Source organism: Abramis brama, assembly GCF_963993115.1.
Source record: "Abramis brama genome assembly, chromosome: 2".
Lineage (NCBI taxonomy): Eukaryota > Metazoa > Chordata > Actinopteri > Cypriniformes > Leuciscidae > Abramis > Abramis brama.
The window spans coordinates 59423474-59566074 of record NC_139964.1 but is presented as its reverse complement, the minus strand read 5'-3'; the positions used below and the strand labels follow the sequence as shown (position 1 = coordinate 59566074).

At 36.5% G+C, this 142601-nt stretch overlaps 3 protein-coding genes across 3 annotated transcripts; 1 reads left to right on the top strand and 2 right to left on the bottom strand.

The window, feature by feature from the left end:
• Positions 1-17064: 17064 nt before the first annotated feature.
• Positions 17065-52297, top strand: dachb (dachshund b). Its single transcript, XM_084090957.1, has 12 exons — positions 17065-17845; positions 34484-34599; positions 40656-40775; positions 44192-44311; positions 45719-45888; positions 46315-46456; positions 47652-47723; positions 48549-48679; positions 48767-48914; positions 49018-49155; positions 49236-49301; positions 51179-52297. The coding sequence occupies exons 1-12, from the start codon at positions 17403-17405 to the stop codon at positions 51214-51216; spliced, it is 1704 nt and encodes a 567-aa protein (XP_083947083.1). The 5' UTR covers positions 17065-17402; the 3' UTR covers positions 51217-52297.
• A 3591-nt stretch (positions 52298-55888) lies between these two features.
• Positions 55889-61004, bottom strand: cnpy3 (canopy FGF signaling regulator 3). The gene is made up of 6 exons (XM_084091212.1): positions 60778-61004; positions 60019-60145; positions 59793-59889; positions 59364-59486; positions 58268-58385; positions 55889-57412 (listed from the first exon to the last, which is right to left on the bottom strand). Exons 1-6 carry the CDS (start codon positions 60875-60877, stop codon positions 57150-57152), a joined length of 828 nt encoding a protein of 275 aa, XP_083947338.1. The 5' UTR covers positions 60878-61004; the 3' UTR covers positions 55889-57149.
• A 3946-nt stretch (positions 61005-64950) lies between these two features.
• On the bottom strand, positions 64951-135435 carry trpc5a (transient receptor potential cation channel, subfamily C, member 5a). The gene is made up of 11 exons (XM_084090717.1): positions 135410-135435; positions 119388-119785; positions 107468-107989; positions 86329-86665; positions 83101-83240; positions 81026-81348; positions 76048-76243; positions 74987-75199; positions 70441-70482; positions 70134-70223; positions 64951-68162 (listed from the first exon to the last, which is right to left on the bottom strand). Exons 2-11 carry the CDS (start codon positions 119772-119774, stop codon positions 67290-67292), a joined length of 3123 nt encoding a protein of 1040 aa, XP_083946843.1. The 5' UTR covers positions 119775-119785; positions 135410-135435; the 3' UTR covers positions 64951-67289.
• Positions 135436-142601: the final 7166 nt, after the last annotated feature.

Sequence of the window (142601 nt, the reverse complement as noted above, 5' to 3'; positions counted from 1 at the left end):
CAAAAACTGACTTTCAAAGATAACCCTATCCTAAGATTACTTAAGTAAAACGTGTGCTCTGCACCCGCCCCGTGCTCCTCTTATAGACTCTTATAGACTTATATGTGATTGTGTGTGCGTTTGTATTGATGTGTGTAAATGACAAATTGTCTCATCCATTTGTTTCTTCCACCTTAAACTTTGTTATTACTCATTTTCCACTTGAAAGATATAAAAGCACAAATGCCCTGAAAGAGTTGCTACAAAATGTCAAGGGTGTCATTTGGAAAATGTCATACACCACCTGGCATGAGAAGGGTGATATATTTTAGAGCTCTTCTGTTAATTTAGTAAGCAGTCAGTGGTCCTCTGGTTCATCTCACCCTAGGGGTCTGAGAAAAAATAGACACTGGAAAAGGTCTAAGCCATTCCAACCACTTTGCCCTTGATGATTCATTCACCTACACACTCAGATCCACATATTTAGCCAAACATCTGCCTTAAACTGTCTTCCCATTAGCTAATCCCCTATGGTTGTTTTTCCTCCCTGTTTGCACAGATGTCGTTTAAAGTTTAAGACCTGCATTTTGCCTTGCTTCCTGGTGGTTCAGTTTGTGTGGTATACAGTTCTGCTTCTTAAACTTGCACTATCTGGTTATTTGACATCTAATGGTAGTGGACCAGGACAAAATCATAGGCTTTTAAATCAATATAAAAAAGAATTTAATTAGTAATTAGTCAACATGATGCAGTATTTGCAACAAAGAGGTCTAGATTTGGCTGCTTAGCATGGGCCAGTTAGCAGATGATTGTAGAAAATATTTTACAGTAGAAGATGCACAAAAGCATCTTTCTCATTGAGAAATTCTATTGAGCAATTTTAATAATAATAAATGTATACTTTTATAAAGCAAGCATTACATTGACAGTATCAACATTTATAATATTACAAAAGATTTATATTTCAAATAAATGCTGTTCTTTTGAACTTTCTGTTCATCAAAGAATCTTGAATTTTTTTTTGGTATCCACAAAAACATTATGCAATACAACTGTTTTCAACACTGATAATAATAAGAAATGTTTCTTAAGCAGCAAATCAGCATATTAGAATGATTTATGAAGGATCATGTGACACTGGAGAATGGAGTAATGATGTTGAAAATTCACCTTTGCGTCACAGGATTAAATTACATTTTAAAATATATTAAAACAGAAAACATAATATAAAACATATATTAAAACAGAAAACATTTAAATTGTAATAAAATTTCCCAATTTGACTGTTTTTACTGTTTGTTTGTTTGTTTTTTTTATCAAATAAAATTCAGCCTCGGTGAGCATTAGAGACTTCTTTTCTTCAAAAAACATCTTACAGGCTCAAACTTTTGAACAGTGGTTTATGAAGTGAAATAAAATTTCATTATATTTTAGTAGATTTTTCAGTAAATTTTGATAAGCCTAAAAGCATAAAATGGACTTGCTTTGCCAAGATGGCAGCAGTCAGGCCCAGGGCTTGACATTAACTTTTTTGCTCACCAGCCTATTTGGCTATTGGTTTTCCAAAGTTACTAGCCACTCAGAATTTTCACTGGCCACAATTTTGACATCAATATCATGGGTAAAAACTAGCATATAGGTATATTTATTATTATGTCATAATTTGGCAGCAGGTATATTAGCCACCTGACGCACAGATCCATAATACTGTTACACATGCATTTTCTTTCTCAACTGCTTACATTCACATAAAGCATGATTGATGTGAATACTCGCCAAGGCCGAAATAATTTTGTGTGTAAACCAAACTCAATTTAGTACTGAGAGGCGGCTTTATGTGCGCTCACTTTGGGTTTGAGCACAAAATCCGGGACTGCGGGAATGAGTTTAATTTTGCTATCGAGAGACGAGAGAGTGAGAAAGCTCAGCTGGTATCGTGTCTATTCTATGGTAAATGAGTATTGGAAGATATTAAGATATTTAAGTATCGATATGAATCTAAAAATCTATTTTTGACAACACTGCATTTCACTTAGTTTATTATTTCAGATGCCTTTTTAAAAGACTACAATTGAAAAATGTATGTATTATAAATAAAATACATTTGCCTAAGTGTCTAGGAGTGACTGCATTACACTGCTGAAATCCACCCGCATTTGGCAGGTTGGCGGGTGTCAATGTCAAGCCCTGGTCAGGCATTCAATTCTGAGTGGTCCTGTGTAATGTCTAGCTTTATCCAGGTATATTAGACCTTTTTGTTCACAACCCACTTTATAATGTGGCGTGTTTCTGAGTGAACGTCCACCAACAACAACAACAAAAAGGATATGAAAGTGTCTTTGAGCTTTTAATAACTTGCTTAGAGACAATCCCAATCCTTTTCCAACCCCCTCACCCCTCTGAGGTCCATGTCTCATGAGAAGTCTTCCTGTGTCTTCACTCTCCAGCTGATGTCATGACCAAGGACAATGTCACAGCCTATTAAAATCGTCCACACTACTGGATCAAACTCCGTCTTTGCTTCATAAAAGAAGTAGGTGGAGAGGGAGAGATAGGGAGAGCAATCCTTTTATTCACACTGAAATGAAATTTAAGCCCCTACTGTTTTATACCGTGGAACGGATGTTAATGTGGATTCATTTTCTTTTGATTTTTTAAATCTCCTTCTTCTCTTGTGTTTTAAATGGGATTACAAGTCACAGCTTAAAAGACTAGACAGAGAATTTTATATGGAGAGAGAATCTGCTCAACTCTATGCTAATCGGGATGTTTAATGGTTTGTTTCCTCAACTCAGCCATGTAACAGTAGAACTTGGTGAGTTTTTAGAAAACTGTTTGATCAGAAGGGTTGGGTACCGAACTTGGTACTTTTAATGGCTTTTAACTTTTAACGGTGCCAAATTTCGGTACCCAAGAACGCATCTGGGTAGGGTATCCCCTCCTAACTATACTTTTATGAGTGTCTGCAGAGCGGGTAGGAGAGGTGGGGGTCTAGCTGCTCTTTTTAAAGATATCTATCAATGTAAGCAAATATCATTTGGGAATTACCCGTCTTTCAAATATCTGGGCATTGTGTTAAAAGGTGCTCCACGCATTTTACTCATCATTATTTACAGGCCTCCAAAATACTCTCCAGCCTTTGCTGAGGACTTTATAGAACTGTTATCAACAATTACCTCAGAGTTTGACTGTTTTGCCATTGCTGGAGATTTTAACATTCACATAGATAATGCAGAAACCAATATGGCAAAATAAATCAAAACTGTTTTAAAAACTTTTGATCTGACTCAGCATGTACATGGACCCACACACAATCGTGGGCACACTCTAGATTTACTTATCAGTAAGGGTCTAAACATTTCATCGATTGTTATTAAGGATGTAGCACTGTCTGATAATTTCTGTATTTTCTTTGATATATCGATCTCTCCTGCCATTGAAGCTAGATCTGTGTCTGTCAAGAAGAGATGCTTAAATGAGAACACTAGTGTACTATTTATGAAGGCTATATCCTTAACACCAAGCAAATCTGCTGACTGTTGATTTTCTCCTTGATTCCTTTAACTCAAAAGTTAAAAGTGTAATTGATGATATTGCTCCTGTGAAAGTCAGGAAGAGGAGTGGCAGACAAAAAGCACCTTGGAGAAACTCAACAGCAGTGCAAAATATGAAAAGACAAGGCAGAAAAGCAGAGCGCATGTGGCGGAAGACAAAACTTGTAGTACATTATAACATCTACAAAGACAGCCTTCATGCTTTCAATACGGAACTAGGCACAGCTAGACAGACTTTCTTCTCAAATATTATAAACTGCAATTTAAACAACACACACACTCTTTTTGCTACTGTAGAGAGACTGACAAACCCTCCAAGCCAGATTCCCAGTGAAATGCTCTCAGACAGCAAGTGCAGTGAGTTTGCTTCTTTCTTCTCTGAGAAAATCAATAATATCAGAAAGGTGATCAGCACATCCTTGAGTTGCTCTGGGGTCAGACAGATCAGACCACCTGAGAAAGTAGTTACTATGTCTGATTTCAAAGAAATTGATGGCAAAATTTTGGAAGAAACCGTACAGCGCCTTAAAACATCAACCTGCGCTCTTGACACACTTCCCACATCTTTTTTCAAAAGTGTGTTAAACAGTTTACAAGCAGATCTTCTAGAAGTAGTAAATGCCTCACTTCTCTCTGGGAGTTTTCCAAACTCCCTGAAAACTGCAGTTGTCAAGCCCCTCCTGAAAAAGAACAATCTGGATAAGACCATATTAAGCAACTATAGACCGATCTCAAATCTTCCTTTCATAGGCAAGATCATTGAAAAAGTTGTCTTCAATCAGCTGAACAAATTCTTAAGCTCGAATGGATACTTTGACGATTTTCAATCTGGTTTCCAACCGCATCACCGCATTCAGGCAAATTATCAGTGCTGGTACTACTCAACCTTAGTGCTGCATTTGACACTGTCGATCATAACATACTTCTTGACAGGCTGGAAAATTGGGTGGGGCTTTCTGGGATAGTCCTAAAATGGTTCAGGTCATACTTAGATGGGAGAGGTTATTATGTGAGTATAGGAGACCATAAGTCTGAGTGGACATCCATGACATGCGGAGTCCCTCAAGGCTCGATTCTTGCGCCACTCCTGTTCAACCTGTATATGCTCCCAATGAGCCAAATAATGAGAAAGAACCAAATTGCTTACCACAGCTATGCAGATGACACACAGATCTACTTAGCCCTATCGCCTAACGATTACAGCCCCATTGACTCCCTGTGCAAATGCATTGATGAAGTCAACAGTTGGATGTGCCAAAACTTTCTTCAGTTAAACAAAGACAAAACTGAAGTCATTGCGTTTGGAAACAAAGATGAAGTTCTCAAGGTGAACGCATACCTTCACTCTAGGGGTCAAACAACTAAATATCAAGTTAGGAATCTTGGTGTGACACTAGAGTCAGACCTTAGTTTCAGTAGTCATGTCAAAGCAATAACTAAATCAGCATACTATCATCTGAAAAATATTGCAAGAATTAGATGCTTTGTTTCCAGACAAGACTTAGAGAAACTTGTTCATGGTTTCATAACCAGCAGGGTGGATTATTGTAATGAACTCCTCACTGGCCTTCCCAAAAAGACCATAAGACAGTTGCAGCTCATACAGAACGCTGCCGCCAGGATTCTGAGCAGAACCAGAAAATATGAACATATCACACCAGTCCTCAGGTCTTTACACTGGCTCCCAGTTAGATTTAGGATTGATTTGAAAGTATTATTACTGGTATATAAATCATTCAATGGCCTAGGACCTCAATACATTGCAGATATGCTCACTGAATATAAACCCAATAGATCACTCAGATCATTAGGATCATATCAGCTAGAAATACCAAGGGTTCACTCTAAGCATGACGAGTCCGCTTTTAGCTATCATGCCAGCCACAGCTGGAACCAGCTTCCAGAGGAGATCAGACGTGCTCCTACAGTAGTCACATTCAAATCCAGACTCAAAACACATCTGTTTAGCTATGCATTTACTGAATGAGCACTGTGCCGCTGTTCGTCCGACTGTTTGTACTGTACTGTATTTTATTTTATTTTCTAAACTGTTTTAATTATTCTTATTTCTTTTTATTATTTTAGCACTTTGAATTGCCATTGTGTATGAAATGTGCTATATAAATAACTTGCCTTGCCTGGTTGCACCAGCCGTTCGTAAGTTCTTTCTTAAATAGGAACGTAAAGTCCACACTAGAGGCTTAGTAACTACTAGCTAGTTTGTAACTAACTCTGTTGCACCATTTGTTCGTAAGACAGAACATAGCTAGTAGGTCATAAACTCTCCGTAAAGTAATGCGTAGTCGCATGACGTTTACCCTCGATGATCCAATTGCAGCCTTCAAAATACGTGAGCAGAAGTTGTTTAAATGCTGGGAATTTCAGTTTATCCTTTATTCTAACTTCTTTTGCCTCACTTAACTAACAGTAAAAATACATTCCAATTAAAAACGACACTTAATCATGAATAACATAAGTGTTTGTTTTATATGTAAATTACATTCAGAAACTGTATTTGAAACAAAACTAATAAGGATAAATAAACAGGTATTTATACAAAAAACTAAAAAATGACATTTTTTGATTATGACTGATTTTATTTTACATGCACAACACGGACCGATGGGACAGATGCACACAGCGGCGAGTTCAGCTAACGTTGTGAAGACGTAACCGGACCGGACCATATTCGTCATAGCGACGTAACACATAACGTTCCAGTGATGTAACTTTGTGATTCCCATAATCGTCGTGGCGATGGTATGTTGCAAACGTAACGGGTACGTCTCAGTGACCAAACTGGCATGTTGCGAGGACGTAACATCAAAGGACCATATTAGCAGAGAATGTCTAATAAGGAGTCGGTGCGACGTGCCAAATAACGTTCCAGCGACGTAACTTTGTGATTCCCATAATCGTCGTGGCGACGTTATAGTGGTATGTCGCACGAACGTAACGAGTAGCCTACGTCTCAATGACCAAACTGGCATGTTGCGATGACGTAACATCAAAGGACCATATGTCGGTGCAACGTGCTAAATAACGTTCCAGCAACATAACTTTGTGATTCCTGTATTCATTGTGGTGACGTTATAACTGTAGCCTACGTTGCTGGAGCTTGGCAGGTAGGCCCTACGTGCTAACGACAGGATTAACGGTTGGAATATATCATGATAACGTTGTGAGGACGTCATGGTAAAGTTCCATTTGTTATAATATTGGCTAACGTTCCTAAACGTCGTGAACCCATGAACTCAGCCAGCTTAAAAACTGTGCTAATTAGCAAATCCAGGTGATTGGAACAAAATACTGAGGAGGACTTTTACTTTCTGAACCTGAACTTTACACCTCTGATCTTAGTGCCTATTTACGTCAAAACTAGGCTAAAGCTGCGTTCACACTACAAGCGACAAAGCGGCGCGATACCATTCATTTAAATGGAGAGCGGGCGATTTCCGGCGACACGTGTCTCCGACGAACGGCCACTTGTGTGGATTCTTGGGCTCGGGGATGGGTGACAGCAGAAGGGAGCCTGATGACTTGCTGATGTTTGCAGGAGAAGAGACAAAGTGGAGAGTATCCTACCAAACTAGTGAATATCCCCAGTGAAAATGGGACGGTTCAGTGCTGGCCAAATACTAAATGCACAAAAACAAAACGCGTATTAAACCGTTTATTTATGAGTCTTGTATAAGTTTACATTCTGACATCCATACAAACAACACACCCACACAATTATAGCTGCATAATTTATCCAATTGGCTCTATAATATGCATAAGCAGAAAACAGGAATAAAGCGAGTATTTGCTTTATAGGCCAAACGCCAAACCTGAGAAAATGGCATCATCTGGTAAAAAGAAAAAAAGTAAAAATTAAAATGTTGAAGCCTTGCCAACAGATTGAAAGCCGAGTGGAACTATTTGTTTACCTAGTGCAAAATAGATTTTTTTTAAAGGAAATGGGGCTGAAATACAATTCCAATAAAAAATACACACCCGTGTCAAAATGTATGCAGTTGGCATTAACACAGGCAAAATTATAAAACTAAAAAACACTGAAAAAGACAACATCCATTAGGTCGCACAAGGGTTAAATATTATTTACACTTAGCGCAAAGTAAATACATTTAGTGTAAATAACTTCTATCATTATTTGCACTTAGTGTAAATAGTGTCTAATGTTTAGTGCAAATAGCCTCTGCCTGTTTTTCTTGAAGCAAGTGACGCTGAAATAAATGAGTTACATAGTCAGATGTGGATACTTGAGAATACTTGAAAATAAAGAAACCTGTGAATTTTAATCAAATAAATAAAAAAGTGTATCAATGTTCAGATAGATAGATAGATAGATTTTTATGTGTTAGCTTAGCAATATTCTAACATCAGACTCCATTGAAGTCAAATGTCTTATATGAGGGTCCATTTCCATTTGTGGTAAAATGCGGTCCATTATATAGGATACTAATCTGCGTTGAGGATGAGGATCGTATTTGCATAAGATCTGTCTGTTCTGTCTCAGTCTAAGACACGTCTCATCTGTCTCAGTCAGTGTCACTCTCTTCTGAAGTGCAGGTCTGTGTTGTCTCATTTTTAGAGCCAGAGTGTTGCCAACCAGAAACAAAGAGTCGGCTACCTGCTGAAAGTTAAACTTGTGGCAGGATACTCCTGAGATGATTAATGGCTTTGCTTATGATTTCATTAATCTATTAATACCACTGATAAGTATCCTGCTGCAGAAAGAGAAGGTCAGTGTCAGAATAAATCTGGACACTCATTAACCCCTCAAGCCAAACCTCTGCTCATTAGAAAGGTCTGCGAAGACAGGCGAGAGAAATGGCATCTTGACTGGATAGAATGTTTTTAAAGAAATAGATCTTTTCATTGAATGGTTGATCCAGTTCACAAAAATGAATAATTTGATCACAGATAGGAATGATTTGGTTGACGATTTATTTTCAAAATCGTTAGCCATGCAGTCATGCACCTTACCTCACCTTACTCAAACATTTGAGGTCAGTAAGATTTTTAATGTTTCAAGTCTCTTATGCTCTTCAAGACTGCATTTATTTGATCAAATACAGTAAAAACTGTAATATTGTAAAATATTATTGCAATTTAAAATAACTGTTCTTTATTTTAAAATGTAATTCATAATAGCTGAATTTTCAGCATCATTTCTCCATTCTTTAGTGTCACATGATCCTTCCGAAATCATTCTAACATGCTGATTTGCTGCTCAAGAAACATTTCTCATATTATTATTATTATTATTATTATTATTAATGTTCATAAACAGTTTTGCTGCTTGATATTTTTGTGGAAACTGTTATGCGTTTTCTCCCACAAGATCATTTGATTAATTAAAAGTTCGAAAGAGCAGTGTCTATTTGAATTAGAAATCTTTTGAAACATCATAAATGTCTTTACGGTCAGATTTGATCAATTTAATACATCCTTGCTGAATAAAAGTAATAATGTCTTACAAAAAAATCTTACCAAACCTTTGAACAGTATAGTGCATCTTAAAAAGCTAAAAAATATTAGCAACAGGTCAGTGGCAAATGATTGATTGTGCTATTTTTGGATCAAGCATAGTAACTGCTTTCATAAGGTAGCCATACATTCAAGTTTATACTTGATAGACCGTCTAGATTAAAACATGACAAGACAAGGTTTTTTTAGATCTGTCCTATGATTAATCTTTTGAGGAATTTTATGTTGAATACAGATGAAAGAGGTTGAAACGTTAGGTGTTTTCTCCATTATCTCATGGATCAAGTTTTTCCTTCATGTTGACTTGTTTCATTACTTCACCTTATCTGGGTGGATTTCAGTATTTTTGGCCTTGTGCCTGTACTATGCTGAAAATAGATGCTTGTATGCGTCATACATTTATTAGTGCTCATATCCATGTGAAATCATATCCTGTTTTCTGGTCAATAAGATAGCATCTTCACATACTGCATTAGAGTTTCTTTTGGATTTAGGTTGATGCAGGAGTAACTAATATTTATAGTCACAATTAAAACCTCTAGCACTTTTTGGCCCTTTTTAATTAAGGCAATAGCACTGATGGCATTGGTCTGTCGAAGATTGCAAGTAAAAAGGTTTTTAGTGTTTAATCAATGCTTACATTTGTGAGATTTTATATCAGCAGGTTTCCTTCACACATACTAATTTTATCCTTAGACTGAATGACACTTGAAAGCAAATTCAATTAACCTTTTAAACAGTTTTATCAACATGGAAAAATACGTTTAAACACTATGCAGGGTAGACAGAGAATGGTTGTAACACTTTGCTTTAACATTTGTAACATTGTTTTTCTACTTTTCTATTTTATTTGATTTGATTTTCAAAGCATTTTAATTAAAAAGCTAATACAAATATTACTCTAAATCAGCTAACAAACTGAAACCCCCATTTTCACAGACAAGGCTTAAGCCTAGTCCCAGACTAAAATGCATGTTTGAACTGTTTTAACTGAAAGCAACATATATCAGTGCCATTGTTTTATCTCAAGATGCACACTAGTAATATACAGTTGTGGTCAGAATTATTGGCACCCCTGGTAAATATGATCAAAGATGGCTGTAAAAATAAATCTGCATTGTTTATCCTTTTGATCTTTTATTAAAAAAACAAACAAAAAAAAACACAATTCATCTAACCTTTCATTGAAGTAAAAAAATTGAAAGTGGGGGAAAAATCACATTATGAAATAAATGTTTTTCTCCAAAACATGTTGGCCACAATTATTGGCACCCCTATAATCTCTTTAGTATATTCCCATTAATATTTACGTTTTTTGACTACAGGAACATGAAATTGCCTATATGAGTATAAATATGAGGAAACACAAAGGCCAAATTCCCTTAATTATCCATCACAATGAGTAAAACCAAAGAATATAGTTCTGATGTGCCGCAAAACATTGTTGAGCTTCACAAAATAGAAAGTGGCTGTAAGAAACTATAGCTAAAGCATTAAAAATCCCCATTTCCACCATCAGGGCAATAATTAAGTAGTTCCAATCAACTAAAAATGTTACAAATGTGCCTGGAAGAGGACGTGTGTCTATACTGTCCTAATGCACGGTATAAGCAAGAAAGTTTGAGTGGCCAAAGACTTTCTAAAGATCACAGATGGAGAATAGCAGAGATTAGTTGAGTCTTGGGGTCAGAAAGCCTAAAAAAAAAAAAAAAAACTACATCCCCACATGTTGTCTGGGAGGGTTTCAAGAAAAATGCTCCTCGCTCATCCAAAAACAAACTCCAGTATATTCAGTTGTCAGACACGACTGATTTCAAAAGGGACCTGATTCTATGGTCAGATGAAACAAACAAAAAAAGAGCATTTTGGCAGTAAACCCACCAGATGGCTTTGGTGCAAACAGGGATAAAAAGTACTCCATGCCCACGGTTAAATATACCGCTGGATCTTTAATGTTGTGGGCCTATTTTTATTTTTATTTTTTTGCTGGAGGTCCTGGACATCTTGTTCAGATATATGGTATCATGGATTCTAGCAAATACCAATAGATAAAAAATCTAAACCCGAAAGCTTCTGCTAGAAATGGGCCGTGGTTGGATCTTCCATCAGGACAAGGATCCACAACAAACATAAAAATCAACACAAAAAAGGGTCACTGAGCAGTCCCAGTCCCCTGACCTGAACCCTATAGGAAATGAGTGAGTGAACTGAAGAGAAGAAGCATTAACATGGAACTGGGAATCTGAAGGATCTGGAGATTCTGTATGGAGGAATGGTCTCTGATTGTCAGGTGTTCTCCAAACTCATCAGGCATTATAGGAGAAAATTCTGAGCTGTTATCTCGGGGAAAGGATGTTGCAATAATTCAGTGCCAATAATTGTGGCCAACGTGAAGTAGAGAAAAAACATTTATTTCATAATGTGAGTTTCCCCCCACTTTCAATTGTTTTACTTCAATGAAAGGTTAGAGTTTTGCACATTTTTTGAATGAAAGATCAAAAGGATAAACAATGCAGATTTATTTTTATAGCTGTCCTTGATCATATTTACCAGGGGTTCCAATAATTCTGACCACAACTGTATTTTTTCTAAAGCACACACGTTTACAAAAGCTACTTAAATGTCCTAATTGAAGTAAGGCCTACTCCTGGCTTCATTTAAGCCCTGTCTATGAAACCAGACCAAAAAGTAATGCATAAACAATGGACTGACATTTAAAAAATATATATTTTACTGATTGAAATTAAAATGCTAAACATTATTTGCTGTGCACAAGGACTTAATATTAAAAATTGAAATTCGACAGTAAATAAATCACAGAATTTGATCGTGCACATGGAGAACATGTAGGAACATGCTACAACGTACTCTGCATACTTGCAAAGGTTGACAACATGTTTGTCTTTGATGGGACTGTATGAGGCTGTATCACTTTCTCCAGCTCCAGATCTCAGTGTTTTTCTCATCTTTTACCAAGGCAGTGATATCTACAACATTGTGGAAAAAAAAAAACCTGGCCAGGCATTTTTTCCCTCTGCCTTTATGGAGAGTGAACGGAAAGTCGTAAAACCTGGTGCCAGCTCTTACCTGGCCTTCCAAACCCTGAGATGAACTTGAAGCAGAAAGATGAGTCAAAAGCGATACAACAATGATTTAGAGCCTTGCGGTAGCCAATGTTCAGGGAGCCCAGAGGAAACTCCTCTTTTCCGCCAGGAAAACTGATGGAACAAGAGGAGTCAGTGAAGGAATGATAAGTTCTGTCAGACTATATCTAACAATAACTGAGAGAATCTCTTCTGCACTAAGGAGAAATAAAAGAGAGTGGAGGGGTGGAAATATTATGGTGGAAAGTAAACAAGGGCCATCATGTGGAGAAGAAGAGAGAAAACGTGTCAGAGAGCGTATAACAAATGTAAATTTTCCATTTTAATGCGGTTTCATTTTCAATATTTTAATATTTGTTCATTTTTGACTAGTTGATTTGACACCTTATTGCATCTTTTTTCTTCTTCTTCCTTTCTGCTCGACTTCAACTGTTAGTCATAAGCCTTGTCTTCATTTTCATAATAATGTTGTGGTTTTACATCTCTCATTTGAGCTTTGCAAAACCCACAGTTGTCGAATCGCTGAGCAAACACTTGTAGTGGTAAATCATGCAACATTCCAAGCTGGGTTCCAGCATCGGTCAGCGCCATTTCTTCAAAATCATTTGGTCATTATTTTCTATGTAGTGGAAGAGGGAGACATGAGCTAAAATGTAACAATCATGCACTTACATTCCTTTACAGACATTTTAGTGTAAATTTACAGTATTTTTTTCTGCCTGCTAGTTGCTGCAAATTCATAGTAGTTTTTACTGCAGTGGATCTACAATTTATTAGAATTGTAAATGGAAGGAAATTAATGGGATAGCAGATTTTACTACAGTAATCTCTTATACAGTACATGACTACTAAAAGTAAGAATCGCAACCCTAATCCTAATATTTAATACTTAAATAAATATAATGTTTAATTCAATCCATTTATTTGTAAAATATTTAATTATGTTTGTACTATAAAAGTACGATATTGCCACGTATAGTAAAAAGTTAATTTGAATTTAGTCCAAGGAGTTCTGCACTATTAGTGTCAGGAGAACATGTATTAAAGATTTAAAAAGTTCCCAACAGGGTGACTTCAAATACAAATGCACAATCCCCTTTTGTTTTTTGTGTGTTTTTGACTTAGAGAAAGTCCAGAGCGCTTTATTAAATAATTATTGCTAAATTTAGCCCTAACAAATGTCCAAATTCAGTTCATGCGTATAACAACAGCAGTAAAATTGAGCTTGAGGAGATTTCACCTTTCATCATCGTCACTTTCAGCTGCTGTCACCTCAGACTCATTTAACCAAGAGGAAAATCATGTAAGTGTTTTTAGCATCTGCCAGATAAGCAACACATCTGTTCTCATTTGCACACAATGACAAAGAGCTGCAGAAAGTAAAGGGAGAGCGTGTCTGAGACATACATGTGGCAGTCATTTCTTTTTGGATGTGATAGCTTGGGACACGCTTAATTTCAGCAAATCATTCTAGATGCACATCCGATAAATAGCAGATAATTAACGTGTGTACTATACTGTATTTATCAGATTTGTGAGGCTTCTTCATTATCTAGGTCATCATAGTCCATCCTGTAAGGTTTATTCTAGTGCATCTGGATTTATTTTTCCATTTACTGAAGACGTTTGGCCACTCGTCTGATCTTTTTATATATATATTATGTTTATACTGCTCTTTTGAGTGGCAGATATGTGTGTCTCTCTGTCTGTAAATGCATGTGTTTGAAAGAAGGGAAAAAATGATAAGACAGGAGTAGAAATATGGTCCATACTCTTGCTTTATTCTCTCATTCCTTAAGCCCTTGAAGTGATCTGATGCATAGCCAAATCTCTGACTGACTGACCTTGCCTTTTCTGTTTTGTGTGTGTGTGTGTGTGTGTGTGTGTGTTCAAATCCCCTTTAACAATGAAAATGTGTCCAGTATATACAGAAACAGAAATTTCCTGTTTAATGAGTTAAGTTGCATTTTAAATGTAGTATTTTAAAATGTCAATTATGATTATTTTAATGATTAAATGATTGCATGATTGATTTAATGATTATAATTATTTTTATGACTAATTTCCTTTTAATATCTTTAATATCTAACTTTTTTTACATAGATATTCAGCTTTGATCCTGAAAGCAAGACGATTTATTGTCAATGATATACAAACAAAGGTAAGATGCCATGGAGCAATTTTCCTCATTCTCTTTTGTTAACTTAAATGAGTGTTAATCACATAAAAATGAATAAACTTCAAATCCATTATGCTTAACTTCCCCTCAAGAATGCATGTCAAAAATAGATACTGGTGTATTACAGGTTTTGTTAATAGGATTTAAAGATTGTAAAATCGCTATGGATAAGAACATCTGCTAACTGACATTTTATTTTTTTATGCAAATTTAAAAATGATATTTAACATAGCCTATAATATAATTAAATACATAAGATGGAAAACTTCCCTTCACTCTAAATGCTGCACATAACAATAATGTGAAAACTGGTGACGGAAATGCCAGAAGTATTAATACAGTGTTCAAATGGTATGTTTAAAGTTTTCAGCCTTTTCCTGTGTGACGAATACATTTTTGGGGGTCAAATTAATACCGTTATATTAATACTCCATTTTCAAATCATTCCTTCACCTCTAAATGATTGAGTTTGTTTCTGAAGCTACAGCTTTCACACTATTAATTTACTGTCCATTAACCATTTAAAGAGCAGCATGTCAGTCTAAGACTAGTTATACACTCTCTCCTTTAAATTGGATTTGAATGGATTAACTCCAGCCTTGTTTCGCAGAAAGTCTCATTCTTACTGTTCATAATTATATTTCACCCTGATATGCAAATTCAGGTCAAATTGTCATTAAGGTCATTGACATCTTCCTGACACTTTATCCTAATCCCACATGTATTGACTTTGGTCTACACTGGAAAGTTGTGAAGTTGCTTCTCAGTATCCAAAAGGAGTTTTTCACGTGTTCATAATGTTGATAAATTGTTTAGATCGTGCATCTAAATCCGTTTTGTATCAGCATGCTGTTTTATAATGGTTTCATGACTACTCTTCACTTATGTCGTCTGAGTCAGTTAGTTTCTAAATGTGTATATATCAAAAGCTCATGCTGAGATAAGACCATTGTTCTAGACATTATAATCTCAAAATAAATAGCTCTATAGCAAAATAGCTCTATAGCAAAATAGCTCTATATGTACTATAATTAGCTAACTGCTTCTAAAGCCTGAGGCCACTAATAAAAAATGCCTTTATTTTCCAGTTTATCTAATTTAATAGTACTTTGTCCTATTAATATACAGTTAAATCATATTTTGCTACAAATTCTACAACAACAAAGGTGTTTCTATCAGTGATGTTCAGGAAAATCAATATAATGGGATATAAGGTTTAGGTAATTGATGACAACATTTTTGGTTGAACTATCCATTTTCCATTACAGAACACTTTTTACAAATTCATTAATGTGAATAAAGAGATGGCATGCCTGATGGGAACACAAATTTTGTTAAGAAGATGTGTGGGGTATTTTAATGACATTTTTCTCCAAGGATTTCTCACGAGTCCCAGGAGAGGGGTGCACAGAAGTCTTTCCACAGACACATCCAGATGTGTGAGCTTGTTTTCCCAATGATGCTGAACAGATGGCATTCAAACGCTTGAGTACCTGACTTAGCCTGACCTATAAAAGACAAAGCTGATTCTTTTATTGCCTAAGGATCATGCTTCTTGATTCGCGCTTTATTTTCTTGACATAGGACTATCGCGCACAATTTAGTGTGCATGAACAGTTTAGTGTGTATAACACAGTGGACTGCTAGGGCAGTACCCTTAAAAGGACATTTTTAATCCAAAAGGTGCATATACCTTATACCACAAATATGTATGTTAAGTTACTACTATGAATCTTTTTGTGGTAAAAAAGAAAAAAGGTACAAAGATGTCCTTTGTAAGGGTACTGCCCCAGTGACAAGCTTTTGTACCCCTAAAGGTACAATTTTTGCACTTTTTTTCTCTTGTGTGTATGAGTGGAAATTTCAGTTACACTTTATTTGTCTTTGTTACAGTGTAATTATACATTTAAGTACTGAGTAATACATGTAGTAAGTACTTAGTATGCATCATTTACAATAGTAGTACATGTACAGTAACATATATAACAAGGACACTAAAATAAAGTGTTACCAAATATTTTGTGAATATTGTATTTTTTTGGACAGAGGTTCATGTGGAAAAAATGGTTCAAGAGTACTTTATCGGATGGATGGATGGATAAATAGATGGATAGATGATTAGAAATGTTGCCATAACTTAAAATAAGTTTGTTGAAATACTAAAATTACTCAAACTGAAATAAAAATAAATTAAAGCTAAATACAAATATTAAAAAAATTAAAATCGAAAGCACATAACAAAATTACTAAAACAAACTAAAAATAAAATAAAATTAATGTTAATTCAAAATATTAAAAAGTTCTATAATAGTAGCTATATAAATACAACTAAAATAACAACTTAAATGTTCCATGGTGTGACAAACGATTTTTTTTTTTAAGAAATAGGCTATTCCCTGTAAGTTTTGTTTACATAGTGTAAATTGTGTTTTCAACATGTGGAAATAGCATATATATGTTTACTTTACAAAGTGAAAGTGATACTTTTAAATAGTGAAAGAAGCTATTCACACAAAATGTAAATAGAAGTAGGCTAATGTGCTATTTGTACTGTGGTAAATTGTGTGAGCGGAGTGGGCGGAATCTGTGCAAATAGCCTTCACCCATAAATCTGCCTATTTGTAGTTACTTCAAATAAACATTGCCTATTAATAATTAGAAAAGCCTATATATATAATGAGAAAAAAAGTTAAGAATAATTTTGAGATTGATGGATGGTTTCAGATATGGGTTGGGATGTCTCGTCTGAATTATCATAACAGCTTGAGAGAAGCGTTGAGCTGGACACTCGTTCAATAGAGGAGGAGGGCTGTAATTTCTCGCCCTCCAGTGAAGTCTTTACGCATAAATTGGAGCACATGTGGTTGGCAAAATGGTGCATCATTCTTCCAATGAGAGGCGGAGTCAACCGCACCGTGAAGCGCTCCGTTCATCTGAATTTTCACACGGGTAAAGAGGGGCGCGCGGATCGTTGCTGCCAGTTTGCTCTCTGGACGCAGTGCATAACAGAGAGGGACGCGCACAAGAGAGTGAGGGATGAGAAAGTAGACGACGTAAAAGCGCACATTAAGAAATTTAATTGTAATAACCACTATGGCTGTTCCTGCGACTCTTCCGGTTCACTCTGGGACTTCTGTGGTGTCCGGTAAACTCTTCAGAGCCGACCCGTTCTTCTCGAGTCCCACGGACTCTCCGCATCTGATCAACTCGCTGAACGCGACGCTTCCGAGCGGCGTAGCGACGAATGAATGCAAAATCGTGGAGGTGCACGGTGTGAAAGTCGCTTCTTTCAACGTTGATGGTCAGGAGCTCATTTGTCTCCCGCAAGTCTTCGACCTGTTCTTGAAGCACCTTGTCGGCGGACTGCACACCGTGTACACGAAACTCAAGCGTTTGGATATAAACCCGGTGGTGTGCTCCGTGGAGCAGGTGCGCGTGTTGCGCGGACTCGGTGCCATTCAGCCCGGAGTGAACCGCTGCAAACTCATTTCCAGAAAGGATTTCGAAGCGTTGTACAACGACTGTACCAATGCAAGGTTCGTTTGGTGAATAACTTTTTTTTCTTCTTCTTTTTCTTTTTCTTCTTTTTTTTTTTTTTTTTTGCTGCAAGTTTAAATAATTGGTGTGCATGCATTAGGCTAACTTTTAAATTGCAGATCCTAAAGTAAACAAATAATTTCCAATACTTTTTCAATATTAAAAGAACTGCACAGAAGCAGAAATGTGTGAAACAGATTGTATTTTCCATCAGGGTTGGGTAGAGGAACATAGTGTCCCGTTATGGTGCTCTTGAGTCCTTTCAAACGGCTACAGAAAGCAACAAGTGGAGCCACAGTTTTGACTTGGTGGCAAATGATGAAAGAAATAGGCTATTAAGAATAAAAATAAATATTAAGAATAAATCTAGTTTAAAACTCAAAAGCTCTAAGAAAGTTCTTAGAAATTAAATCCTTGTGTTTATGTTTTTTTAAAAGAAATTTTCCACAGATATATTGATTTAATAGTACTTGTCTGTTAAATGCTCAAGATGGTAACTGACAGCGCCAAATGACAGTGTGGCTTCCTTCCTGAATGTTGGTTACATCCCATTGACTTTGATTTGGCAGCCAAAATATTTTTAATGTTAATATTTTAACATTTTAATTTGACATTGTTTACTTTAAGCCCAACAAAAGATATTAAATGACTCTAACTAAGAAGGTAAAAACATGTTCATGACAGAAGAAATGTTTGCAGATTGCATTTGGACCATCTCAGATATTCTGCCAATGCAAGGTCCCGCAACCTCTATGTGAGGTAAATTTTCACGATAAAACTTTTATCAAGGAAGTTTGCTTGCCTTACACTGTGCTTATCTGTCTTCTCCATGGACACCCTGGAATACTTTCAGGGACCCCCAGGGGTCCACAGACCCCTGAATGAAAACCCATGGCTCTAATTGGATGGAATAGTTCCGTCAGGAACCATTAGTTCTGTGAATACACGTTGTGCGTCAGCTTGTGATTGTAATTGCCATTCTTTGAAGCCCAGTGCATGCCTGTCCTGTTCAATCCTCTTAGATCCTCACATACACAGATCAATTTTCCAGATCCTTATGTAAACGCATATGCATCGGTCAACTGTTTATCCACTTTCCGATCTCATTGCTTGCTTTTTATTAAGGACATTTCGAGCATCCTATGTTAAGTTTCATTACTAATCAGTAATAACAGTCTTCTTCCAAAGAAAGAAGAGAGTGAGAGAGAACCAATTTGTTTGCATTTCCTAGCAAAGACCATATTAGTTTGGAGCCTAATACTTTAATGCATTTAAACATTTCATTTGAGTAATGGCTTCTGTGTAATGCCCAAGTGATTAACTACATGACTGTATATATTTTAGTATGTTTTGTGCAGTGCTGTGAAAACACTGGGATCATGTAACATCTACAGAGTCACGTTACGGTCGCGCTTTATTCACAGCAGACAATAGGTTAAAATATGGTGCTTTGAATGTGATGTCCTAATCCTTCTCTTTGTTGCGGTCTGTTTGTGCAGAGACCATGACTGAATAGAGGGGAGATATATTGTCATATTAGGTCATGTGTTTTGAAGAAAGTCTGTCATCAGGTTTCAAAGGGACTTTTGGATACATTCACAGGTTTGCAGGAAATATTTTTATGGGGTGTGAATGTCAGAACTGTTGCCTCTGGTGAGATTAGGAAGCTAGTAATTTGAAGAAGAAAAAACGTCTTGAAATTTAAAACTATGATCTTTTAAGAAAATGATGAGAGAGAAAAGCATTTAATAGCAGTCAGGGTTTTTTGTCTTGTTTTTTGCTTGTAGATAATTATGTAAAACAAACACTGTTTTGTGGCTTTTAGTTCATGTCTGTTTGAGGCCATCAATTTGCTAGTGTAACACTACAGAAATATAATTCATTGTTAATTAAGTCATTAATAAAAAAGTATGATAATAACCGAATGATTCCAGGAAGAACAATATCATTTTTGATTGTATTAAGAATTTAGTATTGGTCACATTTCACCTTTGTGTTGTCTGGATTATGTTTCCTAGCAGATGGTTTACACTGCTTTGCATGAGTGAACTGCTTATTGACCTGTGACATATATTGTGGAGAACACACACATACACTCGTGATTTTATTTCTCTGTATAAACAGTGATGTCTCACCATATGTGATCCTAAGAATACAGTAGGCTCAAATGGTGTCTTGTTTTATTGCCTAGCTTGTCATGCAAAATACCATTTATTAATAAGAATTTGAAAACCAAGAAGCTTGCACAATAAAACAGTCCATGCCTCAGATGTTGTTGAATCATGATTGTGAAGTGATCCATGGTGGAATATTGAGTCTGTACTTGGGGCTTCGGTGGACTATGTCTGCTGTAATATGAATATGAATGGCCTCTAGGATCAGACTAAGTTCCAGCTTTAAAATCTGTAGTAAAGCCGTTTCTCTATTTCATCAGTGCACTTTGCTTAAGTGGAGACAGCGTGAATACAGTAACCTGTTACAGTTTTTTTATATACACTTTGGTACTATAGTACCAAAGTAAAGTGTACATTTAAAAAACTTTCAATTTCAACACAATAGATCATCAAAAGTGCATTTTTTTCCCCCAAGCATTTCAGCATATTTTCAATTGTGTTAGTACAACACACAAAATCACAAAGTATACTTTTCACTACACAAATATAATTCATCTATATAAATGTTTCATTCACAGTAACTGCCTTTCATAAAGCTCTTAGTATCAAACTTTTTATTTGCATCTCTTCTCGTTCAGTTTGATACATTTGTCTATTATTTAATCCAACTGATCTTAATGGTTAATCAATGTATAATTTAGTACACCTATAGATATTGATTCTATAGTTTCTGAACTTGTTTGCAATTTCCGATACAGATAGCCAAATATAATTATTATTTTTTTACACAAGTGATATATCTTAGATGATAACCACCGCATTATGTTGAGAGAGAGAGAGAGAGAGAGAGAGAGAGAGAGAGAGAGAGAGACAGACTGTGTACAACATCAGATTGACCAGAGATGCATCAATAGAAGGGTCATACTTCATCACGCCTTTTGATAGCACATAACATTATGGATTCAATTACATAAGTTAGGTAATGTAAGTGTATTTTCTAATGTGGCAACTGTAATTAATTCAGCAACAAGGATGATTTGAAACATTTTGCATTGTTTGCTATTAAATGAACTGATTGTTAAAAGTACTAAACTGAAAGAATATCATACTGTTGCGTTTTGGTGATTAAACCAAATGTTTTTATTACAATAATCTTGTGTTTAAAACAATGATTATGTGGACTGAAAATATGTGCAACTGAATGAAAGCATTGCATCAGGTTTTGCTGTGTTACAGGTGTGATCAGTTTGGATATTTGTACTGAGAGTTTTGAAAATGTACACCTTACTTGTGTAAATAGTACCATAGCGAATAAAAAAAAAACTGTAATATGGTGCCGCTTTAAATGCGTGCTCTAAAACAGTCCACACTATGTGCTTGCTTCAAGCAGTGAGTGTGAAAGACCAGGAGAACAGCAGTCATTCATTTGATTCCTTATTGAGTTGTGTCTCAGCTGAGGTCATTCAGTACATTCAGTACTAATGAGCTTCTCTGGGGGTGCAGTTGCACTCAGCGAGGTTAATGTGTAGCGTGAAGTGGACATTTTGATAACACTTAATTACATTTGTCCACATCAGAAGCGGATGTTGGATGGTACGACTTATGCGTCACAGCATTGTGCCTCTCTGTCAAGAATCAGGCTGTAAATATGAGAAACTTCCTCTTCAGAAAGTTATTGTGTAGTCCAGGTGAACATCAGGAACATATGGATAATAAAGTTAGATTGTTAGATTGCAGGTTCAGATAATTAAGCAACAACACTGTAAAAAATTATATGATCAATAAGTTACGACAACATATGTTTTGCATTGCTTTAACTCATCAAAACAATTTAAGCAAGTTTACAAGATTCAGCAAATTTTTTAAGTCAGTTTAATGTAATTTAATGTGTGTGTGTGTGTGTGTGTGGGGGGGGGGGGGGGGGGGGGGGGGGGGGGGGGGGGTGTAGATATGCTTTATACTGTAGATACTCTATTTAGTGCCTGATTCGAAATGATAGAAAGTCACTTTGATGTATATTTAGTCTTAATTATAAAAAAATATTTAGAAATAGCATCCTTTAAATGCTACCATTCAAAACTTTAGGTTCAGCTGCTATATATATATATATATATTTTAAAAGAAATTAAAGCTTTTCTTCATCAACAACACATTAGATTGATCGAAAGTGACAGTAAAGACATTTGTAATGCTACAAAAGATTTATATTTCAAATTACGGAGTGGGGGAGGGGAGGGGGGTCATTATTGTGGCCACGAATGACCAAGTCGTTACCGCGACTTACTGATACGTCAGCATGTTTTACTAATTCGTTCCCTCATTTAAAATAAATCGTGCACACCATAAAGTAATTTATTCCCTCATTTTAATAAATTGAGCGTACAATATAATAATTTGTTTTCTCGTTTTACTAAATCGTGGCCACATTGTAACAGTTCGTTCCCTTGTTTTAGTTAAATCAAAAAGAGCGAGCAAATTAGTACAACATGGCCATGATTTACTAAAACGAGATAATTAATTAAGTTGTGGGAACGAATTCTTTATTCATGGCTACAATTTACTAAAACAAGAGAACAAATTCCTAATTTGTGGCCACAATATACATCTCTTTTTCTGCATGTCATGTGCAGGGCTCCATATCAAATAAATGCTGTTCTTTGAAACTTTTAAGTCATCAAAGAATTTTCCACAAAAATATTAAGCAGCACAACTGTTTTCAACATTGATAATAATGAGAAATGTTTCTTGAACAATGAACAGAAAGAACTGAGGGCAAGGGATGATCAACAGAACAAGAAACAGGTGCATAACTCAATCAGAAACTATGGTAGCAAACTATGAACGAGGCAAATGGTAACAAGGAAACCGAAACCGAACATGACCATGAAACCAAACAGAACCAGGTACAAAAACTAAACATGACATGATCGTGACTAACAGCATATTAGAATGATTTCTAAAGGATCATGTGACACTGACGACTGGAGTAATGATGCTAAAAATTCAGCTTTGCCATCACAGGAAAAACCCTTCCTCTGTTTTCAGTTAGAAAGATACAATCTTTTCCAGTCATAGGTAGGTTAAACCAAACAGACAATTAAAGCGTTAAGAGCTTTTTACAACTTGTGAGACAATAGCTCTGTGTAGCGATTATAACACAAAGGGAAGTTCTGTATGTTACATCAAGTGATTAGCTGATTGTGAGGTGCTAAGTGACAGGTTAGCACGTTAAGTACCCGAGATACTGAATGAAACAGGAGAAATCTGGCATCTTTTTTTCATGACCTGACGCTTGTGGGGTTCACAGACGCATAAATGAGTGATCTCGTCTAGACGCAACAAGAGTCAGCTTGTTTTCAGACTAACAGATGCCTCATCTCACTTGTTTTAGCCATAGCATCATGACCTCCTTTATGACTTCTGTCGAGATCATGCGTCATTGTTTGCATTGCGGTCATGTAGACGGGTAACATGCGGATGGATAGATGCGTTGTGATAATGTTTCTCCGAACAAAATAAACCAGACTTCTGTTTGGGTCTCTTATCTGAGTGAGGGAGATAAGCTGTTGTAAAATAGTCAGTTTCCCCTTAAGACAGTCAAGCAGACACACACACACACACACACACTCCCTCCCCACGCTTTTTCCTGTTGAGGTGTGGATGTTATGGATGGATGTTAGACACATGATAAGCCCTCTCTTCCTACTCACCTCTCCGTTAGAGGCTTGAAGAAAACAAAAATGACAAAGTGGTAGTTGACAGTATATGTTTCAAACACTGTTTTTTTTTCTCATGCCTTCCTTTTAAAGGAGCAGTTCACCCAAAAATAAAAATATCTGTGATCATTTACTTACCGTTATATATTTTCATATCTAACAATATGACCAAAATGGGTAAAAAAAAGAAATTCAGCCACTTTTTTCAATGCAATTACAATGAAAGCTTTTCATACCTCAAAAAGGATGCAAAAGCATTGTGAATTTATCATCATGGTAGTCCATGACAGTGTGTGTGTATTTTTAAGTCATATAATAGCTTTGTGTGAAAAACAGGCCTTGGATTAATTAATCAGATAGAATTGGATTAGTCCAATTTGTGAACAAATTATTCAGACAGTTTTTGTGAACCAGATGAATTGATTCATTGAAAAGAACTGACTCAAAACATTGACTCATTCACAAATCAGACATTTTTCTTGTGAAAACGCCAAGGAGATGTAGGGCAGGTGTCAAGTATTTCAATGAATAACTACTTATGTTTTGGTGTGTTTCTCTCACAAATCGTCAGAGGACTTTTATGGCAATGCTTTTATGAAGCTTCATTCACTGTTTATTGTCATTGTATGGAAAAGAGCATGAAAACTGTCTTTGGATTTGATCACTTTTCTGTATTCTTTTAAACAGTTGTTTTGTCCACACTTGGATGGATAGTTTTGAATCTGAAATCTAACTGAATAAGCCACAGTGAATTATATTACTTTGGGGAAGAGTTGTTCTCTTTTTCTAGCGGCCTCAGGGCCAGATTTTCTAAACAGGGCAATTTAGCGTGAGAACTATATATTAATATATTTATTTATTTAAGTTGTTACCTAGTGTAAGGAGATTGACTCAATTACGTAATTCACAGTGCTTAATGGGAGTGGGTGGTAAATAGTTATTTTGGCGTGATTTGCTTGATTCCCTGATTGGTGGAGATTGTTTTGCATGGGTAATGTAGTTTTTTTTACCAGGAAATCCAATATTAAACATGAGTATTTAAAGGTACACTGTTGGAGCAATCATTAGAAAATGGAAGAAGCTAAACATGACTGTCAATCTCCCTCGGACTGGGGCTCCATGCAAGATCTCACCTCGTGGGGTCTCAATGATCCTAAGAAAGGTGAGAAATCAGCCCAGAACTACACGGGAGGAGCTGGTCAATGACCTGAAAAGAGCTGGGACCACCGTTTCCAAGGTTACTGTTGGTAATACACTAAGACGTCATGGTTTGAAGTCATGCATGGCACGGAAGGTTCCCCTGCTTAAACCAGCACATGTCAAGGCCCGTCTTAAGTTTGCCAATGACCATTTGGATGATCCAGAGGAGTCATGGGAGAAAGTCATGTGGTCAGATGAGACCAAAATAGAACTTTTTGGTCATAATTCCACTAAACGTGTTTGGAGGAAGAAGAATGATGAGTACCATCCCAAGAACACCATCCCTACTGTGAAGCATGGGGGTGGTAGCATCATGCTTTGGGGGTGTTTTTCTGCACATGGGACAGGGCGACTGCACTGTATTAAGGAGAGGATGACCGGGGCCATGTATTGCGAGATTTTGGGGAACAACCTCCTTCCCTCAGTTAGAGCATTGAAGATGGGTCGAGGCTGGGTCTTCCAACATGACAATGACCCGAAGCACACAGCCAGGATAACCAAGGAGTGGCTCTGTAAGAAGCATATCAAGGTTCTGGTGTGGCCTAGCCAGTCTCCAGACCTAAACCCAATAGAGAATCTTTGGAGGGAGCTCAAACTCCGTGTTTCTCAGCGACAGCCCAGAAACCTGACTGATCTAGAGAAGATCTGTGTGGAGGAGTGGGCCAAAATCCCTCCTGCAGTGTGTGCAAACCTGGTGAAAAACTACAGGAAACGTTTGACCTCTGTAATTGCAAACAAAGGCTACTGTACCAAATATTAACAATGATTTTCTCAGGTGTTCAAATACTTATTTGCAGCTGTATCATACAAATAAATAGTTAAAAAATCATACATTGTGATTTCTGGATTTTTTTTTTTAGATTATGTCTCTCACAGTGGACATGCACCTACGATGACAATTTCAGACCCCTCCATGATTTCTAAGTGGGAGAACTTGCAAAATAGCAGGGTGTTCAAATACTTATTTTCCTCACTGTAGCTCACAGTTTGTCTTTAATGGTTTATTAGTTATTGCTAAAAATCAATTCCCTTATGCAGAAAAGGAATGGGGTTTTTTACTTCTGGAACCTGACTGTTACACACTGTTGAATAAGTTTGATATTCATATCTTTTTGTCATGCCTAAGAAAACTCTTTTGTGTTAAAATCACTGTAACACCTGCTTTTTGTGGCGTGTTGGTTTATTCCATTCCTGTCTAATATATTCTCCCAATTTTTCCCATTCTCACCCTGTAGCACCTTTGAGAATGCTGCTCGCGTCTCTCTGTCCGATCACAAGGTGTCATCCCTGACTGTGCTGACTTGGCACTTCACACGCACACACACACAGAGGATTGTTTATTGGCTTGCAAATATGTCCTCTATCTAAAGAGGACAGAGAGGGAGGAAAGTATAGAGAGAATTGAATAAGTAAATGTTTTAATATGCAGGAGGCAAAGAGGAAAAGAAAGACAGGAAGAGTAGAAGATAAAAGAAGGAGAAGTATTCATGAGGTAGAGGCAGAAACTGAAAATCAGTCAATGTAGAATTTTGGTCATTAGTGGCGCTTATACTAACGTACTGTAAGAGTCACTTTTACTATTTCTAATACTTTTGTGATTTAAAAAAACTGTGAAAACTAAGTATTGAACTTTAGTGTGTAACTCATTTTACGCTATTTGTTATAATATTCATGCTAAAGACATTAATAAAAGCTCAAATTGGGAAGCTGGAAGAGGACTACTATTTCTAAGCTATCATGATATAACATGCTGGAAAATAGTGAGTCAGGGAGCCTTGGGCTCTTTTAACTTGTACCTTTTAGCAGCCACCTAACAACCACACAGAACACCCTAGCAACCTCCCATCTGCAAAAGAGGCTTGATCACAGTTGACACAATTACACAAATCTATTTTGTCAATAATTCTCAGAATGGCATAAATATACGGCTGCACCTTATAGTATAATTAGACTGTTCACTAGCTTTTAGAGCAGATCATACAGTAAGTGTCATAAAAGTAAATCATTCTCATAAATTATGTTCACTTGGTCATTTTGTCTTTCAACGACATTTCTATATTTACACAAGCATTAAGAAATGCTTTAAGCCACCAGTTGTTGTTGTTTCCTTGTGCCCCTTTTCCTCTTGCACTCTATGAATAGAAATCAGCATTTATGTTTTCTGTTTGCTTCTGTGATTCTTTTTAGACAGAGAATGAATGCCGCCTTTGTGTGGTTAAGAAACAGAGCAGCAGATAAACCGCCTCTCTCTCTCTCTCTCTCTCTCTCTCTGTAGTCATCCTTCTTACACAGCCTTCTAAATACATTTTACTCAGATTTTTTTAAAATGCAGAATTAATCAAAAACATGTATTACAATGAATGGTCTATATATTCTTATCAAGGCTGCATGTATTTGATCAAAACTATATTAAAAACAGTAATATTGTGAAATATTATTACACTTTAAAAGTACAGTTTCCTATTTGAATATATTTTTAAATGTGGTTTATTCCTGTGATGGCAAAGCTGTATTTTCAGCATCATTCCTCCAGTCTTCAGTCACATCATCCTTCAGAAGTCATTCTAATAGGCTGATTTGGTGCTCAGTTATTATTAGTTATTATTGGTGCTCAATTATTAATTATTAAGTTTTCGTATTATTATTAATGTTGAAAATAATTTTTGCTGCTTAATATTTTTGTTGAAGCAGTGATGCACTTTATTTCAGGATTCTTTGATGAATAGAAAGTTCAAACGGACAGCATTTATTTGAAATTATATTTTTTTGTTACATTATAATGTCTTTACTCTCACTTTTGAAAAATGTAATGCATCCTTGTTGAATTAAAGTATAACTTAATTTCTAACTTACCCCAAGCTTTTGGTAGTCTTCCACAAAATTAGTAAGCAGAACAACTATTTTCAACATTGATAATAATTCTAAATGTATCTTGAGCTGCAAAATCAGCATATTAGAGGGATCATGTGACAGTGAAGACTGGTGTAATGTGTGTATATATTTGTCCATTAGGGCAAACTGTTTTAATTTGAACTAGTAATAATGCATAACATGCATGTTGTGCCTCTAGATTTTTTGTAATGTACAACATTCTTTTATAAATATATACTAGATTTTTACATTTTCTGAAGAAAGCGGGAGTTGTTCTCACCCATACAAAACTCGTCACCACCATTCTGGTGTGTTATGTGTGCTTGTAAATATTAAGTATTATAAGCAACAGTCAGAATTCAGAGCCTAAGCATTGTGTTCTTTTCATAATATACTGTACAATATAAAGTGTCAGAGGCTGTAAATGAAATTGGTTTTGAGCACTGAATAAGTCTCAAATTGTCTCACTGTGATGTAATTCATTTTCTCCCTCACTTTTCTCTGTTATTTATTGTTATGGACATTTTTTTTTCTTTCCTTTTGTGTGTTTTCTCTGTCATCTCTTCCCTCTCCTTCTCTTCTCACTCAATTGAAAATGAGAGACTGTAATTAGCTCCTCTGTGGTCCACACAAAACCAGCCAGAGAAAGATGGAGCTATTGTATTTCTCGGAAGAAAGTCAATAGATGTCATTGTGTATGTGTGTATGAATGGGTGTGTTGAACGTGTGATCAAGTGTGTGTGTGTGTGTGTGTGTGTTTATGTGTGTGCTGCTTGTCTGTCCTTATTATCATACTTGATAGTAGTGAGAAAAAGAGGCAAATAAATTCAATACCTAGCTCAAATGAAAGGAAAGTAAAGAAGACAACCTTGACCAATCAATAAAGGAGGGAGGGATTCCCTCCAGAGCTGAGCACTATGACATCATAGTCGAAAAAAAAGCAAAGAAAAAAAAACACAAAGAAAAGGATATTCTGTCCTGTCAAAGCATGCTAATTCAGGTGTGTGATGCAGTAAAGCAGGTTGATTATTGTCTCGAAATGGGAAATATGTGCTATTCTTGTAAATATATCTGTAATGCGTACATGAGGAGAGATATTTTGTATAGGTTGAGAGTGGTAATCTTAACAGTTGAATGTCACTAAACCTGGTCACATTTCACCCCAAAATCAAAGAATTTATTTTTTATTTTTTTATTTACATTTACATGATAATTACAAAACAAAATACAATACACTTCCTGGCCAAAAAAAAAAAAAAAAGTCGCTGTTTGGTTTTAAATAGGCGAATACTAAAGATTATTTTTTACCTTAAAATAATGTTTCCAAAATCGTTTCAGTGGTTCATCAAGTCATAACAGGGTGAAAGGCACTTCTGCATTCGCTTTGCGTCCCTATATCTGGGTAGCGTTTCTGTAGTTCGAATGAGACATAAGAAACTACAAATTTGACTTGCTTTACGGCAAGCGTTACAATAGTCATTATTTTGTTTTTCTTCGTTTCTGATGTCGCAATACATCTACTTTCATAAAATCATGCAACATACTCTACCTTGTCTGTGGACATCGTTCACTCCAAAGCCGGCGCTGGATAAACAGCGTGCGACAGTAGGCTGCAGTAGGCTAAATTATTTACGACAGCAGTAATGGACAATTCCGCTTCCAACCTGCAGGGGGACTGAAGAGGAAAAGCTCTTTGGTGCTGCTTTAAGAGTCTATGATTGTGTCATTATTGCTGTGATTATCATGTTATATGTTTGGCAACAGTTCTTCTAACCCTAATTGATGGAGTGTGTGGCTTTTCATTTCTTAAACAACCATGTAGGAAGACACACCATGGCCATATTCCAGGATGACAATGTCAAGATTCATCAGGCTCAAACTGTGAGAGAATAGTTGGGAGGGAGCATGAATAATCATTTTCACACATGAATTTGTCCAGATCTTAAATTAATTGAAAGTCTTTGGGATGTGCTGGAGGAGACTTTACAGAGTGCTGGACTATTGCACTGTCAATACAAGATCTTGACCAAAAATGTATACACCGCTCTACAGTAATTTGAAAGTGACTGCAGTACCAGTTTTGGCCAAAATCTTACATACGGCTCCTTTAAAACATGTAATATTGAGTTAATACATAGAAAAACACAAACCAACACATTCTCACCTGCTAAAGGTAATCCCATTTCTTCGGGAATTAAAATCTTGGCAGTTTCACAACGAGAAGCTGCGCAATGTTGTGGCATCATTGATTCTTACTGTGAGTGACGACATGCTGACCGGCATCTACGTATACATATCTATGGTCCAAACGCCGGTCGTCACGTCATTCATGATAGAGGCGGGTGGAGTTATGAGGTTTGACCGACAGTTTGAGGATCCAACGGAGATTAAAGGTTTAGTCACAAGCTCTTTTTAATACTTTTTCATTGGTTAAATATTTGCAAAACCCACAGACAGAGGTAAAGGGTAACCAATATGAAAAAATATAAAAATAACAAAATATAGATCGAGATACAAGGTTTCCGCCCGACAGCAACGATAATACACAAGTTGAAGATGTTTTATTTTCTTTTAATTTTGGGGTGAAGTGTGACCCGTTTACACGACATGTTTCCATGAGATTCCACCCTAACAGTTATTGTTAGTTAACGTTTATGAATGTAAAGAGGAACTTAAGTGAGACCTGTGGTCAACGGCTAAGACATCTGTTTGATATCTATCATGGCAATAAATAGAGCTACCCTCTGTGTGTGTGTGTGTGTGTGTGTGTGTGTGTGTGTGTGTGTGTGTGTGTGTGTGTGTGTGTGTGTGTGTGTGTGTGTGTGTGTGCGTGCGCGCCTGAGCTTTAATAATATGTCTTTGATCTCTGGGGGAATCCTCCCCTGTCCTCCATCTGCCACCAATCATAGCCGATGACAGAGTATTGATTGAGAAAAGGTTTCCATAGTAACAGGCTCTTGGGTGTGGTCTGATATATGTTTTATGCAGAGATAAAATGTAATAATATAAACATCAATAAATAAAGAGTTATTTTAGTGTTCACTATGATACAGCAAATATCATCAAGATCTCATACAATAGCCCTGAATGTATGTGAGCAAGCATGTTTAATTAGATTACATTGGAATCAGATAATACTTTATTGTCCACTATACTGTGGGAATTTGTCTTTGGCTTCACAAACAAAACTATATACGAACAAATTAAACATTATGTATGACAAAAAATATATAGTATGACAAAGAAAATCACAGTGTCTTTTCAATTAAAATAGATATAAATAATTTTATGGGATTTATTTTCACATATTAAGTAGGCTATATACAGATGTAGTCACACTGTTTTATGTTTTATTTTATAGAAATACAAAATACTAAAACACTTTCAGATAATTATGTAGGCCTATTTTAATGATTTGCAATGCCCACAGTTAGACAGACTAAATACCTGGAAAATCATAACTTATATTGTGATTTATAAAAACACAATCTTGCTTTGGGACCAGAATTGGTGGGGTGCTCATATTTTGCTCATTTATATTCACATTTTTCAAAAGAAAACAGAAAATGGAATCTAAAATAGAAATAAAAATGTGAACTATACATATTGTAACATACAGTAGCAAACTTTGTGTGATCTCTAGATTTTCTTTACGCATAGAATGTTTTACTAAGGATTGATTCACTACCAAAACAGTTATGAAAAGTACTATGGTACAGTTAAAACTGTTTACATGATGTGTAAATGATTTTAAACACAGTCGGCTGATTAATTATAATCGGTATGCATGCGCTCTTTTTGATGTTGTGAATCAAACCCATGACCTTGGCATTTTTTGCATCTTGCTTTTCCTGTTGAGCTACAGAGATGCAGTCTTATCTGATCCCATGGTGTTGGCATGACAGGCTTGTTTAGCCAGTGTGTTTCCAGTCCATACAATCGGTGCTTCAGTCATTTTTATGAGAGTTTGTGCGCGCTAGTGACCTCTGCATGACTGCATCGCTTCCATCAGCGGCTCATCCTGTCGTTCACTAAAAGAGAGGGATTCTTTTCTCTCTGATAATACAGAACAAAAGAGCTGTTGTCAGTAGATCTGGATTAGCTTTTTTTGTGTTTCCGTGTGTGTGCACAGAAAGACAGAGCGAGAGAAAGAGAGGAGTGGTATCAAGAGATCAATGAATGAGCGTCTCCAAAGCTGCATTACTGTAAGCTTTGTAAACAGCGTTCTTCCTTTTGCCTGTGCTTTTAAGAAAGAGGAAACCATTCACACCCCCGTACATCAACACACCGTCCCACACACACTGCACACATTCCTGTTAGGCTGACACAGCGGGTTGGTGGATGGATAAACATTACACACCAGGATGAAAAGAGAGATATGAGCAGCTGAACTGCCGTGGAAATGCTTTTCCCCCCCACTTCTTTCTCTCTGCTGGGATTCTTCTGCATGTGCTTGTGGCTCTTTTAGGCATCAAACTAATTAAGCGTGCAATAAACAGTCCTTATTGTTTCAAAATCTCGTTGCCTTTTTAAATTTACTGTTTAAAATCTAAACTGCTTGCTGAGCCTGTGTTAATACTCGGAGATCTCAAAGGGGCCGTATCAGAGAAAACAGGATTTTTCCTTGCTCTTTTAAGACACAAAGTATTACATTTCAGCGCATAACACGCCCTGCACCGTTTACACTACGCTCATGAATAATTCTGCAAATTGTGTGGCTTGTTGAGGAGAGCTTGAGGAGAGAGTGATTAAAAAAGATAAAAGATCCCTAGGGAGGGACCCTAGCCATATAGAGACTTGTGACAGCAAACACCCCTCAGAACACCTTAGCAACACCCTGGCAACCATCCACAATAACCTGCAATTGTGATAGATTTTCATATTATCTTCAGAAAATGTCAAGGTCTAGTTTAAACAATTAACTCGTAAACCTTCAGGCTTCAAGTGTATGTCATTGCCTACTTTTGCATATCAGTGCCTTTTTTTTTTCTTTTTTTTTTGCATTCACTAACTTGAATGACACAACAGAACTGTGTTTATATGGGGTAGTAATTTACTATTTAAAGTAATTTAACTGCTAAAGCAAATGTAATAAACAAAAATTAAAAGAAACCTTAACATATTAAGTTTAATTTACAGTAATATTTGTGGGATAATGTATGCTTCTGTATGCTTCTAAGGGGATGCTTTTGCTTTTCCCATTAGTTCTTCCCTTGAAGATATACAAGTAGTTTTAACATTGCACATTTATTATTACAAATAATAAATGTATAAATAAAAATGCGGTTACACTTTATTTTAAGGTGTCCATGTTAAAGTGTACTGAAGAGTATAGTACTGATTAATAATTAACTAGTTAGGATGAGGGTTTGGTTTAGGGTTAGCTGCATGTAATTATGCATAATTTATAGGTATTGCTATAGTAACTTTATGTAACGTGTAACAAGGACACTGTAAAATAAAGTGCTACCAAAAATGCCACTGGTTCATCCTAGCCCACTGTACGTCAATGTCATTTTCTTGTGACTCACATAGGGGTTCATGATTGTTGTTCTATCAGAGGAGAGATCACAGTCTTGTCAGCGACTACCATTGCCGCATAAATCAAAGGAGGGATGTTAAACTCAGTCTGTTTCCCTGTCAGTCACGGGCCTCTGTTTAAAGGTCTTTCTCTTTTTTTCTCCCACATTCTTCCAGGGCAAAAACCCCTCAGTGTCTTTTAACCTTTGACTGCTCAGAGATTGTGCCTCTATCCCTGAGATGAACCTTTGGAGTAATAAACAAAAGCAAGACAGGCAAGAAAAGCTACCGGCTGTCCTCTCTCTTTCTCCTCCTGTTACCCGTACTGACTGGGCACCCTATTTATTATTTTTCGGCTATTTCAACTGAATTTGAAGGGGTTTGTCGTTCTTTATTTGATCAGTTGTTGGTTGCTTTATGGGGGTTGTTCATATCCCATGATTGACAGGTGACAGACAAAGTGCAATGTTAAAACTACTTGTATATCTTCAAGGGAAGAACTAATGGGAAAAGCAAAAGCATCCCCTTAGAAGCATACAGAACAGTCTGAATCTGAACCTTCAGAATGAATTTCTTGCTTTGACCTTTATAACGCCTTTCAAGTTAGAAGGCTGAAACCTCACTATGTTCACCTCATAACTGTATCCTCTAATACTCCCCATAAATCATTTGAAATATCTATATGATTTACTGAAAGGGCTCTCTTGTGTGACTAACATTTGAATCGTTGACCAAGAAGACCACTAACATTCATAAAACAGTCTCATATTTATGTTAAGTGTATATACGCTACCATTCCAAAGTTTGAGGCCTGTATGATTTTTGTTAATAAATAAATCCTTGTATTCAGCAAAGATGCATTAATTTGTTCAAAAATATGGTAAAGACATATATAATGTTACAAAAATATGACATATATATATATATATATATAGCACAGCTGTTTTCAACATTGATAATTATTAGAAAGATCAAATATTTTCTTGGAATATTGCTAAATTTAATGCAAAACTTATCAGTGGTGACCATGTAAGTTTGGAATGGTAGAAAATAAAAATAAAAATGTTTTTTTTCGCAGATCACGTAAAACATACTTTTTGATTATTTGCTTTTAATGCGTTTCTATTTTTCTCTGGTTCTCTGAGACTTCCTCTCGTCTGTCCCTGTTGTCCTTAATAATGGGCACAATACTAACGTCTGTTTACACCCTCCACAGCTCTCGTCCAGGCCGCCCACCAAAGCGTTCCTATGGGGCCAGTGCACAAGAAAGCCCCAGAATCCTCCACCACAGAGCAAACAGCCTTCTGTCTCCAGCCCTGCTGTCAACCACAGGTAAACCCAACCGTACACACACCCGGCTCGCTTTTCACCACGTTCAGTGCACTGTAAATTTAGATGAGCCTCAATTTACTCACTCGCAGCCCCCTTCAACACATATGAAAAGTATATGCTTAAATCACTCCCTCCTCTGCTGTCCTTCTGCTCATCTTTCATTCTCTCTCCCTTTCTGCCGCTCTGTTCGGTCATCTTTCATGCACCTTCTTTTACGGGTGACAGTGATGAATGACACACCCCAGCGGGATCACTCATCCATCTGTTCATCCCTCTCCATTCCCCTCTTCCTCTCACTGGCCAAAAGCCTCACATTCCCTGTCCTCTCTTCTCAAATCTACTGTATCACATTGGGAAGGGTGGATGCTAAAAATGTGCTGAAATTTGCCCAAAGTAATGTCTTATTTCCGCCAGAATCAGGGGTGTAGCAGTCATTATACCTGGAAGGGTCATGTCCTTCCCACTTTCAGACAATTGTGGCTTATTTTCAGGAAACAATTTTTTTGTTTTGTTTTTTTTTTGCTAGAAAATCTGGAAAGTGTCATTTACTTTTTATATATTTTTTTGTCATTTAAAAAAGTAACTGCTGAATTCTAAAAGAATCCCACCTCAGATCCAAAGTACCTTGGCATTAATCACCATAAACATAGATTTTATGGTCTATTCTTAAAATTTTACTTTTAATCCTGCAGGTGGTTATGCCAATAGTTATGTGTCATATATATATATATGTATGTAAATCATGTATGTATGTATATGTATGTATATATAATATAGCCTATATATATTGTATAATATATAGTATATATAATATATACATATGCATACATGCATGAACATGATTTGTGCCACTGTTACATTTTATTTATTATTAAAATAAATATATTATTTTTAATAATATTTTAATCAATATTTTTAATGTTTGGATTTAATTTTTATATTTTCAGTTTTCATTTTAATTAAGTTATTTAGTTAGAAAAGTTTGTCATTTTATTACGTTTTTTTCTTTTTTTTTTAGCTTTTATTTATTTTTTATTTATGTTTTAGTCATTTTAGTACCTGAAATTATTTTATTTCATTTAGTTTCAATTAACAAAAACAATTTTTAAAGCTGTATTTGTACTTTTAGTTAACAATAGCAAAACTGGCACCACACCACATTATCTACACAGTACTTTTTTCCCTATAACTGAGTGGAATTATTTAGCTTGATGAGGCCAATACAAGTAAACAGTAAAATAATTAGCCTTATTTCACTGTGGTCAAAATAATAGCACAAAAAGAACCCCCTTACAATCTCTCTCTCTCTCTCTCTCTCACACACACACACACACACACACACACACTATTATTATGAAGACATTCCATACACTGAAAAGAATTTGGAGTAGGATTTACTTGAAAAAAGCTAGGCAACTTTTTTCACTCAGAAAATGCTAGTAAATTTACAAAGATTTGCCAAGTAAAAACCTAAACATATTCATCAGTAGCTTTAATTAGAAATCTTTAAGTTAAATTTACTTGGAATATGGAATTAAGTAAACTTTACTTAACCTAGTTAAGTGAAAGTAACACAGAAAATAAGTAATTTTAACTTGGCTAGTAAAAGGTTGATTAATATCGATTTAGTTGAAATTTCCTTTGCATTACATTTCACTCAAACAATAATATTGAATTATACCAGTCATTTAAAGTATGTGCTTTACTTAGATTATCTAAGTAATTTATACTACATCATGTCAGATGTTAAGCTTCATGTGAATGCAAAGACCTCAATACTTGGTAGACAATACACAATGACGGTAACATTTGATGGATCGTTTTTGTATTTGAATGTGTCATTTTGAGCAGAAAATTTACTCGAAATGTCACAAAATGGCAAGTTACTAATCCTGACAACAAAAGCAATGATAAAACAGTGTAAATACAGCTGGAAACCAGTGAAAAATTAACCTCATTAATTATTCAAGGTCCAGTGCATGATGGGAACCCCAGTATCAGAAAAGCTGAGTAATTTTTACTTAATTTTATTGAGTTGATATTTACGCTTTCATTTCTACTCGCTTGAATTAAGTACTGATATGGAATTTACTTCGTTTTTTTAATTCTTGCCTGAACTAACTTTTTCATGTAAATTACATTGGGTTTTTTTTCAGTAGTATTTACTTCACCAAAAAATCATTTTTTACAGTGTATAGGCGTAATGGTTTTTATACTGGGTAAACTGTATATTCTATCCCCTTTCACTAACCCTACCCAACACACAAAACTTTTTTTTTTACATTTTTAATTAATAAAACATTATTTAGTATGTTTTTTTATGCCATTTTAATTACAAGGATTCAGGAAATGTCCCCACGTTTACTTAGTATTACCAGTGTAACACCCATGTCATTGTACAAATCTGTGTCCTCATAAATCATAAACATTCACACACACAAAGTTGTGGGGTCACCATGGAGGATGCGCTAGACTGTGCAGTGATATTCTGCCATGTTTGAGCGGTTACCGTGGAGATGTCACTTAGAGTCTTGGCATCGTCAAGTGCCAGATGTCAGGACTCATTAGGAATGAGAGTAGGGCAGTTTGCTGTGATTTGCCAAGTGCTCAGTCATTGTTTAGGGCTATGACAGTAAGGCAAAAAAAAAAAAAACATGGTGCCATCAATTGAGCGAATCAATGATTCTGTTCTAACAGCAAGATACAACAGGCCAACAAACACAGTGGAGACATGACAGTATTTTGCTTTGCGTTTTTGTTTGCTTCCAGATAAGAAAATCAGAAATGTATTTAATATCGATGCTTCTCTGATTGTTTGCCTGAGGGGGAAAAAAATTTACCAGAGTAATCTCTTATATGTTTCTTTAGTGCTTCAGAAGTGATCTCAACAATGTCTCAAACTGTGTTCAGGTTTGCTAAAGATACTGTGCAATCAAATGTTTGGAAGCTTGTTTCTGCCACAAAATAAAATTGCAACTTTTTAATCTTAATTCTATTTTTTCTCGCAATTGCAAGTTTATATCTCACAATTCTGAGGGGAAAAAAGTCAGAATTGCGAGATGTAAACTACTAAAAAAAAGTCTGAATTCTTAGATTTAAAAAAAAACCAATTACCTTGTTTATTTTTTATTCAGTGGTAGAAACAAGCTTCCATACAAATGTCAGGTATTTCAAAATGAAACATTAAACATTTTTTTCATATATTATTAAATGAACAGCTATACTATATAGTAATTGCCTCAAGATTTTCTTCTGGGATCTGAGGTATGTGACAATAGCATGGATTTTGTTTCTGAAAGATTGGCAAGTAAAATTTGACTTTGACATTCATTTAAATATTCTCTAATCTCCAACTGCTTCAAAATGGCCTCGTTGGCATGTTTTGGAATTTTTGGGATTGTTTATGACAGGGGAATGACAGACAGCAGGGGGTGGTGCCAAACGAGGGAGAGGAGAGGAGAGGAGAGGAGAGGAGAGGAGAGGAGAGGAGAGGAGAGGAGAGGAGAGGAGAGGAGAGGAGAGGAGAGGAGAGGAGAGGAGAGGAGAGGAGAAAATACAGTTTTTGATTTCCATATAATAGGTTAAAATGTTTTCTAAAAGATAAGATAACAAATATTTTTTGTTAATATATTTTAAAATGTAATTTATGCCTGTAATGGTAAAGCTGAATTTTCAGCATTATTACTCCATAATATTTAGATTTGCAGCACAAAAAAACATTTTTCACTGTTATCGATGTTGAAAACAGTTTTTGCTGCTTAATATTTTTGTAGAACCTGCGATACATTTTTTCATGATTTTTTGATTAATAGAAAGTTCAAAAGAACATAATTTGTTTGAGATAGAAATATTTTGTAACACTGTAAATGTCTTTATTTATATTGATCGATTTAATGCATACTTGATGAATAATGTATTCATTTCTTTAAATAACATTTTTGACTACATGTATAACAGTATGTTTGTGCATGTGTGTATATGGCTAATCATTCTCTCACTGTCTGGAATATTTCACCCAAAAAAATGAAAATTCTATCGTTTCAAATTCTATGATTTTAAACATGAAAATCAAATGGAGATATTTAGCAGAATGTCCCAGCTGCACTTTACCATAAATCAAAATTGACCGGTGAATAACATTATTGCAAAGCTCCATAAAATGACAAAAAGTACTTTAAAACTAGTTTAAAAAAAGCATGATCTTAACTATTCTCATGGTGTGTGGCTGTGACCTGTGAACTTTGTTTCTGGTAGAGTTCAAGGAATAGAATTCCTCCCTCAGGACAGTCTCACTTCACATGAACGAGCAGTTTCCTTCTTGTCAAACAGCTTACGTAACTCAACTCAAGTCTCTGAAGATTATTTTCCCATGAGCCCACAGTGAAGCTCATGCAACAGTCAGCGTTTACATAGAGATATTGAAGTCACGATTAGCCAAGCAGTCCATGCTCTCCTAAGGGAATATGCCGGTCTGTACTTGTGTCTGTGTGTGTGCACGTTAATGGTCCATTGTTTTTCTCCTTCTCAGCAGTCAGCATCACCTGCACTTTTCTTTTTCTTTGTCACAATCGTGACCTTGTCAGATGCAATACATTCACTCACCCGAACACATATGCAAAAATATACAGGCACACACACACCATCACATGCACAGTGGACATCTCTAGAGTTGCAGGGTCGCGTGTTGAAAAATCTGAACTATAATGAGAGAGGCAGCAATTCTAACATCAATCACTGGTCCAGAGCATTGACCGTCTGTCACTAATCAATACTTTTTTAGTTTTTTTTATAGTATCCAGGGTAACCAAGGCCAGAGCTCTCAGGCTGGCTAATTGCTGGTAGTAGGAGGAGTTTAAAGTGATTGATTGGCAGATGGCTATTTCTTGGACGACTTCCATGACATGTTCTCTGTCCAGCTAACAGAGTTATTTCAGGTCCCTTATCACACTGCGACCCTCCAGTTGCTCTGAATAAAACTCTGCTGATGACAACATCCATTCACTGTCAACTAAGGAATTTATTGCTGTAATTTTTAGTAAATAGCACATCTCTTAGCAGCCTGAAACCAGTATATTAAGATTTTCAAAACCAAAAAGAGAAGCATATTTTTTTCTCATTTGAGTTCTCAGTAAAAATAGAAAGAGATTGGATAACTACCTGGCAAAGTTTGGAATATTAAAGATTTATAATATTTTTTTTGAAAGAAGTCTCTTATGGCCACCAAGACTGCATTTATTTGCTCAAAAATACTGCAATATTGCGGAATATTATTACAATTTAAATAACTGTTTTTTATTCAGTATATTATAAAATGTAATTTGTTTCTGTGATGGCAAAGCTGAATTTTCAGCATCATTACTAGTGCCACATGATCCTTCAGAAATCATTTTAATGCTGATTTGAATTTGATTGATCGCTCAAATATTAATAATGGTTATTATCATTATTATCACTTTACTGTCAGTTTTGATCAATTTTATGTGCCCTTGTTGAATAAAAGTATTAATTTCTTTAAAAAAAAATTTTTTATTTACCCCAAACTTTTGAATGGCAGTATATCAGTGTATCAGACAGTGCAGACTGGAGTAAGGATGCTGAAAATTCAGCTTTACAATCACAGGAATAAATTACATTTTAATATAAATTAAAACAGAAAAAAGTTATTTTAAATTGTAATAACATTTCACAATATTACTGGTTTTACTGCATTTTTTATCAAATAAATGCAGCCTCGGTTAGCATAAAAGACTTCTTTCAAAAACCTTAAAAAATCTTAATTATTACAAACTTTTGACCAGTAGTGTATATACAGTATAAAATAGATTTGAATGGAAAAGCTTAGATTATGTGGTCTTATAGCATTTTTTAGCATTTGATTGGAGAAAATCTTGGCAAATCTGAGCTCAGTTTGAGATATTAATATCTCAGCTGAAACTGTTCTGAAGACACATGAAGCAGAAGTGCCTCCATTTGATTACGTCATTGCTGTGTGGGAGAAACAAGTGAGATGTGAGTGTTTTATGTACTCAGTTATTTGTGATATTATTGTATTGCAGGTCTAACAACAATGGCTGAAGCTTTGAAGATACAAAAGATGAAGATGATGATGACTCTACACAAGGCCCATAATGGCTTAGAATTTGATTCAGATGAGCTCAACTCTAATACAGATACAGGTATGGGGTGTGCTTTCACTATTTGTTTGTTAAGTTTGCTAAGTGTTATGTTAAAGGCAGCTTGTTTAAAGTGTAATCTGTAGATGTGCCAGACAGATGGCCTTGCAATAGTAACCTGGGCCTTTTGGGTGAGATGAGCCCCATCACAGAGCTCGCTCAAGGGGCCCATGTTGCAGGGTTGTGCTTGGTTTACAGAGACTAATGGTGACATTAATGACTGCTGCCTGACTGTGCATTTAGAGAAGACCAACAACGGACAGGAGAATAGTTAATCGTACACCAGCCTTAGAGATGAAACAAGACATTTGGCGCAGAGGTGCTTGTGTTTGTGCGTATGCATATGCTGTGTTGTATATGCACAATATTTGTGTGTGTTTCTATGCATAAGAAGGTTTTATGATTTTTATATTTATTTTTAATTTGATTTAAACTAGATCTAATAATACACATTTATTTATATTTAATTATATTTCTTTTGTCTAAATATATTTATATCTATATTTCTCACCCGTCTGATGTGGTATAATACAATATTACTGTAATATTATATAATTAGTATTGTATAAAATGAGACATTTTTTTCAGGATTCTATGATGAATAAAAAGTTCAAAAGAACAGCATTTATTTGAAATAGAAATATTTTGTAACAAAACAAATCTTTAGACACTTTACTGACACTTTCGATCAATTTAATGCATTTTTGCTGGAAAGTTTATTTTAAAACAAATCTCACTGACACCAGTGTTTGGATGGTAGTGTGTGTATATTAGAGGAATATTGCATTTTTTTTAGTGTTTGCATTAAGCAAGACTTGCTAGACAGATTTTCAGGCATCACATGAAATCTTGAGTCTTCAAACACAGCTAACTGTGGCTAAAACTAACATAGATAATGTGAACTTCAAAGGGCACTCTCACAAGTGTTTAGGAGGAAGAGAGCGCAGCGTTCCTAGTGAGAACAGCTGTGGACAAGCAGAATTTAGGAGAGAAGAAAAAAAGGCCTTCATCAGAAAGATGGAATGCAGTCAAGGAAAATCAGCATCAAGGATGACATCAGAAGAGAAGAGAGAGATAGTGAGAGATACTTTTTTTCCCCTGCGTTGACAAGTTGAAAGAAAAATTCCATGCATTATTTAACAAGATGGCCGAAACCTGTCATACGGGTGATTGCCTGCGTTAACAGAAACAGGTGTGAGATGTGCGCACATACGGGTGTATGTTAGCACATGTGTGCTTGTTTTTACGTCCGCGTGCGCTTAGCAGGGAAGTCGTGTCTAGTGTACGCACACATTATCTGTTTGCACATCTTTCCCTGCAAGCATATGGTCAGCATTTTTGGATCTTCACCCGTCCACCCCCTTTCTCTCTCTCTCATCTTGTCTGTTTGAAGTTGCCCTCATTTTTTTTTTAGGATGCTGTTTAAATCAGTAGTTTTTTGTGCAGGCAATGTTTGTGTGTGTGTTTTGGTGACAGCAATCATGTAGAAACACACAAATCTGTTCTAGTTGACTTTTAAAGCATTTCGCACTTGATCAAACAGTCTAGACAAGCTGACCATCTGGTGTTTATTAATTACTAGTATACTAATTACTATAATTAATTACTGGCCAAAAAAACTCCGAAGTGAGAAATAGCCATTTTTGTGAGACAGTTTTACCTTGTTTTGACCTTGTCATAGAGGCTCTTTTTTCCCTCATTAAAGGTCCCATATTGCACCTTTCTGAAGTTTTATTTTAAGTTTTGATGTCCTTAAGAATACATGGTTTGGTATGACAGAAATAGCGCAAAGTGCGTTCCCTTAATAATTCCTAAAAAGCTTACATCTCAGCTCCGTTATTATCAATGAAGCTGACTGTACAATAAATATTTCATAATGTCAACACTTATTTTAAAAACAGACACTTGAACTCAGCGTGATTAAAAACTACAGTAAATGACAGAAACCACCTTTGGAAAAAAGATATTTGAAGTGTAATTTAATTGTTTAGTTGGTCTCACATCCCGTTGAATAACACGGGTAGGCGGGGCTTATGACCTATACTAGGACCGGACTACAAATCGAGACGTTTTGGCTTCACTTTTCAGGGCTTGTGCGGCACGCTTGGTTCCAAACATGGCACACGCCCTTCTTTTAATGAAAATCTATGGGATTTGTGGCCTGTTTCATCATCCACCAGGTTAAAATAATCTGTCTATCTTGAATAACATGCACTTATGAATCACAATCACAATAAGGCCATGAATGTTTATTAAAAAGTTGTCTTTTATTAGGAAACCTTTTATTTCATGTTGACCATTTCTAGACAGATCTGCCATCATATTTCTTATACCATCCTTTCAATAGTCAGTAATCCAAACCAAAGCTGTTCTAGACATCTACCCAAAGCTGAAAGCTGTTTCTATTTGAGTACTTGACACAAGAGAATATACCGTATGCACGTGTGTGTACGTGTGCATGTTTGTGTTAGTTTTAGTGTTTGGCAGCACAGCTGCAGCTCTTGTTGTCTGATTGCTCCTGCTTTCCCTCCTCTCATCCATCTTCATCTGTCTGATTACTGTGAATTTGCACCCTCTCACTTACGTTAGAACAGTCCTACAAGATATGTGAGCGTGTGTTGACACTAGTCTTGATTTCCATGGACGTGCAGATCGTCGCACAGATGGCCGCTCTATTGTACGGTATTTATGTCATGGTGAAGGGCCCAGGTTGCGAAGCTGTCGTGGTGTTGTAATGCAACTGCAGTGTTGTGTTGTGGTGTAATGAGAGAGCTTATTGTTTTTAATCAGGTTATTTTTGTGCGGCCGTGTGAAGACCTTATTGGCTGGAGTATGTGAAAGTCTTAAGGGGACCGACTTCATCCTGCGTTATCATTGATTCCTTTGCCACAATCTGCCACCTAAACACCATCTGCTCTCATGGCACTGACATGAATGCTGATGATAGATTATTTCAGTTCATTGTTACTGCTGGTCCCTGGGCAACATACTATGTATTATTTCTTTATTCACTAAAATTAACATAATATGCATATATTATAGTATTCTGATAACTTTTTTAACTTAATTTTTTTAAGTTTAACTAATTTAATTAGTCTGAGCACATTTGTGTGTGTGTATGGTTAAATGTGCACTTAAAGTTCACTTGAAGCAATGAATAGTACTTTTAACAAACTCCAGTAATATTAGTCACTATCTTGCAAGTTATTTTTGGTTTCAAAATGCGATAAGGCTGTAAAAATAAAATGAATTGGCTATTTCACAATGACATTACATCCACACCAGTAGGTGTCAGTATAAAGTCTAATACCGCAGTGACTTTAAAAAAAACTACTTCTGAATTCTGGTATCTGCTTAGTATTTGTATGTGTATATATTTTGTGGATTTGACTATTTCATACTCTTTTGTAATTAAACAGGATGTAGCGCTTTGTCCTGGGAGAGAGAGAAACATTCATCACCTGCTTCAGAGAAAACACAGCACAGCTTGAACAACTCTCAGCTCAACTCTCTCCAACACACCCATCTACTGGCCAACAGTGAGTATTAACCATTCACTTGCACACCCTGATGTGTTTAAAGGGGTAATTCAACCCAAAACAAAAATTCTGTCAGTATTTTCTTACCCTCATGACGTTCCAAACCTAGGACTATTAATGGGAAGCTTTCAAGCTTAAAGTGACATGTGAAGGCCAAGTATGGTAACCAATACTTGGAATTTGTCCTCTTAACCCATCTAAAATAGTTAACCCATTTAATTCATCTTTGCTACAGCTACAAAAGTGACTTTCTCTTTGTATTTTGTTGTTTGATTAAAGCCGGGTTCACACTGGATGATTTTGGCCGTCTGAGACTAATTTTGAGAATCCTAAAAGATTCCTCTGATCCTGTTCCAAAATCTGAAGTCTTTGATCGCCGACAGCCAATTAATGACCATTGCGATAAAATTCACACACAATGCTGCAGTGTGGCTTCTCCTTAGACAACCGTCAAATGAAAAACCAATTGGAGCGCAGAACCTGATGACGCATTTAGTGAGACAACAACAAACCTCACTTGCTGTTTTTGAGAAGACATGATCAAAATTAACGCTAGAGACTGTTTTTGTTTGCTAGCAACCATTGCTATCCCTCATGTAAATGCAGCTCACAGTCACTGAACGTGTCACGGATTGATGATGTAAAACTCGGATGAGTCTTCTTGCGTGCGTCCGTTTTTAACACGTCTTGACTGCCGTACGGTCTGACAACTGAGATCCCAGAGTGTGACCTGGTTTACAACGAGGATCATGTTCGTACAGTCTGACAAGCAACATTCGTAAAGGACTATTATAAATCGTACAGTGTGCACCCGGCTTAAAATTAATGACACAGACAGCAGCGGGAATATTAGGCTTTTGTCACTTTAAGACTGAATGCACGGATCCAAAATAATGATACGCATCTGTTTTCTTTCTCAATTGTTTGTTTACATAAGCCATAAGCAACTGTTTTTACGAGGATACTCGACGAGACGGCATTTTGAAGTTCAAGCACAAATAAATGTGAAAGAGAATGGAGTTCGATGCTCCGAATTGAGTTCTTTCGCGTCTTCTTGCGCTCGAATGTTTAAACTGACAGGACCTAAAAATTATAAACTTTCACTCTATGACGGTTAAACTTTGCAATTAATCCGAGAATCACGAGCGCTTCGAACCGTGGTACCTGGTCCGTACAGATCAACTACGATCCCGATACTTGACATCGCTCATCCTGTGATGTGACTATCGCAGATGCGCACTTCGCGATATCGATGCTAAAATGGTATATCTTGCAGCCCTAAAAAGCATAATAAAAGTAGTCAATATGATTAAATTCCAAGTCTAATCTGAAGACATTCAATAGATTTGTGTGATAAACAGACCTAAATGTATGTGGTTATTCCTTGATTCTTTCTTCTTTGCATAGGACTGGACCTGCCCTTCATGATGATGCCCCATCCCCTGCTTCCTGTTGGACTTCCTCCCGCCTCTGTTGCCATGGCTATGAACCAGATGAACCACCTTAATACAATTGCCAACATGGTTGCCAGTGCACAGGTGCACAGCCCCGTCTCCAGGCCGACATCTGCCATCAAGGTAGGATATGCTGTACACACCAGACAGTAAAACACACACATATACTCCAAGAGCTCTTTTGCTGCAAGGTCATCAGGGATTTTTCACACAGTTCTCACTTGAGTTTATTTATTTTGAGTCACTTAAAGCAATTTGCTGGTCCACTTGGTCTAAAGGGGTCCAAACTGCTTTAGGGACTTGTGTTGTGTTGCAAAACACAGATTGACTATTAAACTAGCTTCACCACAAAGCTGTATCTGGAAAAAAAGGTTTTATTTTATCACTACTTTACGATGATATGAATCTCAAGCCAATCTGACTCTCTGATGGATTTCAGACAAACTGGGCTGATGAAGATGTGCTGTCATGTGGGGAGAGTTTCTATGGGTGTATAATTGTTTACAGGACTGAACTTTTTATTTGTATTTTTTATTTAATTTTTTTCAGCAAGAGTGTTTTGAAGAGAGTCCCTCTTTGACACCATCCGTTGAGGGAATTGTTCCTCAGAAAACTGAGCCCTCACCTCAACTAAGCAGTTCAGTTCCCAGCAGCCCCACACACCCTTACACACACTCTCCTCAAAAAACAGGTGAGTCATTCAGTATTGCTGTCAAATGAATGAATGATATGCTGAGTAATCAATTGTATTTATTATAATTGATCAAACTATCCATCAATATTTGCTGAGTAAATCCCTCAAATGCACAAACACTACCATTCAAAAGTTTGGGGTGAGTACATTTTTTGAAAGAAATATGCTTTTATTCAGCAAGTATGCATTAAATTGATCAAAAGTGAGAGTAAATACATTTGTGTTGTTACAAAAGTTTTCTATTTCAAAGAAATGCTGTTTTTTTTTTACTTTCTATTCATCAAAGGATCTTGAAAAATAATCAGAAATGTTTCTCGATCACCAAATGTACATATTAGAATGATTTCTGAAGGATCATGTGACACTGAAGACTGGAGGAATGATGCTGAAAACTCAGCTTTGCCATCACAGGAATAAATTACATTTTAAAATACATTAAAATAGAAAACAGTTATTTTAAATTGTAGTATTATTTCACAACACTACTGTTTTTACTGTGTTTATGATCAAATAAATGGAGCCTTGGTGAGCATAAGAGACAAAAACACAAACATTTGAATAATAGTGTAACTCAAAGACATTATTGTGTCATATGAGTAAACTATTGAAAGGACAATACAGGCAGTAGCATTAGAAGCAATCACAGCAAAACGTTAATTTCATAAGCCTATCACTGGCCTACAGTCCACTTAGAACATCTTAGTAACTGTATAGAAGTGTAAAAAAAAAAAAAAAAACTAAGAATCATGTAGCAACTGCATGGCAATATGATAAAAACCACTCAGGACACCTTAGCAAATGCATATCAGTGCCCTGGGCTGGCAACCATCAACAACACCCTAGCATAGTATCACATATATATATACTTATATATATCAAATGTAATAATTTAGTTTCTGAATGTTAGTGGATTTATGGAGACCCAGTTATTGTGGTTAGCATCTTCATCTTGAAATGTGATATTACTGTTGTTTCATAATATCTTGTGTATAATGTCCATAGTAAACAACATTATATGATTTACATTGAGAGAAAAAAGATGTCACTGTAAACTAATCAACAAGCCTTGCAACGATTCTGGTTGCATACACAATAACAGCACAAAGCAATATGTGTTTGTAATATTCTGTGCTACTCGGAAACTTTGTTTCATTTATCTACTGTCTTTTTGTATTTCTTTCTCTCTCTGCAGCATATGACGTTCATGATGAACAGAGGGAGATTGACTCAGCTCTGCATATGAACAGACTTTCCAACAACAGAGGTGCATTTTCACAACTTAAACAATATTTCATTTAAAATAACAAAATTTCATATAACATTACATAAAAGCCTCTGACCTCCTCTGCTCTCATTATAGTTCAATTATTACACAGAGCCTTTATATTGCATTTAGTTGGGTGATGTAATGGTATATTGTTGGTTGTAATGGGATATTCTAGGTTCTATACACAAGTAATCTCAAAACTATTAAAATAATATGCTCATGCCCTAGTACAGTACGTATCATCCTGTACTGGAAAATATTTAAAAAGCATAAACCGACAGACATACACTAGGATCATGTGACACTGAAGACTGGAGTAATGATACTGAAAATTCAGCTTTGCCATCACAGGAATAAATTACATTTTTAAATATATTAAAATAAATAAGTTATATAATATTTTAGAATATTACAGTTTTTACTGTATTTTTGATTAAATATATGCAGCCTTGGTGAGCATAAGAGAAATCATTTAAAAACATTTTTGATATTAAAAACAATGTAAAAAATCTTACCGACCCCAAACTTTTTTGGTCAGTTTTATTATTATTTTAAATATGTCTAGTTTTTCTTAATTTTTATTTCAGGTTTGATTCAAGTTACATTTGCCTTGGCAGCTAGCTGAAATAAAATAAGGTTTTTTTTTTGTATTTATTTTAATTTAATTTTAGTTTAGTTTTATTTTATTTTCAAGTAATGAAAATATTTGTTAACTATAATAACCCAGAGTAAATCCTGACAGTATTAAATGAATGGCTAAACTATTCCTTTATCAGTCAGCCGATCAGTTGAGTTATTTCCTATGTGTTTATTATTTTGCAGTTGAGCAGAATGCAGTGAAGCCAACATTATTTGAGAAGGTCCCAGCTCAGACGTTTCCCTCAGGCTTCCCTGCTTCCCTCCTTTTCACAGACGGCCTCTCCTCCGTGGAGACGCTGCTCACTAATGTCCAGGTACAGCCATGAAGGAATACACGCACAGAGAGACACACACACACAAAACAATGTTCAACATCAATAACATGTGGACATGTGTTTCAGGGTCTGCTAAAGGTGGCTTTGGAGAACGCCCGTCTGCAGGAGAAACAGCTTCAGCAGGAGAGGCGAGAGCTCAAGATGGAGCTGTACAGAGAGAGAGAGATGAGAGAGAGTCTGGAGAGACAGCTCACCTCCGAGTTACGCAGTCGGGGTAGGGTGTTACGCTGTAATACATGTATTGGAAAATTGAAAAACCAGAGATCACCCGCTTCCATTTGATGTTTACACATGGAACTTTTCCTTTTCTCATCTAGCCACCATTCAGAGACGTCTGAAGAAGGAGAAGAAGGCAAAGAGGAGGTTACAGGAGGCGCTGGAATATGAGTCCAAGCGGAGAGGGCAAATCGAGCAGGCCTTACAGCAGGCCACCTCATCAGACCCTCTCACACACGGTGAGACACACTCACACACACTCATTCAGGCCGATAGTCTTTCAGCAGGCTTTGTCAGCTGTCGCTGTCTGTTAACATAGATCCAATCAGTCTGGACATGGAGACGGAGCGCTGCAGAAGCCCAGAGGACAACTGCTTGTTACAAGGTATTGAATGGAACTGGTGTTTCTTATTGCAGAACAACATATTTGAATAATATTTGAATAAATATATAGTACAAAAATCACCAAGGTTGCATTTATTTGATAAAGAATTCAGTAAAAATTGTAATCTTGTGAAATATTATTACAATTTAAAAGAACTGTTTTCTATTTTAATATATTTTAAAATGTAATTTATTTCTGTGATGGCAAAGCTGTATTTTCAGCATCATTACTCCAGTCTTCAGACACGTGATCCTTTAGTAATCATTCTAATATGCTGATTTGGTGCTATTTTTTTAATCAATGTTGCACTTACTTAATATTTTTGTGGAAACCATGATTCATTTTCATCATGATTCATGATGAATAGAAAGTTCAAAAGAACAGCATTTCTTTGAAATAGTAAAGACTTTGACACAGTTATAAACAAATTCTGTCACTTTTAATTCATCCTTGCTGAATAAAAAAACTTTTGAATGGTGATGTACATTTTAATGATAAATATGATCATTTCCCGTATTCACTTTGAAGATAGTCCTAAAATATTTAGTATTTCGATTTTTCCTAGTACAAAAAACATGGTTATCAACTCACTCCTGTATATATCTATATGGACGTGCACAGTTTCAGCTGTGACTTATTCAGATTTGTTGTTTTGACCTCACTTCCCCTTCCCATCAGTCTTTCTCAGCAACACCGTTTGTCACTCGCCCGTGTCCTCCAAACAGATGAGATCATCGGCTCCCTCTGTCTCAGAGCGAAACCATTCGCAAATAAACACATGGATGAATCAAAAGACTGGGGACTAATTGCAAGTTTCCTGTGTAAGCAAAGCCTCACGGCATGAATATTCCAGCGCCGCCCTTCCACCCGTTTATCTGTTTCTGCAGCTGGCCGTTCTCGCTCTCTCCCCCTCTGTGAGACAGCTAAAGCTACATGATAAATTACTTGAATTACACCTCTTGTTAATTTTATTAAAATGGCTCCCTAATGCCGAGAAAATCTGCTGCACTGGACTGGAAGAGGTGTTCATTTACTGTCTAATGTCTTTTTACGTGATGTGCAAAAATGGTCTATTTTAGAGTAAAAGGGCATTTGAAATTGTATATAATATTTTAGAAATACAAGCAAATATTTAATTTTTATTGTTATTTTTATTATTACATTTGAATTGTGTTTTAAGCATGTTGGTCAAACATTAGGCCCACCTTAAATTAACTTAAATAAAACTAAGAATTAGCATAATGTAACTGAAAAACGAAATGAACAACTGAGATATGAACTACAAAAAACATGCACTACCATTCAAAAGTATGTTTTGAAAGAAGTCACTAAGGATGCATTTATTTGATAAAAAATACAGTAATATTGTGAAATATTATTACAGTTTTAAGTAATATTTTTTATTTTAATATATTTTAAAGGCAAAGCATCATTACTCCAGTCTTCAGTTTCACGTGATCCTTCAGAAATCATTCTAATATGCTGATTTAGTGCTCAAGAAACATTTTTTATTATAAATGTTGAAAATAGTTGTGCTGCTTAATAATTTTGTGGAAAACAGGATTCATTTTTTTCAGAATTCTTTGAGAAAGTTCAAAAGAACAGGACTTATTTGAAATAAAAATCTTTTGTAACACTAGAAATGTCTTTACTTTCACTTTTGATCAATTTAATGTGTCATTACTGAGTAAAAGTATTATTATTATTAAGTATAACAAGAGAAGTTTAACACTTTTTGTGGTTTCAGTCTCTCCCCATTCCAGTACATAAGAAGAACATAGAAAGTACCATATTTTCTTCCCAGACTGCTGTGATTTACAAGTTAAACCTGTGGTTTAATACTCACAAACCTTCCTCTTTATGTCTCTCTTTTACAGAAAGCAGAACATACACAAAAACCCCAATAATGTACTAAGAGGAGGTGAACTCCCAACGAGAGGCCGAGGATGTTCTCCACATCATGGATCATCCCTACACAAAAAACAATCAACTTCCCGAATGCAGTTTCCAATGAAGAGAGGACTTCAAGGTTTTACATAATGAGCTACGTTGGAGAAGACCTGAAGATTTGACCCAATCGATTGCTCAATCCTCTCTTATTCCCATCCTCACAACATTCCAGATTCCTCAACTGTTGTTTTATACATATATTGTGCTTTATTCCCCGTTTAAGCTCTGTGGAGACGGTTGACGTCCTGTTACTTATTTTGAAGCCGTGACGTCATCCCTTTAGGACAGTGACCTTCAGTCTAATGCCCTCAGGATGGGCTGATGTAAAAAAAAAAAAAATGAGGGAGAGAGAAGGAAAAGAGATGAATCTGGCTTGTTTCATTCTTGTTGAAAGACTCTGAAGAGTGTGGAATGTTACATTGTGTTGCTTTTCTCTTGTTTGTCCATCTTCTGGTTCTTCTGTCCATTTATCTCTCTTTTGTAGGCCAGTTTAGCTTCTTGATACTGTTTAAAATGTTCACCTGCTCTTCAGTTTGTGCTAGTTTTCTTTTGTAAGACCTCACGTTAGCTATTGTATTGGCTTTCAGTCAGAAGGAAAAGCTACTGAATGTGTTTATTCTGTATTTTAAAATCTTTCCTAATGAGAAATACAGTATTACCACCATGTCATTCATTCAGAAGTCTCGAAACGTCTCCCTGAATGTTTTGCCCAGGTTTGTTGAAACCTGTGGTTCCCAAGCATTTACAGAGATTTGATTCACTAACCATTTTAGCATTGGCTAAAACTAGACACTAAGACCGCAGAATATTTGGCATTCACCCCAACATTACGAGTCTTTATTTAGTCTGAGTGTTACTTAAAGAGGAAAACAGACTTCCCGCTGAACAGAAGTTCCCCGCTGATGTTGTCAGGACGAGCCTTGAGCCATCATTCCTATAGGCATTTGAATGCTAAATGATGTCTTGAAAGGTGTAGATCGATGTCTGTCACCGTTTTGTGCACCAGAAAGAACCGACGACACAAATAAACAATGCGATGCTCATGTCACCGGTGTCACCTTGTCGTCAATAGCGTTCCTCATGAAGCAAAAGCCATCAAACAGTCCTATTGATTCAGGTCATGCAAATGAGACCCCATTAGTGCTTTTATTGACACATATCAAAGTCCTCATTAACATTCAGTTTGTGATCCGGCATTTCAGACACAAGCTAAAGTGTCATTAAAGCGTGTCCTGTACTCATGAGTCTAAAAGGACCCTTGAAAGCACCAATTTCCTTTTCCAAACAAGGATATCGTGACTCAAAGTACAGTACTGTAACGTTGAATTGTAATATTTTTCTTTTGCATACTTTATAATATCACCCGAGACCATAAATCTGTGGGGACCATAAATAAATTTGACAAACAATTTACTCTGATTTAGAATTGCACTCTAAAAATGGGAGATGACCATTTGGGAACGTGGGAAATGTTCGGTATAAAAACTACAGCTAGCAAAAGATAGGGGCGGAAGATAAACATGTGTTTAGGATACAGAAATGGCATCTGTTTCGCAATGATTGTTTTGCGAGAAATATATCAGTATACTGTTGCATTTATTTGTGTATTCAGTCATTTTCAGCATCCTGGAAAATATGTTATTTTAGTTATACACAAGTCCCTATGTAGAAGGAAACTACATACAGGATATTGTGTGATCACTGACTAAGTAGGCTGGAAACAAAAAAATAAACAATAAAAACGAAACCTCGTGTATGAAGAACATGGTCCGATAAACTGAAATAAAAATGGCTTTGAAACTATTTTCACTCAGAAATGGCAAGTAACATTTAATTAAATGTGAACATTTGTAGTTGCATTTTCTTGTAAAACGTACTCTGTTAAAACTTTGAAAAAACTTTTATACAACAGCAAACCAATTTAAGGCATTTATTATTTTCTTCTAAACAATTATCCAAGCTGTGGGCCGTTTTTCAATTCCCGAGCCAGATAAACACGTGTGTCATATTATTCCCAGGATGCACTGAGGGTGGCTGCTGTTTTCTCAGGGTGGTACGACTATGACTATAGATAGACAGAGGCACTGATTGAACGATTTACCCATAATACTCCAAACAGAAACATGAGTTTATTTTGTTACTCATGAAAAAGGCAGCCCAGATATTTGTTTAATGCGATTTGAAGAAGCTTGTTTCTCCAGTGAGTTATAGAACCATTTCATGCACCACAGCCTTCAAATAAAGATACACATTGTGAAGAAAGCACTTAAACAAGACATGAAAAAATGTTTGTTTAACTAGATTACCCATATTAGGGCACACTGGGATGGAAAGGGAGGAAACGCTTTGAAAGGAAATTATTAAATCGTGATTAAGTCATTGAACCCATGAACAACTTTTCTCTTGACATCGAATAAGAACAGAGGATGTTTTTCCTCATTTAAAGTGACCAGAGTTCTAATCTTTTGACTTCCACCATATAGAAGAATGAGAATGTTTCTTTAAATGAATGACTGCTAATACAAGGAAAGAAATATGTATATATTTATAAACCTACACTATGTTGCAAAAGTTCATTGAGATTTTTTAGTTCCTTATGCTCACCAAGGCTGCATTTTTGGATCAAAAATACAGTGAAATATGATTTAAAATAACTGTCATTGTTGTTATTAACTTTTTATCATTCACTTTTTTTTCTATTTTAATATATTATAAAATGTTATTTATTCATGTGATGGCAAAGCTGAATTTTAAACATTATTACTCCAGTCTTCAGTGTCACATGATCCTTCAGAAATCATTCTAATATGCTGATTTGGTGTTCAAGTATGACATTTTTTTTATTATTATCAATGTTGAAATGCTGTGCCGCTTAATTTTGTGAAAACCGATACATTTTTTAGTACTTTACTGTAAGTTTTTCATCAGTTTGATGCATCATGCTGAATAAAGGTATTAATTAAAAAATAATAATAATAATTAATACTATACTATACTAAATTGATCCTATTTTTATAAATTAATATATAGCCTACATATTAATTACTCTCCACACCCATATTATTAACAACTAAGAATCTTAACTCCACCAACAGGGTTAAAAAAACAGGCCCAAATCTTTCAAATGAAATGTTAATCGCCATGGGTAAACTGGAAACCGTGCAGCAGGATATACATGATTTCACTGACTAAAAAAAAGGCCCACAGAAGAGATATTCATATTCTTGCTCACACATAATGTCTCTGGTGTAATATACCAGGTGATTGCAATGTAAAAGATCAATATTTCAATTTCAGACTGCATTTTTATTCTCAGAGATTAGAGAACAATCAAATACTCGATTTTCTCCATCTGCCGAAGGAAGAATCTCCTCCCGGCATAACTGATAGCAAAATGAAAAGGTTTTAGCCTGGGGGCAAGATGTTTGTTTTTATGAATTATTCATTGAGATGTGTTTGTGCAAGTGAATAGGCATTTTCTCCAATACTGAAGGGCAAATAATACAGATTGCTCAAACATAACAGAAGAGGAATTTGACATTGAGAAGTGGAAACGCGGACAAAGCCTTCAGGGTCACTGACTGATAAACAGTCACGTGACAAACGGAGCGACAATGAAGCTTGTATATTAAACAACAATTCCTACATCTGTCTTAAGAGCTTTGGTAGATTTGTAGGATGTTGATTGTACACATTTTTTTGTTTACACATTTAATTTCAACTGTTAAATAATGTGGCCATAATAATAATAAATTACCGTTTTTTGCTCAAGGTTAGCTTTGCTACTAGGCTATATAGAGCACAAACATACCAACAAATAAGAAGGACAAAGCTACATTACAAAGTCGGTATGAAACGGAAGTAGCTAGCGATTTTGTGACATATCCGAGTTAAAAGGCTTCTCGAACAAGAAAATAATATTTTCTATTTTGTCCATATGAAATAGATGGCATCGTTGTGGTTTGACAGGTTGTGACATACACACACACGTTGGGTTTCCGTGTTTTTCCATAGACAAAGGATTTTTATACTGTACAAACTGTATGCACAAACACAACCCTCACAGAAAACTTTCTGCATTTTTACATTTTCAAAAAAAATAAATAATAATAATAATAATTTGGAGACGACATTTAATTTTACTCATGGTGGAGACAGGGAAATCTGCAGGTCGGAGTAATGGGCGTGTCGAAAGTCGACTTTCCCCAACGGAAACTGACCCCACACCCTGACAGACAGCTTTCGCGACCAATGATAAAGACATTTCTCCACGCGCCTACCTTTCGGCACGCCCATTAGTCGAATCTGCAGATACCCACACTTGGTGAAAAAAAGTCTCGATAAGGTCAAAAATTCTGCTATTACTATACTTGTGGGGACATAAAGTCGTAGGGAATACCATGATCTCTCTTCTCACACACTCGTTGAATGCGAACCTGAATAGTTCTGTTACAACAAACCACAAAGAAACTATTCAGAATATCGTACTTAACACATTCCCACATTCACTATAAAAGCAAGGATTTGTTTTCTTCTTGGCGTTACCACCCTCTTGTGGTAAAGGCTGCAAAACAACTGCTTAAAACACATTTTCTTCAGACATATTTAAAAATAATAATAATAATTCAACCCAACAGTTGCTTGTTGTTGGTTTCTTTTTTATTTATCAGTCATACAACTCACTTGTCAAAAGCATCAGCTAATGAGCTGGTCCCAAGAAACACAAACCGGCACATGTTCCTCCTATTACAACATGTGCATATCCAGTTCAATCTCAGGTCAATAACTTTCATACACACTCCACATCGCACTCCAAACAACACTAATCTGAAAAGACATACAAACACCTGCAGGAGCTCACACACATTCACATACATACCTACATACATACAGCTTTTGGAAATAGCCTGATATCAGCCTGATATATAAACAGTTGAAGTAAACAATACCATACAGAAAAGTATTAAGAAAAAATTAAGTCAAACATTCCCTGTAAGTGACATCACGCACATAAACACTGCAAACACAAAAACAAATATGGACAGATCAAGCAAAAATGGTACAACCATATTTGGATTTTAAAAAAAGAAAGAAAGAAAAGGTCCCTGCTTTCTCAGGGTTACATCTGCATTACTGAAATGAGAGATGTGGAAAATTAAGAGGTGCCAAGGTCAGACTGTTCCATCTAAAAATAAAATAATAAAATAACATTTTGGGGAGAAAAATATATCATCACATTTTATGGACATGTAGAATCACAAAAAAACAAAACATATTTCTTGCATCACATAAAATGTTTTCATACAAATATTATCCTATACCAAAAAAAAGGTGAAATTTAGCATTGTGTACCACCTAATCATATTAATACTGAAAAATAATGTATTTTCTTATTTGGAATCTATGAGGGATCTACAATGATGAAAATGAATGGCAAGTAAAAGTAACAGTGGTTAAAAGACTACATTTATAACCTATAACCTAAACTAAATTTTAGGAAAGAAACATGAGTGAGAGGAATAGAAATGAGAACCATTCCAGAATCCATTCCAAGAGCTTGCCAGCTTCATGGATTCAAAACACTTCCTGAAAGGACAATTTTAGCATGTTATCAATGTCACCAGCATGTACCAGCATGAGAACAAACACAAGCAAACGTTTAAATCCGAGCTCTGATTTGATTGGTCTACAGTAGCTGCCATTTTAGGATCTGAAATGGCGTTTGATTTTAGCATCTTCCTGTTCATGTAACATTCAAGTGACATATTCTGTCTGATCTAGAAAGAGGACCTTCTCATGGACTTAAAACTCAACGTACATCTTGGTATCAGTTGTAATTTTAGACGTCAAGGGGTCAAGCATCAGAAAACAAACAAACAAAAAAGGCAAAGAACTATATCAGAGTTCAGTTTTCTCCTGATTAAGAGGAACTTTCTTCTGAATCTCATCCTCATCTGAGGTGTGTCCAGCTTCTTCGGTTTTCCGTTTTTTGGTGTTGTGAAGCTTGGACTTTTCCTTCTTCTTCTTCTTCACCTTCTTTTCCTTTTTCTGCCCATCCTCGCTGTCTTTACCCTTCTTCTTTTTGCCCTTCTTTTTCTTCTTGTCCTCTGCGATGGCTGCCGTGTCTCCCTTTCTCCCAGCCCATGTCTCTTTAAGACAGTCTGCAGAGAGAGATTCAGAGGCACGTGTTTGCACAGTTCCGATCTTTATACTGACTGTTCGCACTGTTATTAGCAACAAGTGATCAAATCAGAGCTTTGTGTTCGGGAAGTGATGTCTTTTTCTGGCAGATCTATATTGGTTTCTATAGCAATGACATAAGAGCCAGAACAATGCCAAATTAATCATTAATCTTCTATAACAGGAAGCAACAAGCTGGTGATATGAAGACAGACGGCTAATCATTTGTATTCTGACCACAACTATATAAATGACGATTAAAAGGGATAGTCTACCCAAAAAATTTACTCATCCAACTCATGTTGTTCCAAAGAAGACATTTTGAAGAATGTTGGTAACCGAACAATTTTGTTCCCATTGACTTCCATTAGAACCGAAACTGTTTGGTTACCAACATTCTTCAAAATATTTTGTTCATGTTCCACAGAAGACAGAAAGTCATACTGGTTTGGAACAACATGTGGGCGAGTAAATGATGATAGAATTTTTGGGTGAACTATCCATTTAATGCATCTTTGCTGAATAAAATAATTTCTTTCAACAAAAAATAAAAAAAATTTTTTTTTTTTTAAAGCTTTGTCCATTTAGTTGTACAAGCAAGCGCACAGGACACCAGCTGAAGCTGCTATACGCTTTAGAGTACATCATTTACTATTTCTGCTCCTGTGGCCTTGAGTAACTGTCTGATTCTTCCCAGAAACAACAGCTCTTAAAACCGGTGCCGATAAAGGAGATCAAGAGTTTTAGTCTGTAAGAAGTCATAATATTATGTCTAGTGCGGTTTAACTGTTCAGTGGGTGTGTGATGAAGTAAAACAGCTGTTAGTTTCACATTACCGGTGTCTTGTCCTTTCAGCACATGTTTTTCACACAGGTAAGTGGTGAGATCTTCCTCCTGGCTGCCTTTATACCAGTCTTCAATGACTTCTTCATACTGCTCTACCATCACGTCACACTGAGGGAAGAAAACACACATCTCTTACTGGGGCATATCAGATCTCTCATTTACCTGGACATACACTGCAAACTGTATTTGCACAGATTGTTTTATACACTTAACCACTAATATAATAATATAAAACAAAATACAATATATATATATATATATATATATATATATATATATATATATATATATATATATATATATATATATATATATATATATATATATATATATATGAAGAGTTCAGATGCAAAAGCCTCTAAGTGCCATCTGAAATTTTCTTCTAGAATGATCATTTTTATCAATCTCGTATATTTAAGTTCAGTAATTTCACTTAAATGACAATTAATAGGTAATTTTCATTGCCATTTAAGTGAAATTACTGAACTTAAATATACAAGCTTCATAAAAATGATAATTCTAGAAGAAAATTTCAGATGGCACTTAGAGGCTTTTGCATCTGAACTCTTCATATATATATATATATATATACACACACTCCCATATACTGTATATATGGGTCAAAAACAATCCTGGTCTCAGCTTGATGATAACATGGACAATTAGGTCTCGGCTTGTTTTGTGTTGTATTGTTTTGACCCATATAGCAAAAAAAAAAAAAAGTACAGTAAAACCAGTAAAATATTATTACAACAATTTAAGATAATTGTTATTGATGCTCAAGAAACATTTCTAATTATTATCAATGTTGAAAACAGTTAATAATATTTTTGTGGAAACTGTGATACATTTTTCAGGATTGTTTGATGAATATAAAGTTCAAAATAACAGTATTTATTTAAAATAGAAACTTTTGCCACTTTAAGATCAATTTAATTCAACCTTTCTGAATAAAAGTATTCATAAAAAAACTTTTGAACAGTAATGTACTTACTGTATATATATATATATAAAATAAGATTTTCAGCATGAATCACATTAATGGCCAAATTTAATCCACTGACAATCTCTCAGTCACTCGCACACCTGTTTTTTGAGGTCAGCCACTTCTGCACTGGTCTCATTCCACAGTTCAAAGGGAATGTCCATGACCACCTTCACGCCTTTATTAACCAGGTTATGTAAGGTAGAGAATGTCTCAGACATACCCTGAGCAGAGAAAGAGAAAAGATCAGATCTCACCGTTTGACACATCATTCACAGCATAGATATAACAGTAAAATAATTCACAATCTCAACATAACATACTGTACATCCCTCCATTTACTAGATTATCAGTTAAAGAAACCTTTTGACACTACATTTATGGCATTCATGATATGAAATGTGATCATTTATCATTGGCACTGCAATTTGGTGCATTCAATTTTCATTCATTCACAACTTTTCACTCTACGAGCACTAAAGTTGTGGTGCAAAAACATAAAGGTGGTAGAAGAGCATGTAGTAGCCGACCTTTGCGAAGCGATTGCTGCCATCTCTCTCTTTGTGTAGATTGTACTGCATAATCCTTGAGCAAACGTTCTCCATCACCTCTATGAAACGAATATCACTGAAAAGCAAAAGACAGCAATAGATGTTGCTCAACTCACATTGCATCTAAATACAGTATGCACATGTCCACTAGACCAAATGCCTCATTATTTAGCTTCAGATCATGGTTTGCATTAAAAACACTTACGATTTGACATATTTGATTGGCGGTGCACCTTTATCATCCAGGAAACGGTAGTTGGTTTCAATCACTTCTTTAGTTTTGCCAGTCTCTTCAAATGCAGACTTCATCTCAATACTCACAAATTTGCACACTATACAAACATAAAGACCATAATCAGATTTAGAAGACCAGAAAGAGGAACAGAAAGCTGCTAAGTCTCAAAAGCTAGTGCACTGCCTACATAAACTGCACTGTTGGTCATTATAGGCCCATTCAAACGTTTCATTCATGCAGTCTTGGTAGGCTGCAGGCAGCACACTAGGTTTTGAGACACCAAGTAAGGTCCATTGAAAAGGGGAATATGCTGCTTAGTACCAATACAATACTTTAAATTATTTATAATAATTATTAGAATTCATTAATCATTAGAATTGTATAGTACAATATATTATACCACATATAATACGACAGGTAAAATAAATAATGTGGAATATCAATTACTTCAATTAGTTCAATGTTCAGACAGTTTACCGTTTTTGGAAATTGAAATGATTCAAGTGATCTTTTTCGATTTAAAGCTGTTATGAAACAAAAAAACTAAGTAGACTGCTATTGATATAAGCTACATGAACCTCTGAAATGAGTCTGAAACAGATCTTATACCTCTTATATTATGTCAATATGTGCGTGCGATTGCATTGAAGCATTGATGTTGAGATGCACAAAAGATCATGATGTATTTGAAATCAAAATATTGATTAATTATAAATAAGGGCAGTTTACCTTCACATTTATCTGGCAGATGCACCCACTCATCGTCCCCGCTTTTTTTAGCAGCTGCAGCACTAACGAGAAATAACACGACGCAGGTAAAAACATTCATTTTTGTTAGTGGGAAATATTTACAATGAGCAATACTAAAATGCCGGACATAGTTATTTAACTAGCCGCTATTTCCACTGAAGCTTTCACTTCCGCAGTGGCAGGTTGACGCAGACACCGAGCGGAGTGAACCAATCACGGCCGCCGAAGTGGCATGAGCGAGCCAATGAAAAACGTGGGCGGGGTTGACGATAAGTATTCTTGCATGAGAGATGTTTATGATAGAATGTCTTGACGTATTTTTAACCGTAAGTTAGTTAGTTTAAATAAAGAAAGAAATTGTACGTTTTCTTAAGTGTGGTAGAAATTCCTCTCATGCAGGTCAGGTTCTAGAACAATACAACTAAACAAAAATCTAATCTGAATTAAACTACCAGAGTATTTGTGCAATGGGTGTACGCAACCACTAGAGGGCATCGCACTCCACATAATTAGATTTTCCACAGGAACGAAAAATTGCACTCATAAATTAGCATGTCATGTGTTTGCAGTGTTTCCTAATCTTACCCCTGCCAAAGACTCTTAGGAACATTTTCTCTGTCATTTACAAGAGTCCCTCATTTGCAGAGGATGTCAGCTTCGTTTTTCATATTCCGCCCACAAAGGGCATTTAAGGGCATTTTTTATTTGCCTTTATACAATAAACATTTTTATTATTGTGTTGGGTGGCCACTTGATGTCTAACGCAAAAAAATAAAATAAAATCGAGTCCAAAGTGAAATTTAAGAACCTCTGTCCTACATTAAATCATTTTACATGCATACATTTTTTATACATGTTGCACGTGCAAAGTCCAGCTTGATTTAACACCTTGAAACACAATGGAATAACGAGAAATGAAAACCAGCTCGTTTATTCGTTTTTTAGTTTAGTTTAAAAAACGAAAAATTTGATTTTGGCTCGGTTTTTCATTTTTCGTTTGTGGTTTACAAATCGGTTTATGGGTTCGATATTTCATTTGCACACGTGGGCGGTGCTGAAACGCCCCTTTCATCTGATTGGTCAAAACGCTCCGCCTTCAGTAGGCTACGAGCTTTTCTTTCTGTCAGGCAGAATAAGAGTCAGTACGAGTGCGGCACTGACAAATGTACTTTAATAAAATAATGTCTGAAACCACCACTCACTGTTAACTACGCACAATATTTGAAGCAGAAATATGTTGCTGGTCACGTAATTCGTGATGCTGCTACTTGCAAGCGACCCCAATAATGTGAGCCACAGTAGGCTATATGACAGATTATTTTAGCATGATGTATTTCCCATTGATAAATACAGTGCAAATAGTTCCGTCTCTTTGGATAAAAGGGAAGTGGAAATAAAAATCAATAATAAGCTGAACTGTACCATGGTAATATGTCCGTAACTTTAGATGGCCGTAGATGACCTACCCATAACTGTTTCATTAGAGTTAGGGGATAACACAGTTTGTACAGTATAAAAATCATGATGTCTAAAGTTCCCATTAAACATGAAAACCCAACAACCCAATGGGAATATATCCTTGTTGTGTAAAACATCCAGAGGTGGACAGTAACAAAGTACATTTACTTGAGTACTGTACTTAAGTACACTTTCTGAGTATCTGTACTTTACTTGATTTTACTGTACTTGAAACTGATTTTCATTTTCAACGTTGGGTTTGGTCTTCTAAATGCGAATTTTGTCATTGTTTTGGAGCACACTAGCTTATAACAGTAAGGCAAACATATTCATACTAAAAGCCAAAAATCTTTAAATATGGCACTATTTGAGGGAACAGCCATTTGGGTGTCCGAAACCATTGTGGACGTTATTGAGTGACTTATTCAATCTCACATTCAATCCCACTACTGGAACTGTGTTCTAGAAATAAATGTGATATTGATATGAGGGTAGGAAGGCAGGCATAGATTCAGAGGCATAAGGTACTGTAAGTATTACACACAACAATGCAACAATAATAAAACAATGCATTGACATTTACTTTTGATACTCAAGTACTTTTAAAAACGAGTACTTCTGTAAAAATCTTTAAACATTTTTTACTTCAGTAAAAATCAGTCTTTACAACTTTCTTGTAACGGAGTAATATTTGACCAGTAGTATCTGTACTTTCACTCAAGTAAGGAAGTTGTTTGTCCAGCTCTGAAAACATCTGTTCATAATCTGTGATTACACAATTCCAATACGAACAGCACCGGGAGGCGTCTGGAAAAACTGCACTGATCAATCCGCATTTTTAAGCCAGCTAATTTTACAGAAGGCTCATATTCAAAATGTCCTTCTCATATAACGCCAACGACCGCACAAATGGGCTTCCTTTGTGAAATATAGCAGACCACCGTTTTAAATAACAGTTTAAAAAAGGTGGTCTGCTATTTTTCTCAAAGGAAGCTCAGACAGACAGATAGATAGATAGATAGATAGATAGATAGATAGATAGATAGATAGATAGATAGATAGATAGATAGATAGATAGATAGATAGATAGATAGATGACAAATAAAAGTTCCAGATGGACAAACATTAAATCCAGTGTGAATAACAATATCTTAAAATAAACTAGAGAGTGGATACACAGATATGGCCTATGAATGAAATTCATGCATTTATTTGTCATTTAAACTGATGCAAACAGGGAAAGAGAGTAGAAAACACTTATTATCCTGTCGCCCCCTCTAGTGGACAGCATTAAGTATTACGGCCTTCATTGCTCAGATAACGCAAGTCAATGGATTTTTTGGAAAGTAAGTCTGACCAGTTAGAAAAGATATAAGCGAGTCAGACCAGTCTGAAGGTCTGAGCTGAGTTTGGTGAAGCATTAAAGTTCAAGGCGGAGTCAATTTCTCATAATAATAATAAATAATAATAATAATAATGTTCAAATATGCTGGCTTTCTTAAGCCAACATAATAAAGAAAACTCAGAGAACTAATTCAGTATGTAATAAAATTTTATTAGTTTTATAATAAAACTAATAACATTTTAAAGGTATGCCGTGCTCTTCAACCGACATGATTTTAATTAATCTCAAACCTGGTAATTTTGTAAGTATTAATGTACGTTCACTGATTCTAGCTTCTCTCTTTTTCATGTGAACTGAGTAGGCTACACATGCTTACATTCATAAATATAAACTTTATTTCTATTCAATTTTCAAAATTATTTATAGCCTACATATGTCACAGGCCTACCTGCCTTTTGATGTAAATAAAAGACGAGAGTGGTAAATGTTACGGACATATTACCATGGTACAGTTCAGCCTATTATTGATTTTTATTTCCGCTTCCCTTTTATCCAAAGAGACGGAACTTGCACTGTATTTATCAATGGGAAATACATCATGCTAAAATAATCTGTCATATAGGCTACTGTGGCTCACATTATTGGGGTCGCTTGCAAGTAGCAGCAGCACGAATTACGTGACCAGCAACATATTTCTGCTTCAAATATTGTGCGTAGTTAACAGTGAGTGGTGGTTTCAGACATTATTTTATTAAAGTACAGTGCCGCACTCGTACTGACTCTTATTCTGCCTGACAGAAGAAAGGCTCGTAGCTTACTGAAGGCGGAGCGTTTTGACCAATCAGATGAAAGGGGCGTTTCAGCACCGCCCACGTGTGCAAATGAAATATCGAACCCATAAACCGATTTGTAAACCACAAACGAAAAATGAAAAACCGAGCCAAAATCTCATTTTTCGTTTTTTAAACTAAACTAAAAAACGAATAAACGAACTGGTTTTCATTTCTCGTTATTCCATTCCAAACAGGAAATGAAATGATCAAAAAGTACACAGACCCACTTCTCACCTCAGTGACTGAATGTGCTGATTAATAAAGGTAATTAAAATGCAAGGCAAAAGTCATCACATTTATCTGAATTTGCGGTGCCAATTTGACATAATACTGTACCGTGGTGTTTGCATGGATCCCTCAGGAAAGCATTGCATATTTGCATAGTATAGGTAGCCTACTTGTTTTGTCAATACCAAAACTCTGTTCTCAATTTACTGTACATCTTAGAGCCAGGAAAAAGTAGAGCACATATCGACATTTATATCTATGGCAAGAAACCAAAGACATCGCCAGGGTTATTTAGCTTTATTGAATCTGCATATTCGGCATTCCCTTGAGTTCAGTTTCTGGCTGTCAGAACTACTTTTTATCTTCATTGTAAATTCACACATTTCCAAGGAAAAGTAGAAACTTGTAAGAATCCTACAAGAGTAGCATGTATTTCATTCAAGTGTTTACATAAGCATTTACAGCGCCTTGGCAAAAGTAATCAGGCCTTGACCAATTCTGTCATGTTACTGGATTACACAGTCCCACATTGCAGTTGTGCCCATTTCAAAGCACTGAAACAAAATTCTCAGAATGTTATTGTTTTGTTACATTTAATCCCTACATTGTAATATTTTGGAACCTTTTTACAGCTATGACAGCATCACTCAAAAATGTTTAAATAGCGTAATTGTAAGACACTCCCCTTTTTGTTGAATGTATATGTATTTCATAAATATCATATCATCCAATACTCTGCAAACTGCAAATTTTTAGATAATTTCTGCCCCAAAACCAACTTTTATTCCTATTTTCCAACATAAAACAATGACAAATTAAAATAACTTCTAAACACAAGCATGACTAACGTCATATTTATAACTCAGTAAAGTATCAGAGCTGGTTAAATGACTGAATATTTTTGCAAGGCACTGTACATGGTTCATCAGCATTCATCATCGCAGAGCAGGGGGATGTCTTATTCGATGCATCTCCCCCATACCTGATTATAATAATATACTAATTAATATTCACATACAGTAAAAAGTAAGCAGTCAAAGAAAAGAAAAAACAGCTCCAAAAACATTGTAATAGTATAATCTATAAATAATGTCTGTCTATACTAAAACAGTCTTGAAATTAAATCATTTGTACATGCTATTCAAAATACAAAAATAAGATTTCAGTCATGTTAGATTCTAGCATAACTTCAGCCCTCCGGGTGCATAACACAAGTAACGTCACACTATGATGTGCACGTATCATAGCACTAATGTGAGAAACCTTCACCGGGTGAGTGCCAGCGGCTCACTGATCAGTTACTGAGAAAAAGAAAATTCAAACCTGTTCCACCGAGAGCATCATGTCCTTAAACGTTCACCGTAAGTCCATATCAGATGTGTTTCTTGCTCAAGTACACTTTCCAATGAGAACTTTCTATGAAAATTAAATACATGAACTGACAATGCTTCCAGTGCACATTGCTGATATAGTGTATTGACTGGTGTGGTTTAGGGTTTACGTCAACATGAAATGGCGCACGCAAACAATTTTTCTTATGTAATGTGACATTTGTGAGTGAAATAGGATATTCAGTATTAAAAATAATGTAGTGTGGGACTCAAGTCCACCATTCCCAAAAGTATCCCATTAGTAACGCTTTGTAAATCAATCAAATTAGTGTAAATTTCTTTCAATTTTAACTTTAACTGACATTAAATTGATGCACTAACAATTCGATAAAAAGATGTTAGAAAATCTAATTCATAGCCTGCACATCAACCAAAAAGACAAGTCGTTTTAGTGGCGGAGCAGGTTATTACATTTTGATTTATAATATTTTTTTATCTTTGGAATAGCATGCATTGATGCATCATACACAATACAACCAGAAAAATTGATTAAGAAAATAAATTGTCAATTTTGATTTCAAGCTGACTTTTAGGATCACCCAAAATCTTAACCCTCATGTTGTGTTCGGGTTATTTTGACCTGGAGAGGATTTTCCTTTTCCAAAAATGTTAATGTTATCGCGTTAGAATAAAACTGACTGACTTCACTCACACAGGGTATAACTACTTCCCAATTTTTTGGGGGGATAATTTTTGTACTTTTTTGGAGATTTTTTCCCCCCCAACCTTGTTACACTTGTGGTATTACACTTGTACAAAATGGAACAAAGCCACACTTGTGGTGTTCCCGGTCAAAAATGACCGGCATACAAAAAATAGCTTATAAATCTCTCGTTATGCTATATTATCACCAAATATTGGATTCAATCTTTTTCTCAACTTGATTTCTGTCAATTAGGACAGGTTTTGTATTTATGTTTGAAACTGACTGATTTTTGGGTGAACTATCCCTTTAATGATATGATGCAATGAAGACACAAAAATGAGTTTGTCTGCTTTGCTGATTATGGCACTTTTCTGTCCCTTTTCTGTCCCTTAAAATCCATCATTTTATTTACTCACCCCATCTGTCTTGTAAATGACTTTCGATTTGGTTAAATCTCAGAGAGAAATGAAAAATATTGCAGCAGCAAACAAAAGAACAAACAAGAATCGGTTGTTGTCAAGGTAATAGTTATTGATATCATCACTGATTATTGTTATTATCAAAGTGCTGTACAGTACAGACTAGCAATACTATAGCTGTGTGGTCACCGAATCGTCCTGTTCCGTCACCCAGCGGGACGAGTCTGGCGTTCGTCCGCCGCAGGGCCCGACCAACCCCTGGAACACGTCCTCGTTTGAGTCCAGGAGGCGGGAGCTGGAGGCGGAGAAACTGGAAGCACAGTGCAGGGAAGAAGGTGGAGACAGAGGTCCTAATGTCAGTAAAACATCCCTCCCATTAGCTCTCTGTCTGGTTGGCATTGCAACACTGTCGCCCTCGTTTAAAGCGGCCACGTCCACCTGATTGAGGTTGGTCTCGCTGCGGGTGACCGGACCGTCGCCTCTGGTGAAGCCCAAGTCCTGCCAGGCCCCCGGCGGGTGAAGCAATCCATCTGAGATAGTGTATGTTGCAGCAGTGATACCTGCGGCCTGCGGGATGTGGCTGCCCATGCGTGAGAACAGCAGCCCGAGCCGTCTGAAGGAGTTCTTCTTGGAACTAGAGAAGCGTGAAAAGCGCCTCCAAGTTCGTGAAAGTGCAGGTCTTGCCGGAGCCACTGAGGACAGGGAAGAGGAGGGCGAGGGATTCTTCCTCAGTCCGTTGATCTTTGGTTTACCTTCCCTGTACGCAGACGATGCTGTCGCCGTCGTGGAGGCCTCCATTCCGGAGATGGAGCGGAAAAGGGCGGAGACTCCGTACGACGGATCTGAAGGCGTAATGGTTTTGAAAGAGACGCCTTTGGCCCCGATGCTGCTCCCGTCGCTGTGGTAACAGGCCTCGCCGTCGTCGCTGGCCTCGTCCCGAAGCGTGGCCTCGCTGCTCGAGGAATAGTTCCGCCGGGGCGGCTTTCGGTTGCCGAGAAGGTCCAAAACTTCGTAGCGGAAGCTGGAAATGTCCTGTTTCAGCTCCTACGGCAGAGTATTACAGAATTACATGATGCATTCGAAAAACATCCTCATCATGCACGACAAAAGTAAATCACTACTAGTCAGAACATATTCAATGTTACTGTTCTGACGAACTGTTTTAAGAAAACTAAAATGAAGGCACTGTCATGGATTAATTGCTTTATGACTTTATGTGCAATTTATGGATGAAAATATCCTGTTGGTATATCATTGTAAAAAAACATCTGTGAAATTTATGGTAAAATGGCAGCTGTGGTTGCCAGAACTGTACTATAAAAAAAAAATTGCTAACAACATTTTAAATTTTACAGATTGAACTTAAATTTACTGTAAAAAAACGTATTTCATTAACTGATATAATGTTAATAGTAACACTTTAGTTTGAGGAACACATATTCACCATTAACTATGACTTTTGCCTCAATAAACTCCTAATTTACTGCTTATTAATAGTTAGTAAGGTAGTTGTTGTAGTGGTTAAGTTTAGGTATTGGGTGGGTTAAAGGGTTAGTTCACCCAAAAATGAAAATTCTGTCAGTAATTACTCACCCTCATGTTGTTCCAACCCCGTAAGACCTTCATTCATCTTCGGAACACAAATTAAGATATTTTTGATGAAATCTGAGAGCTGGATCACTCCTCCATAGGCTTCTAAGACATTATAACTTGCTGGCCCAGAAAATGCATTAAAGACATCGTTAATATAGTCCAAGTGACTACAGTGGCTCAATCTTAAGTTTATAAAGCGACGAGAATACTTTTTGTGTGCAAAAAACAACAAAAATAATGACTTTATTCAACTATTCATTTCCTTCTCACTGGGCCTCGAGTTTTTTCACGTAGTGTTTTAGCGCAGCGCATCTGTGTTGTACGTCACACGCATCACACACATGACCAGCGTCGGCCAATAGTGAGCCTACGTGGTGACATGCAACACAGACGCGCTGCGCTATTACACTACGTGAAAAAACTCGAGGCCCAGAGAGAAGGAAATGAATAGTGGAATAAAGTCGTTATTTTTGGGGGTTTTTGTGCACAAAAAGTATTCTCGTCGCTTTATAAACTTAAGATTGAGCCACTGTAGTCACTTGGACTATATTAACGATGTCTTTAATGCATTTTCTGGGCCAGTAAGTTATAATGTCTTAGAAGCCTATGGAGGAGTGATCCAGCTCTCAGATTTCATCAAAAATATCTTAATTTGTGTTCCGAAGATGAACAAAGGTCTTACGGGGTTGGAACAACATGAGGGTGAGTAATTACTGACAGAATTTTCATTTTTGGGTGAACTAACCCTTTAAGGGATGTAGAATATGGTCATGCAGAAAAGGGCATTAATATGTGCTTTATAAGTACTAATAAACAGCCAATTTGCAAGTAATATGCAAGCTAATAAGCAAAGAGTTAACAGTGAGAATTGGTCCCCAGACTAAAGTGTGACCATGTTAATATACAAAAGTACTAAAATCTGTCTTGTACCTTTATAATATACTGACAACCATCTTAGAAATAGAGAAACCACATGATAAATCAAAGTAGCGTTTCCATGAGCTGAGGTAAATACTAATTTCCAAAACTTTTTTAGCAAAAAATTTTACTGTACAATTATATGAATTGTCCCTTTAGATATAGTTTATCACTGTATTTTGTAAGGAAAGTACCATTACTGTTAACCAATAAACAGGTTTTTTATTCTTAAAATAGTGATCATAATATATATTTCACATTTTTTCAAGTTTTTAACACGTGTGCTAGTGTACCAGAAATGTTTGTTACATGAGAATTAGTAACAAAAAGTAACAATTGCGAATAAAAATAATAATAAATAAAATACAAAAGAAGATGCCCAGATTTTCTAGAAACACGGGAGCATTTGAAGAATGATTATTTGTGACAGTTTTTTTTGTTGGTGAGCATCCATTTCCTTATGTCTATGCAAGATTAATAGAGAGCAGTCGGTTTCAGAAGCACCTTAAAATTCTCCTCCGTCAGCCCTTCGTTTGTCTTAGCGTTGCGGATCATGGACGCCACGTACCTCTTCACTAGACTACGGATGACCTCCTGAGGGGTTGAAGGAGAAGAAGAGAAAGCAAGCAATCAGACAGAACTCCCTAATCTTGTTAATCTGGAAATGTACAGCTGGATCGTTGGTGTGACATTGCAAGGAAAAAGAGAGATGGGAAAAACAAAGCCAGAGGCGAAGTGATGTAATGCAATTACATGCACAATTTTGTTTTCTTCTATGTGTGTAATTGCAGAGCTTTATCTGCTGGCATACCTGATAATGCTGATTCTGTATCAGCCTGTCAACATGCTTTTCCTAAAAGGAGAAACAAATATTCACACTGTAATTATAGGGTAATTGAGCTCATTGACTAATCAAATACATGGCACTTATTTATTTGTTTGTTGGTATTCAATTAAATTCCAGGGTCATTCACAATAAACTGTGGCATTTGTGCGCTACGTGTCCCCATTACTTACAATTGACATTAACAGGGCACTAAAGTTTAAATGAATTATAATATAATGAGTAAATTCATTATATATAATTTAGTGTCGATTACAGATTTAATTATGTTTGTCATTCAATATGCATGTTCACATTCGTCATTTCTGCATTTGAATGGCCTTGAATAGTAAACCATACATTTACCGTAGTTTTTGCATATTATTTACTGTACTGTTGTAAGTCGTTTCCCTACTGTACTTTGATGATTGTAAATTTAGGGTAAAAAAAAAAAAAAGTTTCTGTTACCACTATGTTAGCATTTATATCGGCCTCGCCAATATTAATTTCACACTGCAGTTAGAATATTTTTAGCATAGGAGAGTTTGATAAACACACAATACCATTAAAAAATTTTGCAGACTGTAAGATTTTTTTTTCACAGAAGTAAGAATTTTTGAAAGAAGTCTCTTCTTCTCTTCCAGGTAACCAAGACTTCATTCATTTGATTAAAAATCCAGTAAAAACAGAAATAATGTGAAATATTATTCATTTGATGGCAAAGCTGTATTTTCAGCAGCATTACTCCAGTCTTCAGTGTCACATGATCCTTCAGAAATCATTATAATATGCCTATTTGATACTCAAGAAACATTTCTGATTATTATCAATGTTGAAAACAGTTTTGCTGCTTAATATTTTTGTGAAAACTGTTTTTTTCAGGATTGGTTGATGTACATGAAAGCTACATGTACAGCATTTATTTGAAATAGAAATCTTTTGGGTTACACTTTATTTTAAGGTGTCTTTATTACACTATAATTATACATTTAAGTACTGAGTAATATTAAGCAACTACATATCTAAGGTTTAGGGTTAATAGCATGTAATAATGCATAATTTAGTAACTGAATGTAACAAGTCAAGTCAAGTATATTTGTATAGCGCTTTTCACAATACAGATTATATCAAAGCATCTTCACAGTATTAAATTAAAATAATACAACAAGGTTTGTTTCTAGTGGAATTTATTGAATGATAAAATTAAATTAAATATCCCCAAAATATCCCCAACTGAGCAAGCCAAAGGCAACAGTGGCAAGGAACCGAAAAACTCCATCAAGTGACCTATAATGGTGACCTGAAACTCCATCAAGTGACCTAATGGAGAAAAAAAAAACCTTGGGAGAACCCAGGCTCAGTCGGGGGCCAGTTCTCCTCTGGTGTTTATGAACTAGAGGCCGGATAAAGAGTCAAATAAAGTGTTACCATCTTTTGTTACATTATGAATGTCTTTACTGTCACTTTTAATGCATTCTTGCTGAATTTTGTTTTATTTTTTTTATTGCACTGACCCCAAACTTTTAAACAGTAGTGTACAAAAAAAAGTTGGATAGTAAAAAGACACAGTAACTATGGAAACAAAGAAACAATCTTGGGTTTATATCAACACTTTCCTTTCACATCCACAATGAGGGAAATAATCAAGATGTTCAAATGCTATTTAAATGTAAATTCTCATGTGCAGCCCTGCAATGCTTTTGCACTGTATCGAGATGTGTTTATCCAGCAGATGCTTTTTCAATTGGATATTCGCACACTCTGAAAACCAGGGCAAAATGTGATGCACATGCAGAAAAAGGCATTCTGATATTGCAGTATGAGCTGTAAAAGATCTTTAATATTCTTATCAGATATTGCAGGAGAGCTGCTCTCCTCTTAGCTCTACATGTAGGCAGCTTTATATAATGATCAAGGTTTGATCCCAGCACAGCAATGCCAGCAAACATGTGGGAGAGAGTTTTGAGTGAGTGTGCTTCGGTTGTGTGTGTGTGTGTGTGTGTGCGCGCGTGAATGACAGTGGAATCAGTGCATCAGGTGGAACAAGAGAGGTTATATTCGAAACAGAAATGACGAAAGTCCCGGGAGTTTCGAGGGAAGTTGCATGGCAACACAGGAGGTTAAACTCCAGACAGACTTGGGCCATGTTACACCTCATTACATCATCAAAGGAGACATACAAACTTGTTGAATAAAGGAATCTTCCTTCATAGAAGTTTAATTAATTCACATGAAACTCCACTGATTCAATTGAAATGAAATTTGCTACCAATCTGGCCACTCTGAATGAAAGCAGTATTTGGAGTTCGGGGGGAGGGGGGGCTGACAAGCTGATTGTGATGTAAAAAAAAAAGGCAAAGACCTGTCTCATGAATATTGATTAGGTCATGCTGACGTTGCTAGGTAACCTTCCTGGTTATCTAACTTAATTAATATTCATGCACCAAGCCTTTGCCATAGTAGCCCTGATAAATGGGTATTTCAGATAAAATGCAGCTGACCATGCTAAAAACTATGTTAAACCGCATGTTGCCAATTCTTTTATAAGAATTATCCAAGCTGTTTTCTTGACCTCATATTAATTGATAGACTACACAAAATAATTGTACTTTTAAAAATGTAAAATGCAAGACCATTTAAATGGTACTACTGAAGACAAGAAGTAATGGTTACCAGTTTTCAGTTAAAATATACACTACCTGGAATACAATATTTTTATTCAGCAAGGAAGCATAAAAGTGACAGTAAAGACATTTAAAATGTTACAAAAGATTTATATCTCAAATAAATGCTGTTCTTTTGAATTTTCTATTGATCGAAGAATCACGTAAAAAATGTATCACGGTTTCCACAAAAATATTAAGCTGTTTTCAACATTGATAATAATCATAAATGTTTCTTGAGCAGCAAATCAGCATATTAAAATGATTTCTGAAGGATCATGTGATACTGAAGACTGGAGGAATGATGCTGAAAATTCAGCTTTGCATCACATGAATAAATTACATTTTAGAATATTGAAATAGAAAACAGTTATTTTAAATTCTAATAATATTTCTCAATATTACTGTTTTACTGTATTTTTGATCAAATAAATGCAGCCTTGGTGAGCAGAAGAGAGATCTTTCGTCTGACCCCAAACTTTTGAACGGTAGTGTATACTGTACTTTCCCTTAAAATGAATGTATATTTGAACCTAAAGTCTTAGGGCCCTATCTTGCACCCAGCGCAATTGACTTTGTACACCGACGCATGTATCATTCCTATTTTGCACCCGCGCACAGCGGACTTTTCCCTCCACAGACGCACGTCGGTAAGTTAGGAAATGAACTTGCGCTCCCGGGGGCGGTTCAGCGAAAAGAGGAGGCATGTTCCGGCGCAAACATTCCCTCATGCTATTTTGCAGGTTTAGAAAACAATTCCGCCACTGACCAGGAAAAACCTAGTCTAAAGTCAGTGGCGCGTTGCACATGTTATTCATATGCTATTTTGAGGGCGCATGCTTGGCCATAATCAATGTAGCGTGTGCACAACGCGCATACACTTTGCTTATCTCATCTACACACAGATGCAGCAGTTCTCGTTTTTAGAAAATCATACATTATTACAAGGAAAAATATTAACACACGAGGGAAATCATTGTTGTGTCCATGAAGATGTGAAAAAATAGGCATAAATCTAGCTTACACATTTACCCAAATTATTATACGCCTGTTTAACCGAAGCTAATTTGGGTGTGTTTCTCCATCCCCAATGTCACTTCTCTGTGTTTTACGGCCCTGACGAGAACGTCGGTCTCCTCGGCTGTGAACCGCTCCTCGCGTGCGCCTGGCAAATCCGCCGTTATAATAGCAATCCGCCATGGAACAAGCGCGCCTGCTCTTAAAGGGAATGTGAGATGTCGCTCTGATTGGTTTATTTCACGTTACGCCCAAACCACACCTCAAGACCCGCCCACAAAGTTACTTGTGTTTCGCGCTTGATACTTGCGTTTCAGATCGTTAAAATAGGGCCCTTAATGTTAATACAAAAAGAAAGCAACCCAATGAGTGTATATGTGCACTGCAGATATGTTTGAGGTGTAAGGTGTTGTAGACATACAACACTGACATCACTGACTTAATCGGAAGATCAAGGTTTGAAGCAGAATATTTGATCTGATGTTGATTTGAATGTGCTAGATTTTTTAAGTTGTTGTCTTTCTTAAAGTCAAAGGTTTTTACATGTACACTATTTCTTTCACCCAGTGATACCTGGTAATGCATGATGATACCAGTCTAAATACAATTACTGCAGCCCACTATGTGTCAAAAAACCAATAGTTCAAAAGCAATAAAAATGTAAATGAGCTGTTTTAGCATTCAACATGCTGATATATGTGTGTGGCTGTGCTGTTAGTCACTGTAATGGGTAATCAGTTACACAATGAGCCGGCTGCATTGTGCTTAAAGTGTCATTTAAACCAGAACCACTTGATCAGATTCAGATGAAATCACAGAGAGAATGTTCAGATTAACTCAGGGTTTTTCTTTACCGTAAACTCCTTCAGATTCTCATGTTTATGGGGGATTTCTTCAGGTGGAGCAGCCTCCGACCCGCAGAGCCGCCCGTGTACCCACAGACACAGGTACCAGAAGGACTTAGGACTGGGGACTATATTGAACGGTGGAGGGAGTGTCCCACCCTCATCAAAGTAACTCATCCACAGCTTGGTCCGAGCAAACTTCCATTCGATGTCAGCATGGTCCTGAGGCACAGTAACAAAAGAATTAATAAGAAGAACTGAATCATAATAATCAACAAAATATTCTACCAACGCATCTAGTACTGTGGTTCTCAACCAGGGGACTTCCAAGGGGGTTCCAAGATGAATTCAAAGTATTTAAATGAATAAATGATTATTAATATATTCAAATAACTTTAAAACTCAATAACTATTGTTTTAATTGAAGAATATACAGCTCTGGAATCACAAAATCAATCATGGTTAACAAATATATCAATACTTTCAATACGCTTCAAGTCAAAAAGTTTTAGAACCACTGATATAGTATATAATAAAACAAATGAATATTTATATTACACAGTCTATTATATTAAAAAAAAAACTATGAATGACAATTTGTGATGATACACTACCGTTAAAAAGTTTGGGGATGTAAAGTTTTTTTTTAAATCCGAGAATGGATTAAACTGATCAAAAGTGACAATAAGGAAATTTATACTGTTACAAAATTCTTTCTATGCATCAAAGTATCAAATCAACGTATTAGAATGAGGGATCATGTGACACTGACTAGACTAATTCAGCTTTGCCATCACAGGAATATATTACATTTTAAAATATATTGAAGTGGAAAGCAGTGTAATAATACTTCACAATATTATTTTATTATTTTTGATCAAATAAATGCAGCCTTGGTGAGAAGAACAACATACGATAAAAAAAACAATCCATAAACCATACCATAAACTTTTAAATGGTAGTGAACACCTATTGAAAAGACTACATCTCTCGTATTCGATCCTCTCTAAGTCAGCAGAATGCTGAAACTGTATATTTCTGGCCTTTGGATTATTATGCTCAGTACTCACAGCGATCAGCTGGTAGGAGTTGTTCATCATAGCGATGAGCATGTTGAGGAGAACCACCAGTGAGATGACGTTGTAGGTGCCGAACATGGTGGCTCCAACAAACTCAGTAAACTCGTGCCGAGCCTTCACATTGGTTACATAGAGATTCAAGAGGCCAAATATCGACCAGAACAGAGACTGAAGCGTCTCAAATAACCTGAAAGATTAATGGAAAAAAGGCAAGAAAGAAAGAAAAAAGGAATATTAGATTAGGAATATTGTGCAACATCATCACAGATGCGTTAAGGATGGGCCAGAGAAGATCACGAAGCTCCAGGGGTAAACAGTTCATTAGGAAATAATGTGAAATGGATCAAGTTATTGTGTGTGAATGATGGTGAATGTGAGAGATTATAACTTGGAGAGATGGGGCAATTGTAACAATTCACTCTCCCCCACAAAAAAAAAAACAAAAAAAAAACAATAAAATGTGAAATGATGTTCCCATATTCTAAATATGTTAGTAAATAACATATACATTATGTATATGTTCATAAAATATACATAAAAAGCATTGGACGATTCAAATGGTCACACATTTTGTTAAATATGCTTCCAATGCATAAAAATACGCTTACAACGCTTACAAATATATATATATATATATATATATATATATATATATATATATATATATATATATATATATGATAAATCAGTGTTTAAATCCATTGCTATATTTATTATTCTATTGCAGTCGCATTTAGAAAGTTTAAATTCATGTTCATCGCACTGACAGTCTGAAAATGTATTTAAAATTTAATGAATCTCACAAATTGATGGTTTGCACACACACACAAACATGCACATACAATAAGACATGAGTCTCACAGCTGTGTAAATAACTCAGCTAGACGCTACAGAGCTCCTGTGCATCTACGAGCTCCCTTAGGGTGAAAGGAATAGTCATCGATATATCTGTGTGAATAGTGGTGTCCATTTTGATCACATGGGCATTTTTAGAAGGCTGTATCCATGTTATATTTTTGCCACATTCATATAATAAATGAAAAAAATAAAACGTGTGTCGAGCACCTAAACCACATGACTGCCGTGACAGACCTGCCGTGGCAGAGCCCTAATGGAGGCACACAGGTTTGCCTCAAGCACCTCACTGGCTTGTCAGAGATAGTGACATAACAACTGGCAGCCCACTAGAGCCAGCAGCTCCGCACATCCTGTGCCGGTTCAGCCGACATTTGGCATTTCAAGCTTTCCAATTCAAAGGCCAAAATAATACAGAAAGGATATGAATATTTTTTTAGTGTACTGTGAGTAAGACCTGTCCTAAGAAATCTTTTTTGCTGCAATCCACTGCAAAAAAATAAAAAATAAATAATACTAATATTAATTTTTATATATAAACATCCATAAAAACCAGATACATTTTCTTGACAAGCGAAACATTGTAATTATTAAAAATAAATGTTGAATAAATTTAAAATTTAATTCTCAATTATTTGAGAATACTTGTTTTCAGAGAATAAATCTTGAATCAAGTTGATTTTTCTTACCCTATTGGGAAATTGTTCTTTTTCCCCCAATATGGTCTCAGATTAAAAATGCTAATAGTGCAAGTATTACTGGGAAAGCAGACAAAATACTGATTAATAAAAACGTGTCTCTTTGATAGGCTCAAGCCGTATGGGATGTAAAAGACTTTAATCTCTGAAGGGGAGTCTCTGACTGAACCTCAGAAAACACCACAGGAAGCCTGAAGGAGCTTGTGCTGCTTCAGATGTGATATGAGTTGAGGGATTTGATATCTCGGTGTGGTAATGCCACATACAGCTCATGTGCAGCTGCAGGCAAAAAAAACAGAATTCTGATGGAAATGCAAGAAAATCCCAGGACGATTCAACAACATGCTCAGATATTTTATGTTTCAGGTGTTTATGTTTCACAGAGCAGCTGCAGTTTTCTGAGAGACACAGCACAGATTTATCTTCTATCTCAATGCTTGCTCTCAAATATTCATGAGGTGATTCTTGAATTTATTGTGCAGTGGTGGATGATTGTGCAGTTATCGATGTGATCAACAAATCACAGGAAAAGCAAGAGGTCTTGATGAATATTCAGAAGCAGCATCAGCATTGACTGAGCCTGACCTGGAGCTGCAGTGCAGGGAAGGATGAATGTATGTTGTAAACAAACAGTGTTGAACAAGCTTCCTTCAAACAACAGTCAAGGTACTATTTTGACTACATAGTGCTAATAAAATGTAGTTAACTACATTGAAGCTATATGAGGGCCAAAAGAGTTCTGTCAAGTCAATGGGATTTTTGAACGGATTTTTGGTGAAATGACTGAAATAAAGTCTGTTTTTAACAAACGATCAAATAAGGTCTGTTTTTAACATAAGCTCAAGATATTTTTATGTTTTATCCTATGGCATAAAATACATCAGTAATACCTCCTTGTGATTTTTTAAAAGCTTTTACTAGTCATGAAGAAAGCGGTTGTTAACAAATCCAACTAAAAACACAAATCTTTGGCCTAGTATACACATAACACATCTATAATTCAATGTTAGGCTGCATAGTTTAGGTCAGCCGGAACCGAGAACACTTCCCATAAATCCTGATGTACTTGTTACATCATAAGAAGGATGGCGTCTACGTTAATATTAGTCTCTCTGTTTATCTTGAGGTTTACCGCAGTCCATCGGATCCAGGCTGTATCCAGATCTGATGAAGGAACTGCGCCTGGACACGACGACAATGAAGAATGCGGTTGTTAACAAATGCCTAAATGGGAACAACCCTATCTGAGGGTTGTCCACCACTGAAAATGTCATTAAAAACCACGCTGCGTATTGTAAATAATATAATGATATATGCTTAAAATAATTGTGTAAGTTGTAAAACAATACAAACGGAGCAAAAACAAGTGTTTGTTGGCGAAATTGGGCTACGTTTACACTGGTTCAAGTGTTGAAACGTGTTGAAGAGACCCCAAAAACGCGATATGTACCTCTCAGAATGTGATTTTTACCAGAGAAACCATGACAAAAAACTTGGATTTTACCGCCCGGAACACGATTGGGATAAGTAAACTGTCAAGGCTATTTTATTCACTTTAAACATCGGATGAAGTGATTCTTTTCTCTAAAATACAGATGATGCTGAGTTATTAATAAATTAGTCATGACAAAAAAATTATGATATCCAATGTATTTTTCCACGAGTCCGCTATGCTAGCGATTATAATGGCGATAAGTTTATGTGTGAACTGATATTAGGCTAATATTGTAGATATTTGTGTTGGGTTTTGCTCAATATGATGTTACGTGGCAGATCAGTGGACTTGCTGCAGTTGAATATCTAAGTAAGAGACGTCCTCTGTCCCAGACGAAACCTAAAATACTGTGGAGGACGCAAATAATTTAATAATTGTAAGCAAGGCTTTCCTCTGTGTACACATATCCTTACAAGTACAATTTTGGCTGTATTATTTGTGTCCCCTTAAAGAAATTTTGTTTATTGTCCCCCCAACTGTTAGATGAAATTTACGTTAATGTTACTAATACTCAACTAATACTCTAAAGAGAGTTAGTAGTCAAGTACATGCAACGTTACTTAGTCAAGAGAATGTGTTAAAGGGATAGTTCGCCCAAAAATGATATTTAAGCCATGATTTACTCACCCTCAAGCCGTTCGAGATGCATATGTCAATCTTTTTTCAGACGAACACATTTTCAGTTATTTTAGAAAATGTCTTAGATCTTTCAGTGGTTATAATGTGAAGCAATGGGGTCCAGCTGATTCAAGTCGCAAAATGTGCATGCATCCTTCACAAAAATAATCCATCCGGCTCCAGCGGGATAAACGAAGGCCTTCTGAGGGTAATCCGTGCAGTTTTGTCGTAAAAATATACATATTTAAAACTTTATAAACGAAAATAACTGGCTTCCGGTGGCGGTCGGCGCGCGTTCATGGAGATGGTTGCTGGCATATGACGTAGGACGTAGCGCAGGAAGCGTCGTGACGTAGAACGAGCGTGACAGCGCAGCCAGAGAGCAGAGCAAAACAAAACTCTACGTTCGCTCTACGTCACGACGTCATTCATCTCCATGAACGCGCGCCGACCGCCACCGGAAGCCAGTTATTTTCGTTTATAAAGTTTTAAATATGTATATTTTTACGACAAAACTGCACGGATTACCCTCAGAAGGCCTTCATTTATCCCCCTGGAGCCGGATGGATTATTTTTGTGAAGGATGCATGCACATTTTGCGACTTGAATCTGCTGGACCCCATTGCTTCACATTATAACCACTGAAAGATCTAAGACATTTTCTAAAATAACTGAAAATGTGTTCGTCTGAAAAAAGATTTAAATATGCATCTCGAACGGCTTGAGGGTGAGTAAATCATGGCTTAAATATCATTTTTGGGCGAACTATCCCTTTAAAGGGACCATCAAAATAAAGCGAAACCAGAATCATAAACTTTTGTTGGTCACAGAGTTTATATTCTGCAATAATCCAAAAGTCAAAATGGGAAAATCCCATTGTGAACCAGGGTGATGATAACTTCCGGGTTGTCCGACAAAAATACGTCATCACTGCAGCACTATATATTGAAGCTATTTAAAAAACCCTCCAATATCTTTTTAAATATGTAACATAAAATGATACATAACAGTCAATTTACACTAAATACCACAAACAGAATTAGAAAACCTCTCAGTTTATATATAACATAGTGATAAACTACAGAACTACAAAACGATTGTAATAGAAACGAGAACTCTATTTTGTACATCACTTCAAAAAGAAGTAAAATGCTGCACAGGATTTACTGCAGGGACAATAATTAATCTGTGACTGTTTTTTTCTGATTCAAACAAACTGATTCACTAAAGAACAAAAAGAACAAAATGGAGGGATGAAGAAATATGAAGATGCTAGCCCGGTCATAAAAGCTGATCAACTCACGTAGAGAATGCATTGTTCTGTTTCTCGCAGCGGATCCCCTTGCAGTGGTTGGGTTCGTCTGCTGCCTCGGTCTCGTAGTAGAAGTACAGCTGGTTGAGTCCATTGGCAAAGGCCAGCAGCACAAGACAGTAGATGAAGAGGAACTTGAGGATGTCCAGCAACATACGGCCCAGAGAAATCTGCAGTGGGCCCAGATGAGAGTTGGCTGTGAAGAGGGAGATGAGCCGAAGCGAGCTGAAGATGTTAGCAATGGCAAATAAAGCCTCAGCGATCAGCGTCGGATGCCACATCTCCCATTCCTCTCGTGGACGAGAACTGTTATACTGGAGAGAGCATAAAAACATTCAGAAATATTGCTAATTATTTCATGATTTAGTTTCAGCGTTAGAAGGGATTCTAGCTACGCAAACATGATGCAAAAGTACTGCAAGAATGCATGTTACGTACACTGCCGTTCAAACGTTTGGGGTTGGCTAGATTTTTGAAATAAGTCTCTTATGCTCACCAAGTCTGCATTTGTTTGATCAAAAATATAGTAAAAACAGCTTTCTATTTTAATAACTAATATTTTCAAATGTAATTTATTACTGTGATGGCAAAGCTGTATTTTCAGTATCATTACTCCAGTCTTCAGTGTCACATGATCCTTCAGAAATCATTCTAATATTCTGATTTGGAGCTCAAGAAACATTTAATATTATTATCAGTATGGAAAATGGTTGCCCTGCTTAATATTTTTTTGAACGGTAGTGTATGTACAATGGGACCATCCTTACAGTTGGTTGGCCAAGAGTTTCCATATTTGTGTAGAGTCCATTTTTAGCCTAATTCACATACTGTAACACCCACAGTCCAGCATAGCAGGTGCTAAATGCACTGATATAGCGCTGCATCATGCTTATTTAAATTCATTGCCAAGTCACTGTCATTTGTTTCTGGGCAAATAAGCCTTCTTTTTATGCAAATGTGGCTCAACGGATCGAATTCACAAACATGAACGGATTGGCTTATTTGCCTGATGCAGTTAACGCTGCGCTATTACCACCTGCAGAAGCTGACAGTAATTGTATTTAAAAAGTATGTTTGTGTACATTTTCTAGTGATCGTGGCAGCAGTAATTCATCAAATGATGATCAAAAGATGGAGAGCAAAAGACGTGCTGTGTAGTCGAGCAATATTTAGCCATTTTAAAGAGCCTAGATTGCAATGGTGAAGCACTGGAAAGAAAAAAATTGAAATGCAAATTGCAATCAGCACTAATTTTGTGGGCGTGTTTGCACCATTACCTGATTTGCATAATTCCTTGAGTTAATCAGGTGCTGTAACAATACAGACAACAGATGCAAATGACACAACACTATCAACAGGTTCAAATCATTAGTGAATTCCCTCTAGAATGTTTTGAAATGGTCTGATAAAGAAAAAATGGAAATTTTTAATGCGGCAACTACAGATCCATTAGCTTTTGTATTGTTTTTCCAGGCAGTTGAGTCAACGGTCAAACAGGTTCTTGGAGATTTCCTGAGCTTTTGCCTTGCATAACTTGAGGGTGGAACAAGACGGCTTCTTCCCTCTGCACCATCCTTCAATTCCATGTTTCAGTGGGCAGAGAAATAAGGCTGGCTTTTGAGTGCAAGGCATGGCCGAGCTTTTCTTGCTTTAAATTCTGCTCTCTACTGGGACTAAGACCACAATATTAACTGACTCATAAATTCACCCTCTATTCCCACGTTTTGAAATCATACTATAAAATGATAATACATGTAGTCAGGAACATTTACACAGACATTTATAGCTTTAAATGCATTTCTTGAGAACATGTCCAAATGCAAAACAGAACAAATTATATGGCTTGGACCATTGGATTTCTCATCTCACAAATGTACACACACACACACACACACACACACGCTGTAAGGGACTCGTGTGGGCTGAGACCCTTCCATGCAGGGTGACTAACACAGCTGCAGATGGTCATGGAGTCTGGAGTGTGTCTGTGTGCATGTGCTTGCGTGCATTCGAGTATGAGCGAGGATGACTGAACCGAGAGCAAAACAATTAAGGGAGGAGCTCACCTTGACATAAGCAACGATCTTTAAAGAAATAGTGGCCAAATACAGAGAATTCATAGCAAAATCCATCAGGTTCCACCAGTCATGGACGTACTCATTAAAACCTCCGTCCCACATCTCCTTAATCTCAGCCCATATGAAGCCTATGTGCAAAACACACAAACATAAAGGAATAAACTTGGGATGGAATATATCAGTTATTGAAAGATACTTTAATTTATCATATGGGTTGATATAACTGGATGTATATGGGATAATATTGCATTAATAACTGTGCATGCTCATTTCCCCTATTTATTAAAAAACGGTTACACTTTATTTCGATTGTCCAGTTTAGACCAACTAACTACAAGTAACTTTGTAACTACATGCCAACTAACTCTAATTAAAGTATTAGTAGACTGTCTGCTTAATATCTGCTAACACTATCTTTTAATAGACATTCTATTAAGTAACTATGAAACTACATGTCAACTTATTCTTCTTAGCCGAATCCTAACACCTGACAGTCTACTAGTCTACTCTAATGAGAATTAGTTGACAAGTAGCTGAAGTTACTTATAGTTAGTATAATGAAAAAGGTAATAAATAATTCAATTGAATAACAATGTTAAATTTAATCATAAGCAAATCTCACAATGAATATACATTTTTTCATACTGTACATTATAACGCTGTGATGCCTGAATTCACTTGTAGATTTGTTTTAGTTATTACTGTTTTAGTTTTAATTTATTGTATCAGTTTTTGTATGCATTTATTGGATGAAATTGCATTTTTAATTGTTCATGCTCATTTCTGCCACTTTTACATTTAGATTAGCTTTGCCAATGTTTAACACTCACTTTAATTTTTAAAACACTAATAACTTAATAATTTAATAACACAGTTAAATGTAATCAAATCTCACAATGAATATCAACTGTAAATTATAAAGCTGTGATGCCTAAACTCACTTTAATGTTTTTTATTTATTTATTTTTATTTAGACTAAATATCTTTTAATTAAAATCTTGCCAATTTATTGGTTATTGGCAATAATAGGATAATAATAATGGGTTTATCAAATTACATTTGTTATTGCACTGTAAATTATGTTTTATATAAATATATATCTGTATGAGATAGGGCCCTATCTTGCACCCAGCGCAATTGACTTTGTACACCGACGCATGTATCATTCCTATTTTGCACCCGCACACAGCGGACTTTTCCCTCCACAGACGAACGTCGGTATATTAGGGAATGAACTTGCGCTCCCGGGGGTGGTTCAGCGAAAAGAGGAGGCGTGTTCCGGCGCAAACGTTCCCTGATGCTATTTTGCAGGTTTAGAAAACAATTCCGCCTCTGACCAGAAAAAACCTAGTCTAAAGTCAGTGGCGCGTTGCGCATATTATTCAAATGCTATTTTGGCATGCTTGGCCATAATGTAGCGTGTGCACAACGCGCATACACTTCGATTCTCTCAACTACACACAGAAGCAGCAGTTTTAATTTTTGCAAATCATAGGCTACATTATTACAAGGAAAAATATTAATACACGAGGGAAATCATTGTTGTGTCCATGAAGATGTGAAAAAATAGGCATAAATCTAGCTTACACATTTACCCAAATTATTATACGCCTGTTTAACCGAAGCTAATTTGGGTGGGTTTCTCTCATCCCCAATGTCACTTCTCTGTGTTTTACGGCCCTGACGAGAATGTCGGTCTCCTCGGCTGTGAACCGCTCCTGGCGTGCGTCTGGCAAATCCACCGTTATAATAGCAATCCGCCATGGAACAAGCGCGTCTGCTCTTAAAGGTCCCGTATTATGCCCCTTTTCACAAGATGTAAAATAAGTCTCTGATGTCCCCAGAGTGTGTATGTGAAGTTTCAGCACAAAATACCCAACAGATCATTTTTTACAGCATGTTTAAATTGTCATTTTTTGGGGCACAGAAAAACGTGCTGTTTTAGTGTGTGCCCTTTAAATGCAAATAAGCTGCTGCTGGACAACACAGGGGGCGGAGCTTCATGAGCTCGCGCTCAGTCTCTCAGGACAATTTCATCTCACGGAATGATGATAATATCAGAAACTCTCAGTAATGGTGTTCATTTCGAGTCGGACAATAATGCCTACAGAGTCAGAGTGCTGTATAGAGATGAAACAGGTATAGTTTAGTAGTTTAATTACGGTTATTATAACGTATTTGTCATCTGCTTGTATGTATCCATTATTTATTAATAGCCTACAAGTCTGCTGTCTGAATGATGATCAAACATATACTGATGAGTTTAATAAAGTTTATTGTACATCTCACAAAAGATGAAGCGTCAGTTTTACTTCAGAAAATCACTGTAAGAGCTGAGTAAACACAGTAAGTTATAAGAAGTGCGCAAGTACATAAACGAATTTCGGTAGAGTTGAGGGAGCATTTCTGTGGGCGGAGGTTAGTCAAAAAACGGTTCTAGTGACGTCATTAAAGAAGGAAGGAGAGGGATGTAGTCCAAACGGGCCGTTCGATGTAGGCGACTTCTGTTAAATAAAATATCTCGCTTGGCATTGAACTTTGAGCTTTATAATATTACAGATATTATTTATGCTCTAACAGCAACATTACACACTAACTAAAGTTTGAAACATGGGATCACGAAGAATGGGACCTTTAAAGGGAATGTGAGATGTCGCTCTGATTGGTTTATTTCACGTTACGCCCAAACCACACCTATGAATAATGAAGCTACTTCAGACCAACCCATTTTAGATTTGCGTCGGGCGCAAGAGTCATTTATCCCGCCGGTATAATAGCAACAGCGCCCAAGACCCGCCGACAAAGTTACTTGCGTTTCGCGTTTGATACTTGCGTTTCAGATCGTTAAAATAGGGCCCATAGACTTTAACATTACAAATGAAATCAAACATTTCAATCTATGTCAGTTACATTTTGAATTGTAAGTCAATGTGAGATTTTTTAACTTTAATCTTAAAGGTCTAAAACATGTCTGAAAACACTCAAATAAATATAAAAATATACAAATATCAAAGCTGGAAATAATCTACAAAAAAGTTGAAAGCTGTTAGGGCTTAATTATAATTGCAGGACTTTATTACTTAGGGCTAAGGGTTAAGTAAAAATCCCTTATACAGAATCAACTTGCACACACTATAAATATGCAATTTCATTATATATTTCATTACTAATTTTTACAAGCTAAACAACCTACATCACACACACAATAATACTCACCCAGCACCCAAGGTAATATCATCCACTCCACCACAGTGGGCGGAGGGCCCTGTATGTGTAGGTTGGTGCGTGCTATGTGCTGTGAGGCCAGGAGGAGGAGGAAGAGGAAGGTGAGGTAGGAGGCTGTGTGGCAGATAAATTTAATGAAGGGTTTTTTGATGAAGAGCCCCAGCGCGCTTTTGGGAGCCAGAAGGTAGACCAGCGAGAAGACAGGGAAGAGCAGGCCGATAATGAAACACATGACCAGCTTAACTGCCCAGTGACGACGACGCCAGCCAGGAAATCCATCATACCATAGTGTGGCCAAGAGCTGCTGACAGTTTGGCTGTGCCACGAACTGGAGAAAAAAAAGAGAGCTTTGTAAATGGATTTGTAAATGCTCATGCATAATGGCAACCATACGCAGAAGGACCAATTAGCGAGGAGAAAAAGGAGCATTACTCACTCTGACAAGAATGAGCAATATTTCATCTATCCAACAGATGGGTAAAACTACATATTTTCTTAATCCTCTTGTTGGTGGGTGGCATGAATGACTAGTTGACTAGCTGATCTTAAGGAGAACCTGTATAAATAGGGTCCACCAGACCAGACTCAAAATCAGATATGTTTCTTATGGGAAATTCACAGGATGCATTCAAGTGTCAAAAAACTGCAAGATGAAGCAACAGAATGGAACAAGATTAAATGCAATATGCGGTCTTGAGCTGAACTTGTTGAAGATGTTTTCAACTTCACATGCCAATAATCATGGTGCAAACTTTTGATGGGTACTCTATTTAATCGCATTTATGATTTATGATGCATCTTACCAACAACAACTGTCTCCTTTACAGTCAAATGCAATTGCAAAAGTACAACCAAAAAGTGAAAGTAACTGCCTATATCTGTAAAAATGATAAATCTATGTACATTTATTGCATAAACATGGCTCGCTTTAAAAGACACAACAATACTGTGATTCATTTCTCCGCATTTGTTGTTGATTGAACCGTGCGTGTTAACACATTTAGCTCTGAAATGTCACTCATGGTTTGCAGCTGAATGCGAATGTTGGAACAGGAAGACAAACGACAAAGACAAAGAAAGGGGGTTGAAGCTTTCAAGTGTCAAAAAGGACACAAAAGCACAATAAAAGTGTCAAAAAATAAAATATATGATGTGCTTGCTATATTCACAATCTTTTAGGCTGCTTTCACTCTAGCACTTTTGGTGCACACCCGGGTTCGATTGATGTCAGAGTTCGGTTCATTTGGATGATGTGAACTCTGTTTTCCGAACTTGTGTGTGCAGCCATGAACCGTACCAGTCCGCATAAAAAGTGTGGTCTGGGGTACGGTTCATGTGAAATCAAGTACGGTTTGCTGCTGATATGAACGCAATCGTATTAAATCGCAGAAGTGAACCTCTATAAATGGCGTATGATTTAATAAAACTGCGTGTTTGAGTGTGTTTCACTCACTTTCCTGACAAACATGACTAACGTACTGCAAGCAGAGAGAATGTATATGTAATTTCTGATCTTATTCAGCAGAAATGGACTCCCGTGTTCTTTAAAACATTTGCACACATTTGCGTCAGACAGACCCAAGTGCCATTATGTGCTGATGCTTTGGAAACTAAAGGTGAGGTGAGCACCGTTGTACATTTTGCCACCTTCTCCTGCGTCACTGTAACCATGCATGGGGTAAACAGCTGCTGCTTTGATGCAGTTCGGACAGAAATAATATAAAGTGAACATAATCCAGCGGGGGCAGCAATCGAACTCGGGTTTGAACCAGGCAATCGAACCATGTGTGAAAGCACCCTTAAAGCCATTTAATAACTTTGTGTAAGGAACAGATCCAAATGTAAGCAGTTAATCACTGGAAAACTTGACTTTTTGTCATTTTGAAAGCCCCAGTTATCATTCACTTGTATTTAAAAGACTGGCCTGGACATTCTTTAAAAAAATAATGATAAAAAATAAATAAATACAAATACCTTTTTTGATCCACACAAAGTAAGTCATATAGGTTTTCAACAACACAAGAGCAATTAGATAATGACAAAATCTTCATTTTAGGGTGAACTATTTCTTTAATGATGCAAAAAGTATCATTATTATCAATCATTCTCAAAGGGGGAAGTGGAGGATGAATGGAAACGTGCTTCTTTCGAGTGTAAACAAAGCTAATTACCAGTTTAGCGCACTGCTGTAGGATACTTGCTTGAAGGAGAGTGTCCTCAGAAACATCTGCTTTGAAATGAAGCGAGCCAAGAACTGACTCGCCTCATATTTCATAGCCCATTTGTGATAAGTTATCTAGTGGCTATAATGGAAAATGCTGCGTGGGATGACAACACTGCATGATAGATGAGTAACAACTCTATCTCAGATTTAAAAGTTTCCATAGTCAAGTGTTTCTGTAGCAAGCCTGAGAAAGCAATGGCTTCTGAACCAGCCGTGCCCCTCTGAATATCCAAACCCACAGCCAATCATTGGTTTCCCACAATCCCTGCTCAAACTCATTGCATATATCACAAAAGGTCCCGTAGGAAAAAGACAATCAACCTCCACTTAATCAAGTAAGCTAATGAACCCTAAGGAGGGGACGTGGAAAAAGGTTAAAAAAAGGACACAAGAGTGAATTTAACAAAGAGCTTTGAGAAAGGAGATAGGACAGTAATTTCCTTCAGGTTTTATTTTATAATTAACAGTTTGGGAGGATGGGTCATTTCCCCACACCTGACTTGCTGGTATTTCGTCCATGGTGTGAGAGTAACACTACAGCAATAAGCTTCTTCATCCATCAGTATGAACACTAACCTTCAGGCGGCCCTTTAGCTAACAACATCATTCCTCAACCTGCCCATGAAATGAGACTCACAACATCCCAGCCAGCATGCATCACTACGGACTGTAGTAATGACTTACAACACATGGCTTGCAAGTAAATAAATGGCGTCTTGTATTCTGACCTGGGAGAATGGTCTTGAAGCACATATGTACTGCAACACTGCGTTGAAGATAAATGAAACTGTATTACTGTAAAGATGGAGGAGTTTGCTGTAGTGGTGTTTCAGTCGACTCTGATATGAATGAAGTGAATGAATCGTTCTTGCTCACTTTCATGCAGTCTACTAACTAACCCAACTAATTCTCAGACCTAACTAACTGTCTCCCCGTGACAGAAGCTCAGCAACATGATAGCTTTTCCAGTAAATCTCTCAGTACAGAGATTCACAATAAAGGATAGTTCGCAAAGATTTTCGTCTTGCTTTTTTAAAAGATATAAAACCGAAATTGACTGAATTGCATTTAATTTATAAATAAATTTGTCTTTCTCAGTTCTTAATGATAGCCCACAGAACTAAAACCTGTGAAAGACAAATTTAGGTGGCTCATTGAAGGAAGGAGAACCTATTTGTTTTGTTTTATTCGCAGTATTCATTGTTTTAGTTTATACATGAATGAATATCCACTTTAATAAATTAAATGATAGTGTTTTGAATGAATATTTTGGGTAAATGATAAAATGATTCACTCATAATTGAATTGGCATAATGATTCAAGCTAAAAAAAAAGTTATCAGTGAATTAATCTTTTTGGTGAACAGATTCAAAAGAGTCGAGCCACTGGGATCAGTCAACACTAGCAGTTTGTAGGTTTACTCTGAGCGACCTTTATAAGACAGGTCAAAAGGTGAACAGAGGGGCAGGTAATGATGTAATCTGTTGTTCTTCTGCCTTGTTTGACAGAAGCGATTACAGAACAACAGATGTCCTGTTCATGTTCTGGTTGCTAGGGAGCAGTATGCTAATGAGGATTGATCTCCAGCTCTGATAATGCAAAGAGTTTAGGCTCACTCTTGAAGAGTAACTGACTCTAATGCAGAGTCAAAGAATACATTACCTTTCCCTAACACTGTGAACACCTGCATGAGATGAATTTGACCTGCATGATATGACCGTGGCCCCAACAGTATTTGGACACTGATGTCACGCTTAAAAATGTATGAATGCGTTAGATAACAAAATATCAAAACAGCATCTGCAAACAAATTATGTTACAGGGTTTTTTCAGATCTGATTTTTCTGACCCATTTTTGGTCACACTTTAGATTATGGTCCACTTTTGCCTCAATAAACTCCTAATTACTGCTAGTTAGTATGGTAATTGTTCATTTTAGGTATTGGGTAGGATTAAGGGATGTAGAATATGGTAATGTAGAATAAGGCATTCAAATGTGCTTTATAAGGACTAATAAACAGCCAATTTCCTAGTAATATGCTTGATAATAAGCAACTAGTTAGTAGTGAGAATTGTACCCTAAACTAAAGTGTTATCATGATTTTTAGTGGACGTATGAAGTCAGTTCTCCGTAAACAGGTGTAGATTATCACATTAATTATGAACATGTTTTACTAACATCTAATAACTAGAGGGTTTCAAAAATACTCAAAAGTCTGAACAATATATCTATAGACCCTTTTTGCGCCGATGTCACAATTACATCACAGCATTAGCTGGAGGCAAAACAAAGGGAAAACTGGAGGCAGCCAATACAAACCAGCACAGATTCGCTACATAAGGAGCTTAAAATGTCATCTTGTTGTGTTGTTGGGTGCCAGAATCGACGGAGTACAGACTCCAATTTGATATTTTAATCGCATAATGTTTTCTAAACTATTGTGATTATTTGTGAATCATCTATGATTGTATACATTGTTGTGGATTGATTGTGACTAGACTTTTTGAAAAACCTGGGTAAGAAAGAATAATCAAATACATTAAGTTAAAAAATGTATTTGCTGCATCTGGAATTTTTATTTCTAGAAAATATTCACATCATTAAAATTGTACTGTAATGTCATTCTTTACATGGTCATCTTCTGGCCTTGGCGCTGACTAGGCAGAACTTCGGATCATGTACGTAACCATTCAGCAAATAGTTATAGGCATCTAAAGATTTATATGCCCTCAGTTTCATTTTATGCTCGGTTTCTCTATCAGGCAGGTGTAGAAGTCAAGCCACTCAACCGGAGGTAATCCTGTCAGATCGTCCATCCATTGAGTGAGCGTGTACGGGTCGGCCAATCTGGTTCCGTCCGTTAAAATTTACTTTTGCAAATAACAAGTTCTATCATAATTGAATTTCAATGGTTTAATGCTCTCGTTAGCCAGTCATTTACTACACAAAGGACAAATCATGTTTGTGACTCATAGCTTTTGTATCATGGGTAATATTTTAAGTAATAAGTTGGTTATAAGTAATAAGTTAAGACAAACTGCATTCAGTATCAACAATAACCAATTTTGGAAGTTTTCTCTGTTAAAAGTATTTATTTTTCAACTCCATGATATACTATGATTTATTTTTGTCTTTTAGTGTTGTTTTCTTGTCTGTATCAGTACAGACCTTCAAAACATTTTAAGAACCACTGCCTTAAAATGCAACTTCATTGCAATATAAACAGCCACCAGCCAGTTTATTAGGTATACCTTGCTATATAGTACCGGGTTGGACTCCCTTTCAACTTCAGAACTGCCTTATTTCTTTGTGGCATAGATTCAAAAAGTTGCTGTTCAAAAAAACAGTTTGAGATTATTTGATCTTTGTGGCATGGTGCGTTATCCTGCTGAATAGCCATCAGAAAATGGGTGCATTGGGGTCATTACATGATGGAACTGGTCAGCAACAATACTCAGGTGGGCTATTGAAGGGGCCCAAAGTGTGCCAAGAAAATCTCCCCCACAAAATTACACTACCACCACCAGCCTGAACCGTTGAGACAAGGCAGGATAGAATAATGCTTTCATGTTGTTTACGCAAAATTCTGACCCTATCTGAATGTCGCAGCAGAAATCGGTGTGGTCTTCTGCTGTAGCCACCAAACAACATCTTTACTGCGGTTTTCTTTACTGCAATCTCAAAAGCTTACAGAAACCTGCAAAACTGCACTGTGATCAGCGTCTTTTTTATTTCTGAGAAATTAAGTTGCCACTGGGGATCTTGTTGTTCCCTAAACCCCAGACACAGCACCTCCTTAATCTTTTAAAAATGGCTCTTTTCAAGGAAATTGTCTCTGTAAGGGTGCAATGCTTCCCAAATCCTTTTGAAACCATCTGCTGTAAAAAGGCTTTGCGCATCAAAGTTTCTCAATATGAGCTGGTGGACTAAATTGCATACTGTATCTGGCAATAAAGTAGGAGGTGAATCAAAACTCATACTGCAGTACAAAAGAGCGCTAGAGAGAGAGGGAGAGAAGGGATGGTGATTCGTTTTCATCTTCAGCGCAATGCAATAATCGTTTATATTCAAATCTGAGAAAAAAAGACATTAAAATCTCATTATACACAGGGTAAAGATTTTCAGCAGTCTTGAGGCTCAATAAAAAAAATAAAAAAATCCTGATGTCCATAAAATACGTATGGTTTTTCTTGTATAGAAAGAAAATATTAATATGTCATATGTAGAATGGACAAAAGGTTATTCAGGTGCATAAGCACTCCCTTTAGATTAACGAACAAGCACTATTTAGCTGCCACTTTGACTTTATTTGAGTAATGGAACTTGCAGACCTGACAAGGCAGTGGGTACAGGCTACAGGCTACTTTAAGTCACATTAGTATAGCGTTATCGGTATGTCAGCTGCATCTACTTGAATCACGGTCTGAAAAGACAGTTTCTCATTAAGTTCCTCAAAAACAGAATACAGTATGTTTGAAAAAAGTTATCCACAGTAAGGTAAGCTATTAATGGCTGCTTTTTTTCAGGATTACATAACAGATTTTTCCCCCCTCATGCGGTGATGCTAGATCTGTATCGAAGAAATAGCCTACTAAGAGCAACATCTGAAAACATACATACAGTAATGCTAGCCCTAACAACAACAACAACAACAAAAAAAATTTTTTTTTAAAGTGTGGCAGTACCATGGTATGGTCATCGTGATTTTGAAACATACTGTAAGACAACATTACTGTCTAAAATGTTGTCCTAACCCTATCCCTAGCCCTAAACCTAACCCTACCAATAACTTATCCCTAAATGCAGAGGGGAATGATAGGTAAATAACACTGATGTAGAAGCACCTAACCCTGGCAAGCCTCAACTTCACAAACTGTAGGCTTGTCCCTCAAATCTGATTGGTTGACTGGAATTTTGTTCCAGGATTAACAAAGATTGTGATCCAGGAACATGTTGTACTTGGTGAAATCACATTCACCACCATGGTGCAGTGAAGGTATCAGATGGTAATACCATGATATACTGTATAACATGGTACAGTATGACCATATTTATGTATGGTTTACACATATAGGAATTTAAAGAAGACCATATTCCATGCCCGAAAAAGCATGTTCGTAATTTATAGCAAAACATCTACCATTAATTCGATCACAGACAGATTCATTAAAGAAAGTTATTACTCCACCACCTGCGTGACATCATTAACCAACGTGGTTAAATGACCAATTTGCGACAATACGGTTTCGGGAAACAGTCGTGACTAACTAGTTGATTTCTTGGTAGTGAACCAGCGAGTTACGTCGTTGTACGTGAAACGCACCCCTGGTTGGTTACACTTTATTTTAAGGTGACGTAGTTACATTGTACTAAAACATACTGTAAATAAAAACATACCGTAGCCACCAAACAACATCTTTTCTGCAGTTTTCTTTACTGCAATCTCAAAAGCTTACAGAAAAACAGCATCTTTGATCAGCATCTTTTTTAATTCTGCAAAATAAAGTTGCCATCGGTAATTTTGCAAAATAAAAACTACAGAGCTTTCAAACATAAACCTTTAAATTAAATCTTTAATAAGACACATTATTGGGAGGGATAGAGTAATAACTGATATTTATAATAATTATATGTAAGCAGTGTGCTATACAGTTATAAAGATCCCATTGATTTACATTACAAGCTAGACTTTTAGGCCAAACTTTCTGGACATAAAAATAGCAACATCTGTGCCAAATTACATATTTTTGCTCAGTTTGGGCCTCCATATTCTCCTGACCTATATCATACTATACGAATCATTAAAGCCTGATGTATCAAATATGATACAATATAATATTATGGTCTTCAATGACAATACAGTGACTACAATGACTACTTTAGGGGAGATCAGTTATTCAAACTCCATGCTTCTAATCTTTCCCTCCCCCCCCCATGTGGTTCTCCTTCAACCTCCCTTAATAAGCGTTCAGCTTGCTCAACTTCATTTTGCACAGTTCAGGTCAGATGTGATTTAAATGCTAATTCACTTAGCCTCTCCAGTCCCCACAGCTGCATTGTTGCTGCAGTGCCACTGCAATTCTGTAAAGCCGCGGCAGCGCTCCAAACGACAGATCACGAACACTGTAAGCAGATTGTCATTCGCTCTTTAGCTGAGCATGAGCAACCCAGCAGATAATGCACCGTTGGCTCAAGGATGTGTCGGATGCCACTCCAGCCAAACTTCACAAATCATGATGTCAATTCTTACTTGCTCTGCACAACAGGGGAGTAAATATTAATTTCATATTGTTCCACTGCATGCTATATGTAATTGTAGTTCATCAAATACACTCTCAATGACATCATTATAATTAAAAGAATAGAATAGATGTAAATTAGTGTGGCTTACATAACAGTCTCCCCTACAAAGGGCAACCAACTGCATGTACAATAATGTCAAAGACCTTTAAAGGAACACACCGACTTGTGAGGAGCAGAGAGTTCACTCAGAGTTGGAGTCAATCACTCCACAGAAGTATCAGTGCTTCGCCTTCTGAGAATATAGTTCCCAGTATGTATATGGTTAGAAGATGGCTGTGTCTCATGTGACCTTGTTATTTGTACACACTGTGACTATACAAATCACAACATGTAAATAGGAAAATGTTGGCGTTATTTTGTCACTTATTGGGAGCATTATGCTAGCTGGAGCCGTTTACCTCCAGTCTTTGTGCTAAGCTAGGCTAGCGGTGGGTGCGTCAGACAGAGTTACGGCACGCACGGAGATGAAAAGGGTATGTATGGACTTATCTAACTCTGGGGGATACGGTGAATAAGCTAAAGTCCCAAAAAGTCGCCGTGTTCCTTTAAAGCATTATAACATTGGTAATCATCAGGTGTTACGAAGCAGCAAATATTGATTATTTACCAACCTCTGCCTTCAAGCAAATCAGATAGGAGTAATGGGACGTCATACAACTTAATTCATCTTCATGAGTCAAGTTGATAAGTTTGATAGATCTTTAAATAGATTCTTTATTATAAAGCTTAATGAGAAAAAATAGCTTAATGAGAACATTTTAAACCTGAGAAACTTCTCAAGGAAAAAACTTTCACAAGCACAGTTTTCCTTCCTGTGTTGATATATTATCAATTGAACATATCAAAGTACGACATTGTGCGGCAAGCTTAATGCGTGCGCTTGAGCACAGAATAGGCTATATATCACGCCCATATATATTAAAGGCTCATTATGGCTTAGTACAATATCAATTAATTTAATATAAACGTGTGATTAGTCGACTAATGGACGACTACTAGTCGACTAGAAAAAACTTTAGTCGGGGGCAGCCCTAATATAGATGGCCTTAAAGCTACCAGATAGAAGCTACAGTATAAGCAACTGAACAACAATAATGATGTCATGGGTCTTTAAAGAGCTGTGCTCATAATTTGTGCTCAAATAGAAAAATGCTCAAGAACAATATAATGGTTATATTCTATTAACCAAGCTCTACTGAACACCAGTCTAACATACATCAGAAGTCCAATCCCAGTGCTGTACCGCATGAGAAAACAAGCTGTAAACACTTCCCCTGATTTCCTGAGTGAGGAATCATCAGGACGTGTTCTCCAGGGCACAATCCACCAGTGAGAACTTCTACAACCTGTACACTCACTCACCAGCAAACCCACAGAATAGATAAAAATAACCGCTGCCAGTGATAGAGGACGAACGAGAGGGAGAGATTAAGAGATGGAGGCGGAGGCCAGCGAATAAGTGAGAGATGCAGAAATGCAAGTGTAAGACTCTGGAGTGAAGAATAATCGCTCCCAGCTTTTTCCACAGAGGTCTTCTGTCCCTGTTTGTAGAAACAACATAGGGAGGGGAGGACGCAGAGGGGATAGCTGAGGGAAAAAAATAAAGTCAAAGAGAATCTTGATGAGACAGAATAAGAGTAGGATGGAGACCAAATGGGCTGTTGGAGATACAGTATGGATAAAGCGCTAACTCTCGGCAGATGTCACGGCCGCTGTCCTCACAGGGCTGAGAAATGGTGCTTCAGGGGTAGATTAATAGGCATCGTGCCACTTTAGTATAAGCTGTGCCCGCTGGCATGTTTAACTCTGAATTGAATTATGAGCAATGCTAATGTATAATTCAGCCATGTATATGATGAAATCTCTCATAATTCATATTTAATCTGGCCACTAAGCACAAAACAACTTTGAGCTAACCGCAATAAATGTTTCATGGCAGAATTCAAAGTACAATCGGAGGTGAAATGTTCAGATCAGCGTCCTCGCATTTGGATTTTTTTTTTTATTCAAATTGAGAATAATGATGAATGTCACAACAGCACTAAAGAAAGACAATGACATCAAGCAGAGCAGATTGTGAATTTTAGTTTACCTAATCATGCAGCTGAATCACAACTGAAGTGCTTGCAGGTGTGAAGTGGTTTAATCGATACATACTATAAACAGTTGTAGGTGACGTTTAACACTGAGGCAAGTAAAGATATAATTAATTAATGCTTTGCTGAAACTAATGATGCAGAATATGCATAAATGTCACAACAGCACACATCAGATCCTGAGAAAATTCAGAGAATCTTCAAATCAAACTGTGCAACTATCCAGTTTCCCTACAGCAGTGTTCACATGGTTTATGAAAAGTTTTACTTGCAAAATATGTTTTCTCAGGAATGACTCAATATTTTATATATGCTTACATACAGTATAAATACAATACTCTTTTTTTCTTGGTTTGGCAGTAACAAAAGCCACTTTATCACAAGAAAATTAAGTTGCGATAACAAGAAACAAAAGAGAAAAAAGAATGCATGGCCTCTAAAAAAAATTTTTTTTTTTAAATCTCTAAATCTTTTTTGCTAAAACTGCAGATATGCACCAATGTTCGAAGTTTGGGGTCAGTAAGATTTTCTTTTAAAGAAATTAACACTTTCATTTAGCAAGGATACAAAATGATGATAAAAAACGAAAGGACATTTATAATGCTACAAAAGATTTCTATTTCAAATAAATGATCAGTTTCTACAAAAATATTAAGCAACACGACTGTGTTCAACGTTGATAATAAAAATAAAGGTTTCTTGAACAACAAATTAGCATATTGAATGATTTCTGAAGGATCATGTGAGACTGAAGACTGGATTAATGGCTGCTGAAAATTCTGAATCTTCAGAACTCTTAAAAGGCAGAAAGAACAAAACCATACCTTTTACCATATCCTTACATTTACAACACACTTTGACGAAGACATACCGTTTGATAAGAACACTGTGTGTGATCACCATGGGGAATTGTTCTGAATTGGCATGAACGCAGTATAGTCCACATAACTGTCCTTTAATTTGGCTGTAGCTCACTCGCAAATACTTACATTTCCATGCATACTTGAATGTAGGCGAGTTGTTTTTGATCTACACAATCAGCTCCTCTTTGTAAACAGACAAAGATTAATAATTAAGCAAACAACACAGCGTACATCAGAAACGCATGCTAAAAGTAATAAATAACCATTGTTTGCAGACTGATTTAAATGAACTGATTTCATTATTTACTAACACAAACACTGAAGAATATAGAGAATTGTAATTTTAACTATAAAACCAATCCTACCGTGCTGTTTACAGTAAGCAGTGCAGTCAAAAACTTACTAGTTTACTAATGTTGACCTAAACACAAAGGCAATAAGCTTGACCCAATACTGCAGTGGGTGGAACTAGTTAACATTCACATTAACAAATATGTATTGTCAAGATAACATTTTGTCTAATGGGTTATCCCTCGTCATAACTTCCTTGTGTTAAGTTGTTGAGAGAAATCGGCTTGTCACAGAGACATTGGAGTGCTGGTTAATTTATGCAGTCCCTGCTATTCTTACCGAGTGAGATGAATAAATGACAAGGGTGGGCAGGGTAGTGTAGTGTAGTAGAAGCAGACGGGCAGCGAACTGAAACTCTTGTTCTCGCACAAGCTGCCAAGAATAAGCCTGATGTTACCGTATAGCCAGAAAGTCATCTCTCTTTTTTCCTGGCTGGAATAAGCTCTTTGTCTCTCTTTCTCTCTAACTCTCAGCTTCCTGTAACATCCTTCCCCTGCTTCCTCCTTCCTGCTTAGTCCAATTTACAGCTCATATTAATGTTTAATGAGGCTATGACTGAGCAAAACAGCACATATATAATTTTTAACAGTGTATGACATCACAAGTAGGATAAGTGCGCACAGGAAGCTTGTACTAGATTGTACAATATGTCGATTGCCAGAAAAGTCAGTAATGTTGCCATTGCAAGCCAGTGTCAGAATCTATTGTTTCCTTAACATCCTGTCTACTAAAATATATATATATATATATCATTTGTAAATGTAAAAAACACAACCAAAGGGAAAAAAATTATAGGCTACGTGTTGGTTAAGTGATACAGTTTTCATTTAACGCACAAGGGGACCCATGTTCAAATTCTGATCTAATAATTAAATATTACAGTTATAAAATAAGTTGAAATACCAAAATGACTAAAATTAAAACTGATTAAAGCTAAATAGAAATATAAAAAAATAAAAAAATAAAAATGACAACAGCACATAACAAAATTAGAATAACAAACTAAAATGACAAAAAAATTAAATATAAAAATAAAAGCAAAATAAATTTTAATAAATACTATGATAGTATATAAATAATACTAAAATAACATACTGTATATTACAAAATACACTTCATACACATGCCCCAAGAAGTTCCCATAATCTCTCTATTATACTATGAATATAAGGACCAAAAAGAAAAGCAAGACATTTTTGCTTAACTTATTGTGGATTCCTGTAACGAAATAAGTCATCAAAGCGGAGAAGCATTGATTGTCTTTACACACAAGGTCTAGAACAGCAGAATAGAGCAGCAGAGTGCAAGAGAGAAAGAATAAACCTATCTCTCTCTCCTCCTTTGCTCTATCAGAACAAAAGAAGCCATTGCTGCTCAGTTGGCCGGGAGCGATCCAACCTGCCGACCAGGAATTGATTTGCGTTGTATTATTCAGCAACAATTTGTTCTCAGTCAGATACTTTTACTGTCTTTTCTTTATCTATCCCTCATACTTTCTGCCCCCCTCACTCTGTATGTGTGTTTGGCTTGGATCAGTACGAGAAAGAGAGAAAATAATGTTTTGAGAGAGGGAGCGGAGGGAGCGTATACTCTAATCCCAGGGTGCCGTAAGTGAGCGTGCAGTGAGAACAGAGTGAGCAATTCCTCCGGCAGGGTACAGAGCTAAAAATACAGGGAGATATCCAATGTTCATCCAGTATCCAGCGTGAAGAACAAGCGGGAGATCAGCGGTCGTTTACACCACAACTGCATACTAAAAACGGAAACGTTTTTCCTTTGCGTTTTTGAAAAGTTCCGCGTACAGACGACAATGTTGTCAAAACAATCCCCATTCACACGGATCTGCCAAAACTACAAAAAAAATTACATATTATGCATGCCAGGCCAGTAGTTGGCGATGAAACTTTTTTAAAGAACCACTAACGTTACGTGACTACGCACATACACATTCTTCTACAGTGCCAGACTGAACATTCAATTCACAGATGCACAGATGACATATTTTGTAGGTCAAAACATGGAAACAAGTTAGCATTTTAGCACTTCCGGTTCCGTTGTCCCGAAGTCAATGGGTTTTTTGAATGGGTTTTTGGTGCATGAAATGAGGTCTGTGGCGAACACAAGCTCAAGATATTTTCACGGTTTATTCTATGACATAAAATTTGTTTACTTGTCTTGAAAAAGGTGGTTACTAACAAGTGGCTAAATGGGACTATAGAGGTTGACGGGGACATTAAACGGCATCAGCCGAACAGGTAACCTCATCTACTCACTAGTCCGTTATCACAGCCTCCTTGTGTTGGTAATCGTGCTCTTGAAAACTAGTATTAACTCAAACTTTTAGGCAAAAATGTTCTAAAAACAAAGAGTTTTTGGAAGCTTAGTGATGGTGATGTTGAAGTCATGCGACTGTGGTGTAGTTCGTATATAGACGACGTTTAGCTTTAGACTTCTGATGATTGTATGTATGGTTTGAAATTGATAAAAATTGTGTTAGTTTGTGAAGATTATCATGATGAACAAAATGTATAAGAATTATAATCTTTTGTTAGTCATTGACCTGCAATCCAAAATCCATTGGAAATATCCTATTGGGTTTTTGTTGAGAGAACCAGTATGATGCTAACTTCCGGGTGGGCCTACAAAATTACGTCATCCCTGCACCAATCTATATGCATGCGCATGACGTCACCATTTCCACAAATTCACTTTTTTGTAGTTTACATGGAGACGATAACAGTATCGTTTTCAAAAATGTGCATTTTCAAGCCCCCAAAACGCTGTTGTCATGTAAATGAACTGCCAAAATCTTTAGTTGAAAACTGTCGTGACTCGTGTAAACGTCCCCTACTATAGTTCACCCATAAAATTCATCCACTTACTCTCATGTTGTCCAAAACCATTTGACTTTCTGTCTTCCATAGAACATAAAAGTAAATGTTTAACACAATTCCCAAGCTGCTCTTTTCTCTAAAAGTCTTCTGATCCTTGCACAAAGCTATCACAAGGAAACAGAAGACTTGGAATGTAGTGCACGAGGTGTACAGATTACTTTTATGGTGATTTTTTGTTGTTGTTGTATTTTTTGGAGCCTGACTCACTTTCAATGAATAAAGGAGAGCAGCTTCTGCTAAATTTCTCTTTTTTGTTTTCAATGAAAGAAAAGAAAAGTCAGGTTTGAAATGACACAAGGGTGGGTAAATGCTTCATGTGTCTTAAAATGACTGAAATGTCTTTATTTTAATAAAACTGAAGAGATCTATCCTGAGGTACTAACTGAAGTATGTTCATTTACTGAGATATTCAGCCAAAAAAGCAACAACAACAACTAAAAATGTATTTACACATTAGTTTGGAGACCAATTCTCATTATTAACCAGTTACTTATTAGCTTGCATATTACTAGCATATTGGCTGTTTATTAGTACTTATAAAGCACATGTTAATGCCTTATTCTGCATGACCATATATTCTACATCCCTTAATCCTAATACCTAAATTTAACAACTACCTTACTAACTATTAATAAGCAGTAAATTAGTAGATTATTGAGGCACACACTGTAGATAAACTATAACAGATAAACATGTTAGTAGTAGTCTGAACGCACTTCACGTTGACTAAAAATTATGCTAGAGTAGCAATATGTAAAATTTGTTTGGCTGAAATATCGAGAGGCTCACTGCCGAAGAACTTTTCTACAACTGGTTTACTTTATCACTTGAAAATACAAGAATACTGAATAGCAAACTGAGTTCAATTACCCAATTAGCTAAGTCTAATTACTGAAACTTTAGATTTGGTTTCTGTTTCAGAAAAAAAAAAAATTATCCTAGATTAATATTTACAAAATGTACACACTTCAGCTTGATGAGGTCACTAAAGCTTTAAAGTAAGCATGAAACAGAAATTGCGATCATCTTTTTCTTCTTTGTTGTGATGCATATCCAAGTGTATGGAGCCCCAGACATGAAATGTAAAAAAAAGAAAAAGAAATCGTTGCCATGAATTAAGAATTTCTTCCAATGATTTATTAATTTGTTCCCGCATTTTAGTTAAGTCGTGGCATTGATTTAACGACAGGAGGGAACAAATTAATAAATCATTGGAAGGAATTACTACAACTTGGCCATGATTGACATAAAACGTGGTAACAGATCAACTTATCAACCACTTTTAAGTCCCCTTCAATAACACTCTGGCCAAATCCTAGATCCCACCTCTGTACAGTTATCCCACATCAGCAGTTGTGTCTATCGAAGCGCATGAATACAGCACAGATTTCAAGCAGTAGTTCAGATGAGAGGCGAGGTAATGAGATTGAAGCACAGCAGTTATTGAGCAAAGTGCTGCTCAGAGTATATGGGGTATGTAATCCTTATCGATTCAAAAAGCGAATGAACGGAGGGGTGGGATGAGGGAACGGAGGGAATAGGGGAGGGGGGTTAAATCAACTGCAGTAAATCAACTTTCCTCCCTCTTCCAAAATTACAGAAAAAAAGAGACGATGGAAGGACAGGAGGTGATGAGAAAAAAATGATGAGATGGGAACGACATCAGAAGAAGGATAGAAAGGGCCTCTAGAATCTGATTGCTTAGAAATGTAACCACCTCTCCACAAAATAAAATAAAAACACATAATTCAGGGTATCATTCATGTTCATACATGGGATAAGTTACACACCAAAGTTATTAACTAAAACTAATTGAAATAAAGCTGATATCAAAGAAAAGATGAAAACTTGAACAAAAACGCAATATAAAATGGCATCTATTTTCAATTCTTTTTGGCTGAATATAGTATCCGCAGCCAAAATTTCAGGGCATCACTAATTTCAACATTGAAAAAAATGACATGCTTTGGCTTTAACTCACACTGCGCCTCTAGAATGCTCGATTATGTTTGGTCATTGACTGTATTCTGAGATCAAATTTTTGTTATAGATTTGTATTTTCACGTCTGCTTCGTGTCAGTGTCCTGATCACCCTGTCTTGGTTTATTTTGTAATAATGATTTTTGTACTGTACAAAGTGTACATGTTCCGGTACTTTGTGTTTTGGGGCTCTGTAATATGTCAAAATAAACATGCATAAATAAAATATAAATATTAGATGAAAAACTGAAATAAAAAGAAATGAAAGCTAAATAGAAATATTAAAAAATTACCAAATGTTTTTTTTACCAAAACTTAAACTAAAATTAAAATGTATTAAATTAAAATAAACTAAAAACTTAAAATATAAAAATAAAAGCTGGGTAACACTTTACCATACGGGTTCATGCTTAACTAATGCACAGATAATCATGTGTTAATGTATGACTCATGAAGAACTAAACCATTAATTAATGATTACTGCGTCAGCAACTAATAAAGATTCTATATGGTTAATATATTAAGTAATATATGAATTGTTATTAATTAAATGTGTCATAATGTATTAATTTCTTAACATATTTTATTAACTAAAAGTGTAAATTAATGCGTTAATTACCACAATTGGTCAAAGCAATGTATATATAAATACTAATACAAAATATCAATAAATACTATAATAGTAACATAACACTGATACTTAATGTTTGAAGCTTGTTCCAGTCCCTACAGGTATCAGTAATACCAATTGCATCTACAAGATGAAAATCCAGAAACCAAGTAGATGTCTTGCCAACGTTTGTGTACTAGGCTGTACAACCCTTTATCAGCAACATAAACAACAAAAAAGACCAGAATGTTCAGAGAGACCAGAATCATCCCATTAAAGGATAGCTCTAAGCAACAGCACAGAGGCTCTTCCTGAGACCTGTGACTCGTGAGCATATAATGAAATCCATAAGCAGCATTATCTGTAACTATAAAAACCTTGAGTGATGCTTCAAGCAAGCCTGTCTGGCTGTATTTTATTCTCTGCACTCTATTCACCATTTCAGCCCAGTGTTACGCCGTCATCTTCTCTGACTCATTTCATTGTCATATTAACAATTTATATCAGACAAATTACTGTGTGAAATCTCAAGTAAAGCTAGAAATCTCAAGCTAAAGTTTTCTCATTTTTTAATCTCATCCTAAAACTTTAATCACTAGCACTACAAATATTATGGCACACTAAATGTGCTCATAATAATCCTGATCACTCTTTCAACTGTATAGCATGTCTTGGCTCAAAGCGCCACATCTGTCTTGACCACCTTCCCCTTGTGTGTGTATGCGTACAGCAGTGTGATCTGTATTCACAGCAGCTTTCCTTGAGGTGCACAAAACAATTAGAGCTAATTGCTAGCAGTCTCGTAGTGCCAGGGCTAACATCACCTCTGACTGACAGGAAGAGAAACCAACCGCTTTGACACAGACTCTCAAATCCTCCGTTTGGAACAAGTGTCAGTTCTGCAACAAGACAGTTTGGGTTTCAAAATGAAAAAGATCACTGTAATCTCCCTAGAGAGCCCATGACGGTTTTTAAAATTGATTTACACAGTCTTGAGTAAACATAACTTGAGGTGGTTTCCAATGTAACATTATGGTGTTTTTCACACAATTGTGACTGAAAAGCATTATAGCCTTTAAAAAAATGTATTAGACCTTGCATGTTTCCTTTTATTTATGACTTTAGTATCCCATATGCTGTTTTTTGTTTACTGCAGAAATCATCCATGCTGCAACGTATACTGTTCAAAAGTTTGGGGTCAGTAAGATTTTTTAATGATTTTAAAACAAGAAAAGAATCTTATGCTCACCAAGGTTGCATTTGTTTCATCAAAAATACATTATATATAGTTTTGTTTTTTTACTGTATGTTTTATATATACAACGTATATCATCTAACATATTAGAAGATGTTTTAGCTTTATTTCATTTTATTACAATTTTAAGTAACCACTTTCTATTTTTAATACATTTTAAAACATAATATTCTTGTGATGGCAAAGATTAATTTTCAGCATCATTATTCCAGTCTTCAGTGTCACATGATCCTTCAGAAATCATTCTAATTGGCTGATTTCGTGTTTAAGAAACATTTCTTCTTATCAATATTGAAAACAGTTGTGCTGATATTTTTTATGGAAAATTCTTTGATGAATAAAATGTTGAAAAGAACAGTGTTTATTTAAAATAGATTGTTTTTGTGCATTTTTTTTTTTGTTTAACAAACATAAAAGTCTTTATTGGTACTTTTGTCAATGTGTCCTTGCTGAATAAAAGCATTAATTTTCTTTCAAAAAAAACTTTTGAACTCACTTGTATGTTAGTGCTTTAAGTTTGATAATGTCAAGTAAACAGTAATAAAAACGTAAGGAATTATATACAACAAACCAGTCTTTATCACAAAATAAACCCAGTATCCAAACCATTGCCCTGAAAGGGTTTATTCTGACTGAAAATTATCCCACTTATTACATGCAGTATGACCAAAATAAACCCTCAGTTGGACATTGATATTGTTTTTGATTTAAATATTTGCTTTGTGATGGAAGCCAACAGCAGCAAAATAGTCAAAATGTTGAAAGAAATTCAATTCAAATGCAAGTCTACATTCAAATATGTTCAGAAAATGCTGCAAACATTCTACCTACTGTAGCACATCACTCCCTTGTTTTTTCTTCTTCTTCCAAAACCTAGTGATCTGCCAACAAAGGAAGCATTTTAAGGCATCATTGGAGCGCTTCCAGTACGAAAGCTGCTCCAAAAGGTAGGCTTCAAAACTTAATTATGCTGCCTTCTTTTGGCCAAAATCTAAGACAGCATCATGGATCTTCTGTGGAGAATGCAATCCCATAATGCACTGCGACAAGCTCAGTGGAAAAAAATAAATCCAAGATGGCAGATGAGGAGAAATGAAGATTAAATGTATATTACATTCAGTACTAAGAAGTGTCAATAAAAATGGTTCAGTGTAATTCAGATTTAACCCAATATTTGTGTGTGATGTATTTTTATGTTTATTAGAGTACTGTGTCATTTGAAATTTGAAGTCAAGTCTCAATTTATTTGTTGCATTGATTGCTATTGCCTAGAGAGTTTCAAATTACTTCCAAGACTATTGCTGACTTCGAAGGCAGCTGCCTATAGCTACAGTGTGGCAGCTCACAAGGTTTTGGAACAAAGCTCCTGTCTTTCATCTGTCTAGTGCTTCTTTCTCATTGTCTCTATCTCCTGTCTTTCTAATCTCGTCAAGTCTCTGGTCTTCAGCACACATCGTATCCCCCTGTGGATCACAAAGTTCAGAAAGAAAGATAGAAAGGCACTTTCCCTACAAGACATTCTAAAGAAGAGAATATTCCAAGGGTCTGCAGAATAATAATAATAAATTGTGTGTACAGAATAAACACAAAAAAGTGGGTGGACTTTTGCCATACAATGAAATTCATACAAAAGATAGATTTTTCTCTAGCTGGTAAAATTTTGGGTTGGTGAAGCAATTGGCTTATGTCATGCACCTAAGGGAATGACAAGAATGACAATAAAGGCATGACAGTTCAAATTTGATGTGTTTATGCTGCATTGTTATGGCAAAAAAAAAATTAAGTTTAAATCAAGTGCAAAAAATGTCATGGTGTAAATGGGTGCATCTCCAGAAACCTGTTAAGAATATGTCCAACATTTCACCCCAAAATTATATTTTGCTTAAATAATATGAAGCCTATTTTTATAAAAATTAAATAAAAATATAGAGACAATGTTTTCTTCTGAAACTGCATTACAATTACATTATAATGAATTAAATAAAAAATAATAAACAGAAATATAAATGTAAAAAACATTTTTTTAATAAAGTATATATTCTACATTGTAGCATTTTTGTACTGCTTTTAATTTATGTTGATTTAAATGTATATATATTATAAGAATAACCAAAGTGAATACTAAAAAATTAAAAAACGTATGCAGATGCATTATGGTATTGGCAATTACACACATTTTCCTCTTTAAAATGTGACATAAAAAGATAAAAGGCTTCATTATTTTCTGCAAAACTATAAAATTCCTTTGGATTTGGGGGTGAAATTTCAAGATAATGATTAATGGACTTGTTTTCTTGAGATTTGCACATAATCTTCAAGTGAGGTTTCTGTGCTGCCTATGCTGAAGCAGAAGTAATGTAGCCTATGTCCATTACAGGAGGGAAATCTCAGATACAATTGCAAAAAACAGCCAAACTCACAGTAATAGACACTTTCTCCAAAAGCATCATTCAATAAAGTGAAGGAGAAATCTCCCATCGTACGTTCAACATCAGCCTGGGTAGAAATGACCAGCAACAGGTTTACTCAAGAAGCTAATGGAAGTTTCCTCACCTCTTTCTGGTGATATTTAATGGCCAGCTTGAGTTTGGCCAAGTCTCTGCACTCTCGTGGGTCCAGCTCCTCGCTTTGGTCATCACGGTGATTGAGGATGGTCTCCAGCTCACGGGAGCTACGTGCCTGGTCCAGCAGGTCTTTAGCAAAGAGCTTACACTGTTGAGAAAGCTCCTCGTACTCTTGTCGAAACTCGTTCTCCACTTTACTGAGCTCCTTCAGTTCCCAGCCCAATCTAAAGGCGGTTAGGATGGGATCCTCGCTGGAGAGGGCGATGAGAGAGGGGCTGGCGAGCGCTTTATAGATGTTGAGACGGGACCGAGAGTGACGCAAGCTGTCCACTTCAGAGCTGGACACACACTCCACACAGTCACAGCGGATCTGGTGCGGCCGAGGGATGGTGACTTTGCGTTGGACCAGGAGTTTGATGATCTCATAGTTGTTTGTGTGGGCGGCGAGCATGATGGGAGTGATGTCAGGTGTGAACTCGGAAAACTGGGCGTCCATCAATAATGATGGAACCTGAGAAAGAGGGGACAAGAACGAAAGTGTGAAAAACACAAGATTCATGGAGCGTTTCACCTGCACAAGTTGCTGCGAGTCTATCATTATGGCAGTCCACCAACCTGCACTGCATGTAAACACAAACTAAAGCAGCAGAATACAGATGACTGGACAAGAGTGCAGCCAGCTCTCTGATATCCCAGTTGATTGCTGTACCAGCCATACGATTAAATTAAGAACAATTGGAGACTTTAACAAGTCAGTGAAAAATGCCCTACAAAATCTGAAATAACGGCAGCTGCGGTTGCCAGACCTTTACCATATTTCAGTATAAAATAACCTCTAATAAAAACTGATACCTTTATAATATACTGGCAACCACTTGAAAAACACAGTTGATAAAAAGAAAGCCACATGATGGATCAAAGTTCAGCTTGAGGTAAATACTAAAATAGAAGGTACAGAATGTCATAAATACATTAATACAAATCATATCATATTAACAGACATGACAAAATAACAACATAGCCCTATAATTTACTTAAATGAGATAAAACTCTACATTTTACAGTATTTTACTGTAAAATTACATGACTGTCCCATTATATCTATTACAGTTTTTCACCGTCTAGTAAGGGAACTTACTGTACCTTTAACCAATGAACAGGTCTTTAACGTAGCACTTTTACAGTATTTTACCATTAAAATTATGATCTCACGTGTGTGTTTCCTCTGAGTAGGAATTAGGCAGGATTGGTTGTATTTTTGCATGCTGTCTGTCAGTTCAATAAACCTCTCCCTAAAAGAGTGCTGTACAAATTCATCTTCACATTACAAATGCAATGAATGTGTGAGTCCAAGCGCTCACTGAAGCGTATTGCTTCTGTTTCCGTGAGAGCAATTTTACATCAATCTCTATTAGATGCGTCCTTATGAAAACGTCGACAGTTTGAAAAAGAGTGCAACTAAAATATTCGCAAATGCGACAAAAATAAAAATGTGTGACAATAATTTAAAATCTAGTCTCCATTGACAAAAGACCAGAAATGTGTGGCCATTTAAGAGATTTCATTCGAAATCATCTATCCACAGGTAGCAACAATCACAGTGTGACTCTTATGAACTGGTTCTTTGTAGTGAGTCAATTAAAAAGATACAAAAAAGAGCTTCAAACTCTCTCCTTGGCTGCGTTCCACTCCAAAATTGTTAAGCCCTTTACTGGCTAACTTCCCTCCCTCTCGTGGACTCGAAAGTGCATCATTACTTACATTGCACGAGTGCCCACTACTGGCGGAACTAGTAAATAAGGTTTAAATGGAACGCACTAAGCCCTTGATCACTTGGAATTCACTATGGAGCTGATTTATTATTTAAACCCTTTTTTTACTTATGAATGTGTTTTATATACAATTCTATATGCGTATAGGCTAAGTTGTTGGAGAAAATATATAAAATCCTATAGATAGCTGTTGGAGAAAAATTTAATTACACAAACAGAAAAAAATATCAATAGTATAAACTTTGACTGTGAACATAAGGTAGATGTGATTAAATCTCAAGATAATTAATATATTATACACTATTATGGGATTAATTCTCAAAATAATTAATATTTATTATACGCTACAGTTAAGTGCGATCGCTATGACGACAATCAAGTTGAATTGTGGGATAAAGAGCTGCTTGAAGTGTACATCGGAGTAGATTGGCTCCCTCGGTCAAAATTGAGGGGACAAGGGCCTATCCACATAAACTTCCCTCACTCACTTGACAAAGTGGAACTCACTTCGAAATTGTGGCACTTAGTTTGTGAGTGTATGTCTAAAAGCGAAGTTGGACGCACCCAATGAATAGGACTTAACTCAGTCAATAAAACGTTCAGAGCCGTTACTGAGTTCACAATTGACCTATAACCGTGACTCCAATTCAAAATAACTTAGGAAGCAATAAGAATTCCTAAGTTAAGAATAACTTGAGTTACTAATAATAACTTAGGAACTTACTCTTGTGATGTAAACAATTAGGTTCGTAATTAAAATATAAGGCTCGTAAAAAAAAAGAGAGAATTTTCATTTATTTCGGATTTTAGAATTGAATAAAAAACAGAATAAAGAGAGAGGGAGTGGACCAAATACACAATATACGCATGTTAGCAGGAGTAGCTAAGACTGGAGCTTTATATTTTGACGCATGTTTTCAGAGATGAAAGAAGAAATGTTAATTTGACAGAAATGAGAAGTGGTTAAAAACAGAAGGTTCCAGAACGTGACGTCAGACAGTTCAAGGCCCCGCCTCCTCTGGCTTACACTCCTCCCCTCACAAAGAGGGAGGCTACACAAGATACATGACAGAAAGACTGTTTACAGGATGAGTGAACAAAGAAACAAGTGATGATGGAGGAGAACTGCTTATATATCATGCTGTCCTTGCAGCTGTCAGAAAGATGAACCTCAAGCCAGTTAGAGCCTTTCCTATCTTTCATCTCTCCTTCTTTATGTCTTTCACACCATTTGTATCTTTTCTCCCCATCCATCACAACCACAGTCATTCAGAGGTCTTCCCATGAACCTTTTTGTAATTCCTTCCCTTTTTACACTGATTGTTTACCTTTGTATAGGAGTCAAGGGCTTTACTTTTAAGCACAGATGACTACATGTGAATACACAAACACACTTAAAAGCATATCATATGCATGACACCATTAATCCATTTTTAAGTGCCAGTATATGACCAAAATACTCAATCCTATCATAAAGACAGCCATATCTGCCATGAGAACATTACAGAAATATGATTTGTGGTATGGCGGTGCTCCACGCCAGTGATTAAGTGAGGTTTGCAAATGCATTTTATTTTGAGATTTATTTTCAGTCCATTAGTATAACAGTCCTCGCCCAGAACTCCCAAGTGGCTGCAAGGGTTGCTATAGTGATAGCAATGCAAAATAGCCCATGCTCTGCGAATGGCGAGCACATGGTACATGGGCTTGATTCCAATTTAGGCCCCACGGCACTTCCCGCAACAATCTCACTTGATGTATCTGAACCAACGGAGTTCACTTTAGAAAACCAAATAATAAAGCAAAAAGAACAAACCTTGCTACCGGCTTTATTTCCCCTAATGCTTGTTCACTCTAACATCAAAAGTATAGGAAGCCTGTGCTTCTCTTCTGAACAGTATTAGTGATGTAGCACTTCACTTCATAAAACTGTGTATGTCTAATCCAAGAGGGAGCACTAAAGCTACCTGGAGCTGCATAAACATCATCGCTGCTCATTTGTAAGTCAGTGAAGCTGTAGAATTACAAAAGAGCTATAAAATAATTCATGTCTCCTGCATCTTCACTCTAATGGCGCGGTCACTCTAAAGTACTTTGAGCAAATTCAACATATAAAAAACAATAGTAAATTCAAATATATAACATAAAAAATAAATAGATTTATTGACTTCAAAAATGTTAACCAGAAACATTCAGAAATGTTAATATTCAGTCTCTCATCTTATTGGGGTTATCCAGCTAACAAAAATATGTTCTAAGAACATTTTGCTAACGTTCCCATTAAGTTAGGAAAACTTTTTTCTAAATGTTTTCAGAATGTTCAAAACGTTCAAAACATCCAGTTTCTTTTTTATGTTTTCTTGGTTATTGTGAACCTTACAGAACAAAATAAAGGAGACCTATTATGCCCTTTTCACAATATGTAATATAAGTCTCTGGTGTTCCCAGAATGTGTCTGTGAAGTTTCAGCACAAAATACCCCACAAATTTGCCCCTATTTGGGTGTGAACAAAAACACGTGTGTCTCTTTAAGGGTGCTTTCACACTTGGTTCGATTGCCTGTTCCAAACCCGAGTTCGATTCCCCCCCTCCCCCTTTTCGTCAAGGTAAGTGTATATAGAACCTTTTACAGTTGTTAAACACACACACACGCAGGCACGCACCAGATTATACGTCATCAATAGCGGCTCACTTCCGCGATTTGGTACGATTACGTTCATATCAGCAGCGAACCGTACCCGAGTTCACATGAACCGTACCCCAGACCACCTTTTTAAGCGGACTCGAGTACGGTTTGCGGGTGCGCACCCGAGTTCGGAAAACAGCGTTCACATCATCCAAACGAACCGAACTCTGACGTCATTCGAACCCGGGTGCGGACCAAAAGTGCTAGTGTGAAAGCGCCCTAAATGCAAATGAGCCATGGCCCCCTTTCCAAAAGAGGGCGGAGCCTTTACACATTGTACACATCCTCACACATTGGATACTTCTGCAACAACAAAACTGGGGAATGTCACGCAACCCAAATGTCAGAAATTGTCATTAGCGTTGTTCAGCCTTACATGTTCGATCCAGAGTTGGATACTGATGGAGAAACTCAGGAAGAAGTTACAACTTTTAGAATGCAACTGTAAGTTTCTGGATACATTTATTTAGTTGCTGTGGAGTTAAGTTGATTCAACTAATCGACTAGCATGTAGAGTCATGTTAATCTTTTGTGCAAATCCAGTGTTGAACTGACCCCTCATTTGTGAAGCAGTCAGGTGTACCCAAATATATAACACTTTTCCTGAAATTCAACCATGGTGTCCTCAGTGGCTCAGATGCTGGGAGTCTATGGAGACTCTTATGTTTATTGGTACATCCAATATCAGAACATTTGTAATGTTTAACATTGTATTATCTCCAGCTGAGCAGAAAAGGCTGAAATAGAAATGGCGGACTGCTGCGGCTCACTCAGGGTAGTATCTATGCTAATAGGGCAGATCGTCACCAGTCATGGGTGGGGCTGCCTTCCACCTATTCTTACATAAGAGTAGGGGGAAATAGAAACGCTCGTTTAGGATAGACTGTTTATGATTTATGGGGATTATAAAAATAGGAGATAGGTGAATTTTTACCATTATAGGCTGGTTGTTTACACACACTGTGGACACACATCTGAGTTCAAACACCTTATAAAAGTGAATTTTGCATAATAAGTCCCCTTTAAGGGAATGTTTTCTGTGTTTTAGAATTTTTCAAATGTTATGGGAACATTACTTTGGAAAGTTCTCTGAACCATCTGAAAAAAAACCTAACTAGATGTACCGCATGGCAGTACAAAATATGACCGCCGCTCAGGCCTGCACTGGCTTTCCACAAAAAGAAATGACGTGGAGCAATTTGGCTGTATTGCGTGTTTATGTATATACCTAAAAAAAGTAGTAGTATGTGCATGTCTGTCTGTGTGTGTGTGTATGTGTGTGTGTTTGTGTATGTGTGTGTCTGTGTGTGTGTGTGTCTGTGCGTGTATGTATGCGTGCGTACATGTGTGTGCGCGTGTGTGTTTGTGTGTGTGTCTGTGCATGTGGATTTGTATGTGTGTGTGTATGGGTGTGTGTCTGTGCGTGTGGATGTCAGTGTGTGTGCATGCTTGCGTTTGTTTGTATTCCTGCATGTGTGTGTGTGACAGTTAGGGTTGCCAACTTCAGAAAAGGAAAATGCGGGACAATCGTGGTTATTTATAGGAAAATGAGGGACACTCAAAATATTTGTACTGTATCACACAGTGTACGTCATTTCAGTGTCTGCAGTTAAGTTTGTGTTTAAAAGGTTATCAGACATAAACACATTTGTATTGCTTAACCTATTTATGTATTTAATTCTAAAAATAATTTTAATGTCATACATGAAAAAAGTCACATTACAAACAAACCATAGTTCAAAATAACAGCATTTATCTAAAATAGAAAGCTTTTTTAACATTATACACTAGGCTTACAGTTCAAAAGTTTGGGGTTAGTAAGATTATTTTTTGGGAAAAAAAATAAAGAAAGTAATTGCCTACTTTTATTCAGCAAGGATGCATTACATTAATCAAAAGTGACAGTTAAGATAATGTTACAAAAGCTTTCTATGTACTTTCGAAAAGCTTTAAAACATTAATAATAATCAGAAATGTTTTTTGAGCATATTATTCCCTCAGGTAGATTACATGTTTTCTTGCGTGGCTGGATGTTAGACTCATGAACAATAATCACGTTGTTTGCATTTGCCAAAATTGATTAGCCGAAATCAAAACGTGGACAGTGAAAGGAAATTACCGTTAGCGCGAGACGAGTCCGGCTTGAAGCGGAAGCGACCAGACGGCAGAGGATGTTCGCAAATCAAACAATGATTTGTCTCAAAACAGTGATTAAAAAAAGCTGTGATTGGATGATGACAGGTGTCGGTGATCATTCTCAAGTGTCGTGGTCAGCACTGCTGCTGTTGCTGTTGTATCAGTCAGTGGTTTATCAGCTTGTCAAAAAACGGGACACGGGAGGTCACGCAAGGGACAAATAAATTAGGCCCAAAATGCGGGACGTCCCGCCTAATTCGGGACAGTTGGCAACCTTAGTGACAGTATCATCCTAAACCAGCAACCCTTCGCTCAACACCACCATCTACAGGCCGTTGAGTGTACAGTCACTAAATGTGCACATAAATGAATTTATTTTATACCCCCCCATGGATGAAATTCTACGAAACTTAGCATACCCCCAGAGGATGTCAAGTTAATCATACACATGAAATATGGTGCAGTTCTGAACATCTCAACTGAAGATAGGGGCGATTAAAGCAGAATAATATTGCATTTTCATTTTTTATGGGAGGGGCGCAAATCACAAATGAGTGATTATGGGCTAGGTTGATGTGGGCCCTTAAGAGCAACATACCATACAAATTTCTTCATCCTCGGTGCCACGGTTCAGGTAGTTATTTAGGGAAAACTGCATTTTTTGGGTTTGGGGGGGCCCAGCGCGGGGGGGGAGTGGCCCCCGGGGACCAAACGAAATTTTTCCGTAAAAGTCTAGTGGGGCTACATGCCCACCAAATTTCATGTTCCCCGGTGTTTCGGTGTCCCTGGTATCGTTGATGAAAAAATTCAGTAGATGACGAAAAAAAAAAAAAAAAAACTTTGACAATCCCTATATGACCGCTTTCGCTAGCTACGCTAGCGGTGGTCATAATTAGTAATGTTGTGAAAAACATTAGCCTAACGTACAACTAAAATGTTTCAGAAAAACGTTCTATGAATAATGTGTACATTTTTGTGCTAATGTTTTGATAATGTTATTCAAGACCACATATATTTGAACGAGTGTTCTATCAACGTTACTGGAAGAACGTTTGTCCGTAACTTGAGAGAACCTTGCCAGAGTGTTAGCCAATGTTTGAGAACATTCTCTAGTTAGCTGGGTATGCAGTTTATTTTAATATTATTGTTTAATTTTGTCCTTAAAATTAAACAATAATATTAAAATAAACTGCATACCCAGCTAACTATGTTGTTGTTTACTTGCATATAATAAAGTAACATTTTACTATACATAAATTAATCACTTTTTTTCCAACCTAAATTTTGACTACATTTTGACTACAACTTTTGACTTCCACAAGTGGAAACCGTGTTTAGAATAATATTTACTGTTCACAGTACATTATACACTAGCAAGCAAGCTACAACCAAAATTCGAAAAATACCACATAAAATTAAATGACAAGCTCAGTTTTCTTTGCCTTGTGACATATTGAAGAGTTCATCCCAAATAAGAAAATTATTTTCAGTTCAAAGGGATAGTTTGAAATTATGTATTAGGTTGACATGTTGGGGGGAAAAAAAGGATTTTCCATTAAAAACAATCCTGCTTGCACAATTTACATAATTAAAATAAGCCAATAAAAAACTATTCTTGAACAAGCTACCACAATTTATTTTTTATGGCATGCAGTCTGTTTAAATTTTTTAAACAGAAGTTTAATCAGTCCATTAATCCTCTGCATGAACATTTTTCATTGGCAGTAACACTGCATTACTGAAAAAGGACAGATGATTTCCAGTTTCCAGTATGCTTATCATGGGACTGGCTGGGGCGAGTAAATATTGAAATGAATTCTTAGGGCCTGTTTACACCTGGTCACTTCATTGTGTTTTCTCTGATTGGATAGCTTTAGTTGGTGTTTTAGAGGGTACCCTTGTGGTGAAGAGAGGAGCTTGAGTTGATCACCTTGTCCACCTCAAGAGGTTACTACAGTATGTGAGATAAGACTAGATAAAGTGTAAATAGATCTGATTGTTCAGATCACACAGCAGCTGAGCTCCTGAGGTGATCTACATCTACACGTGAGTGAGAAATTCTAGCTGAAAAGAAGAAACTCAAACAAAAATTCCATGAGTTTACAGATTACTTTAATGTTAACAAACCATTATCTCGAAACTGAATTAAGTTCAGTGAATTTGTAAAGAATTGTAAAGACTTCTCAATAGAATTGCACTATATGAAAAAATATTTAAAAAAAATTATTTAGTGAGTTTCTGCAGATTCTGCATTTCCTGTGCTTGGATCTATTCACCCGGAGATGGGAGTGATTTTATGGGCATAATTGATTCTACCCCTAAAAAGTGCATTCATAACCTCAAGCAATGATAAATTCATAGCTTTTGTGTGCATCTGGCTTCCTTCTGGCACTGTGCTTTACAAATCGAACCTCGGTTCACAGTGAATACCGCTGTCACATGCCCTTTTTCAGAGTATGCTAGCAGAACTCTCTCGAAGTTACATTCCCCTTCATCCTCCACTACGAAATCAAGCATGCCACAAAACATGAACTGTGAGAATACAGGAACGCAAGCATTTCAGGTTAATCTTACCATTGAATGAGGGGAAAGATTAGAGGATAACAAAATGCAATCCAATAAAGATTTGTCGTGCTACGTGAGGTGAAAATCAAATCTGAAAGATAAATCTCTGCCATCTCATCTTTTCTATTAGCTTTGGAACACCCACTCATCCGAACACATGCACATAGAGTACAACCACAAATATGAACAGTTCCCACCTCACTCAATACACACTAACAACGGTTAGGCATTGCATAAGAAGGAGGACACTGACAAAATGCATATGAAAATTCTATATTTATATATATTGTGTCATAACCAGGTGCATTGGTGTGGGAATGAAGAACTGGTTCTTATTCAGTATCAGTTCCGTTTTTTAAAAACGTCCCTCAAGCCCCAACCACCCATTGTCCACAACAATGTTTTAAAGCCCTCCAACTCACAATTTATACCCAATAAAATATTTTAGAGCTTGGCATAACTAGAGGAATGTATATTCATTATTAGAAATATCCAAATAATAAGAAATATCTACACTTTTCATTGTTTTAGCTCATTTTAATGCTTGCTTTGTCTTATTTTAAATAAATTTAAGTCACCTTGAGGTCCCCTTGGAAGTTTGTTGAGGCCCCCTGATTGATAGTCACTGTTCTATAGGGTTGTCCTCACTGATTGTATGCAAGAAACATCCGATTCACAATAGCACATTCAACTCATTTGAATAAGTTATTCTTTTTAATAACTGGGTAAATCTCAAACTCATAATTTATTGGATTAAATTGTTTAAGAAACTTTCTAAGACTTACTCACTGAATTGCACTTAATCTTAATTATTTGTGCGAGTGGCTGATATACTGAATCGTTAAATTCCTTTTTGTCCTAACCTTTTTCTATTTATGTTGCATTGTACTAGATAGCCCTGCTCACACGGAAATCTCATTGGTACATAATTCTGCTCCGCATAACAGCATACAAATCATCTTATGTTTTCTTATTGGCTGTGACACAACGTGGAGGGACCAATTAAGTTTGTTGCATTGCACCGGGTGAGTATTCAGTGTAAACCAGCTGAAAAAATCACCATGGCTGGTCACCATCATATGTTGAGCTGATATACCTATCAGGCTGCTTAACCCTATAAAGCCTACTGTTGTTTGCTATACTGTTATAAAAGTTGATTTACATTACAAGCTATCAGAATTTCATCTTCCTTTTTGGCCATATAAATAACAACATCTGCACCAAATTGCATATTTTGTCCCAGTTTGTGGTGGGGTTTTTTTTTTATTCGAGTGTGAGCTCCACATTCTCACTATATTATACTAAATGGGCAATAAAAGCTTTTGTCTAAATTTTGTCAAAAATTTCTGTGATTAATAACCTGTTCAATAAAACTATTTTGACAATTATTTCATATCTCAGGCTTCACAGGAGGAACCTTTTCACAGTTCCTAGAACTATTGGCTAAAGTACCCGGATGTCGGCGTGTTCGCACCGCAGGAACTAGGAACGATTTTAGTTCTAGGAACTCCATTTGGAGGAACTAATTTAGGTCCTACTTCAGAATAGGGTCTAAACCATACAAATCATATACAGCGGGGGAAATAAGTATTGAACACGTCATCATTTTTCTCAGTATATATTTCCAAAGGTGCTATTGACATGAAATTTTCACCAGATGTTGGTAACAACCCAAGTAAGCCATACATACAAAGAAACAAACAAAAATAAGTTCAGAAATTAAGTTATGTGTAATAATGTGAAATGACACAGGGAAAAAGTATTGAACACATGAAGAAAGGGAGGCGCAAAAAGGCATGGAAAGCCAAGACAACTGCTGAAAACTTACAGTAATTAAAGAGCAATCCAGCCCCCTATCAGTGGAAATTAATAACAGCTGGTTCAGTCCCAAATGATGGCCTACAAAAAGGTCTCATTGCCAAGGTGTCACACAAGACACATCTCATGATGGGTAAAAGCAAAGAGCTGTCTCAAGACCTTCGCAATCTAATTGTTGCAAAACATAATGATGGCATTGGTTATAGGCACCATTCTAAGCTTCTGAATTGTCCAGTGAGCACTTTTGGGGCCATAATACGGAAGTGGAAAGACAATAATTTCACCATAAATTTGCCTCGACCAGTGCTCCTCGCAAGATTTCTGATACAGGAGTGAAAAGAATAATCAGAATATATAGCCTATATATTTACTCCAGAAACTAACTATACAAACATGGAAAACAGTGATAGATGGGTCTCTAAACCTTTATACTGAAGAGAAAATCCAACGCAACTTTGAGGGGACCAAGCCAAACATGATTATGTTTATCTGCCCAGCTAGCAACACTGGACATCAACCACACGGCATAGGCTAATAACCTTTTTTTTATATACTGTCTACTTTCTATAACAGTTCTATCTAATAACATATTAAACAGTACTGTTAGACAGATCGCTAACTAATAAACACAGAGAATGCGAGCATTGTTTGCTCTGGCGTTCTCAGCGCCGCCAAAATAAAGGTCTGTCGCGCCGTCAAAATAAAAGTCACCGTGCTTGCGTCACTCCCTTACCCCTCCTACCAGTTCCTATGGCCACTTGGCCAGTGCGAACGCAAACAGCAAAACCGAGTTTGGGGGAGAGTAGTTCTTAGTGTTTAGAAGTGGACAGTTCCTAGAAAGTTCCTGTAACTACTTGGTCGGAAAGCGGCTAATGCTATAGACTAAAGCTTCTCTTTTCAGCAGTGTAAATGCATCCGAAACACAAACATACCTGTTTTTCTCCACTGGGTTTCCTGTGGGACAGCAGTAACTCCACGGCTCCCACCACTTCTTTGCGGATGGCGTAGAGCAAAGCATCTCCAGTGTTCACTCCGTGACCCAGAAGTAGCTCTATCACCTCAAGGTTCTCATTCTCAATAGCAATTAGCAGCGCGCTGCGGCCTAGTGGATCCACACAGTTCACATCAATGTTGTAATAGACCTCTGCCTCACGCAGTGCATGCTGGACCCCTGCATAGTCGCCTTTTTCCACGGCCAAAAGGAATGAACGCTCCTCTGGTGACAGCTCTACCTCTGCCCGGACGATCTGTAGAGGGATCCGGTCCCGGTACGGAGAGTAGCTGCTCTTTTTGTAGTATAGATGTGACATGGGATTCATGATGGATGCTGCTAGAAGAAAGAAAAGTGAGATAGAGAAGCTATAATCATTTAATTTTCACTAACAAACAGGAAATAGGCACTTGATAAAAAAAAATAAAAAAATTCATTACAAAAGTCAGATTACTTGCTGTCTGTCCGTGGAAATAGTGTACATTTATAAATGATATATCTTATCATTCCACATAAGTAATTTCTATGATCTTGAAATGCATTAAGATATGCTCGTTGAAGTTTAATTTGAGTACTAATTATTTTTTTATACGTTTCCGGGAGTGACTGATGCATCAAGTCATTTTTCTTAATGGCCACAAATTGGTCACAAGCAACAGCTATCTCTGTTATTATGTTCAGTCATACTGGCCACAACTGAAGAGACATTTGCTATGCTTTTTGTGAAATACTAACCACACACATGTATACCTCAGGTGTCTATCAAAAGAAGTAGAGCAAATACATTTGTGTTGAAACATGATGGTGTTATCGCACTCTTTTGTCACCCTTGCTTCAGAGGAAGTCCTTTAGAAAAGGAGTGCAGTGATCATTTAAATCATTATTACATTCCTTATTTGACTGATATTTACATTTGGTGTATCTTTAATGGCACACTCATATTTATACAGATATTTATACAAGTGTCTGATGGAAGAGTGTATGGAAGGATTATGCAGTCAACTCTTAAAGCTACATTGTGTAATTGTTTGCACTAGTGGCACCAAATTGAATTTTAAAAATGGTTGTTCATAGGGAGATTTTGATTCATATATAAATTGAACCTTATAAACCCCTTCACTAAAAATATTCTTTCGGATTAATCCATTCATACAGAGACTAAATTAATGAGTTAACATGGGGCCGGTGGAAACAATAGGTTCCTAACAAAACACACACTAGGGCTGCATCCAAAATCGCATACTTCCCTATTATATAGTAGGTGAAAAACAGTATGTGATAAAAGAAGTATGTCCGAATTCACAGTACTCATAAAGGAATAGGCAAAAAGTACCTGGATGACCTACTTACTACTTCCTACGAGATTCTGAAGTGTACATACATTTTACTATACCATGAGGCCACGGGATTGGATTTGTGAATGGCAGTGAAGAGATGCAATTGATGCTGGTAGGTCACATGATAATGACAACATTGCTAAAGTAGTACGTCTGGATTACATTCATACTACACACACTCATACTATACTTTTTTTAGCGGTCTTGAAGTAATTACTTATTCAAAATAAGTACCTACTGAAGAGAGTATGCGATTGCGGACGGAGCCTGTCCACTAAGGAAGACAAGATAATAAACTGGGAACACAACTTTTCACATCCATACACTCTTAAGTGGCAAAGAACGCAAGTGTAAATGCTCCAAAATCAGACTGCCTATACTCAAATCGATTACTTTTACATTTAGTTGTCAAAACCACTAATTAAACGTACTTGATTGCTATGTGTGGACAAAATTGTGGTTTAGACAGAAGATAATACAGTATTTGTACATATATAAAATGTTAAATGAACATTATTTACAACTATTACGTCTAAGAACAGTATCTGTGGAAATGCTGTCGAGGTGGAAAAAAAAATCTGTAAAATATTTTTGAAGTGGGACTTGCTGGAAGAACCTCTGATTGTGCCTTTCTAGTGTAATTCCTGTGGGTGTAGTTCGCAAAACTTGGCTGTTGGCTCCATGTAAACAGTTTGTTATGAGTAGTTACGTCACATCTTTAGCATGGTATTCCGGATATCTTCACATGGAACTAGATTTACATTTTTAGCTGGCCATTATATTAACTTAAAAATCGGATAGAACTCTCTACATACAGTGTAGGTGAGCAATACTAAACATTAAACATTTATTGCAGTTGAACCACTTGCCTGCTAGGCTGCTATTATGGTAATACACTAATAGAAGCATTTCTCTTTCAATTATACACACTGAAGGTTGAAATTATTGTGTGTGGTAATCAACAGCATTTTTACAGATGCGGCCCATAAACTAAACCCAAATTATCCCTTTAAGGAAACCTTACATAAGTTGCTGTTTGGTCAGGAAACAGGATACATATTTCTTTGTTTTGTTTTTCTCTCAGTTTAGTGTTATTGGTAAGCAAACCAGTGGAATTTTCCAGTTTACCAGCAGTTCATCTCTACTCATTCCAAAGTGTACCGATCAGCAATGAAAGATATCCCTCTAATTTCCGAATAAATGGGAAGACTTGAGTAATTACTGTGATTGACTCGGTGATGATGTTGTGTCTTGCTTTGATCTTCTTCTCTGAAGAAGATGAACAGACACACCAGGTGGCGTCTTCCATATGGTCTCGCTTCAGCTGACACCACATATGCACACACACACACTTATCAGCACATTCAGACTCATTAGCACCCAATTTACACGTTGCGTTGAATTTTATATTATGGGGTCTAACCAGTGTCTAATAGATGCAGATCCTCTAATCCACTAATAACATAATGTCATGTTATTATAATGTCTGTTTTTTTTGTTTTGTTTTTTACAGGGGAACTACAGTAACTATGACTTAATTTAATAGAATTATTTTAGCTTGTCAATTTTTGTCAATTGCATTTGCACTTAAAGTTGGCATGAAATAGAATTATTATGTAAATTATTTATCCATGCATGTTTCTTTTTTTTTTAAATCAAAATATAACATGATGAAATTATAGACTTCTTGACATGCTGGACTTCTCAAATCATTTAGTCCGCTTAAACTCTGCCCCCACCGTCGACCTCAAGCTCACATTCACATCTGCAACCATCCAATCAACCACCAATGAATTGCCCTACTTTTTTCTTTTTTGATAATCACTTTCACTCAGATGTACGTCACAATATGGAAGAAAATATCTACTTCCGTTACATCGTGACTTCAATTTTTTTATAGAAAGAAAGCCTGTGGTACCTAACAATAATTTTACCAAATAACAAATTGCAACTTTAGCACTAAATCCAAGTTCTTTTTCTCAACCTCTCTAAATATCCACACCATGTTAATCCCATGCTGGTGAACACATCAGTGCACTTGCCCCCACTGCAGCTGGTACACCCACACAGCTTTCTGCTCCTTAATGCTAATTTTTAGATACTGGATAGGCGCATGCACAGGCGAACAGGTCCAGGATCAGTGATGTTTTCTAAATGGATTCTGGTTGCTTTAGGAAAAAACACAACCATTGTGTTAGAATGCTGCTGGTTAGTCTGAAAAGCAAAGATTGTAGAGATTGTAAGAACGGAGAAGTGAGTTGTATAGAATTGAGTTGTAAGAATTATTATTTTTTTGTTAAAAAAAATTGTTTTGTTAAATTGTTAATTGTTGTGTGTTAAGTCTTAAATAACTAATAATTGTTGCAAACTGTACAATAGGTTTGATTTTACTCCGAACCATTACACTTTAAAAGCGAACAGTGAAGTTAACTAAATTAAAGTAGTTCATCTCACTAAAATTCTTACTGAAAGTTCATTCAACTTAATAAAAAAAAGTTATGTGAACTTAATAACTGATTATATAAAGATGAACATAAAATGAATAAGTTGCAGCAGTAGTTCCAACCGTGTTTTTGTGTCAGACTGAATAAAGAGCATAATTGTTGAAAATAAGTGTTATTTGGTGTGTTTTTGCACAAGATTAAAATGTGGTGTGTTGGGATTTAAAGGGGTAACTAATTACCTGAGTTATGAATGTCTAAGACATGAATGCGCGCTTTCTGTCAGATGTGGAGTGTCGGACTTTACGCACACTAAATGATTGCGGAAAGATGGCTATGTCACTAGAAAGAAGTCTGTCGTTTTCACCGGAAGACTGAGTTATGTAATTCTGACTAAACATTATAAGGTTCAATAAAATAAAATAAAATATAGCCTAAACATACAAGTGTAAGCGTTCATAATAAAATCTATATAATTCATTTATGTAATAGATTTCATTATTTTGCATTCTTTCTTTAGGCTTCTTTTACTTTCATGTGGTTGCTGTATAATGATTTCTAACAATGGATGACCCATAAACTTTACCCTGCTTCTTACCCTGATGAGAAGATAAAGGGAAGACATGCTTTGAACAGCCTCAGTGACTCCACTACAAAGCACCACTCTGACCGAGCAATTATCTCTGCAGTCTAATCGCAGATGGCTTAATTGTGTAATTAATCTGTGGTTCTCAGTCCTCTAAGGGCTGCGTATCTCTGAGGAATATCATTCGAGTATAAGCTGGGCCAAACATTAGCTGATAAATTAGACGTAAACTAAGTGTGCAGGACATTCCCCAGTGATCTATCTGAAGTGGACTGCGCTTCTCTGGTTGGAATGAGAGCCATACTGGAATGCCTTAACTTAGTAATACTTCCTTCCATATCATCTAACAAAATCATTAATTTATTTACTGCAATACTGAACCACATTATCTGTACCAGAACAGTATGTGAAATATTTTACAAAAGAAAGGTCACTAACCAATTTGTCACAATCCTTTATACAAAGTACATTTTGGTCTGTTTGTGTAAAATGTGGATCATTGGGGTTTGGGAGAAGGGAGAAATGCCAAATACTAAGACAGGGTTCCTCAAATCCAGCCCTGGAGGTTCACTTTCCTGCAGAGTTTAGCTCAAACCCTGATCAAACACACCTACAGTACCTGTAATCTTAGCAACTGTGAAGACTTTGATTAGCTTTTTCAAGTGTGTTTGATTAGGGCTGGAACTGAACTCTGCAGGGCAGTGGCCCTCCAGGACCGGATTTGAGGAACCCTGAAATTCATATGCATTTTTCAAATCAACTTTTGATAAAAAAAAAATACATGCTGATAACGCAAAAAAATGCTAAACAGCAACATTTTCACTAATAGTCTCAGGCTTTTCGAACCCCACTGTAACATTGTCTTGCAGAATTGCTTTTTGTTTTCCCTGTTTTTAACCGCAGTAAAAAGAAACAAACTGTGCTCTGAGGGGAAATAACTTTAACTTGTACGATCAATGAAAAGCCGCTGACAAGGTCCGAATGGGCACACTGATTAAATCAATACATCGATGAGTATTTTCCAGATTGGATCAGACAGAGAGTATGGATCTCTCAGGAGAAACCTCAAGAGAATGAACTACAGACGCTCATAAGAATTCATTTGGGCTTGTCTGGTCCTTTGAGATGAGTAAATTAATTTAAAAATGGCCCTGACACAGCACAGTTGTGTCTTGAGGGCAGTTTCCTTGAATTATGGGAAGCAGGGAGATTAGCACATATAGCTTATGTCGTAACTAAAGAGGAACAAGCTGGCAGGGATGGCATGCAACTGGGAAGACATTTATGGATATTAGAGACATCAGAAATGTAAGCACGGCTACAAAACAACAGCCGACTGCAAAGGATGCCACGTTTACGCCACTGTAATCCAATTAGACTCTTTTCTGTGATGTGTGTGTTGAGAGAGAGAGACAGTCTAAACCCGTCTGCAAAGACGAATAAGAAATTGAAAAAAAAAGAAAAAACATGAATTATCTGTCTGACTATATGTCAATCTATGTCTGTCTATCTGTCTTACAACCTAGTACATAAGGCCTGAATGAACATTAAACTTCAATTTTTTAAAAGCAACAACAGAGAACCTTCCCTTTTCAAGCTTCTGTTGTTTTTCTGATGTCGTAATTTATTATCGTGGTCGTGCCCTACAGTTAACATTTAGAGGTAACCTCTGTCATTTTTTCCATTACCCATTCGACAAACCCTAACAAACACTGACAGGCAGACGTATAATGAAAATTTAACATACGTCTGAGAGGTAGGAAAATGCTTCCTCCTGTCAGATTCTCTAACAATACAAAGTGACAGCTCGCCTCACTATTATATCTTTTCCTTTTAGCAAACTCAGCCATGTGCTCCACCATCATGTCATAAAGCCATGAGCAAACCCTTGAGGGTGTTTGGGAAACCTTTACATTTTTATGAAGAGCTAAGCTCTACAATCTCTCATGATCCAAAACAAACTCACGAAAGACAAGCATGGAAACATCGCCGACTATGCCTGTTCTTCCCAGTATATTTCACATATAAACATGAAAATCCCAGATCTGCTTCTCCAAATGTTGACAAGCAGGAAAGGGGCTATTTTGTGTAAACTAGTTGCTTTGCATTACATTATCAAATATGATTTTGAAATCTGTTGTTTTCTCTCATTAGAGGTATCTATTATTATTATTATTTATGTATTATTAAAAATCAGCTCTAAATTCAGTCATATCTGTACGCTTCTGTACAACAGATTCTTTTTAATCATCCAGTCATACCTGAATGTATTCCCAACAGCCTGTCTCCATGCAGTTTAACCTTTAAGTTTAATAGATAATCAACAACCCATAGTCTCCCAGTCGTTTGTAACACATAAACACACACGCAAACACAATTTTCTATCATTTATCCACGTCAACGAACTCGCTGGTCTATGGAAAGGCTGTTTAATTCAGTAGCAGCGATAATTACGGGAAAGAATAAGCCACGAGTGAGTTCATCTTGTGAGTCATTTTCAGGGTTAAGAGCTGTGCGCAGTGATATATGGAGACGCTGTGGCAGTGATATAGAGCACCGGTGTGAGAGTTTAATATGCCAGGCACGTTGAGTTACTCTCCTCTCCATGAACTTAGGCGACACTTCAAAGCCATGATTTTGTCATGTCTAAAGAATGTGTCATCGATGTGAGATGGGATCAAAGTTTCTGATTTGTGTGTCTGCAGCTCTGTTTCACAACCTAGCGAGCATCTAGTGCACCATCCTAAAGAGTAAGGAACCTCAAACGTGACTGATTTGGAGCGCTCTATCCATGTGCCACACCAATAGCTCGTCTCACATGAAACGCACTCACAATTGACTCACTGGAGACATTGGCATGAAATTCTAAGCATTAAAATCACAAGTATTGGGTACAATAATATTTTATATATACATTAATTACTATGTAATAACTATAATAACTATTTTTAGTGATACATTGCCAAATTGAATGTGGGTCTGAAGCACTTTTATAAGCAGGTTTCTTTTTATTGGATATTATTCTTACTGTACATTGGCTGGAAGTGTAAAGTGTGATTTTGCAAAGCATTTTATCTGCCGTTTGTCTTTGTCTTTTAAATTATGCAGTACTGCATTTAAAAAGAGTCTACATATCAGAACCACTTATCATGGTTGAATGAAGAAAAAAAAAAGCATAATTTGAAAGAGATTAATTTACCTTGCAGCAAATGTTACTGATGTTATACAGCAAAATTTGAAATCAAATTTTTGTCATACAAAATTTGATTTCAAAATTAAATTAAATTCCAAACTCGCTAAAGCTTCTCTGGTAATATAATGCATTGAAAAAAATGTTTAGATAGGACTGGTCGGTAATTTGTAGACTTTGGATTGTGATTAGACTGTTAACCAAATTTAAATAAATACATAAACAAATAAATATATAAATAAATAAACTAACATTATATAACTGTAAATAAAACACCAATTTATGTAGGCTACCTTTTGCATGAGGCATTTAAAGGCACACTGTGAAACTTTTCAACCTTCATAATATATTTCCAAGACCCTTGTGATCAGGGTTCGAATTATGATTTCATCTTTGTGGGGGTCTCTTAAAAAAAAGAAAGAAAAAAAAGTAGCCTATGAGCAGGCGCGGTAGCTTAATAATGTAATATAAAAATATAAAAATTTGTAAGTACAATACAAATTTAATAAAAAAGCATGGGTAACACAATTAAAATTAAATAGTACATTTGGTTTAATTTGTGAGTTGTGAGAATTTTCACGTGAGTAAATAGATAGATCCGACAGATTCGACCGTGTACTTACAGTGAGGAAAATAAGTATTTGAACACCCTGCTATTTTGCAAGTTCTCCCACTTAGAAATCATGGAGGGGTCTGAAATTGTCATCGTAGGTGCATGTCCACTGTGAGAGACATAATCTAAAAAAAAAAATCCAGAAATCACAATAGGCTATATGATTTTTTAACTATTTATTTGTATGATACAGCTGCAAATAAGTATTTGAACACCTGAGAAAGTCAATGTTAATATTTGGTACAGTAGCCTTTGTTTGCAATTACAGAGGTCAAACGTTTCCTGTAGTTTTTCACCAGGTTTGCACACACTGCAGGAGGGATTTTGGCCCACTCCTCCACACAGATCTTCTCTAGATCAGTCAGGTTTCTGGGCTGTCGCTGAGAAACACGGAGTTTGAGCTCCCTCCAAAGATTCTCTATTGGGTTTAGGTCTGGAGACTGGCTAGGCCACGCCAGAACCTTGATATGCTTCTTACAGAGCCACTCCTTGGTTATCCTGGCTGTGTGCTTCGGGTCATTGTCATGTTGGAAGACCCAGCCTCGACCCATCTTCAATGCTCTAACTGAGGGAAGGAGGTTGTTCCCCAAAATCTCGCAATACATGGCCCCGGTCATCCTCTCCTTAATACAGTGCAGTCGCCCTGTCCCATGTGCAGAAAAACACCCCCAAAGCATGATGCTACCACCCCCATGCTTCACAGTAGGGATGGTGTTCTTGGGATGGTACTCATCATTCTTCTTCCTCCAAACACGTTTAGTGGAATTATGACCAAAAAGTTCTATTTTGGTCTCATCTGACCACATGACTTTCTCCCATGACTCCTCTGGATCATCCAAATGGTCATTGGCAAACTTAAGACGGGCCTTGACATGTGCTGGTTTAAGCAGGGGAACCTTCCGTGCCATGCATGATTTCAAACCATGACGTCTTAGTGTATTACCAACAGTAACCTTGGAAACGGTGGTCCCAGCTCTTTTCAGGTCATTGACCAGCTCCTCCCGTGTAGTTCTGGGCTGATTTCTCACCTTTCTTAGGATCATTGAGACCCCACGAGGTGAGATCTTGCATGGAGCCCCAGTCCGAGGGAGATTGACAGTCATGTTTAGCTTCTTCCATTTTCTAATGATTGCTCCAACAGTGGACCTTTTTTCACCAAGCTGCTTGGCAATTTCCCCGTAGCCCTTTCCAGCCTTGTGGAGGTGTACAATTTTGTCTCTAGTGTCTTTGGACAGCTCTTTGGTCTTGGCCATGTTAGTAGTTGGATTCTTACTGATTGTATGGGGTGGACAGGTGTCTTTATGCAGCTAATGACCTCAAACAGGTGCATCTAATTTAGGATAATAAATGGAGTGGAGGTGGACATTTTAAAGGCAGACTAACAGGGTCAGAATTCTAGCTGATAGAGAGGTGTTCAAATACTTATTTGCAGCTGTATCATACAAATAAATAGTTAAAAAATCATATATTGTGATTTCTGGATTTTTTTTTTTAGATTATGTCTCTCACAGTGGACATGCACCTACGATGACAATTTCAGACCCCTCCATGATTTCCAAGTGGGAGAACTTGCAAAATAGCAGGGTGTTCAAATACTTATTTTCCTCACTGTAAGTGGTCCAGTGGTAGAACATTTGCTAAACGCGTCAGAGGTTCTGGGTTCGAATCCGCACTCATATAAGCTTCTTTTTTTTTTTCATCAAATCCGATTATGTTTATAAGTGGTTCTATATCAGGCAGAGACACGTTTGTGTGCATTTTGTTTTGTAATTTTACTGGAACGAATAGAGAGTCTCCACAACGGATTGAAGCGCGCCCGAGTGAAGACTGTGCGCGAGCCACAAACAAACACAGTATCCGCGCCAATGATCGCAGCGGCACTTTTATCACTTGATTTAAGCATAAGGATGTACCGTAGTGTGATGACGATCCGAGATCCCGCGAGATCCATGTGTTTGGCATCTTGTCCTATCTTTTAAGTCATGCTACAGTAGTCTGAAGGAAAAAGTGCTTTATTTGTAATTTAAAATAATGGTGCTGATGATTTTTAGAGACCCCCACAGGTGTATGATTTTACTGCTTTCATGGGAGCTCATCCTCTCTCTATGGGAGCTCAGCTCCCACTGGCTCCCACGTAATTCGAACCATGCTTGTGATGGTACATCGACTTACAATAGGTTGAATGACACGTCTGCCATAGCCTGACGGGGTCTGTATCGCTTTTACTGGCACTATGTAACTTCGGGGTTCGGGTAGTTACCAGAGCACAAAAAGAACTACAAAATTCGACTGCTTTACGGCATACGTCACTTCCCCCACCACTTCGTCAAATTTGGACGTGAGAGGCCAACCAGCGTTTGTTTTCGGCTTTCGTGCGTATGTTTTTGTCATGGGGGCTGTTTACACCTGGCCACTTCATGCGTTTTCTCAGATGGAATAGCTATCCAAACGTGAAAAGACCAGGTGTAAATGCCCTCCGAAACGCATTCAAGACGGATTTGAATCCGATCGCTCAAACCACTTCAGGAGGAAGTCTGGCCGCATTCCAGACGAAACTGGACAAGTGTAAATGCATCTGGTTGTTGAAACCACATATGTAAATTGTACTCCTCTCAAAAATGCTAAAAATAAAAACGTGTGAGAGCGTGTTATAGGCTATATGTTATAGACAGATATGACGACGCTACTGGAACACGCATCACCGCAGATGAGCAACTGAGCATAGTCATCAAGAGAACGTGCAAACTATCGCAAATCAAAGTGAAAGTAAGTCGCAGACGCTTAACACACAATCATCATCAATAAAAGTAAAGAAATGAAATGATCTTACCAGGGCTGTTGCAGCTCTCTCTTATTGCGGTCTTTGATTTTGAAATTTTAGCTGATGATCAATAAAATGCTGTTCATATCTGTTGCTTTCGGTGACGTGCACTCCATTAAATCTGCATACAGCGCGGGAATTGAAGATCGGATTTAAATCCGTTTCGCAAAAACACATTTATGTGACCAGTTGTAAATGGAATTGTTTTGATAAATCAGATAGCTGTCCGATCTGAGAAAACGCATGAAGTGGCCAGTAAATAAATCTCTTATTTGTAAACTTGTTTGCATTCTATGTTGTATGTTGTTGCGCTTGCTTGTAGTATGTTTTTTTATATGCTGTTCATTCATTTATTGCTGATAATTAGACCAGTCCAATAATTTCCACATATGTCTAGCTAGCTTTCGATTATCAGAGCTGTTAACAGACTTGCTAAAAAAACACTCGTTTCTCTTACGTGTTTTTTGCGTTATGTTTTATTGCCTAGCTTGCCTCACGAACTAGTTTGCCAGCTGAACTCAGGTGTTGTGAGGTGTATTTATCACGTAGTCCTGAGGGATATCAGACGACGCTGTTGATGTTGATTCTTGCGATTATCATGAGAACAGTTTTTAATATCTCACATAATTATCAGGACATAAATAAGCCTAACGTAGAGGTTGTAAATAGTGTAAACAAGTACAATTTGCAAACTATTATGATAAATTGCAATAATCATGTCTTCGGAGTCTATCTGTGCCTATTCCATGCCCGATGCAGGTACCAGTGTACAGGGTGGGTGGAGGGGTATTTACGACAGTGCAAGTATTCCATAGCGACTCTAGGGGTCGCTGTTTGACAAAAACACAATTCCTTCACAGTGTGCCTTTAAAAAAAGATACATTTTGAAATCAGGCGGACCAATAATTTAAACGTTAGATGTAACAATGTCTCCAAAGCATTTTTGTCATGACCAAAACAGTACAGTACATTCAGCATTTCCAACAATAGCACACTATTCTTGCTAAAGAGCACTGGCAGTTTCAGTGATGAGCTCTGATTTGATATAAACCACGTAAGCAGCTTGTATGAGTCTGGGCTTTGATGGAGGTGACTTCAGCTGCTCCGTCATAGCAAAGCCAGACAGCATAAGCCACCAGACACCCTGCAAATCTATTAGATTTATTATCTTCTCACTAAGTAAATCTGACCTTCTCCCTTTGTCCTTTTTTCTCTTTTTCCTTCTTCCTCTCCCACTCTTTCACTGTTTTTTACCACTGTACCTTTTGAAGAATCTATGCTTTGCTTGGTGCTAATAAGTCTGTTTTATCTTCTTCAAGTCCTGAATGATGCCCAAGGGCCACAATGACAAAATAAGTAAGAGGAATCAAGGATAAGAGGTCTGGAGAACTTATCACACACGTTGTTACTCTTTGTCCTTCAAGAACTCTTTCTGAATGCTTTAGCATCCTTAAGGGTGCACTGTACTATAAAGATGTAATATTTAAGGAAACCAAATATTTTATGAAACTTTCCGATAATTTATTAATCATTCTATAATGACAAATTGCTAAAAGCATTACGATCCACTGTTTTTGGAGACCTGTGAGCGGTCCAGTAAACACACACCTGTATTTGCTAAGTCCCAAATCTGTTTGTCTTATGTAATGCACCATTAAGCGATGTAATCTTATTTTAGAGACTAGGTCACTCACTTATAATCAAGGGTTTGAAAGGTTGGACCCTGATGGGTCCTGTGCAATTTCATTACAACCATGGAGATGAAAAACTGGGGACAAGGTTAAATTGATCCCTGGAGACATTAGCCCAAATGAACCCTGCATGGCTTACAAACTCAAAACGTCTCTCATATACCAACTAACTGAATGTTATAAAGTAACGATTTTTTTCTGTTACCTCCTAATAGTGTTGCTTGCACCAATTTCCTTTTTTTCCCCCTGAGCTAACCTTGAGGCAATGTGCATGGACAGTCCAAACCCTATACTTGCCTCCCTTTGGTTTCCACTCAAAACAGCACCTGAACGAGTGTATAAACCGTTGGTCACACTCCTCAGCGCTCAGACATGGCCAGATATTAAGGTATATGCACACACATCCCATGTCTGTACTAAAATATACTAAAATATGCCACTGACCCATCTCATCTGACCCTCATATCCAAACCAGCTTTATTTCATAATTTATGTGTTTTTTTTAATTTTTTTTATTTCTATTCATAATTTCTTCTTTTTTTTCTGAACTTGAAACAGCATGTTCTCACAGATATACAAGAAAAGTTAACAGGGGAGCAAATACATAGTAAACAGAGATTAAGGAAATAATTAAAAAAGGGGTGGGGTGGGGAAATGAAAAGAAATATCTGGTTGGTACCTTTGTAATACACTGACAACCACCAAAAACAGGTGGTGATGATGAGAAAGTCAAATTATGAATCAAAGCTCATCACAAGCAGCTTTTCCACAAACTGAAAGGACAAATACTAATATAAAGAAGGTGTACAGAGTCATTCACACAAAAACTCAAAACCATCATGGTAACACACAACATAAAAAACAACGCAGTAAACATTAATTTAACAACATTATATGTAACATGAAACCCTAATGTACATAACTGATTAGAAAAATCTAAGAAGAGACAGTTATTTCAACGAAAATACATCAAATATGAAGTGTCACAGGGAATTCGGGGAATGTCAATTTAGGTTTTTTTTCTCTGTAAATTATACAATGACTTATTCTTTTTCACTTCCAAAACTGGTTAATTTAACAGTACACTGTAAAATGAAGATCTTTTACTTACTAAATATATTACGTAAACGTTCTGTTAACCAATTAACAGACTTTCACCGTAGTATTTTTACAGTCTTTTACTATTACAGTCCTTTACCGTTTATCATTTCACGATAATTTATCGTATTTACAGTGGTTTGTTGGTCATTGTTATGTACTATTCTTGAAATTGCGCTCCATCTTGCCTAAAAATAAACTTTTTTTTTCACAGGATGAATTTTGAGTGTTTCATTTTTTTAATGATACCAAATTGATTACTAAAATATGTGATAAGGGGAAAAAAGGCAATAAAAAACGTGTCAAATGTCCCACTACTTGGACACTGACAGCTAACAGGCAATAACATTTTACAACATAATTTCTGCATTAATAATGTCTGTATATGCACCTTTTGTGATATATATCACTTCAGTTCCAGCTTCTGTGCCGCAGTGTAAAGTTGACATGCATTAATTCATGCCAAAAAGAATTATCTTTGTTTACATAACCATTACCATCTAAAAAGCTGCACTCAAACCAACACTGCATTATGCTCTTTTAGGATAACTCTTTTAAGATGATGGAACCCAAATACTATACAAGACACACAATTACAATACAATCTAATGATGTTAGACCCTATTAACTAAACGGAACATAAATGTTACAGCAACTATCATTTGAATCCTTGGTGACAACTGCCTGTGAAATATTACTAGCTTCCCCAAATCATTAATGATATGCATTAAAAAATGCTTAATTTATTTTACAGACCAAACTGTTTTGCCCACACCAATTTCTTTTCCCACAGCTCCCTTGAGGCAATGAGCATGGACAATCTATTGGGACAAAACCTGTCTACTTCCTAACCTCTGTTTCCACACGTGACAGCGCCTGGAACGAGTGTATGAATCTTTGATCACACTCTATAGCCCTCAGAGAGCAGCGCCAGCGAGTATCAATAATTATCCTGCAGAAAGCTGTGCCTCGCTACTTAGCAAGTCTTAGATGCATTAATGCATGCAAAAAATATATATATATATTTTTTTTTTTTTTACATAACCATTATAATCTGGCATTTTGAACAGATACAGACTGATAATCAGTTTGACCAGTATTTGTCCTGATAAGAAGAGAAGAATTTTGTCCAGAGAAGTGAGAATTGTGTAGTTTAATATTCAGACAGCCCTAAACCATCTAGATCACAAATCAACTGAATATCATGAAAATAATAATAATAATACATTATTCAGAAGGCATACCATTTGTGTTGTTGTATTATAATAATTATGTGTCATAAAGCAGGAAAAAATAATAGTTACAAATCTGTAATGCCTATTGGTAATTGGACAATAATAATAAATAATCTGTATTGATATCGTTATTAAAAAGCAATACCGTGCGATCTCGAAGTTGAACTCAGACCAACACTGCAGCATTAAGCATCCATGCAGTAATCAGGATCGTTTAAGATGATGGAAGACCAATACATCATTACAAGATAATATCTAAGTTGTTAGAAGACCCTTTAAGTAAACAGAACATAAATATTGTGATAACTCTTATCGAATGAACTGGTCTCAATTGGCTGTCAAATCTCAAGAAGCTTCCCCAATTGACTAAAACCCGGTTGAAAACGCTTAATTTAGGTACTTTGCAGACCAGGTTTCCGTGGCCAGTTTTGTGATGTCCATTTTTGTTGATCAAGCGCACGCACTGACACCTGCATAGGTACGAAGGCGCTTGTGCGCTTTCACTTTTGCGACGCATCAAATGGGAATGCAACCCCCGTATCGCTTACCTGATGCGTCTTACTATGTGGATATTCAATCGCACCTCGTATTAAACAAGGGGTCTCTGAGGAGGGTGTTCCGTGGTCCTCTTATGTGGCAGGAGAGTCTGGAATACTATTTATCTTTGGCGTCCTCGCATCCTCATATTCCCCATTTAGAGCCAGTGGAACGCGTGCGGCGAATGTACAAGCCTCTGTTCTTTCCTCTATTTTTTTTCTCACTCTCTCACACATGCATTAACACGCACAGCACACACGCCCCAGTGGGCTCTCCACGCGTAAACGCCATGAGGAGCATCCCTGACTCCAATGCGCATTTCATCCCTCCTGATTTTAGTGTATTCAAACCAGCGCAGTTCTTACGGCACAGAAATATTAAGGTTTGGCCAACAAGAAAGACTGTTTAACTCACATTGCCGACGGACGCTAGATACAGGTGGTTTTGCAAATCTCCGACGTCTTCTTCCAAAAGTGCGGAGCGAGGAATATTTCAAAAGAACAAGTGCGTCTCGCGCTCGTATGGCGGCATCTTGTCTTCATATTGGGCTTCGCGGCAGCAGCAAAGATTCCAGCGTTCGCGCGCTGCGGTTGTCATGGTGTCAGACTGAGGGATGCTGCCGTGGCGCTTGATTCGTGACATCACACAACCGTTAGAATTGCTACAAGTTTTCTTTTATTGGTTAACAACACTTACGGGGTTTCCCTTCTTATAATTTAACTCTTAAATGTTGGAGATAGAGATGATTTTACTGCCATATTAAACCTTCTAAAAATGGGAATGATTCTGTTAGAGGAATCTTAGAATGAAAATTCTGTAATTTTTTTCAGCCGTCATTCCAAATCCATATGCATTTTCTTCTGTAGAATGCAAAAGGAGATGTTCTGAGGAATGTTTTTGCTGCATTTTTCTCTCCACAAAAGCATATCGTAACCAGATGCGTATTACCAGTCAAATGAACACCAAAAAACAGTATGTTACAGTATGTTCCATGACAATTAAAGCCATACAATATAAAAATTATATAATTAGACTATACAGACTCTAAAATATTACATGTTAACCAGTTATCTTATAAAACATTTTAAAGAACAGCAAATGTAAATTTAGGCTACTGTAAAATAATGTATAATTTAATTGCTATGATTTTGAATTGCAGGAATTGTTCACTCAAAAATGAAAATTCTGTGATCACTTTAGATTAGGGTCTAATTCTCATTATTAACTAACTATTAAAGTCCCCCCTATAATTGTAGCCCTTAAAATTCATTGTTTATCACCAAAATGACATATTTAAATGTTTTTTGTTGTTGTTGTTGTTGTTGTTGTTGAAAACAATTCTTCATGCCTTAAAATAGCTTGAATGTAACTCTACACCCTTGCCTCATTTAGTATACCGCTTCTATGAATATGCAAATTAGCTTCGCCTCCACTCACTCACGCCAGCTCAGAGATCCACTCGTTGACGATCACACGTTGATGTGATTGGTTACAAGGTAGTTCGTGACGTCAGAAACACCAGCGATTTCAAAACACATTTTTGAGACTGTCTTTGTTCACTGGAGTTTTAAGGAGAAAATACTCAGCAATGGTGTTGACTTATGAATTTGTCTTAAAGCATATTAAAAACACTACATAGACATATAAACAACATTAAAAGCTTGATTTTAACCTCAGGGGGACTTTAATTATGACTTTTGCCTCAATAAACTCCTAATTACTGCTTATTAATTGTTAGTAAGGTTGTTGTTAAGTTTAGGTGGGTAGGATTAAGGGATGTAGAATATGGTCATAAGGCATAAATATGTGGTTTATAAGAATTAATAAACAGCCAATATCATACACTAGAAAAATGATTTTTATCGTAAGTGGTTGCATTCAATTGATTTTATCTACATTTAAACAAATGCATTAAGTTGAACTTAATCAAATTCAATTGAATGCAACCACTTACAATAATTTTTTTTATTAATTTCAACGAATATTTTTTTCAGTGTTAGTAATATCCATGCTAATAAGCAATAATGAGAATTGGACCCTAATCTGTTCTTTACCATTCCATAAATAGAATAGTGACAAGGGGGTGTCAAACTCCACAAAGGATACATTTGCATCATAATAGAAGTCCATATGACTTGTGCTATAGAGATCCTAAGAATTCTCAATTGTGTCATTCACTCAAAATTCTGCTGTAGTTATAAGATCTGCAAATTCAATGTGCTGATTGTTCAGCATCAAATACTCAACACTAAACACCGAAATGGCAACTGATCACCCTGTATAAATATGTGGATGAATGCCAATAAGGCTGCCGTCAACAAATACTGCTAAATATCTCTTCACTTTGACTTGCCTGTAATTGGGAGCGGAATCAGAGAAGTAACAGCACCCGTTCTTACTCTCCAATGTGTGAGTCAGTGATGTGTTTGGACAGAGCTTTGGAAATTTATGTCCCTGGGTATTGACTGGTGGTTCTTCTAGCCGCCTCGAGGCATAGATGTGATTCACAATAGTTGTTTTGCCTTTATTAGCTGAAAACATGAACACAAGAGAAACATTACAGAGTCCCGCTGTGATCTTACACTCATCACCATTAAATCATTAAATACACACCTCCTCTCAGCTCAATCCATCATCAAAGGAACATTTCCCTAAACTTGTCAGATGAATCTCTGTCCCCATCACATAATCTACATCTTTCTCTTGAATGAAAACAAATGAAGTAAGAAAATAAATGCTTTTTTCCATGTTGGGATCTCCAAAGAACCTTTTAGTGAAAGTTCACTAAAAAAAACATGTTTTTCTTGTGAACATTTTAATAATCTAAAGAACCTTTTTTCCACCATAAAGAATAAATCCATGGATGTTAACGGGGTGGTTGGTTATGATTTCACTTTTTTAACTTGAGTTAGCGTGTAATGTAGCTGTTTGAGCATAAACAACATCTGCAAAGTTATACGCTCAAAGTTCAAAGCAAAGGGAGATATTTTCTTTTACAGAAATCCCTTTTTAAGGACTACAAGAAATGGCTGGTATGCTAATCAATTACTTAAAGATAGTTAACTCCATATCAGCTACATAAATTCATCAACTAACCATTCAGAAATGTCCTGTTGCATTCTACTGTACATGTTGTCACTTCTTCTTGACTTGAGTCTCTCCATCTTCTTCCGGTTTGAACATGAAAGGCTAAAAGTTTTAGAAAATTCTGTGTCTGTGTGAGGTAATTCTGAGCTGATAATGTTGTGGCCAATTCTCAGTCTCTGGTTCAGATCTTCAAAATCAGGTTCAGGTCTCAGAAGAAATCTTTCAGAGTCGAAGTTTCAGGTCTCAGAAGAATTAACTTTATTGAGCAGTTCAACAAAGTGAGATGGTAGCTAGGCATCTGATCTAACAAAGGATTTCATATAGGTTTTATACCTTTTCTCTCAACATTTGGTGTCCAATTACCCCACTTGGTGTCCAATTATCTTTCATACAGTTATCTTATTTTCTTTGCTCCTCCTTGTCACTTCACCACGATTAGAAACACCTGCATTAATGTCCAGTTTCTATTGGTGGCCATACTGGCGCATGCGCTTTATTAAATATGATTTCATATATGGCTTGTTGGGTACTTTTCCACTCTTCTCTCCGCATTACCTTTCACCCAGTTTTTGTCCTTACATGCACTTTTGACAGGTTCAGTGTTTCCCATCATTTTGTTCCCTTTGACCTGTTCTTCCTGCTTCCCATAATTTTAGGCCTCCCCTATTTTAGGCCTAGTTTCCTTTAATATTCATACATTTGGATTGGACTCACGTATGAGACAAATAAAATTCTCCAACATGGACTCATGTATGAAATTCTCCAACAATAACACATGAGGTATTGAAGCTCCGCCCTCTGTGCCGGGAGCAGCAGCTCATTTGCATTTAAAGGGACACAAACACAAAACTGTACGTTTTTGCTCACCCTCAAAAAGTGACAATTTTAACATGTTATAAAAAATATCTGTGGGGTATTTTGAGCTAAAACTTCACATACACACTCTGGGGGCATCAGAGACTTATTTTACATATTGTGAAAAGGGCATTATAGGACCCTTTTCAAGGTTCTTCAGATGCCAATAAAGAACCAAAGTGTAACAGGGCTTTAGCGAAAACTACAGATTATACTTCTGCATTTTCTGCATTCCCACCCACGGACAGTCGGATCAACAGAGGGATATTAGCAGAACAGTTATTGTAAGGGTAGGTTTATCACTGAAAATTGTATTGTACTACTCTTTAAACAGCATTATTGTACAAATGGGACACTGGCAACATCTTTCTTACCTGCACACAACAGAGTTTTGCTTTGTGGGGTTGGGCGGAACTGACAGAATGGCCATTTCTTTTAGTTTTTTCCCCTCCGTTTGGCATAAATGGCTGTGTTCGTGGTCATCCAGTTAGAAATGTCGCGCCATTTTCTCCGTATTTACGATTCTTTGCAGCCTTTAGCCACTGCTTACAAAGCGCTGCATCCTTCACCGGAAACCGAAAGAAACTCATTTAGGTTAACATTTAGGCTATCTTTGAATCATTATGAATAAAGTTTGCTAAGAAGTATTTCCTATAAAGCAAGGCAGTATTTGACATTATGCATTATGGGTGTTGAAGCTAATTTGGCAAATTGGAAGACAAAAGCTTTTTTTCTGTGTTTTCTAGTCAGGTAGCACAGATGTAAAAAAAAAAAAAAAAAAACGGCTTTCGACTATAGGCAGCCAAATTTTATTGAAAGCCCATTTTGCCAATGAAATTGGCATTTTGCCAATACCTCTTTAAGAGAGGCAAAATAAACGCTCTTTTTGGACATTTTCCCCTATGTGTTACAATTAATATAAACTAGGTGGTTTAGTATCAGAAAGTAAATAGTATGCCAACATTTAGCTGTAGTGATTTCAGGTTTTACTAACTGCATTCATTCCAGCCAAAACCTGACCCACACATGCTAAGTAATGTCTTAATGAAAAGGCATTAATGCAAAATATAAAAACAATTTAAGTGTAAGCAAAATCCACACCATGACTGAAAAAAAGTGTGTGTTATTGAAATGCAAGATATAAGCTCTATACTTACTGTGACATCTCGTTTCCAGTATGAAAATTGTGCACTGTAGTAAATGGGATTATTTCTACATTTAGGTTTTTTTTTTTTTTTTTAGATGAACTTTGCCATTTGATGCTGTATTAATTAAGTTCATTTGGTGAAAGGGATATGTTTTACCCAGTGGTTAAGTTGAAAAATGATTTTGCAATAAACTGGACCACTTTGAAATCCTGGTGCATGTTTATTACTGAAATGATAGCATAGCACACTTATCTATAAATGTTCATGTAGCCGTTGTTTCTGCCTAGTTTTCTATCTGTATTTTCAAGAAATAATAAATTATAAATGTGCTTCCTCTCCACAAAGGAAAAGGGCATTCTTTTTCCTTACATCTATTACAAGCCATTCAATTTTTTATTTTATTTTTAAAAGCCATTTTTTTTTAGTTACAATCAAATTGTATTAGTTATTCATCAGTTACAAGGCTTTTCTCATCTGGGCTGGTCTTGCTTGTTTTGAAATAGCAAAAAACAACAACAAAAAACACCAAAGGTGAAATGAATACGTGTGTATTTTTACATAAAGTGTAATTCTACCATACGTACATTTACTTACGTTTTATACACACAGAAACGTATAATACTGACGTATTTACAGCACTAAAACGTAAAATATTTACGTATTAAACGCACAAAAACGTAAATTATTTACGTATGAACAACTCTACCGACGTACATATTTGTACGTATTCTTATTTATGCATATTAAAATCGTGGCATTAATAGTTTGACTCTATTGCATTCAAATGTCTTATCAATTACGTTTTCAGTCGCATTTATTAAATGCAGTTTACTCAAGAAATAGGCTAGCAGCTAATACCAATTCGCTCTGTTCGTGCCTTCTGCTGCAAACTCGTTTCGGAGGATTAGCCTACATGCAGTTAAACAAGAATACACTTTAAAACCTTAAAAATACCTTATTTAATCGTTTAACCATTTTGTAATATTTAGTTTATTTACAGTGAGACACAAAATGCGTTTTCTCCAATAGAACAATAATACACCAAAACCCAACATAAATTCACAAAAGACATCAGTTTTATTAGCTTGATATAATCCAAATCTTTAGAATCCATACGTTTGCAAGAAAGAGATCCAAATTCAGCCCTTTATCCAGTGAGTGATCTTCATCTCCATTTCACAGGCTATCGCAGCAGCGCAGTCCGTAACTGTCAAATCCCGCGCTCCTGATGAATTCAAATTCAAAAATTGCGCCCTCAAGAAGCGTTACGACATGTTTTACGGCAGTGATATCAAACGCTCATTGGCTCTTGCCACAGATTGCGACATGCCGTATTTCAGTCGGTAAACATTTGAAATGGAGAAGCGCGCGCGCCTTCACACAGAGCGAAGCCGGATTAACATTTTCATGGATTAATAACTTAAATCCTGCTCTGTACCTCATTTAAAACTATTATATACTGAAAGAGAGGACTGGGACTGCAACACATCGTCATGTGAACGACTTTTGGTACCGGTTTTGACATTTTCGCAAAAATTGTATGTAAAAAACACGTATGTTGTTTTTCTTCATAATTCTTGTAGCCTATGTAGTTTTAAGAAATTGTTATGGGTAGGTTTAGGGGTAGGAGTAGGATTAGCTGCTAAAAAAATCTTTTAATGCTATATTGTTAATAAAATTGCCATTTCCCTACACTCTGTACGTTTTATCCTTTTTATATTCAGTATAAAATGGGTAACGTTATGTTTAGGTTGGGGGTAGGGTTAAGGGATCTTCCATTTATCAATAAAACGGTAAATTATACAGATATCTTAATGATATGAAAGATTCGTAAATATTTTACGTTTTGTAGCTGTAAAAACGTAATAATGTTACGTTTAATTGTTGCAGATACGTCCATATCATACGTTTCAGCATCTATCCAAACGTACAAAACGTACGTTTTCTATCTCTGAAAATTAAGTAAGTTATTAATACTACGTATTAACAATGAGACCAGGCTGGAATAAGCCACAGGCTGAAGGAAAAGCAAGTTCACACCTGTACAGAGGGCGCAGCTCAAACAAACCTTTAAGCTGTGCCGTCATTCTGAATTTCAGAAGAATATGATACAGGATAAGAAAGTTAAATACTCTTACTAAAAAAAAAAAAACTCTTACTTTAGATAAACATCACATTTGTGTTTTATGTTTTGTTTATCCATATGGTTGAATTGGATCATCAAGGGTCAGCTAGCAAAGACATTGGTTAATAAAGTGAGATTAAATACATAAAGTATTAACATAAAATTATTGCAGGTTTGCGTAATATTCTGAGTTTGCATTTCATATTTTTGTGTTCCTTTTGAGGAATACTATATCTGAGATGAGTAAATGCATGCTCACATTTAGTCTAGATAGAACAAAAACCATCATGTTTACACATCGCACACAACGCCTCTCCACTTGCTCCTGATTTCTCTCAACATGGAGAGCTAAAAAAGCAACTCACATATTTTGCTGTAAATTTAAAAGTAA

Bases quoted from the DNA above. Each gene is read 5' to 3' on its own strand.
- dachb (XM_084090957.1), top strand. From the start codon at position 17,403: ATGGCTGTTCCTGCGACTCTTCCGGTTCACTCTGGGACTTCTGTGGTG. The intron at 17,846-34,483 runs GTTCGTTTGGTG...CACCCTCCACAG, and splicing joins AACGACTGTACCAATGCAAG to CTCTCGTCCAGGCCGCCCAC. The intron at 46,457-47,651 runs GTGAGTCATTCA...CTCTCTCTGCAG, and splicing joins ACACTCTCCTCAAAAAACAG to CATATGACGTTCATGATGAA.
- cnpy3 (XM_084091212.1), bottom strand. From the start codon at position 60,877: ATGAATGTTTTTACCTGCGTCGTGTTATTTCTCGTTAGTGCTGCAGCT. The intron at 60,146-60,777 runs GTAAACTGCCCT...ATGTTTGTATAG, and splicing joins TCTGCCAGATAAATGTGAAG to TGTGCAAATTTGTGAGTATT. The intron at 58,386-59,363 runs GTGTGCGAGTGA...TTCTTCCCTCAG, and splicing joins TGGCTGACCTCAAAAAACAG to TGTGACGTGATGGTAGAGCA.
- trpc5a (XM_084090717.1), bottom strand. From the start codon at position 119,774: ATGAATCCCATGTCACATCTATACTACAAAAAGAGCAGCTACTCTCCG. The intron at 107,990-119,387 runs GTATGTTTGTGT...CCTCTTTCTCAG, and splicing joins AACCCAGTGGAGAAAAACAG to GTTCCATCATTATTGATGGA. The intron at 70,483-74,986 runs GTAAAGAAAAAC...TTCTCCTTTTAG, and splicing joins AGAATCTGAAGGAGTTTACG to GAAAAGCATGTTGACAGGCT.